Here is a 144,179-nt window from a genome sequence, read left to right on the forward strand (position 1 = left end):
TGCAGGTACTCTTCTCTCTGCCCAGCATACCTTTCCGTGTGTCTCCATTTCAGGTGTTCTTTGTAGTCTTTCAAACCTAATCTGAATACTATTTCTTTAGTGGAACCTTCCCTGAACCCTTGTCTTTTTACCCTCAACGACATTAATCACTCCCTTCACTGTGCTACTTTTTATGTTGCACATACATCTATTATTGTGCTTCCATGCTATGTAGTGATTAATCACTCCCCTGCCTATCACCCCCAACCTTTGAACTTCTTAATGTTTATTTATTTTTGAGAGAGAGAGACACAGAGTTTGAGTTGGGGAGGGTCAGAGAGAAAGGGAGACACAGAATCTGAAGTGGGCTACAGGCTCTGAGCTGTCAGCACAGAGCCTGACGTGGGGCCCGAACTCACCAACGGTGAGATCAGACCTGAGCTGCAGTCAGACGCTTAACTGACTGAGCCACCCAGGCGCCTCATCAACTTTTGAACTTCTTGAGGACAGAGTCCATGCAGGCCGCAGGCAGTGGAGCATAATGATTAGGAATTCCAGAACCAGACTATATGCCTAGGTGTTACCCTGGCCAGGTCACCTGGCTTGTGTCTTCGTTTTCTCTCTTAACAAAAGGAGGGTAATCATAGAATCTATCTTGAAAGGTTGTTACTGTAAGGTTTGAACAAGATAATCTATGTAAAGTGCTTAGAACAGGGGCTGGCAAATTGTAAGTGCTCAATAAATGTTTCTTGTTCCTTTACATTGTTCTCTTTGGTTTCCTAGAATGTAGTTCAATGGCTAGAACATTTGTTCTTGAACATTTATTGAATACTGTGCACCGGGTTTTGAATACTGTGCTGGCTGCCTGAGAAGCAAAGCAAAATAAAGCATGACTTCTACTCTCAAAGAATTTAATTTTTGACAGGGAGAGAGACAAGCAATTAACAATTACAGTCCAGAATGATAAAATACTAAGTGCAGGTTACTTTGAGAGCACAGAAGAAAGGATCTGAATCTGCCTGGGGAGGTGAAGCTTGATCTGAATTGTGCAGGATGAGCAGGAGTTAGCTAAACATGGAAAAGGAGGAAGGTTATTTCAGGGAGAGGGAACAGTATATGCAAAGGCACCTAAATGTGACAATCTCGCCTGTTTAGGGAGATAAATGTCATTTTATGTCATTAAAGCAAATGGTGTTTGGTGATGCTTGGAAGTCTAGAGATAGCCTGGAAAGACTAGCAAATAGATTTTAACTCTGGTCTAACGGTGGTAGTTGCCTGGAACATCGCATTGAGAAAGATTCCCAAACCATGTCCAGACTGTGGGAAATGTGAGGAAATACATTAGTTCCATTTGTTAGGGAAGTAGAAGAGGAGAGTGGGACCCTGCATGTCACATATCTGCCATTATTGATAGATCATGTAGGGCCTCATATGCTGTATTACGGAGGTTGGATTTTATCCTGAAAACTATAGGGAATAATAGAAAGATTTTAAGTGTGGCAGTGACATGATCAGATTACATAATAGGTGCTCCATAAATGCTTGTTGAATTGAACTGACTGTGGGCCCTTCTTCACCTATTAATGATTTAGTGTATCAAATGCACCCAAATGATCTGAACCCAGCAAAGAAAACATGCATAACTGAGCCTATCGTGCTCAGAGGCACTGTGCTAAGTGCTGAAAGAATTAGAGCAGCATCTAAAAGGTGCTTAACATGCTCCCATGGTGTGGTTTACACAGCAAAACAGGCTGGTTCACACTGCAGTTTTGAACAGAGGATTAAAGTGGTATTAATAATTTATGCAGCTATAATATTTCATGCTATGAGCTGGACATATCCCAAAAGAAAGACTTCCAGTGGCTTTTTGAGCCTTTAACCATTCTGCCAGCTACAAATCAAACAGTACGGAAATGGTTGGAAGAAACGGATTGTAATGTTTTTAAACATAAATGTATTAATACATCTCTTTATAAACATATCTAATAGGTACTTCATTTGTAACTAGATGGAAAGAGCCCTGAAATTTGGGCTATTAAAAAGTAAATACCCTAATTTATTATTCTTAAGAAAATAGGTTAATCCTATAAAATTAACATTTGTTATTGCAATCATTATCTTTCAACTGTGGTTTGAAAAATCTTGTGAGAAGCTGAGTTTCTGATAGAACATACAAAGGGAAGTTGTCCTCAACAAATCTAGCATAGTAGCTGAAGGCATATATTTCTATTTATTTTCCTTGATTCCAAAGGGATTTAATAACAATGCAAATGGTATAGCAAGGAAAAATTAATTTAAAATAACTATGAAAGATGCGACAAAGGAAATTTGAATGTAAGAAAATCCAATGGAGTCCATGTGTGGGATTAGTGCATAACATAAAAAATTATATGCATCTCAACACACTCAAGCCATGCAACATTAAAGCATATTATGTGCCAGAAAGAAAACTGCGATAATTGATATTATTATAAGTAAAAAGACGAAAAGCAGATATTTCAGATACTGCCTAGATATGATTAAAAATATCAATGAAGATATCAAGATTAAAATTTCACTTTATTGGAAACAATTTTTAAGTTTTTTTAATTGAAATATATTTGACATACAAGGTTACATTAATTTCAACTATATGACAAGATTATACTTTACGCTATGCTCACCAAAAGTGTACCTACTTTCTGTCACCACAGAACACTATCACAATACCATTGACTATATTCCCTATGCTATGCCTTTTATTCCTGTGATTTCACTCTTTCTTATGTGTCTAATTGTTTTGTCTATAGCTTTTAGGAATTTCCCCCCTTTGACTTCCTATCATTATAAAGGCTGACAATGCTCATAGATCAGCATGGAAGAGTTTTGTCTTTGTGTAAATATCTTTGTTTGCATGCGTTGAGGGTAAAAGGAAAGCATTTGAACTGCAAACAACTTGAATAGTGTTATGTCTATATCACTAGTATCTAGCATAGTTCCTAATAAATTAGGATATATCAATACTCAATAATTGTCAGTTGAAAGAAGAAATGAAGCTTCACAGAATTTACTAATCCTTACGAAAATGCATAACCACTAAAGATTTACGCCTCTGTGATACCTTTATCATAGCTTCAAGGCTCAATTCTTAATATATGTGGTCATGTTACCTGGATATTTTCTTCTACAAGAATCTAAGCTACAATGCAGACCCCAGAGGAAGATACTTTAGGAAGACAAGGAATGCAAGTCAAAGAAAAATCAAAGAGAGAGAAATTTCTCTTGCTTTGCTATTACTCCATTTGCTGCCTCCATAACTCATGAATTTGTAAAAACAGGAAGACCTCCAGAGCCTCAGACAAGACTCTCCCACTCCCATCCAGCTGCCTCTTACTCTCTGAAAGGATTTTTTTTAAGCTTCCTTCCACTGGGACTCTAGAACACTCAAGAGATTTGGGAAGGAAACCACTTTTTTTTTCTTTTTCTTTTTTTTTGTAGTCTACCTTGTGCCACATACTATGCAAAGCAATTTAGCAGAAATTGTATCATTTAATTGTCACGGAAAATTTGAGAGGCAGGTCTATTCTCACTTTATACACAAAGGAACTACTGCTCACAAAGATATCTGGCTTCAAGGATCACAAATAATGGGATGGAGCTGGGATTCAACCACATGTGTACTCTGCTTCTTTCCCCTGTGCTCGGCAAGACTGGTATTTCTCTGGCTCTCAAACCTTACTCCAGGTCTTTCTTGTTCTAATTGTTGTTCAAGAACCCTTTATGTTCAGTCATCATGAGGATATAGTATTTGTACCTTAGAATGGGCATTAATACATTGTTTATGTTTCTAATACATTTGGCATGAACTGTTAGGATAGCAGATTGATCCAGTTAGGCTGATACTTCACAACAATCTACTGTTTGAGGAGAAAAAGGAGGCCATGGCAAGTATATAGAAAAAATACTTTCTGTACTGTCCTAAACACAGAGGTCCCCAGTTCCATGAGTTGACCATTAAAGTGTGTTACTCAAATTACCAATATGATATAATGACTTTATGGAAAATAATTTGGAAAGCAGCTCCACTGGAGGTAGAAAAACTGTCAAGAAGGTATGGGCACACTCCTTCCCAGCAGTGGGGGTGTGAAGGATGCATGAATAGGATTGGAGAGGGAAAGGCCAGCGTGGTAGACAGTAACATGCATTTAACATGTTTAAATACTCCTATTATGTCATTTAACCTTGAAGCAGGTGTTAGTGTCCTCACTTTTCAGATGAGAAAAGTAAAGCTGAGGGACTTGCTGAGTTCTTATAGAACTAAATGGCAGAGCTGGGTTTGAACCCAGATTGATGCTCATGCCCCTATTTTTAGCCATGATGCCATATAGCCTTACACAAGAACAACTGGCATTATGTTGCTATCCCTTAGATTTTAGTTTTGCTTTCATGTCTCTACCAGAATTGCATTTATTAGATTTCTTTTTCTGGTGTGTGTGTGCGCGTGCATGTGTGTGTGTGTGTGTGTGCGCGCGCGTGTGTGTGTGTGTGTAAGTGTATGTTGTATGTGGTTGTAGTTAAGTCTGCCCTAAGGGAGAATTCAACCAACAATTCCATAGCTCCAAGGGGCCTCTTAGCCAGGATATACTAGTTTATCATGTAACTTAATTTCATTACAACTTACAATGCTTATTTTTTGTAATAGTCTTCAGGAAATGCTATTGTTTTACTTCATTCGTGTATCTGCATGTATATATTCACATACATAATATGAAAACATTGGGCATATAATCTCAGTGGCATTATTTACCTTTAAGGTGAAATGGTGTTTCCTCTCACGACCCAGCTTCTGACACTTTTTACTTATTTAATATGTATTTGAGTAACTGTTGTTAGTTAGATACACTGCTAGACATCCAGGACATGCTGATATAAGGATATGGTTCGTGTACTCAAGGAATTTATAGAAACTTATTCTACTTTATGTTTTAAACACAGATAAGGTTGATCTTAAATCAGTGGAATAGTTCAAGTTTAATTAAGTGAAATATATTCCCGTAATCCTATCCCCCGCCCTCCATACAAACTCCTCTATGAGGTGGCAATAATTTATAGAGTACCTATGTTTAGTGTGCAGAGTAAGAGATGCCCAATAGCCTGTGATTGAATTCTAGTTAGTTCCTGCTAAAGAAGTTCCCCAAAGTTCTGGAACACTAAATGTTGGAAGAGTCCCAGAAATTAAGAGATGACCTTCACAACTATTGGAAGATTCTGTTATTTTAAATATATTATCTAAAGCCTAGAAAAACATGCCTACAGTCAAATCCTGGCTTCTTCAGCCACTATCTGTATCATGTTGCTATGTTATATAATCTTTCCTGAGTCTCAATATCCTTATTTGTAAAACAATAATAAGATAATAAAAATAATAAAATAGTAATAAAACAATAAAAAGATAATAAAAAGATGATAATGCCTTGGTTTGCCTATGTATTTATTCATCCAGAAAACATTTTTAAAAATATCTACTTTAAAAACTTTAAAAACATCCCAGGCCTTGAGCTAGGCACTATATATAAATAATGTTCAACAAGATAGACACTGTTTCTACCCTCATGAACCTTACAGCCCAGGGAGGAACAGAGGCAATAAATGAACTGGATGCCATGATAGTGAATGAAGGAGAGAAACCTGTTTTCTAGTGGATGGTCAGCCAAGGCCTCTCTGCAGAAGTGACATTTAGGCTGACATCTAAAGACTGCAAAGGGTGAACTTTGTAAATGGCAAGTGGGTAAAGTGTTTCAGGGAAATTATTTGTGCAAAGGCCCTGAGTTGGTAAAGAGGGGTTGAGAAACTAAATGTAGTCTAGTAGATTGGAAACTGAAAAGGAGGGCATCTTCCTAAAAAGTGAATATTAACTATGCTCAAACCCAGTAATTCCACTTCTGGGTATATATCCTAGAGCAATTCTTGCATGAGTCTACTAGAAGACACATTTAAGAATGATCCTAATAGCGCTAAGATAACACAAGATTAGACCAATCCAAACACTGACAGAAGAAAAGAGATGTCAGTTTTTGTATGGTCACATAATGCAATGTTATACAGCACCAAAAATAAGCTACATGGACCAACAAAGATGAATCTTATAAACATTACTTTGAGTGGAGAAAACAAACCATTAAAAAACAACTCACGATGTTATTTACTATGCATTTAAAATCATCTTAGAATACCCAACATTTTAAAAATATTTTTTGTAGATACATATTATATTGTAAAAGTATTTTTAAAAAGGAAGGAAACTGAACCTTCTGCTTCTAGCCAAGATACTGGAATGGAGAGTAAATTTACTGTAACTAAGAAAGTATAAAATTGTATGAAACAATGCTTTTTAGAAATTGAACAACAGCAGAGCAGGACTGTAATGCCTGAGTGAAGGAAAACAAACAAGGTGAGATCTGTAATTATACCAGCTTATCTCCTGGAAGGAGTTTCTAGATGGTAGTATAGGAAGGAGGAACCCAGAGGCCAGTGATCTTGCTGACTAGAGTAAACAGAGACTGGAGTGAAGGGAGAACAAGGCAGCCACAGTTTGCCTGACAGAATACTGCAGAATAGGGAAGTTTGTAGAAAGAGAACTTCAGAAGGTGTGATGGGAAGGGGATGGACTAAATGGGCAAGGGGCATTAAGGTGGATATTTGTTGGGATGAGCACTGGGTATTATACATAGGGGATGAATCACTGGAATCTACTCCTGAAATCATCATTGCACAATATGCTAACTGACTTGGATGTAAATTAAAAAAGAAAAAAGAAAAAAGAAAGAAAAAGAAAAAGCTCCAGAGATCTGCAGAGGAGTCACCTTAATGTTTTTGGCTGAGTATGTATCTATGCTTGAGTGAGACAGGCTTACCCAAGGTCAGGGAAATACCCATTAGAAAGGAATGGGTCTCACACAGGACTCGGAAAAGCTCCTGTACCCACAAGTCAGAGTGAAAAGATCTCATAGCATATGTGGCACCAGGTAGGAACCTTAGAAGTCAAACACCTTAGCAGTGAGCTTCAAATCTGACTAAAGGCTGAGGTGGACCCAAAATAACAAAGCTTAAAGCAAGCTTGAAAGGATCCAAGTGTGAACTAAATAACTGTGTGCCAGAAAAAACAAACAGACAAACAAACAAACAAACAAACAAACATGATTTAAAGGAATACAAGAAAATCTAGCAACCAGCAACATGAATTCATAATGTCCAGTATCTGCCAAAAATAAATGACTGCGAGGCATGCAAAGAAGCAGGAAAATAATGACCTGGAACCTAGACAAAACCAATCAACAGAAACAGGTATAGAGGTGATATTGATAATTAAACTAGTAGACAAGGACATTAAAACAGCTATTATAAATGTGTTGTGTGTGTTCAAAGGTAGGAGAAAATATAGCAATAATGAGGAGAGAATTTAAAGATGTGAAAAAGACCCAAGTGGAACATCTGGAGGTGAAAAATACATTGGATAGCATTTGTGTCACTGCATTTAAAGTACACCTCTGGCAGAAAACATATATTGAATATTGCTCCCTATTTTTTTAATGTTTATGTATTTGTTTTGAGAGAGAGAGAGAGCAGGAGAGGGGCAGAGAGAGAGAATCCCAAGCAGGTTCCACGCTGGCTGCAGGTGCAGAGCCCAACACAGGGCTCGAAATCACGAATCGTGAGTTCATGACCTGAGCCGAAACCAAGAGTCAGACACTTAACTGACTGAGCCACCCAGGCACCCCTGGATCTTGCTTTTTAAAATCCAGTCTGGCAATCTCTGAATTTTGGAGTGTTTACTGCCTCATATTAAATGTAATTATCAAAATGGTTGGATGAGGTAGGCCATTTTGCTGTTTTTTTTCTATCCCTCTCATCTTTTTTATTGTTGCCACTCCCCTCTTCGTCCTTTACTACTTTTTGCGCTTAAAACTTATTTTTTGTCTTCCATTTAAATTCATCTGTTAACTTGATTGCTGTAGTTCTTTGCATTATTTTTTTAGTCGTTCCTCTAAGGTTATAATATGTATCTTTAACTTCTACCAACCTACCTTAAGTACATACTGATAAACTTCTGCTAAAATATAGGAATTTATCAGTAGCCTAATAGCATTTCTCTTCCTTTTGTGCTATTGTCATATTTATTACACCTGGATATGCTGTAAACCTCATAATACAGTGTATAATGTGTGCTTTAAGATTCATATACCTCTTAAAGAAATTAAAAGAATAAAAGGAAAAATATATAAGTAAGTATAATCTTTCATCTTTATGCTCATATTTACCAATTCCAGTGTTTTCCATTTCTTCCTAAGGGAGAATGAGCTACCATCTGGTGTCATTTCCCGTTAGCCTGGTGGACTTCCTCTAACATTTCTTTCTTTTTAAAAAAAAAATTTTTTTTTAACGTTTATTCATTTTTGAGAGACAGAGCACAAGCAGGGGAGGGGCAGAGAGAAAGGGAGACACAACCTGAAGCAGGCTCCAGGCTCTGAACTGCCAGCACAGAGCCCCACATGGGGCTCAAACTCATGAACGATGAGATCATGACCTGAGCAAAAGTCTGACTCAACCCACTGAGCCACGCAGGTGCCCCTTCCTCTAGCACTTCTTATAGTGCAGATATGCTGGCAACAAATTTCACCAGTTTGTTTGTTTGGGATTGTCTTTATTTTGTCCTCATTTCTGAAAAATAGTCTAGACATAGAATTCTTGTTTTTTTTCTTTTAACATCTGAATTATCATTCCAATGTTTTCTGGCTTCTATTGTTTCGTCAGAAACAGAAAGGAGTGGACCATTAATTGCATTGTTTTCATTCTTTATTCGTTTAAATATGCTTCCTGCCACTTTATTTTTCCTCCCTTTGTGGGATTTCAACTACGTGTAGCATGAACTGTTTCATGAGATTCTGTCCATTTTTTTAAATCTTTTTTCTCTCTGTTCTTCAGATTTATAATTCTATTCATCTATCTTTTTTTCCATTTTTATTTATTTATTTATTTTTAAAATGTAATTTGTTGTCAAATTGGCTTCCATACAACACCCAGTGCTCATTAAGCTCACTGACTTTCCTCTGCCAGGTCGAATCTTCTGTTGAGTTCATCTAATACATTTTTCATTTCAATATGCAACTTCTGAGCTCTAGAATTTCCATTTGGATCTTTTTTTTTTTTATAGGATCTGCTTCTCTGGTTCTTATTTGTTCTCTCATTATTAGTATATTTTCCCTTAATTATTTAAATATATACATTTTTTAAAACTCCTTAGACATACTTGTAACAGCTGCTTTGAAAACTTTTTGTGCTAAATCTAACACCTGGGGCCAATTGGAATCAGTTTTCATAGACTGGTTTTTATTTCTGTGTATGGGTCTCTGTATATCTAATAATATTTTGGGTTAAAAAGCAAACATTGTTAACAATCTGTTTAGTGATTTGGGGGTCTGTTTTATTCTTCTTATGATTGTTGGGTTTTGTGCCAGTAGGTAACTGACTTCTCCACACGAAAAATTGTAAAAACTTACATTTTCCAGAGTGTGCAGCCATTGGTGTCTCTACTCAGTTTTGTTCTGTTTTTTCCTGGAGGAGGATGCTTGGCTCCCTAAGGTCGACCCTATGCCTACATAGCTTATTGGTAAGTCAAAGCTCTGGGTACGGGTTATACTTGATCCTCAAGCCGGTGAGGACGTCGCGTTCTCCTGAGCTGTGTGTAGGTTGAGGAGCACATTTAAAGGTATAGTGAATTCACAAATATCCTCAGACTTTCCATTTTCACTGGGTTCTTTGGGGTGCGCATGTAGTACAGCACGCTATACTACATGCAGAACTATGTGGAAATTTTATTTATATCAGCCCTCCTTTAACTCTCTTATTTCTAAACTTTCTCCATACTAGCTATCCCACTGTCTTCCCCCCCAAGCCAAGACAACCACTTTACCCAGCTGATAAAACTGTATGTTTTTGCTCCTCGACATGGGGGTGGGTCCATGGGAATGCCTCCTCCTGTGCCCTGACCAGCATGAAGGCCACAAACTCATTCTTTTTATTTGGTATGGTAGAATCCACATGAACAAAAATTTGTATATTGTTGCCTGTCTTTGGTCACTTTCCAGTGCTATGAAATGGTTGTTGTGAATAATTTTGTTCAGTTTTATACTAATTTGCTACCGAGGGGAATTTCTCTACCTCTTCTTCATGCCACCATTATGGCAAGTAGAGCCTCCAAGCAGGCTTTTTTAACAGAAATTGACAAGTTGATTCTAAGATTCATATGGAAATTCAAGGGAACTAAAATAGCCAAAGAATCTTGAAAAAGTAAAAGAAACTTACTTTACCTGGCTCCCAAAAACTTACTGAACAACTAGTGTGATATTAGCATAAGGAGAAACACCTATTGACCTAGATCAACTGAAAAGAGTAGACCCACTCTGGAAATAGACCCACTCATGTATGGTCAATTGATTTTTGACAAGGGTGTTGAGATATTTCAACCGGGAAAAGAGAGTCTTTTTAACAAATGGTGCTACAACAATTGGCTCTTACCTTATGTCACACACAAAAACTAACTTGGAATGTATCATCGACCTAAATATAAGAGCTAAAACTATTAAAATCATAGTAAAAAAGTCTTAGGAGAAGATATTTGTGACTTTGGAGTAACAACTTTTTTTTTTTTGTTTTTTTTTGCTAGATCACAAAAAGTATAAACTGTAAAAGAAAAAATTCATAAACTGGTTTTCATCAAAATTAAAATCATTTGTTCTTTGAAAGACACAGTTAAGAAAATGGAGATGCAATCCACCAATTGGGAGAAAACTTTGCAAAACATGTATCTGGTAAAAGACTTGAATCCAGAACATATAAAGAACTCTTACAACTTGATAAGAGGACAAACACCTAATTTTAAAAATGAGCAAGCAATATGAAAAGATATTTCACCAAAGAGAATATATGGATGACAAACACATAAAAAGATGCTCAACATCATTAGTCAAGAGAGAAATGCAAATTAAAACCATAATGAGATACCAGTACATGCTCACTAGAATGGCTACAGTTAAAAAGATCAACCATACCAAGTGTTAAGGAAAATATAAAGAAACTGAAACTCTCATATATTACTGGGGGGGGTGGGAGGATGAAAAAACGGTGCAACCACTTAGGAAAAAGCTTGGCAGTTTCCGTAAAACTAAATGTACACTTTCCATAGAACCAGCAATCCCTTCCCCAGGTATTTACCCAAGAGAAATAAAGACCTATATTTACAGGGATGCCTGGGTGGCTTGGTAGTTTGAGCATCTTGATTTTGGCTCAGGTCATGATCTCACAGTTGTGAGATCAAGCCCCACAACTGTGGGTGAGTGTGCTGAGTGTGGAGGCTGCTTGGGATTCTCTCTTTCCCTCTTTCTCTGCCTCTCCCCCACTTGCTTTCCCTCTCAAAATAAATACATAAACTTAAAAAGAAAAAACCCATACATTTAAACAAAGACCTGTACCTAAATGTGCAAAGCATTCTTAGTAATAATAGCCGAGATCTGGAAACAACCCAAATGTCCCTTAACTGGTGAAAGGATAAACACATTGTGACATATCCATACATGGATTACTCTTCAGCATAAGGCATGAAGTATTAATATATATAACAGCATGGATAACTCTCAAAAGTATTATATTAACTGCAAGAAATCAAACACAAAAGACTGTATTATATGATTCCATTTATATAAAATTCTAGAAAAGGTAAAACTATAGTTATAGAAATCACTGGTTGTTAGGGGCTGAAGGTGCTGGTGGAGACCGACTATAAAGGGGCAAGAAATTTTGGGGACCAAAAGAAATGTGCTAGATTTTAATTATAGTGGTGGGAACATGAAGGTATATATTTATACCAAAATTCATCCAATTATACTGTTAAATTATGTTCATTTTATTGTATCTCAATTATTTTACAGTATGTCTGATTAAGAAAAACCAAGGGCATAATAAAAACAAAATTCAGATAGGGTTAACTTTGGAGGAAATGTAGGGAGACTGAATATGAGAGGTGTCCATAAGAACCTTGAATATTGCTGATCCTTCTAATAATCTCTCTGTATATTAAGTTAAAATAAAAAAATAATAGGTTGGAATGAATAGGGGAGAAGACATGTGGACACATGCAAAAAACCTTAGAGAATTAAGGCAGCAGCTACAGAAGAATGTGATAGCAAGGCTTTTGTTTGTTTGTTTGTAAATGCAGGAGACCTAGAGCATATTGTTATGCCAATGAGACTGACTCACTAAAGAGGGAGAGAATTTTGATGGAAGAAGGAACAAAGAAGGAGTGAAGTCCATAGGAGGGACTTTGGAGCCAACAGGAGGGATCACTTTTGGTCGTGGGAAGTTTTCTTCCTCCATGGTAAGGGGAGAATAAAGGGAAGAGGGGTATAGATTCATTAGGCTTAGGAACTTGGTGCTGGGAAGATGAAGGAATTTCCTTCTCCAAGTTCCAGTTTTCTCAATGAAGTGTGGGTGAAGGCCATCAGCGGAACTGGGGAGGAGTAGGAGATTTGAGGGCAGGGCTTAAAATGGCCATCTGGATCGAGTAGTGAGGATCCCATGAGGGAGTGTATGCTTAGTGCCTGGTGTATGCTTAGTGCCCATCCTTCTACATCGTTCACACTTCAGCTACACTGGGTGCCTCCTCTGGTGGAGGGTTATTTACTCCGGTGGCTGAGGTCTGGAGGGAGAAGTGCTCAGTAATGAGTAAGAGTCAGCAGAGGAGGCAGCTGTCTCCCTGGCAGTCTCCTTGTCCTGGATCTGCAGTCGAAAACACTGCTAGAGATCTGTTTACAGCATTTTGCAATCCACGGAGGGCAAGAGAGGCCTCTTCTGAAAGTTTTGCTTGCTAATCTAATGTTTCCAGCTAGGCCACTGCTAAACAGAATGTTTTCTTGCGTAGTTTTGTTTTGGGCATGTGTACAGGGTGTTGTTGTTGTTTTAATGTTTACTTTTGAGAGAGAGAGACAGAGACAGAGTACGAGTGGGGGAGGGCAGAGAGAGATAGGGAGACACAGAATCTGAAGCAGGCTCCAGGCTCTGAGCACAGAGCCTGATCCAGGTCTCAAACTCACGGACCGTGAGATTATGACCTGAGCTGAAGTCCAATGCTTAACTGACCGAGGCAGCCAGGTGCCCCTGTACATGGTGTTTTGATGTGTACTAAATACATCAGTTGATTGCTCCTTTTGCTCCCACTCTCTGTGCTATGCTGTAATATACATTATACTATATATGTATGAATGTGTATACTATAATTTAGGGTATATTATAATAGTATTTCCTACTTACAATTTGTGCTTTACGTTTCTGTCTGAGATTGAAGGTATTCATTCCATGTGGAATGGATTAATCAACCAACCCAAATGTATTTATTGAACACTTTGTGCAGGCTTGGGAGACAGGCTTTTGTAAGGAGTGTTGACAGACACTGCCCTGAGATCCCCTACAATCTGGTAGGTAAGACGTATACATATTAAGGACATGGTGTGGTAAAATACCAACGTACAGAATTTAGATTTGAATTTGAAATCTATAGAAGCTAACTATATTTATAACCTTAGGCAAAATACTTCCTTACTTCCAGGTCCTTGTTTTCCTCGTTTATAAAAAAATGGGGGCGTGGATTGTTGTAAGAAATAAATAAGGCACTATAGGGAAACTGACTAGCATGGTAACAGCATAGTCAGAACTCAATAAAGTTGAGCCTGCCACATGAAGATATCTTGTGAGTTAATCACCACATCAAAGTGCAGACAGCTGTTCTCTCCTCTGTAAAACAGAGACCACAGCAACACCTACTTCTTGGGGTCATCATGGGAATTGTACGATAACAATGCTAAGTTGATTACCTGTATAATTTCATTTGTTTTTCATAAGAGCCCTGTGAGGTGGGAGAATCAATGTCCATTTTACAGATGAGAAAACTAAAATACAGAGAGATTAACTTTCCCAAGGTCACACAGTACGTGGTAGAATCAAGGGACAGAAACCCAGGAAACCTTTTAACTAAATGTTAGTAATAGGAGTGGTATTAGTAGTACTGGCCGTATTGCCAATAGAAGTAGTAGAAGTAAGACCTAAAGAGAGATCACTTTGGGGGCACCTGGGTGGCTCAGTCGATTAAGCTCTGACTCTTGATTTCGACTCACGTCATTATCTCACGGTTCGTGAATTTGAGCCCAGCGTTGGGCTCTGTGCTGACAGTGTGTGCACGCACGCTGTCTCTCTGTCCCTCTCTCAAAAACAAATAAATAAACATTTTAAAAAGAGAGAGAGAGAGAGAGAGGTCACTTTGATGGCAGTAGACACAAAAGACTTCTGGCCGTGGGGTCTGAGATTGGATTTTAAGTGTGGCAAGATGTCTGTAGGCAGGGAGGAATGAAGGCTTCCCAAAGCAGAGGGCAATCGTCAGCCAAAGTTCACAGTCTGGGTTGCTCAGGTTTGCTCGTGGAACTCGGCCTTTTTGACCCCTGCAAAGTGTGTGTCTTATGGGGAAGCAGTGTACGATGAGGCCAGAAAAGATGGATAGAGCCTGATTTAGAGAGAAATAAATACTGAAATAAGACATTTGCCTACAAGTTTGTTGTGAACAAAGGGAGTCTTTGACTGGACGTGCCAGCCTGGAACTCGGGACAAAAGCTAGCATAGAACTAAATATTTGGGATTTGTGTGCACAAAGGTGGTAAAGATTTCAAGTCTTACACAGAGCTTTAGAGTTTGCCTAGTGCCTTCACATCTAAGGCTTTTGCTGATGTTCACAATAACCTTGTCATTGGGGTGTGCAGGTAACTGCCATTGAGCTAGCACATGTGAATGCTTGCATTAAAGTGGATAACTTAATTAAAGTCACTTCCTTGTTTATTGACAAGACAATAAGGGTCAAAGATGTTAACTAACTTGCCCAAGTTCACAATGCTAGTAAGTGTTGGAACAGTTTCTTTGCTCCTAGCTTGTTCACTTTTCCACACCTTATATTGTCAGCCCAACAGTTAGTTCTGTATAATTAATTCGTCCAACCAACAACTGAGGACCTACCGTATGTCTCATACAGCATCAAGCTACAGGGCTGCAGAGACAAATATGTGTAGTAATGCTCACAACCATTAGGGAAAATAGATTTAAAAAAACAAACCGAATCTGGCAAGTGCAGAGACAGTGGTGGGAGCACAAGTGCTACAGGGTGGGGGTACTTGGGGGAGAATGTCTTCACAAAGAAGGAAAAGTTTGAACTGAACTGCGGATCCCAAGTACACTCTCCCAGATGGTCTGTCTCCCACTTAACCCTCCCAGAATGTCAAGTGGAAGTGGACACGCTGGAACTGTGGGTGTGCTGGAGCCTCTCAGAGGAGAAACAGTGTGAACAAGAGATAGGAAGGAGATGGATGTGGCAGCCAGAAGACCGCACCCTTGGATCTTCCTCCAGAGAACCAGATGTGAGGATTACAGGAGCTGACAGCCTCCAGCTGCTGCCCCTCCAGGATCCATGCTGCCTTCTTGCTGAGCTGACGCTCCCCGGGTTGCTCCTGGCCAGTGTCAGAGCACAGCAAAGGTAAAAGGTACTAGAGCCAGCTCATTCTTGCCCAGTGGGGGAGTCCTCAAACAGGTACTCTTTTCTCTGGAGCTCATCAGCCTGACCAAGAAAGTTTCTCAGAGCTGCCAGGCAGCCTGGGGCGATTCCTACCCAATCCTCCTTCATTCCCCTCTCCTCTTACAGGAGTCACATCTGCATCACGGTACCAGGTTCTCCAAAGGTACTCCCTCCCCTTGCACTGACACTCAGGGTTAGACAAGGAGAGACACCAAGGGTGAAATGCTTGGAAATGCCTTTCTTTTTATGAGTGCGGAAGGAGAATGAAAAACGCCATGGAGGTAAGAGGACACTCCGCAGAAAGCCTTGTGACCACCATGTAAAGAGAGCGAATCTCAGGAGGGTGATCCCCAGCTGGATTCTGAAGAGAAAACAGGGGGTGGTGAGAACACTCGCAGCTACATTCCAGGCACAATGGTCAGTGCTGGAAAAGCATTCACTGAATGAATGAACAGAAATGGAGAACACCTCAGCTATGTAAAGCCAGCTGCCACAGGAAAAAAACAAAACAAAACAAAAAAACAAATTCTCATTTGGTTTAACCCGGTAAAGGTTTGTTTTTCACTCACAGTGAGACCAGTGCTGGTCAGGAGACCCTTCCCTGTGGCTTGTCCTTATCAAGCAGGAGTTGTCCTTGATGCCAAGAAAGGCGAGGAGGGAGCTGGAGCACGGGGGTTGGGGGGTTTAAGGGTCTGCCTTAGAAGTGGCCTGCATCACTTCTCCCCACACCCCATTGGCTAGAACGTAGGCACATGGCCCCCACCTCACAGGGAGGGAGGGAGGAGAAAAGAGTTGCTCCTGAGTGCCCTGGAAGAGGAAGATGGAACAAGGCTGGCTAAACCACACCATTACCTCTGCCACACGGAGTACACCCTAGTGCTTAGCAATTAAGAACTCACTACTTGCACAAGATCAATGCATGATTTTTAAAAATCTATGTCTAATTATAAATGTATTCTTTCAGTAAGTGCAAAATAGAAACACTACAAGATTTTTTAAACATCAAGTCCTAGTTTAATTAGCAGTGTTTTTTCTTTCATAGTAGTTTTGATATTAGGATTTTATAATAAGAAATACATACAGTAAAAAAAAAAAAAAACTCACTATAAACCTCCAAAAACATGAGTGTGTACATGAGGGGTGGGGGCATTTAAACCCACCAAATGTTTCAGTAGTGGAAGCCGACACTCCAGGTGCACGGAGTGGGTGAAACAGCAGAGGGCTGTAAGCAGGTAGAGATAACTCAGTGCTGCCCACTTCTCTTCTCCCTTCTGACCCCAGGGTTGAGAACGGCCCTCTCATTTCCCATACACACTCTGCATTTCCCCCTCCTGCAACTGCATGAAAAGGACCAGTTCCATTCACGGAGCTATGAGCTCTGCAAGGGGGAGGGGGGTGTGGGTACGTGCTTCAGGTCAGCGTCCCCAGCCCCTCGCTCAGTGCCTGGTGCAGAGCCGCTGTCTGTTGGACGAATGAAAAATAGTCTCCACTCTGGAGATTCTGATGGAGTAATCTGGGGTGGAGAAGGGGCATCCTCCTTTTTATTAAATTTATTAATTTATTTATTGTTAATTTTAACCTTTTTTTTAAGCTTATTTCTTTATATGGAGAGAGAGCATGCCTGGGGGAGGGGCAGAGAGAGAGGGAGAGAGAGAGAATCCCAAGCAGGCTCTGCACCACCAATGCAGAGCCCAGTGCAGGGCTTGATCCCACAACCGTGAGATCGTGACCAGAGCCAAAATCAAGAGTTGGACGCTTGACTGACTGAGCCACCCAGGCGCCCTTAAATTTATTTTTTTAAAATTGCTGTAAAATATACATAATAAGAAGTTTACCATTTTAACCATTTTTTCCATTGTAACCATTTTTAAGTCTACAGCTCTGTGGCATTGAGTACATTCACACTGTTGTTCATCCATCACAACCAATCACTCCAGAACTTTTTTCCTCTTGCAAAACTAAAACTCAAAAGCCATTAAACCATAACTCTCCATTCCCCCTTTTCCCAGCCCCTGGCACCCACTTTTTTACTTTCTGTCTCTATGAATTTGACTGCTCAAAGTACCACAGATAAGCAGAATCATATAGTATTTCTCAGTGTACTCAGAAATGGATGAGAATGGGGCACCTGGGTGGCTCAGTTGGTTAAGCGTCCGACTTCAGCTCAAGTCACGATCTCGTGGCTCACGAGTGCGAGCCCCGCATCGGGCTCTGTGCCGACAGCTCAGAGCCTGGATCCTGCTTCAGATTCTGTGTATCCTTCTCTCTCTACCCCTTCCCACTTGTACTCTGTCTCTCTCTCAAAAATAATAAAAACATTAAAAATTTTTTTTAAAAAAATAGATGAGAAATCGTTAGAAGGCCAGCAAGGTGTCTGTAAGCACTCAGTCAGATGGCACCTGGCAGACTATGTCACATGGTGGGCTTGGGGGCTCCAGGGCAACGTGGAGAAAGTGGATCATGGAAATGATCCAGGATTGGAAATGGGCCAGAGGATGTGGCAGAAGGTCAAGGGAGGGGAGGGAGGCTAAATGCCAAAGAAGTGCTGAGCATTGCATACCTAAACAATTCCATGGCTTCACAGAGGTTTCTTGGTACAAATAAGGAGAGTTACTGTCCTATACATGGACACCCTTATCTTATCCCATCAAAGCAATCACAATGCCCCCTGGAGAGCAACTCTATGCCTAGACTGATGGTCTTTCCAGCCAGTGAAAACTTGCCTTATAAATCAAGGTCTTCCAGATTGCACTCAGGAACCAGAATTCTTTCTTGCACCTGCCTCATTGTTCTGTCACTGCAGCAGCCAGCCCAGTCCAGGGCCACGAGGAACAGATTTCTAAGACCTCAGGGAGACCCCTAATGAGTCTAGGTAAGCCTGGAAGTTCCAGAAAGCCTTGCCCTTCCTACTTTACTATGACAGCTGTGGGCTGCAGTGACAATGTCTCCAATGATCTCATTTTGAGCTCATCTTTGTAAAAAGGAAAAAAAAAATTAGACGTTTTCTAAGCAATTGTACTGAAAAGTTCATTCCCATCCTCCTCCCTTCCTCCTAGATGACCCAATCTATCTTTTTGATCTGGAACTTTCTTTATCTGGAATCTATGGCAAATACGAAGCTTTTTTCATATTTCCCTCTGATGCCCTCGGTTACCCCTAAGTCTTTGCTGGCATTGTTCCATCTCTTTTCATTGCTCTGTGGGTCTCAGCTTCATCCCTGTGTAATTGCTCAGACTGCCTCCTGCTTGCTCTGAGAGATCTGTCAGTTGCTGCCTGCTGCTTGCTGTCTGTTATCTTTTACTTGCTCCACTGGGCTTTTGGCTGCCCTCTGGACATTGCTGCTGTTCTAGGACTAGATATAGATCTGTTTGTTTTTCTAAGTAGCCTCTTACACTAGCATTTTGCTGTCCAGATTTTATTGCCTTTCTTTCTTTCTTTCTTTCTTTCTTTCTTTCTTTCTTTCTTCTTTCTTTCTTTCTCTCTCTCTCTCTCTTTCTTTCTCTTTCTTTCTTTCTTCTTTCTTTCTTTCTTTCTCTCTCTCTCTCTCTCTCTTTCTTTCTCTTTCTTTCTTTCTTTCTTTCTTTCTTTCTTTCTTTCTTTCTCCTAGTCTATTTCCTGTTGAGACCAGGCATGTTAGAGGCACTCCAGAAAGCAGGCAGCCTAGGGAAACCACCATCCTCCTGGAGTCCTTGGAAGTGTCCAAAGTGACAGTGCCCTTCAACTGCAAATGTGCAGGCAGCCTGGCAAGTGGCCTGCTGACTCTGGGACAACCCAGTCCTCAGAGGATATGGAGGGAATTAACTTTGTTTAATAAATAGAATAGCCTGACAAAATTAACTATAAAGATGTGGGGCTGGGAATTGAAAAAGATGCAAAAGGAAGTGTCTTTTTGTTCTTTCTTTGGTGTGCACCAGGGCAACATTTTCGTGTGCCATGTGTCTTCTAACTGATAATGCGAAGTGAGGCTACTCCAGGCTCTTCTTGGAAAGGCCCGGGACCCTCCCAGCTCCTATTCCAGCCTCCTCCCACCTCATTCCAGCTTCTGCAGAGCTGCTGACCTTTATACTTTCTGTTTACCTCTAGAAACTGGTGTTGGCCCCTGGCTTCCTGTGTTTGTACTGCTAGCACTCCCTGGGGATCCAGGCTGTTTCAGTTCTTGGCTGCCCCAGGCAGAACACCCCACACTAGTTTTGGTCCCATTTTGTACCAACTCTAGACACTACAGTCTGGCTTCTTCTCTCCATCCAGGCCTTCAGAGGCTGTCCAGTTTGGGGGATGGAGGGGTGGTGGCACATAGGTCACAATGAGTGTCTGAAGGATTCTTGTCCCTGGGTGGTAGAAATGTGAGAAGAAATGATCTTCAAGAAAGGAACAGAAAGTGGTTCAGAATAAGTTCTTTGCAATCTGAGTAAAAGAAATCTGGGGGTGGGGCACCTGGATGGCTCAGTCAGTTGAGCATCCGACTTCAGCTTAGGTCATGATCTCACAGTTGGTGAGTTTGGGCCCTGCATCAGGCTCTGTGCTGACAGCTCAGAGCCTGGAGCCTGCTTCCGGTTCTGTGTCCCCTTCTCTCTCTGCCCCTTCCCCACACGTGCTCTGTCTCTTTCTGCCTCTCAAAAATAAAGAAAACTAATAAAAAAATTTTTTTTTAATAAATAAATAAGATATCTTGGGGGGAAATGAGAGCATCAGTCAAATGGTTAAGAATATCATGAATCCAAAACTGGTAAAAGTCTTAAGAATTGGGGGGAAAATATTGAGTTAGATATTGGCACTGAACATAAGAATCTGTGTAAGAATCCGATCTTATAAAATGCGGTAACAATAATCCAGATCACCAATTCGCAGCTGGCTGAAACTATTCAAGGTAAATACCACTCCATGATCAAAAGAGTGAGAATAGCTGGCCTATTTTTTCATTGCTTCACTGACCTATTTTAGAGACATTCTGAATACCACCCAAGTGCCTGCCTGGTGGTAGATGCCATGGAAGATAAAAAGAATTATAACACATAGTACATGCCCTCCAGATAGTTAAACACATAAAAAGTGAAGTTAGGATAAAGAAACAAAAGGTGCTACAAGAGAAAATGATGAAGTACCAAGTAAGTACTATGTGTCCTCATGAGGAAGCATCCCTGGGGGCTAGAGGGAATCACAGAGCATTCATGGAGAAGGTAGACCTCAAGGGACCTTGATGACTAGGTAAGATTGTAAAGGAAAAGAGGAATCATGCTTAGTGATGGTTCACTGAGTTCTCGTTATATATGACCAACTGTGGAAGAGCTGTCTCAAGTTGAAATCAACAAAGGGCATCTTTGTTGTTTTCCCAATGAGAGAAAATAAGAAGATTCAATGACAAATGTCTGGTTTCTGGTTGTTGAGTCATTGTGTGTTTCAGATGCTGTATAGTATCTTTATCATGGTACCTATCTGGAAGGTATATTCTGTGACCTAGAGAAAAAAAAATATGGGTTTAGGATGCATTCACCTTCCAAAATAAAAGCTTGATAATGGTGGCTTAATCAATGAAGAAGCTTAATTATCTCACAAAACACGGAGTCCATGGTTACTATAACTACGCACACATATCCTGGGGGGGGGGGGGGAGGGGGAAGGGCAAGATATTTCCTTTACCCTGTTTTTTTGCATGCCCTCAGGCTAATTTCCCCATAGTCACAAGATGGCGACTGCAATTTGCACAGCAATGCATTTCAAGCATGAAGAAAGGGTGAGAGCCAAGGACATTCTCCTCCTGAGGCTGTCTTCCCATCTAAGAAGAAACATCTTTGACAAGCTCTCCAGCAGCTTTTCCCTGAAGTCTCATTGGCCAGAACTGAATCATATGCTTACCTCTAGCGAATTACTGGCAAAGATTTAAGCCCTTCATGAGTCATCCCCTCAGTCTGGGGTAGACGGCCAGCTTCCATGAGGTCAAGGGATCTCTACTTACTTTCTGAATAAAACCAGAGTTCTCTTTGGCAGAGGAGAGAATGGGGATGATGGATGAGGAGACAGTGAACAGTGTCTTGCCACATTCACCAGTGCTAAAGGTCCCTGCCCATGTGGCTTCTCCAGTGGCTACAGCCAGCTTCCTCCTTTGCTATAACCAGCCTCTGACCTTAGTCTTCATTTACAACTCTGATTTTTTCCCCCAATTCTTGAAAATTATTGTTCTTGCAAAATGAATCTGACTTATGCAAGAGAGGTAACTGAAAACTCCAGTCAGTAAACCCTTATTCAGAAAAAACCCCTGTCTATACCCTATAAATTAGTGAATGAATGTACTTTTATAGGTTTTAAGTTTTTTTAAATATGAAATTTATTGTCAAATTGGTTTCCATACAACACCCAGTGCTCATCCCAACAGATGCCCTCCTCAATGCCCATCACCCACTTTCCCCTCCCTCCCACCCCCCATCAACCCTCAGTTTATTCTCAGCTTTTAAGAGTTTCTTATGGTTTGCTTCCTTCCCTCTCTGTAACTTTTTTTCCCCCCTTCCCCTCACCCATGGTCTTCTGTTAAGTTTCTCAGGATCCACATAAGGGTGAAAACATATGGTATCTGTCTTTCTCTGTATGACCTATTTCACTTAGCATAACACTCTCCAGTTCCATCCATGTTGCTACAAAAGGCCATATTTCATTTTTTCTCATTGCCACGTAGTATTCCACTGTGTATATAAACCACAATTTCTTTATCCATTCATCAGTTGATGGACATTTAGGCTCTTTCCATAATTTGGCTATTGTTGAGAGTGCTGCTATAAACATTGGGGTACAAGTGCCCCTATGCATCAGCACTCCTGTAGCCCTTGGGTAAATTCCTAGCACTGCTATTGCTGGGTCATAGGGTAGATCTATTTTTAATTTTTTGAGGAACCTCCACACTGTTTTCCAGAGTGGCTGCACCAGTTTGCGTTCCCACCAACAGTGCAAGAGGGTTCCCGTTTCTCCACATCCTCTCCAGCATCTATAGTCTCCTGATTTGTTCATTTTGGCCACTCTGACTGGCGTGAGGTGATATCTGAGTGTGGTTTTGATTTGTATTTCCTGATGAGGAGCGACGTTGAGCATCTTTTCATGTGCCTGTTGGCCATCCGGATGTCTTCTTTAGAGAAGTGTCTATTCATGTTTTCTGCCCATTTCTTCACTGGATTATTTGTTTTTCGGGTGTGGAGTTTGGTGAGCTCTTTATAGATTTTGGATACTAGCCCTTTGTCTGATATGTCATTTGCAAATATCTTCCCATTCCGTTGGTTGCCTTTTAGTTTTGTTGGTTGTTTCCTTTGCTGTACAGAAGCTTTTTATCTTCATGAGGTCCCAATAGTTCATTTTTGCTTTTAATTTCCTTGCCTTTGGGGATGTATAGGTTTTAAGTTTAAAAAACATTAAAGTTATGTACACTTTTCACCATTCTTCCTAACTAAACTGGCTAAAAATGAATCTCTAGACCCAACTGCTTTAGATAACAAGGCTTCTTACGTTCTAATTATTAGCTTCTTGGTCCAAATTCTCCACTGGATTAAAATCTAGAGGACAGAGTTCAACGTCTTAAGCAAGTCTGCATCCTAAACTATAGAATTATGCATTTCAATGCAGTAGCCACTAGCCACACATATAGTGACTAAGCATTTGAAATGTGACAAATGAGACTGAGCAACTGAATTTCTAATTATATTAAATTTTAGTGAATTTAAGTTTAAAATCGAATTCAGTTATTGGGAAACATCTAAGCATGCTTGGAACAATTCAGGTATGTGAGTCTACTTTTCCAACTACAAAGTTTATGAAATCTAAATACAGGTTGACTATTTCCAATGAAAACTTAGTATCTGAAGTGAGACAGGCCATTAAATGTAAAACATACATGGGATTTTGAAGACTTGATATGGAAAAAAGAACGTAAAAAAATCTCATAAACAATTTTTAATATTTTTTTTTGAGAGGAAAAGAGAGAACACAAGCAGGGAAGGTGCAGAGAGAGAGGGAGAGAGAGAATCCCAAGCAGGTGTGCAGAGCCTGACATGGGGCTCGATCTCACAAAGCATGAGATCATGACCTGAGCCGAAATCAAGAGTCCGAAGCTTAACAGACTGAGCCACCCAGGTGCCCCAATAATTTTTTATATTGATTACATGGTGCAGTGGCCATATTTTGAACACATTGGGCTTAATAAAATATATTAAAATTAATGTCACCTGTTTCATTTTACTTTTTAAAAGTCATTTCTAGAAAAAATTAAATCACACGTGTGACTTACTTTATATTTCTCTTTGATGGTAATGCTCTAGCACATAGCACATTCAAATGTTTGTTGAATGAATGAATGAGTTGAGGGACCTGACCCAGGTCACTCAGAAAGGCTCAAAACTGAGTCTCAGGTTCCACTGACCCTCACTGCCTCTTTCTTTCCACCACTCATTGTAGCCTCCTCTGCTCCACACAGTGCTTCCTGGTCACAATCTCATGTCCAAGTGTAGATCAGAAAACTTCCTCATGGAAGTCAGCTCTGTAAACTCTGACGAGCATCTGTGTTGAGGTTCTGTGTGGAAGTGGCTTCTAGAAAACAGAGCCCTCTTTGAGGGACAGAAGTAAATGTCTTAGGGTGCCAAATCTCAGAGGACCTTTTTGTTTCATATTGTGCTGTTTCTGGGTATCTTTTCTGAAATCTCCAGTCATCCCCATGGATGTTGCCATTCTGAAAATTCTTCCAGTAAAAGCATGGTTTTACACTCTCCTGGGCAGACTTCTTGCTATCCCCTGGGCTCTGGTGACACAAAAGAGACAGGAGTAACGTAGGCTGTCTGCGCACAACTGGAGGAGGGCCGAGAAACTGTGGCCACCCACGCTGCTCCTCGCCAGAGGAGCTCGGCACTCCCTCTCCAGCGGCTGAGAGAGCAGCTGCTTTGTTAGACCCTACACCAGAAGACTCGCTCCAACTCCGTGGAGACCGCTCCCCCAGGCTGCAGTCATTACAGAGCGGTGCTTCTCCACAAATCCTGCACAGAGCCATCTGGGCCTGTGACTCGTACGCTGGAGTGAAAGCACTGTAATTTCTCAGTTTCAATTTTAGGTCCCCACGTTCATGCTGAAAGTATCTTTATTTATGAAAGATTTCATTTAACAGACATTCATTTGACAAATTTTTATTGAATACCTGTCACGTGCCAAGTGATGTGACGTGCCAAGATGAAACCATACAGACTGATTTACTGGTCTGAACTGTACAGACATTACTTCCTTAGCTGAACTATAAATAAATTATGCATAAATGTATCTGAACTATCAGAGGCAAGAGAGGCACAGATAATTTTTAAGAGCATAATCCAAAGATGCATCTTTATATAAAATAGTAGACTTACCATCCTGGCTCAAAACTAGAGTTCTCTCTGGACCAATTTTTTTGTTTTTTTGTTTTTGTTTTTGTTTCTGACAGTGGCATCAAAACATTTGGTGTAATTCTAGGAATTATTCTAAGGAAATAATCAGATATATGGTGTAAAGATTTATAATAGATGAGTGGTAATTGCAGTGTCACTTAAAAGAGAAAAAATGCAAACCCTCTAAATGTTGAATAAGAGAGGTTTGATTTTTGTGCCTATGTGACCAAAAATTATTGCAAATCATTACAAATCAAGTTTTGTTATTTTTATTTCTTAAAAGTTTATTAATTTATTTTGAGAGAGAGTGTGTGTGTGTGCAAGTGGGGTGGGGAGGGGGAACAGAGAGAGGGAGAACAAGAACCCCAAGCAGGCTCCATGCTGTCAGCGCAGAATCTGGTGCAGAGCTCAATCTCATGATCCCGTGAGGTCATGACCTGAGCCGAAATCAGAGCTGGATGCTTAACTGACTGAGCAACCCAGGTGCCCCACAAATCAAGCTTTAAAGAATACTTAGTGATGTGGGAAAAATGTTTCCCTTATACATTAATATTTAAAGGTCAGGACATAAAAGTACACGTGGTTTATGTTTTCAATTTGAGGGAATACCTATATAGTCAGAGAAAAATCCTGGAAGGATAGATATTGAAATTAACAACATCCCTGGGGGTGAAACCATGCAGAGCTTTTATTTTCTTCTCTCACCTTAATTTTTTTTATGTTCTGCATGATTGTTTACTATTTTTATAATAAAAATAATGAAATTTTTTAATTTTTGTTTTTTAATACAATCTATTGTCAAGTTGGCTAACACACAGTGTATGCAGTGTGCTCTTGGTTTGGGGGATAAATTCCCGTGATTCATCGCTTACATACAACACCCAGTGCTCATCCCAACAGGTGCCCTCCTCAATGCCCATCACCCATTTTCCCCTCTCCCCCACCCTGTCCTCATTAACCCTCTGTTTGTTTTCTGTATTTAAGAGTCTCTTATGGTTTGCCTCCCTCCCTCTCTGTTTGTAACTAAAAAATATTAGCTTTAAAAAAAAAATCAGTGCATTTTCCTCTATAGAACTAATTTGTAAATATTAAAAAAAAAAGAAACTCATCTCTGCACCCTTCCCCTTCCCCCCTCACTCCCTCCCCCCCCCCGCCTCCCCCCCCCCCCCCCCCCCCCCCCCCCCCCCCCGCCTCAACATCTCCACCTTTCCTCAGATACACATTCTGGATCTGTCACACTAACTCTGTTAAAACTTTTGAACACTTTTGTAACATTGTGGTAAATTGTGTTTATAAGACACATTGCATGGGCAATTAAATCTATAAACTTACTTCCTGAGAGCGGGAGGTATAATGCTGTCACTTCCCTGGGCGATTGGGAAGACACCAAGTAGGGAGGAAGCTAGTGCAGCTCCTGGCCTATAAGGAGCCCTCCTTAGAGGGAGCTTCTCTTCTCCCTGCCAGTATTTATCCCTTTACCACTCTCTGCCTTGTAGTGTTACATGTTTTTATATTAAATAATTCATTTCTTTTTTCATTGTGGTAACATATACATAACATAAAATTTACCATTTTAACCTTTCCAAAGTGTCCAGTTCTGTGGCATTAAGTGCATTCATGCTGTTTTGCAACCATCAACATCATCCATTTCCAGAACTTTTTTCCTCTTCCCAAACTGTAACTTGGTACTCATTAAACAATAACTCCCCATTTCCTCCTCTCCCCAGCCCCCAACCACCATTCTGATTTCTGTCTCTATGAATTTGACTACTCTAGATATCCCATGTAAGCAAAATCTTACAGTATTTCTCCCTTTATGACTGGCATAATTCACTTAGCCTAATGTCCTTAAGGTCCATCCAATGCTGTGGAATGTGTCAGAATTTCCTTCTTTTTTAGGGCTGAATAATATGACATTGTATGCATATAGTGCATTTTGTTTATCTGTTCATCTTTTGATGGACGCTTGGGTCACCTCCACCTGGTTACTGAATAACGTTGCCACGAACATGTGTGTACAGATACCTATTTGAACAATTCTTTTGCTTGAAGTAGTGATCGCTGGATCATATGTTAATTCTATTTTTAATTTTTCAAGGAACCAACAGACTGTTTTCAATAGTTGCTGCACCATTTTACATGTAATAGTGTTATTTTTATTCACTTTTCTTCTCCCTAATTAAGTTGATATCTTCTTGAGATCAAGTGCATTCACTTTGGAATCCCCCCAGAGCAATTAGAGAATTGCCTCAAGCATCATAGATGCTCAATAAATCCTTGATGAATAAAAGTCCTTTTTTCTAACTTCTAGAAGCTCATTTCCATGGTTAGTGTGTCCTTTTTCTCCTCCTCATTCTTTCCTCAGCTCTCATGAACTGTGATTGAGCAGACCTCTGCCAATAATCTCCATATCTTTAATGATGTATGACCTTTGGTCATGCAGCTTCCGGTTTAGTGTCACTCAGCCGTTAAGAGCTTGGGCAATGGAGTCAGAAAGATGTGGCCTCAAGTCCTGGCTCTGCCACTTGTGAGGCATATGACCTTCGGTGAAGTTCTAACCTCTTGTTTTGGATATTTATTGCTGTATAACAACACACTCTGAAACTTAGTGGCTCGAAACAATAACCATTTCATTATTCATTACAATTCTGTGAGTCTGCTGAGTCAATTCTTGTACCCCACATGGTGTCCACTGGGGTCATTCACATGGCTGCATTCATCAGTGAGCTTGGCTAGGGTTCAGATAACCAAGAAGGCCTCACTCACATGTCTGGCTTCTCAGTAGGGAGGGCTAGAATCACTGGGGACTGGCTGAACCTTTCTCTCTTTTTTTAGTCTCTCGTAAAAACTGGACCTCCTTTTCTGTGAGGTCTCTCTCAACAGGTTAGTGAGACTTCTTTACATGGCAACTGGCTTTCGAGAGAACAAAAATGAGAATTGCCAGTCATCTTACAACATAGACCAGAATGGGCCCAGCATCATCTCCAATCTAGTTTGTACAAAGCAGTCATGCCCAGCTGAAACTCAAGGGAAATACTGTAGAGAGGCAACACTTGGTGGGACGAGGGCCATATGCATAGTGGGATGGGGAAATTGGTAGTCATAATTACAGACAATCCCTCTCTAAGCCTCTGCTTCCCCATCTGTAAAATGGGAGATAATAATAATAGTTATTTATAATATTATAGTGAACATTCAGCATGATAAAGTATGCAAGATATATACTAATCGTGATGCTAATTATTATTGTTATCTTATTCCAATCAGGGTGGAAGTCATTCAGGCTCTTTCCGAAATTCACTTCTCTTCTCTTTAGCTAATAAGATCAATACTGCACTAATCGTCACCACAAAGAGTACTGGAATCAACACAAAAATCCCTACTCTCCCTGGAACAGGCCAAGACTGGCCTCCTGGGAATCCTCAGGGCTTTCCAGTCCCCACACCTGTTGCTCACTTCCCTCTTGAGGTGTGGCTCTTGAAATGAGAGGTCATCACAGTCTTTGGAGGTTACTTTCGAAATGCAAGAGCTTTCTGTCATTTGTTTTTATGAAATCAACATTTTGCTTATTGAAACATTTTAATGCCTTCTCTTTGGGAACTTTGAGATTTCATTGTGTACTTTCATGAAAGAAAATAAAAAGCAGAAGACAGCACAAAATGCATGCATTTCATAACTCAGATACTCAAAGAAAAATTTCATTTCCATGCTGATCTGGTTTTCTCACCAAATCGTATCCATTGGTGGGTAGGAGGAAAGATTTGCTTGGTTCTATCTGATTTAAAGTGTAGTCTAATCTGATCATTCCAACAGCTCCTTTCTAGATGGTGCACTATTTTTCTTGGATAAAATGCTCTGTATCTTAGTCCTGCCCTTCTTCTAAGATGGTCTCTGGATATAAGGGGGAATGATACGGCTTTTAGTGCTTCCTGGACAAATGGAAGAGCCAGAGTCCTTGGGGCCATGTCCTATCCCTCCTCTCGTCTCCAGGGTGATGCCTCTTGTCCACCTGTTTACTTCTTGCCCCACAGGCACGGGCAGCTGAAGCCTGAGGCTGGTAACTAGTCATTTACTTTTCTGGGTTTAGGCAGCACTCCTAGTGCCACCAGCCTGATTCAATTTCAGCTGCATCCCTGTGGGTGCTGTGGCCAGTTGGTGACTCAGGCAGTCGGCTTTGCAGCCCTCTCTCAGGAACAACCATGCCTCAATACAACAACCTCTCTGGCATTCTCGGCAGCTCAATTCTCAGCCCCTTCTGGGTTCAGCCTCTCTCTGGTTGACCACACTGCCAGTGCCATCACCTTATCCTTTAAGGGTTTTGCTCTCTCAGGGCACCTGGGTGGCTCAATGGGCCAAGTGTCCGACTTCGGCTCAGGTCATGATCTCACGGTTCATGGGTTTGGGCTCCGCGTCGGGCTCTGTGCTGACAGCTCAGAGCCTGGAGCCTGCTTCGGATTCTCTGTCTTTCATGCTCTCTGCCCCTCCCCCACTTGTGCTGTGTCTCTCTGTCTCTCAAAAATGAATACATGTTAAAAACATTTAAAAAAAGAAGTTTCGCTCTCTGAAATAATGCTTTGATAAACATATTGTGTGTGGCTGGTGTCTTCCAGGAATGGATACAAAGGAGTGGAATTGTGGTATTATTATATTTTAAAATGGTCCCATTTACCTCCAAAGTCACTATTGACAATTTATACTTTATTTCCCCACACCCATGTTAATTCAGAAGATTATCAACTCTATGAAGTTGGCCAATGTGATGGTTCTTATAAACGGATTTTAGTATTGCTAAGCATTTTTTTCTTATGTTTAGTGACCATATCTATTCTGTGAATTTCCTGTTCATATCTTGACTTCTTTTCTATCATTTTTTTTCTTATGGATTTACATAACCAAATGCCTACATTAGCTTGGGCTGCCATAGCAAAATACCATAGACTGGCTTAAACAACAGAAATTTGGTTTTTCATAGTTCTGGAGGCAGGAAGGTCCAAAACCAAGCTGCCTGCCAGGTGGGCATCTAGTGAAAGCTCTACCCTTGGGTTACAAAGTCTTGTTACTTTGTAGCCACTTGGGCCTGTTTTGGTGCTTGGATATGAAACATGAAAGACTTCCCTCTTCTTCTTCTTATAAAACCACCAATCCTATTAGATTATGATTATTTAACCTTAATTACTTCCTAAAAGCCCTATCTCTAAATATTATCACATTGTGGGTTAGGGCTTCGACATATGAATCTGGGGGTGAGATGGGGAGGAGACATAATCAGTCCATAACACTAGGGTAATATTCATTTGTTTGTTACACAATTTTGCATACACACATATGCCTATGTGTGTATGTATATGCATATACATTCATCTTCAAATATTTTCTCTTAGACCATAACTTGACTTTGAATTTTGTTAATTGTGTCTTCTGTCATAGAGAAGTTTTTAGTTTTGCTGTGTGGAATTCATTCATCTTTTTTTAACAGATTTTTTTAAACTTTTAAGAAAATTTTAATGTTTATTTTTGAGAGAGAGAGAAAGAGGGAGAACAGAGTGTGAGCAGGGGAGGGGCAGAGAGAAAAGGAGACACAGAATCCGAAGTAGGCTCCAGGCTCTGAGCTGTCAGCACAGAGCCTGATGCAGGTCTCAAACTCACAAACTGTGAAATCATGACCTGAGCTAAAGTTGGACACTTAACTGACTGAGCCACCCAGGAACACCTTTTCATGGCTTGCTATTTTTATGATTTGTTTAAGAGGGCCTTCTATATCCCAAAGTTCATAAACATATTATTTGTTCTTCTGTATTTGAGAAGAAGAATTTGCACATATGCCTTTTGAGACTGATGCCTTTTGCTGGGGTGGGAAGGAGGTATAGTTTTAACTAATGGTTTAATTTCTTTAATGGTTATTCATTTAATGTTTTCTACTTCTTGGACAAGTTCTGATTATTTATATTTTCCTAAAAAAATCATCCATCTCATCTGGGTCTCAAGTTTATGGGCATAAATTTCTTCATAACGTTTCCTTTAAAAATCACCCTTTATATGTGTACATCTGTCCTTTTCATGCCTAATATTACCTACTGTTTTCTCTGTTTTATTAATTGTTCTAGCAAAATGAATTTTGGCCTTAAGCAAACCTGTAGTTTTACTGATCAAGTTTGCTGAGTTTTTCTCTATTTCATTAATTTCTTTTCCAATATCAATTAATTCATTTCTTACCACTTATTTTGGCTTCATTTTGTTTTTCTTTTCAGTATTTTTTATGTTCTAATAAATAAATGTAAGGCTAGAGTTTTCTTCTGAAAATTGCTTTGGCCATATCCCATTGGCTTTGATGTGTGCTGTTTTCATTGTGGTCCTGTTCCAAGTAGTTTATTTCCTCTTTAAACCAACAGATCTTTAGAAGTGTTTTTATATTTCAGGAGTATAGACTTATTTTGGCTCCCTGTTTGTTAATTTCTAAATTTATTGCATTCTGACCCATGAATGTGGCCTGTATAATAACAGTTTTTAAAAATATGTTGCCATTTCCTTTGGGCATAAAACAGAGCCAAATTCGGTGAGCTCTGTATGTGTGCTTTTAACTGAGACAAAAAAAAAAAAAAGCTTAATATTGTATTATTTTTTGCCTTCCAGTTTTGTCATAACTTCTGAGACAGGCAATCATTTAGTTGCATTTGATAACAAAGCTATCTTTGACTCGTTTACTCAACAGATAGTTATTGAGTGCCTTCTTGTTCTAGGCACCATAGGCTTTGGGGGACACAAAGGTGAGCAAAACCAGACTATCTGCTCTTCTGTGTTTATAGTCTAGTGAGAGTGGCAGACATGAACCACCTGGTCCCATCAGTGAGACAATGCCCCAAAGCAAAGATATTTGATTCTATGAATGCATGTCACAGAAGGTCCTGTCTTAAGGAAAGCTTTCCTGATGCTCGAGTAGAAAGCCAAAAGGGGAGTAAAGGGCTGAGAAGGGAGGAGAAGAGTGTTGTAGGCAGAACAGCATGTTGCAAGGCCTTTCTGTGCAATGTGAACAAGGTGTCCCAGGTCCTGGAAGCAGGCCAGTGTGCCTGCAGTACCCAAACCACGTGCTCAGCAGCAATGCTGGGAAGAGTACATGTGTGTGCATGGTGGAGGGAGAGGGGGTGAAGACCACACCAGGCCTTAGGAAGAGGTTTGTCTTTATTTAAGAAAAATGGGAAGCCATGAAAAGAATTTAGGCAGGCTTACAGGATCACATTTGTGGGTTTAAAAAATAAACTGGAGGGGCGCCTGGGTGGCTCAGTCGGTTGAGCATCCGTCTTCAGCTCAGGTCATGATCTCACAGTTTGTGAGTTTGAGCCCCGCGTTAGGCTCCATGCTGACAGCTCAGAGCCTGGAGCCTGCTTCAGATTTTCTGTCTCCCTCTCTCTCTGCCCTTCCCCTGCTCATACTCTCTCTCTCTCTCTCAAAAATAAATAAACAAAAAATTTTTTAAAAATAAATAAATTAGGGGCGCCTGGGTGGCGCAGTCGGTTAAGCGTCCGACTTCAGCCAGGTCACGATCTCACGGTCCAGGAGTTCGAGCCCCGCGTCAGGCTCTGGGCTGATGGCTCAGAGCCTGGAGCCTGTTTCCGATTCTGTGTCTTCCTCTCTCTCTGCCCCTCCCCCGTTCATGCTCTGTCTCTCTCTGTCCCAAAAATAAATAAAAAAAAAATAAAATAAAATAAAATAAATAAATAAAAATAAAAATAAATAAATTGGAGAGAAACTGGTAATGTTTGCTCCAGGGAGGTTTTTTTCTTCCTTGATGTTGCACACACAGAGGTCCTATGTTCCTTCTTGCTCCCTCCTTTTAGTGAAGTTAAATTAAATATGTTTAAGAAAAATAATTGCCCAGTGCCTAGTTCATTAGGAGCCTACAAATTTGCCCTGTATGTTTGGACCAAGCCTTCCCTGGTGGTAGATTACAATAATGATGACAGTAAGAGTCACAAAATAAAGAATGATAGCTGTCATTTTTTGAACATTTCCTACGTGTCCTAGCTCTGTGCCAGATCCTTTACAAGTTTTATCTCACTTAATCTTTACAACAACCTTAGGATATTTTTTAAAATTTATTATTATTATTTTTTACCACATTCATCAATGACTATGTCTGCCACCCCTTCTAAGGGAAACTGCCTTGACCACCACCTTGGCTGAAGGAGGGCTGCCCCCAGTGGCTTTGACTTTTCCAATGTAATCATTTTCAAACACACATGCATGGGTCGGAGGTATACACACACCTCGACTGGGTCAGAGGTGGTACGTGGACCCAAAAGCAATCAACCCATTGGTCCGCTAGCGGTTTTTAGGGTACCATAACACAAAAAGACTTGTCCAAATACATTCTTGCTTTTTAGAAATTTCAAGTTGAGATATATAAAGGAAGTCAGTTAATTGTGGAGACTGAATTTGGAAGACAAGAAGCCAGAGAAGCCACGATGGGCCTGTGTGAGTTGAGGGCATGAGTAAGGAAAGGTGTAAGTAAGCAGAAGCTGTGAGGTAGAGAAAAGACACCCAGGGGGAGGATGGAGAAACTGGTTCACAGAGGGAAGAGATGCAGACCTGTGAAGACGTCAGCTCTTGGAGAAGAGCTGAGTCAGGTGAATGCTGGGCACCAAAGAAAGGATCCGTATACTCATGCCCTGGGATCCAAGTCTAGTCTCTGAAAGCCCAGCTCTGAGCTTTGCATGAGACGTCTGCCTCCCTCATCAGGCCTTACAGAAGCTCATTATAGAGTGTGTCTGAAGGAATCTCTGCTCCATGCAGTAAAAAAGAGACTTAGCATTACCATGTGCAGATGAAGAAACAGAGGCTCAAAGGTTAAGTAACTTGTCCAAGTTGGTAGAGCAGAAAATCAAACTCAAATTAGTGTGACTATAGAACCCATGCTCTTAAGCATAATAATACTATTAATAGTATAGCAACAGGAATTATCTGTTCAAAAATGTTTGTTCAATAAAGGAAGGAAGCAAAAATAATATAAAAACAGGGAGGGGGACAAAACATAAGAGTCTCTTAAATAGAACAAACTGAGGGTTGCTGGAGGATTGTGGTTAGGGGGATGGACTAAACGGGCAAGGGGCATTAAGGAGGATATTTGTTGGGATGAGCACTGGGTGTTATACATAGGGGATGAATCACTGGAATCTACCCCTGAAATCATTATTGCACTATATGCTAACTAACTTGGATGTAAATTTGAAAATAAAAATAAATAAAAAATAAAACAAGCTTTTAGTTCTCTTTTTACCTTGAACACAAACACAAGGAGCATAGAACTTTCAAATCAGCAAACCAAGTAACTTGGCATTATTGGCCTGTTAAGTATTATGGTGTAGCACTAGCTGACGTAAGAAGATCCTCGCTTCTGAGGGGACTGCACAAAAGCAGTGTTTTTGTGTCTGCTATTTGGACAGGGGGGGTGGGGAAGTGGGGGCAGAGACACATCAAAAGATAGGCTTATAATTCCTCTTCCAAGAACTGGCTAGAGCCGTGCAGGTCTTGGACCTGATTATCTCTTGGCCCAGGGAATGGCCCTGCGTGAACTAGATCACGCAGAAGAAAACTTCCAGCAATCATTGGGAAGTAGATTGCCGCTAATCTAGTTTTTGGTAGTGGGGGCGCAGAGCTAGGTGCCCAATCAACCCTAATTGTGGCCCTCTATGTAGAATGTCTTCTTCCTTATAAAAGGGTTTGCAAGTGAAGTGGCAAAGAGAATGAATCCAAAACATTTAATGAGTGCCTAGAAATATGAGACCTTGTGCCCAGGTAAAGAACATAAAGATGAGAGTCGTAGGTCCACAAAGTTTGAAGTAGGTCACCTTCATCACTATGACACAGCGGAAAATCTCTGCGGCTGCAAACTTCTGGTAAACGAACAACCCTTTCTTTCCTGAAAACTTTCTCAGAATGCGTGCACTGACCCAGCTGCCTCTCTGGATTTTTCCAGGTCCTGTACTGTGGGCAGTGGGGATCCTCCTCTTTGATATCCCTACCCAGCAAGCCCCTACATATCCTGAGCCAACTGCAGCTGAAGACATTTCCCCTCTTGACCTTTGCCAAACCACCTTTTACCTAATTCCTGTGTTTACCCTGTTGAGAGGGGTTGTGGTTAGCACCCAGGGACCAGACAGAGCCACCAAGATGAGACGGATTAGGAAAGTCCAGGTGGGATGCATCAAGCCCCAGCTGGATGCTGCATGAGGGTCGGTTCCGTGAGAGTCAGAGAGCCCAACGGTGAAGGTCAAAACCAAGCTCTGAGCGTGTCCTCAGGATTCCACAGTTTATTACCTGTGTCTATCTTGATTCTTCTTTCCTTACTCAGATACCCACTGCACTATTACTTACTTAATGTTTTTCTCCCAAAATTTTACTTTTTAAATTAATTAAAGAAAGCTTTATGTAAGTATAGCAAATGAAAAATGAGGATCACTTGTCAAAACTAAAGAAGGAAACCTTGAGAACAGATTTAACTATTAAGGTAAAAATCACCTGCCCTGTTTCAACTATAATTGCAGCTCACTGCCGTTGGAGAGGGCCTGCCTCCAGCTGGGGTGCCTGTGTCTGACCAGAGTCAGTTCCGTATGCAGATCCTGTTTCCTCGAGGGGCAATTGAGAGACCTCAGAGAGGGGACTTAAGCTAGCTGAGCTTGTTTCCTTCCTTGTCAACTGGAGACAACAACAGTACCTGTTTTGTAGAGACCAGATGAAATATTGCAACGAAAGCACTTAGCACAAGACCTGACGCACATTATATGCTCCATCAATGCTGTTTGTTTTCCCCAGTTCTCCCTATACGTGCACTTGTGATTTTCAGACCATCCATCACAATGTTTGTTTGGGAATATTGCTAAGACCAAAATTCAACGTGAAATAGAAGACATAGAAGTTAAAACCAGTGAGAAAGATATAATTATGGAGCTATTATCGATAAAGACAAGAATCAGTAAGCTAGAGCAATGGTTTGTGAGGACTAGTTAGCTAAGATTAAATATATCTTTATGGAGGGGGCCCAGGGCTGCCTCTAATAGAAGGTGTCGGCCAGGTCCTCCTTAACACAACCCCCCATCCAAACAGTCCTTCAGAGAAACCTAACTCCAGATTCCTGGCAGCACAGGCTAGAAGCAAATCAGGTCTGCTTGGGTCCAGAGTCCAGATCCTCAACCCCACTTGGCATGGCTTTAACCACAGGCCTGAGCTTTCCCATCATGCCCAGTTCAGGCCAGAGGTATGGCTCTCTGTAGTCAGAATGCCTCTCAGCCCAGGTCAGAGGGGCACATTTGTGGCTAGTCCCCAGCCTCCAGCACAGCAGCTCCAGACAATGCCACAGAATTTTCCCAAATGAAACATCCCCCTTCCTGTACAGCTTAGCTCTGGCCACCTTGACCTCCCCTCACTTTCAACCGCTTCCTTTCTTTCCCAATACCAGCTTCCCTCTACATGCCCTACATTCCCTCTGTGTTTCTTCACAATGTTGCTTCACCCATCTCCCAAGATACTAACCTACCTTTCTCCTTTCCTCTTCTATCGCCTCTCCCTTATTCTTTCTTCCTCTTTCTGTTTCATCCTACCTTCTCCTTCCCTTCCTCCATATGTTCTTTCCTTCTTTCACACATGTTTATGTGGAGCATTTACTGATGGGCTAGGCATTATGCTAGGGGTTACAGTGGTAACAGGATCCTTATCTTCATTGGATGTTTACCCTAAAAAGAAAGTCTAACACTAACAAATCATTCCTCAGATAATTAATTATTCTAGCAATAATGCTGTAAATAAGGAATCTGAGTGGGTCAGATTCTATGGAACTCATTTGACATTTTCCATGTCCAATTGGCATATCTGATGTACTAGATTGTGACTACCCTATAGAGTAAGGATTATGTTTGCTCTGCATTATATTTCTCGTGTCTGGTGCAGAGCCTGGCAAAGACACAGTATACACTCGATATTACTTGTGGAATAAGTAAATGAAGTGCTTTTAAATATAACTTTTTAGTGCTCATTTATATATGGCAAGCATGAGGGAAAGTCAGACTTGGCAGACATCCCCTTTCTCCATCCATCTCCCACCAATAGCCAGGTGATTAATAGCCAACTAGCTGCCAAAAGTATGAGGTGTCAAGAAATGGACCAAGTCAAAAGTCCTCCTAGATTCCCTGCCTTCTGCTCCCCCACTGAGGAACATCTACCTGAGAACTCCCTTCCAGGAACCCCAACTCTGGGGACAAAAAAGGATAATCATTCTGCCTGGCTTGATAGCTTCCTGGATATGGAGGTATTTTGACAACTCTCACTATGGCCAAATAAGTGTCTTTCAATTCACATCCATTTTGGGACTTTTTACTCTGCCCATCTCAATTATGTAGTAAGCAGTGGATTACTGGAAATCACATTAATAGGATCAGCTATGAAAAGAAATTAATCCCAAATGGGGGGATGGGTGCAACTTTCAGAAATAACCACAAGAAGAAAATGTCCAGAAGATATTTACCCCTGTACATTCAAAATGGAAAATACTAATAAGGTATTGGAGGATGGGAGAAAACAAGCTGAGAAAGAAAACGAAGCCCTTCCATGACAGCAAAAGCACCATTCAGAAAGAGATTGGTAAGGAAGCAGAGTACCAGTCCCACCTCAGACCCTCCAGAAGATGTGTGGAGGTCACGGAGCATGAGGAGCAAGACGATAGGGCATTATGGGGGAGTCAGTGGGCCTTGGGCTTGACCTGGATGTGACCTGGCTCTGATAAGAATCTGTCCAACTTGGCAGTAATATGACAGTAAATTCCACAGGGCTAAAGAGCACACTTCATGCCAAAAAAACTTGATTGCTTTTCTTGGACAGAATTATCCTCATTGTTACTGTGTGCTAGACAAAAAAAGTGCAAGAGATGCAGCATCTCTAACTTTCTGGCTCGCGACACAATCAGCCCATTCTCCTGGTACCCAAGGGAAGTAGGCTGCTATAAGGGCTCATGAGGTCACCTTCTACGCATGGGGTGCCCTGGCAAGCATGTCAGAGTGAAAGGGACGGATGCTCAGCCCACTTTGGGACGAGCAATAACTCCTCGTGCCCGGTTCATAAACTCAGAATTTTTTAGCTACAAAGGATGTTAGTAATTGCCCCATCCAAAAGCCCTGAACTAGTTCAACTCCGTTGTTTCCAAGGTGAGACCGAGGTCAAGACACGGGAAATGACTTACTCAGAGAACATTGCTAACTTAGTAGCAAAGCCAAGACCTACTCACAAGGTGCCTTCCTCCACTTTCATTTCCTCATAGTAAGTGCTCAATAAATGTTAACCGTGATGATGATCATCATCGCCACCATCACTATTATGTGTACTTCACACACCCAGTGGCAATTAGAGAGGGTCTTCCCACTCTGTGAGTGCAGAAACCAGCTGATTTACTGAGGGCCACTCAGCTAAGAAGTGCAGCAGGCCTGGATCCAGGTGTTCTGATTCTACTCCCTGTGCTGTCTGTCCTGTGATCCATATATCATGAGGCTACAAGCTATGAGCTTTCATACACAAAAAGACCCTGCGATCATTGGCTCTGGAGAATAACTCTGCCAGCTTTGTCTACACAGGAGCTAGGCTAGTAGGATGCTCCCCAGGAGTTGCTGCTAGACTTGGAGGTGAGGCTGAGAGGCCGTGAGATGGTGCACAAGAGGTGTCCAACTCATGAGACATCCAGGTGGGGCTGCCCAGTTGGCAGATGTTGTTAAATATCTAAAGCTCTGGGTAGAGGTCAGGGCTGGAGATGAAGACTTGGGGATCATCAGTGTACAGGTGATTGTTGAAGCCATGGGGGGAGAGGAGCCTGTGGAAGAGCAGGAAAGGTCAGGGAAATACAAAGAAAATCTGGAAAGTGTGGTTCCATAGGAGCCAATGAGGTAGCGTGTGACAAGGCGGTTGATTTGATTGGCTCTGAAATATCACGTGCCACAAGAAATCCCACCAGGTTTCGTGAGGAGGGAGGAGGAGGTCTTGGGAGAAAGAGATCAGGAGGTCTTGGGTGCCATGGGCAAGAGGAAGTTTGCCAGAACTGTGGTGTTGGGGGCCAGAAAACAGAGGGCTGATGTATGAAAAGGAAGAGACTGGAAAGAATAGTACAACCTGTGTAGTTACAAAGATTGCCCTCGAGCAGGACGAGGACAACAAAGACATGAGAATAGATTTAGGTCAGAGATCTGCAAGCTGAGAAAGATCAGACAGAACAGCCTTAATTTCGTGATAAAACAAGATTATGTGCTAGCACCGCAGAGTATGTGAATTAGAACTGACCATCTTCCCTCTCCCACTGTGAGCTTTGCACCTGGGGATTGCAAGAAGAGTTTGGTCTAGCATTTAGTTACCACTACTAGTCCCTTACTAGGTCTCTACTGAGCATGAACAACGTACTAGGCCTCATGCCTGTAACTGAGGACAACACAAGGATGACTGTGACTTAGTGCGCACGCATAAGGAGCTCTCAGGGTTAAAGCCTGAGAATTAGCAATACTCCAGAGGAAGCTGGAAACTGGGCTGGGCCAGGTATGCTGATCTCCTGTCCAAGAGTCTATTCATTCAACCAACAAATTCACTGAGGGGCTTTTACGTGCCAGACACTGATCCACGTGCCAAAAACACAGCAGAGAACAAAACAGACCTAAGGTCCACTCTCATGGACCTTATATTCCAAATGGGGTGTGTTAGCCAGGAGAGTGTATATCACCTGCAAAGTATCAGTGGTTTAACAAAACAGTGTTTCATTTATATCTCTTTTACACAAAGTCCCCTGTGATTCTCCAGGGCACCTGTCCTCCATGCAGTGACTCAGGGGACCAGGAGGCTTCACCACCTCAGACTGAGGTTGCTTGGTTGCTACAGCAGAAGAAGGGAAGGAAGCCCAGAGAACTTGCAAAGGGCTTGTCAGCACTGCAGCTTGGAAAGGACCTACCACACTTTCTCTCAGGACGGGTCACATGGCCTCACCTAATGAAAAAGAGACTAGGAAATCTGAAGAAGCAAATAGAATATTTGGTGAGCATCATACTCCGTGTACATGGGAGGAAACAGTCCACAGGCTTAATAAATAAATTATATACTATATAAGAAGGCAGTAAGTGCTCTGGGAGAAAGCGGGGTAAGGAGAGTTCATTTCTAGATTTTCTATTCTGTTCCATTGATCTATGTGTCTGATTTTGTGCTAGTACCATACTGTCTTGATCACTACAGCTTTGTAAAATATAATCTGAAGTCTGGAATTGTGATGCCTCCAGCTTCGCTTTTCTTTTTCAAGGTTGCTTTGGCTATTTGGGTCTTAAGTGGTTCCATACAAATTCTGTGATTCTTTGCTTAGCTCTGTGAAAAATGCTGGTTGTATTTTGATAAGGATTGGGTTAAATGTATAGATTGCTTTAGGAAGTTTCTCAAAAAGTGAAAAACAGATCCTATGATCCAGCAATTGCACTATTAGGTATTTACCCAAAGGACACAAACATACTAATTTGAAGGGATACACGCACCCCGATGTTTATAGCAATATTCTCAACAATAGCCAAATTATGGAAAGAACCCAAATGTCCATCAACTGATGAATGGATAAAGAAGATACAGTATATGTATATGTATGTGTGCATATATATATATATATACACACATATATATGTAAATATGTGTGTATATATGTGTATATATATACATATATGTGTGTGTGTGTGTGTGTGTGTATATATATATATATATACCATAGAATATTATTCAGCCATAAAAAAGAATGATTTCTTGCCATTTGCAATGATGTGGATGGAGCTAGAGAGTATTATGCTAAGTGAAATAAGTCAGAGAAAGACAGAGAGCATATGATTTCATTCATATATTGAATTTAAGAAACAAAACAAACAATCATGGGGGAAAAAGGAGAGGAAAACCAAGAAACAAACTCTTGATTATAGACATCAAACTGATAGTTACCAGGAGGGAGGTGGGTGGGGGAAAGGGTTACATAGGTGATGGGGATTAAAGAGGGCACTTGTTGGGATGAGCACCGGGTGTTGTATGTAAGTTATTGAATCACTAAATTCTATACCTGAAACTAATATTACACTATATATTAACTACCTGGAATTTAAAGAAATATGTATCTTTAAAAAAAAAGTGGGGTAAGGAGGATTGGCAATGCGGGGTGGCGGGGAGAAAGGGTAGCATTTTTAAACAAGATAGTCATGGTAGGCCCCTCTGAGAAGATGGAATTTTAGCAAGGCCCTAAAGGAGATGATGTTGTCATTTAAATATCTGGGAGAAGAGTGATCTCAGCAGAAGGAACAGTCTGTGTCAAGGCCCTGGGGCAGGGAGACGTTGTGAGGAGGAGAGAGTAGTAGGAAGTGAGCATAGAGAGTTAAGGAGGGGAAGAAAGAGAAGAGAAACAGTGTTCAGATAGTATAGGGCCTTAGAGGCCTTTTGTCAAAGGTCTGACTTTGACTCTAAGGGGAAAGAGAAGCCATTGTAGGATTAGAGCAGAAGAGTGTGATCTTTGATGTGACTATTCTGGATGCTTGTGGAGAATAGACTATCGGGGCAGGGAGGCTTCAGGGAGATCAGATAGAAGATCATTGTAGTCATCCAAGTGGGAGATGATGCTGGCTTGGACCAGTATGGTAGCATTGGAATTCTGGAAATTTTTTACAAGTCCATCCCATGGGGTGAAGTTTCTGGAGTTTCTATGCTTCACAGGCCCTGACTGAGTAGGTCCTGGCAGCCCAGAGTCCCTGAGAAGAAAGTATGTCTGAGTCTGTGACAGAGAAAGGCTAAAGGGAAGGATTAGGCAGGGTATTCGGGGCCAAGGCTGAGAAACAGGCAGATTCTAAGCTAAGTCCTGCATGTGAGACCTGCCAATGGACTTGCCTCCAGAGCATGGGGAACATGCCACAGGAGTGACCATGCACATTTCCCACGAGATCACAACTCTGCCACCTCTCCATCTGTCTTCCATCAAACACATACATGCTGAAGAGCAAGGGAAGAGACTGATGCACGATGAACTAAAAAGCCAGTGTCACAGTCAGAAAAGGAATCCCACTGCCCTGCCTCCCAGCTTGGAGCTGCTGCTTCCGTCTCTTCCTCTTCCCTCTTTTCACCCGTTCTTACCAAGATCAGGAGAAATGGGGTGAGGGGGTGAGGGAAGGGGTGTGAGCAAAGCATAGTGAATCTTTACATACTTAAGCCACGCCCCGCTCCCCTGCACTCGGCATAGGTGCCCAGCAGCACTGTGTAGATCCAGCACTATGAGGTAGGTGGACTGTGTCAGGAAGGACAGCAGAACAGCCACAGTCTACACAGTGGGCAGAGATGAAAGGTGCAGATACTGGTATTAGAACTGATTCCACAGGCCAGAAAGGAGTGGCAGGATATATTCAGTGTGCTGAATCAGAAAAATATGCAGCCAAGAATTCTTTATCCAGCAAGGCTTTCATTCAAAATAGGACAGATAAAAAGTTTCCCAGACAAACAAAAATTAAGGGAGTTTGTGACCACTAAAACAGCCCTGCAAGAAATTTTAAGGGGGACTTTCTGAGGGGATAAAAGATGAAAAAAAAAATATATATATATATACCAAAAGCAACAAAAGATTAGAAAGGACCAGAGAACACCACCAAAAACTCCAACTCTACAGGCATCATAATGGCAATAAATTCATGTCTTTCAGTACTCACTCTAAATGTCAATGGACTCAATGCTCCAATAAAAAGACATAGGGTAACAGAATGGATAAGAAAATAAGATCCATCTATATGTTGTTTACGAGAGACCCACTTTAGACCTAAAGACACCTTCAGATTGAAAATAAGGGGATGGAGAACCATCTATCATGCTAATGGTCAACAAAAGAAAGGTGGAGTAGCCATACTTATATCAGACAATCCAGACTTTAAAGACTGTATCAAGAGATACAGAAGGGAATTATGTCATCAAGGGGTCTATCCACCAAGAAGACCTAACAATTGTAAACATTTATGCACCAAATGTGCAAGCACCCAAATATATAAATCAGTTAATCACAAACATAAAGAAACTCATCGATAGTAATACCATAATAGTAGGAGACGTCAACACCCCACTCACAGCAATGGACAGATCATCTAATCACAAAATCAACAAGGAAACAATGGCTTTAAATGACACACTGGACCTGATGGACTTAACAGATATATTCAGAACATTCCATCCTAAAGCAGCAGAATACACATTCTTCCCCAGTGCACATGGAACATTCTCCAGAATAGACCATATACTGGGACACAAATCAGCCCTAAGTAAGTACAAAAAGATCGAGATCATACCGTGCATATTTTCAGGCCACAACACTATGAAACTCGAAATCAACCACAAGAAAAAAATTAGAAAGGTAACAAATACTTGGGAGACTGAAGAACATCCTACTAAAGAATGAATGGGCTAACCAAGCAGTTAAAGAGGAAATTAAAAAGTATATGGAAGTCAATGAAAATGATAACACCACAACCCAAAACCTCTGGGACACAGCAAAGGCAGTCATAAGAGGAAAGTACATAGCAATGCAGGCCTTTCTAAAGAAGGAAGAAAATCTCAGATACACAACCTAACCTTATGCCTTAAGGAGCTGGAAAAAGAACAGCAAATAAAACCCGAAGCCAGCAGAAGACAGGAAATAATGAAGATTAGAGCAGAAATTAATGCTATTGAAACCAAAAAAAAAAAAAAAACACAAAAAAAAACCCAGTACAACAGATCAATGAAACCAGAAGCTGGTTCTTTGAAAGAATTAACAAAATTGATAAACTACTAGCCAGTTTGATCAAGAAGAAAAAGGAAAGGACCCAAATAAATAAAATCAAGAATGAAAGAGGAGAGATCACAACCAACACAACAGAAATAAAAACAATAATAAGAGAAAATTATGAGCAATTATATGCCAATAAAATGGGTAATCTGGAAGAAATGGACAAATTCCTAGAAACATATACGTTACCAAAACTGAAACAGGAAGAAATAGAAAATTTGAACAGGCCCATAACCAGTAAGGAAATCGAATTAGCAATCAAAAGTCTCCCAAAAAACAAGACTCCAGGGCCAGATGGCTTTCCAGGGGAATTCTATCAAACATTTAAGGAAGAGTTAACACCTATTAACTTGAAACTGTTCCAAAAAATAGAAATGGAATGAAAACTTCCAAACCCATTCTGTGAATCCAGCATTACCTTGATTCCAAAACCAGAGACCACACTAAAAAGGAGAACTATAGACCAATTTCCCTGATGAACATGAATGCAAAAAACCTCAACAAGATATTAGCCAACCGAATCCAACAATACATTAAAAAAATTATTCACCACGACAAAGCGGGATTTATACCTGGGATGCAGGGCTGGTTTAATATCTGCAAAACAATTAACATGATTCATCACATCAATAAAAGAAAGGACAAGAACCATATGATCCTCTCAGTAGATGCAGAGAAAGCATTTGACAAAATACAGCATCCTTTCTTGATAAAAACCCTCAAGAAGTAGGGATAGAAGGGGCATACCTCGAGATCATAAAAGCCATATACGAACGACCCAACACTAATATCATCCTCAATGGGGAAAAACTGAGAGCTTTCCCCCTAAGGTCAGGAACAAGACAGGGATGTCCATTCTTGCCACTGTTATTCAACATAATATTGGAAGTCTTAGCCTCTGCAATCAGACAACACAAGGAAATAAAAGGCATCCAAATCGGCCAGGAGGAGGTCAAACATTCACTCTTCACTGATGACATGATACTCTATATGGAAAACCCAAAAGATTCCACCAAAAAAGTGCTAGAATTGATTCATGAATTCAGCAAAGTTGCAGGATATAAAATCAATGCACAGAAATTGGTTGCATTCCTATACACCAACAATGAAGTGACAGAAAAAGAAATCAAGGAATCGATCCCATGTACAGTTGCACAAAAAACCATAAAATACCTAGGAATAAATCTAACCAAAGAGGTGAAAAATCTATACACTGAAAACTATAGAAATCTTATGAAAGAAATTGAACACACACACACACACACACACACACACACACATACACACACACACACACACACACACACACACACACACACAAACGGAAAAAGATTCCATGCTCTTGGATAGGAAGAACAAATATTTTTAAAATGTCAATACTACTCAAAGCAATCTACATATTCAATGCAACCCCTATCAAAGTAACACCAGCATTCTTCACAGAGCTAGAACAAATAATCCTAAATATTGTATGGAGCCAGAAAAGACCCCGAATAGCCAAAGCAATCTTGAAAAAGAAAACCAAAGCAGGAGGCATCACGATCCCAGACTTCAAGCTATACTACAAAGCTGTAATCATCAAGACAGTATGGTACTGGCACACGAACAGGCACTCAGATCAATGGAACAGAATAGAGAACCCAGAAATGGACCCACAAAAGTATGGCCAACTAATCTTTGACAAAGCAGGAAAGACTATCCAACGGAAAAAAGACAGTCTCTTCAGCAAGTGGTGCTGGGAAAACTAGACAGAGACATGCAGAAGAATGAACCTGGACCACTTTCTTACATCATACACAAAAATAAACTCAAAATGGATGAAAGACCTAAATGTAAGACAGGAAGCCATCAAAATCCTCGAGGAGAAAGCAGGCAAAAACCTCTTTGATCTTGGCCACAGCAACTTCTTACTCAACACATCTCCAGAGGCAAGGGAAACAAGCAAAAATGAACTACTGGGAACTCATCAAAATAAAAAGCTTCTGCACAGCGAAGGAAACAATCAGCAAAACTAAAAGGCAACAGGCAGAATGGGAGAAGATATTTGCAAATGACATATCAGATAAAGGGTTAGTAACCAAAATCTATAAAGAACATATCAAACTCAACACCCAAAAAACAAATAATCCAGTGAAGAAACGGGCAGAAGGCATGAATAGACACTTCTCCAAAGAAGACATCCAGATGGCCAACCGACACATGAAAAAATGCTCAACATCACTCATCATCAGGGAAATACAAATAAAAACCACAATGAGATACCACCTCACACCTGTCAGAATGGCTAACATTAACAACTCAGGCAACAACAGATGTTGGCGAGGATGTGGAGAAAGAGGATCTCTTTGCATTGTTGGTGGAAATGCAAGCTGGTGCAGCCACTATGAAAAACAGTATGGAGGTTCCTCAAAAAACTAAAAATAAAACTACCCTATGACCCAGCAATTGCACTACTAGGCATTTATCCACAGGACACAGGTGTGCTGTTTCAAAGGGACACATGCACCCCCATGTTTATAACAGCACTATCAACAATAGCCAAAGTATGGGAAGAGCCCAAATGTCCATCGATGGATGAATGGATAAAGAAGATGTGGTATATATATACAATGGAGTATTACTTGGCAATCAAAAAGAATGAAATCTTGCCATTTGCAATTACGTGGATGGAACTGGAGGGTATTATGCTCAGTGAAATTAGTCAGAGAAAGACAAAAATCATATGACTTCACTCATATGAGGACTTTAAGAGACAAAACAGATGAACATAAGGGAAGGGAAACAAAAATGATATAAAAACAGGGAGGGGGACAAAACAGAAGAGACTCATAAGTATGGAGAACAAACTGAGGGTTGCTGGAGGGGTTGTGGGAGGGGGGATGGGCTAAATGGGTAAGGGGCATTAAGGAATCTACTCCTGAAATCATTGTTTCACTATATACTAATTTGGATGTAAATTTTAAAAAAGAAAAAAAAAAAAAGAACTGATTCCAGCCCCAGTTTTGTCACAAATTAGTTATGGTACCTTGGGAGGTTACTTCAGCATTAGTAAGCCTCAGTTTCCTTACCTGAAAAATGGCGGTACTAAACCTGTAACAAGATTGTTTGAACAGACATAATATATGTAAGGTTCCTGTCTCAGAAGAGGAGGATGTGACAGAACCTATAAGTTGGTTCACTCAAACTCTATTCTCAAACATTTTCTTCTTTGCTTTCCTCTTCTAAGGAGGGTAGAAAAGGAAATCATACTCAAAATCCTGGTTTCCCTGTATCTAGGGGTGGCCACAAAACCCAGTTATGGCCAATGAGATGTAGGCAGAAGTCCTTGACTTTTCAAAATAAAAAGGTAGAGCTTCTGAGCAGCAAGTTCTTATCCTTCTCTCCCTCCCTCATACTTTCTTGCCTGGAACTCAACTGTGACGGATGAGGTAGAGCCATCCTGAAGTCATGAGCTAACAGGCACAAGGATCACAAGTGAAGGATTATGGGGTGGCAAGACAGAAAGAACTGGGTGCTTGATGACACTGTTGAGCCACTATTTTAGTCCATGGCTACCTGCCCAGAAATTATTTTTGTGTGAGACAAATACCTCCTTACTGATATTTACCAGTGTTTGTTGGGGTTTGGGCTATGTGAAGCAAACACAATTAAAGAACAATAGCTATCACCACCAACACCACAGCTGCCGCCATCATCATCGTCACCATCATCATCACCATCGTCATCACCATCAGCATCATATCTGTTCTCTGACATCTGCAACAACCTCCAACTCACAGCTTTAGATTTTATTATCTAATTGGGGAATAAATTACGATTTATTAAATGAACCTCTAAGGTATCATTTCCCAGAGAGTATTCCAAGAACCATTGGTTCTTCAGATATGAAGTGTTCTGAGAAAAGGCTCTATTGCCAAATGAACAAACGGTGGTACCTGGTAGAGATCATTATAACAGTGGTTTCAAGTTGGTATCCCATTTGAGGGCTTTCCAAAAGATGTGTGTAAAGGGGTATTTTTAAAGAATCCATTTCAGATGCTCATTTGCCATTAGTACTCTTTCTAAAAATTAAGGTGTCTAAGGAGTTCTCATTATGGCTCGCCTCTCTGTCTTTTCACCACATCCATCCTCCCAGCTTACGAAAGAAAGGCACATCTCCTACTTGACCAGAAATTACCCCGGTGTGTTGCGTTAAAGTGTAGAAACCGCTGTGCCACAGAGGGACAATTCCAAATACTGGTGTTTAACTGGATTCTAATGGCTGGGTAATAAATCCTTGTGCAAGCCATGTGGTTCCCAATTCTCTGTTTTCAATAGAATTAAAGGGCATCCTAATTGAATTGTCAGCTGACAGATCATTAAAAGTTATTTCAATGCTAAATGACTATGTGATCCTTGTTTTGCACCCCTGAAATAGTACAGACTTGAGTGGCAATGCCATTCAATCCATTTTCACCTACTTATTTATGTGAACACCACTTCTCAATGCCTGCGTCTGTAAAATTTATAAGTGGGAACAGAATGGATCCTGCACCCTCTCTCCCTCAGCAATAAATACCTCACCCACAGATACAAGAAACAGTCAAGGAAAGGAGCTACTCAGCTTATTAAGGAATGCAATTCCAGTAAACATTTACTTTTTATGTTTCATAATTATGCAGCAAAATAGATAATATTTGCCTGTTGTTTTGACTAATTCTGTGCTAATGATAACTAAATGCAGAAAAAAAATTTACAACACTTTGAGCCTCTAACTTACATTTGTGTGTGTGTGTGTGTGTGTGTGTGTGTGTAGGTAGGTAGGCAGGTAGGTAAGGAAGTACAGCAGAATGACCAATAAAATACTTTCAAGCATCAAAACATTATTCAAAAATTCTGTTAGAGAAGTAGAATGGAGTAACCATGGTGTAACCATGGTAAACATGGTGAAAATGTTTATTAAAGAAAAGCTTGTTCAAGTACTTTTAACTAGGTGGTGATGGAATATCTAATCGTGGTGGTAGGTGTCAAATTGCTGTGGTATTTCGAATTCCTTGAGAAACACTTAAGAGAGTAATGTAAGAGCTTTCTTTTTAAATGGCAATATTTAAAATATGTCAGAAGTCACATCCTTTGTAACTATTTAAATTTATTAGGTGTTTACTTTAAAAATGGATGAGGGGTATATGGTTTTCAAAATTTGGGAGGGGGGAGTATGACAGAAATGTAAAGATCATTGCCTTAGCGGATCTGTTTTCATGAATAGATTAAAGATTACAAGTAATTAAGAATGATATTGTGGAAATAGTTCTTCTACAACCATTTGTTCTTTTTACAAAGTTTAATTACGATCACTGCCTTGCCATTATACATGTACCTGGCACACTTTTACACATAGATAATGCAAAGGTAAGCTTTACCTCCTGTCTCTCTCCCATTTAATCACCAAAGACAGGTGTTTGGAATCTATTATAATAGTTCATCTAAACTGTGAACAAGAAGCTAATACTGCCCACAATCAAGTAGCTTAAAAGAAAAATACATTTGGAGAACAAAATATAAAAAAAAGAAGAAAGAGGATAGAACTCATAACAAAGAGCAAATTGAATATGTTGTCAGTGAGGGCTGTGTAGGAAAAATGAGCAGTGCAACGGGATGACAGTTAAATGTTCAGCTGCAGCTGTCTTTTGTAGGATGCATTGTCTACTTTTATAGGATACATATGTTGGGCTCAGTATTTCTAGAAAGAGATGGAAAAGGCAAAGAATAGCAATCAAGAATAATGAAGAGCTGACTGTACAGAAAGGTCTGGATACACTTTAAAGTAGTACATTTATTAAAAGAGTTATGCTTCTCTCTAAATGTAACAGGAAGTCAAATGGTAACCCAATGGGTATCTTCGAGTCCAGCTTCTCTGGAGGGAATTACTTAGTGTATACTAAGAATGCATTGAAATATTTTTTGAAGAGATTATTTATTTTGGTAGAGAACCTTGGGTGATCAAAACTCCTGCTTCGATTTCTTCCACCATGTAAAAGGCAAAATGAGATAAAAGAAAACAAAGCTTTAAGTTAACATGGCATTGCCACTGCGGTGAGATGATCAAATTGTGGCTTGAATCAATTCTAATAACTAAAGCTAACTTTTGGTTAATAATGATAGATGTTGTTAATTAACCGCATCTATTGGTTAATAATACTAATAATTGAATAAATTATCCAGTTTCACACCTAATTTCCGAGCTTCACGTAAGACAGAAATCCTAACATTTCTTCTGGTAGGGTGTCAAAATGATCTAAAGACAGAAGGGAAGTGGGAAATAATCTGATTGATTGACAGCCGGGACTCTTGATATCTGAAAATAAGGAGTCGAGTGAGTATAACAGGAAAGTTTCTTTTCCAGTCTACACAAGAAGGAAGACCTGCTTTCTAGAAAACAAAATAATTCTCCCAATTCCAGCCTATGCCAACATTATATATCAAGGGTTGGTTACTATGGTATGAAGAATAAGACTCTTCCTCCGAATTTGCTCCTCCTTCTATGTTGCCTCACTCACCATGAGTCTACAACCTGCGCACTTGCACGTGGCAGCCCTGATCTACTATCCACTCATTTGCTTAAACTAGAAACCTGAGAATCATCCTTGATTTCCTCTCTTTCCCTCATCCACTTCTCTGCCTTTCAACTCCTAGTCCCCCAAGCTGCTTTCACTTGGGAGCATTTGTCTCCCAGCAGAAAGCTCAGTAAACATGTGTGGAATAAATGACCTGATTTAATATGATATGTGATTGATCTCTTACCTCAAAGGAGTGCTCTCCCAAAAATGAGGGGATAAATATAAAAACTCCTTGTCATTTAGGCTCTTCAGGTGCCCCCTCCTCCAAGAAGCCTTCCAGATCTTCTCCAACCAATCACACTGGGGTACGTGACCCTTCTCTGATCTCCGAGAGCACCCTGTGTTTACCTTTGCAAAGAACTTATAATTCCGATGCGCAACAATTGATTTATTGAAAGCCACTAGTTAGGGGCTTTCATAACTGGATCCCCACTGCCTAGAGAGTACCCAGTGCCAAGTAGAACATCAATGAATGTTGAATGAATGAATAAACAATACGAGGAATAAGTCAATAAGAGGTCACACAAAATAGTCCTAGGTGAACCCAGATGAAAGAGCTGCTAATTCTGTTATTGGGATGAGTGGTGAGTTACAGTGAAAAACACCTTGTTTTGAAAGATGACTTAGAGTTTCCCTGGAGATCAAGGCAGGGAAGGGTGTTAGCAAGCAGAAGGAGCAGCATGAACAAAAGCACGTGGATGAAAAAGCACACAAGGTATTTAAGACAATGGGAACCTGGCAAAGCTCAAGAACAGCTTTGAGTGGGAGGAAATGGGGCAGATGTGGCTAGAAAGGTTGTTTTAAACAAGTTGTTAAAGACCTAAGGGGTCACCAAAGGGTTTGAAGGCTATAAAGTCACTGAAGTCTTCAAGCTAAGTAATGCCATGATCAGATCTTTAAAAGAAAAAAAAGTATTTGTGTCTTTTTTAGTAATTAAAAATCAGAGATCTAACCTCCTCCATTTTTATATTTCTTGCTACCTCATGAAGAGAAAAAACAAAGCCCAGCTGAAGCAATTCTTTCTTTGCCTGGTCTGAACTAGGCGTACTTTTTTTCTTTTCCTTGTTTTCTGGCCAATCATTTGGTGAAGTGAGTGCATCATACAGCTGGGAAAACACGAGCTTCTCCAGTTTGTTTGGCTTCAGAGCTATGTGGGTGAGCGCAAGTCTGGGCAGTGTGTCAGCTCCTTCCTGAAAGTCTGGGTCAAGGAAGTCCACAACACAACCTTGTTTACTTGATTTTGCTTTCAGTGTCGAGAACACTGGTTCTGAGGACTGCAAAGGTGTATGTGGTCACTGTTGGCTCACAACCCTGTAATTCCTTTGAAAAGATGATTTGATTGGGACAGCTGTGACCTTATTTTAATAACTCAGTGCCTTTTGAAACACCCAGATGAAAAGTGATGCGTTATTTTCCTAGTGGCTTTTGTTCCTGGCTGACCATATAGTTTGCTGGATCACTGGGAGTAATTCTGCAGGACCGAGTCTGCTGGACTGGCAGACTTGGCGGGATGGATGATGAGTGACCAGTCTGAAGCAATTCCTTTGGCTTGGACATGTGAAGTTACAGTTAATCAACAAGTGTTTACCGAGTGCGTGTTATATGCCAAGCATTGTCTTGGGCACTGGGATGAATAAGAGGAGTAAGACAATTTCTAACAGAGTCTAATAGCTAGACTGAAAACTTGTCAAAGGTAAAAAGCCAACTCTTTTTTCTCTTTACATTTTCCAAAGCGCATGGTGCAGTGTCTAAGCCAAGGCATTGCCTCAATAATTACTGAATGTCTGAATAAAAAGGTGTATTTCAATTTTGACCAACAAATATTTACTAAGCACCCACTATGGCTCGACGGTGTCTTACGTAGTAGAGAGGCAAAGATGAGAGAGACAGAGCCCATACCTTCTATGTGCCCACAGTCTGGTGGGAAAGACAGACATTGAAACAATTATTTAGTGTGTATGAGTCTGAGCCTCAAGGAACCTGAGAACCCAAGAGCCTCTTGCTACCAAGTCCCTCTTCTGGAACCCCCAGAAGAGGGTGATGGGGTAAAAGAGAGATTCCAGGGTGCTGACCCAGCACCATGTCCATTCTGATTGGTTGATGCCTTTGCCTTTTTGATAATACTTCATTCCTGTAGGTAGTTAACAGAGGATAATACTATCATTCCTGTAGGTAGTTAACAGAGGCACAAAGCACTCATCTACGGGGATCAGAGGAAGAAATAACTTCATGATATGAGAACGGTGCCTGATGAAATCAGTCTGGAAGGGAGGGAGGCAACCTCCAGCCAAACCCAACAGATCAGGTGATGTTTTATTTCTAGGTATCTACTCAAAACCCCTGTCCCTGTGGGCACAAGGGGGACTCCAGATTCAAGGCACTTACAATCCAGATGCAAGGATGCCCCTAACTGCTATTTCATGTAAGTAAAGGATTCCAGATACAGAAAATCATTCTGAAATGGTATTATAAAACATTTCGATTTTAAAGTTAATTTATATATTGTTTTTATTTCTTCCTATTCTAGAGCAACCATTATCCACAAGCCTAGTTTTATAACCATCTTGGTTCAAATAAACTTGTTATCTGCTGAATCATTGGACTCACTCATGTTCAGTTGTGATCCAGAGAACCTTCCAAGAACCAGTTAAGAATCTTTAGAGCTAATCCTCCAGGCAGGGGAAAGAGGAGTGCTTTTGTTTCCTTTTCATCCCTTGCAGAGCTGATACTGAGAGTTTAGACATATTATGAAACCTTTAACATTCTGAAGAATTGAAAGAGATAGGAAGGCAGTGAGAGGGAGAAAGGAAGGACAAAAGAAGGAATGAAAGAAGGAGAAAGGGACAGAGGGAAAAGGAGGGAAACAATCAACCACACAAAAAGCATACATTGCTTCCCAAATCTCTCCTCAGATGTTCAGACTACAGATTCATAAAGTCCTCCAGCTGGAAAGGTCAATTTCCCACTTGTAAAAGCATCAAACATCACCTGAGCCAGTTTTTCAATAAGAACCATAATTATTCCATGGACACATGTCAACAGTTCTCTGCTCAATTTTATGAGCAAAAACAATGAAGCAAATTACACTTGCCTGTGTTCTCTAGATAATTGAAGCTGGCTTCTTAAAATTCAGGTGTTGGAATGTTGAGAAGAACATGCTAGCTCTTTTATTAACTCTTTTGTTTTTACATCATTTCACGCAAAGCAGGATTTCATAATGTTGACTACTTTAAAATAAATGACTGGCACAAGACTGGGCTAGTCTCTAGTCACTTCTCTAACCTCGCCTTTCTTCACCTCTTGCTTGGCACACAAACTATCATGCTTGGTTCCTGTGCAGACACCACACCATTTCCCCTCCAGGCATTGCCCATGTCCCCTCTCCATGGAATGGCCCCTCCCCAAGTATAGCCCTCCCCAGGATGACCTTCCCCTCCCCTTTTCTGTCCTGGATAAGGAGCCCTTCTCTCCTATCTCACGCTGAGCACATCTCCATCGTTGCCCTTACCACCATGTGTTGTTAGTACCATATTTGCACATACACCTGTCTCCCCCTCTCCCCAAACACAGTGACCAGGCATCCCTCATTTTTCACATTCTTATGGCCTAGCACAGTACCTGAAAATAGTAGGTACTTGTATTGGCTATCTATTGCTGCATAACAAATGACCTCAAAATTTATCAGCTGAAAACAATATTTACTATCTCACAGTTTCTGTGGTCAGGAAATCAGGTGCAGGTGCCACTTAATTGGATGACTGTAACTCAGGGTCTCTCACAGGACAGCAGTGAAGCTGTCAGTCAGGCTCAGTCATCTCAAGGGTCAACTGCAGGAGAATCTGCTTCCAAGTTCACTCATGAGGCTGTTGGCAGGCCTCAGAAAGTTGACTTCCAAGCTCAATCACATGGCTGTCGGCAAGCTTTAGGGCCTTGTTGGCCGTTGACTAAGGATATTATTCCCTTGCCACATGAGATTCTCCCTAGAGTTACTCAAAACATGGCAGCTGGATTCTCCCAGAATAAGGGCTCAGAGGGAGAGAGACAGAGACAGAAACAGACAGAGACAGAGAGCGGGAGCATTCAAGCCAGATGGAGAAGTCAAAGTCTTCTTGTACCCTAAACTCAGAACTGACATTCCATCACTTTTGGTATATTTTTGTCTTTTAGAAGCAAGCCGCTAGGTTCAGTCCATATACAATGGGAGGGGATTGCACGAGGACGTGAATACCAGGAGGTAGAAATCACTGGGACCATCTTACAAGCTTCCTACCACAGTGCTCAATAAGTATACTGAAAAAATAGATGAATTTCTCCAGTTAGGATGAGCCTTTCCTTCCCTGAAGATCCATAGTGTTTGAACTCCTTACTAGGGAACACAGCACAGTATGACTTTCCAGCTGAGCATAGGTTTATGTACACACACCAGTGAATCATAAGCAACTGTATAAAAACAATGCCAAATAATATGCTGGCACTCAATAAATAATTGCCGATTGGGTAAATAAATGAAAGAAAGGTTGGCAGAGACTGGTACGTGTCCATCAATATTTTTCTTTAATAAAGGAATTTGTAATTCTTAGCTAAATACATAGGTGTGCCACTGGAGACTACATTTCTCAATATCCCTTACAACTAGAGGTGGCCATGTTACCAATTTTTGGCGAGTGGGAGGTGAGTGGAACATGAGGTGATCACTTTGTTTTCTCTCTTCCCCTTGACTGGAATACAGAGGTTTGGGTGGGATTCTAAGAAGGAATAAATACAATGAATGTGGCAGGGCCACCCTATCAGCCATCTACCTCTCTACTAGTACATGAAGCTGTATCTTGCAAAAGTCACTGTGCTCTAGGGTCTTGTTGTAATATAGACTATTTCAGCTTAGAGTATTACCTGTCTGGTAGAGGATTTAAAAAGCAGGGAAGAAATAAGTCTCCCTACCTCAAAGCTAGCCCCAAGCTTTAAACATACTATACAAGTTCCTTAAATATTTGCTAGATTATAAATTGTGCCTGTAGACCTGCTGGGATGTGTTGGTAGATAAGAAAAGGAACATTAAGTGCAGCACAGGGGATATAGTTAATAATATTTATGGTGACAGACAATAACTAGACCTATTGAGGTGATCATTTTGTAATAGATAAAAATATCAAATCCCTATGTGGCATATGTGGAACTCATATAATATTATTATGTCAATTATAATTCAATTAAAAATAAATATTAAAAAAGGAGTATTTACCACCTTTCCCCTCGGTTAGGCAAGCACAGGCTTCTTGGGTCAACTCTTGTAAACTTTGGAGCTGTGAGACTCTTCAGAGAAGCAACCCGTTAAGTGGCCTAAATTTTCAAAGCCTGAGGCAGAAAGCCACCACGGAGACACATAAGTCAGAATGGATTCTTCTCAAGGAAAATCTATCCACAGATTGAGGTTTCCTCACAGGAGGTTGGTTTGTTTTTCCCAAAAAGGAGAAGAGTTCTCAGCACATCCCCTGCAAAGGGCCAGGCTAGCAGTTTCTCCAAACTCCTGTGGCTGTCAAGGGCAGGTGGCCCACTGGGCAGCAGCAGCCACTGTCGGCCTTGCTCCCCACTTCTCTGCTCTTGGAGGCCAGCCAGCACTCGATCCTGGACGAGAAGGGCCTCTGCCTTAATCTGGAACTGGACAGGATCCATGGCCTCAAACTGAACGTTTTTGTTCTGTTTGTGTTCTTTACAGTATACAGACAGAAGGCTCCAACCAACACCATCCTCAAATGCCAAAATAAAATGCTCACCCAGCCAAACCATCTCTGCTGAGGCTAGCTCAAGGAGATGACAAAACCTTGTTAAAATACAGGAAGGGGATAGGAAGGAAGTGGGATAAACTTTCGTTGCCTGGATTGAAAATCTGTTAATAGGACAGATACATGCCAAGTACAGAGTCATTTGAAGGTGTTTCTCTTTCCTGGGAAGGTGAATTTGAGAAACCAGAAAAGAAAGAAGGGATGAGGAACTCCAGTTGAAGTCTAGAAATTCAGGTGTCTTGAAATGTAGGAAGGCTTAAAACACCTGCTACTCCTGGGCCTTCCAGAAGCATTCAAGGTACTTAAGAAGACAGCCATGCCCATTACCAAAGATGATTCCATGTGGAAATGTTCTCATGCTGTTGGTGTTAGAGGGAGGGAGACAGTAAATCTGGCTGAGGGAGGGTGTCATGAAAGTGAACTGGAAGAACTCACTCTTGAAGGGTAATTAAGATTTCCAGGTGGTCACTGGCCTCCAGTGGAGGGCATGTCAGACTTCCACCCTCTGGAAGTCTGAGAGGCCAAGGCATGTTTCTGGAATTCCTAGTGACATAGAAATATAGAATTATAGGGTACTCAAGTCAGGTCTTCAATAAGAAAAGTAGGGATGACTTCAGTTAAAAAGTATGTAGAAAATAGTGCTAAGGAGATGGAAGGAGATGAAGAGGCATTGACAGAGCAGAGAGAAAAGAGAGATCCTGCTCTGTGGACTCCAGCTGTAACTGTGGCATAGGGTTTAGCAAAATGGCTATATAACTGGGTGATTTAATAAGTCTCAGGCTCTTGAGTCATCCACTGCATTTGTGTCTGTAACAAACTACCCCAAACTGAGTGGTTTAAATATCAGAAATCTAGGGGCGCCTGGGTGGCTCAGTCGGTTAAGCGGCCGACTTCGGCTCAGGTCATGATCTCTCAGTTCGTGAGTTCGAGCCCCGCGTCGGGCTCTGTGCTGACAGCTCAGAGCCTGGAGCCTGTTTCGGATTCTGTGTCTCCCTCTCTCTGACCCTCCCCTGTTCATGCTCTCTCTCTGTCTCAAAAATAAAATTAAAAAGTTAAAAAAAAAAACTTTAAATATCAGAAATCTATTGTCTCACAGTTGTGGAGGCTAGGAGTCCAAGATCAGAGTGTTGGCAAAATTAGTTCCTTCTCAGGCCTACGAGGAAGAATTAGCTGCATCTCTCTCTCTTAGCTCCTGGTGGTTCGCTGGTGATCTTTGGTGTTCCTTGGTTCGTAGATGCATCACCTCGTTCTCTGCCTCCATTTTTAGATGGCAGTTCCTCTGTGTCTGTGCATTTGTCTCTGCCTAACTGTCCCTCTTTTATAAGGACATAGTCATATTGGATCTGGCCCACCCTAATAACCTCACCTAAGATTAGTTACCTCTTTAAAGACCCTCTCCCCAAATAAGGTCACATTCACAGGTACTGGAAGTTAGGACCTCAACATCTTTTCAGGGGGGCACAATTCAACCTATCACATCCAGCTAGGTTTGAATCCCAACTTGGCCACTTTACTGGCTGTGTGGTTTTACGAAAATTACTAGCTGTGTGGTCTTGCAAGGACTGCTTAATATCCCTTAGCCCCAGTAACCTGTTTTAAATGGGACAAAGAGCACCCTTTGTGCAAGTTTTGGACAAAGTAACGGCTTAATAAGCATCAGTGGTTACCACTGCAGGCACTAGAGGACTATGTATGGAAGTCAGGCCCTGGCATCACTTCTATTTCAGGAATGTAGACAAAGGGACCACTGACAGATCCTTATTTTACTCATTTCTTTCCTCCCCCACCCCTTGTGCCTGGAATCTTGGAGGCTCAATAAATATTTTCTGCAGATTATGACTCTATAACTCAACTTCATTTTAATTTCGAGCCACTGTCCTTGCAGGGCGACAGAAACCAAAACTCTGCCAATTTGGAGTTTCCCTCTCCATTTTCCTGGGATTGTGGCTAAATTGCAGTGAATTGCATCATGCCAGGCCTTGAAGTAGAAGCATGGGAACTGGTTCCTATTTCACTGGTCTACTGTCCCAGTGTCCTGGTAGGTCCTCAGGCAGCTGTCGCCACAGGCCTTGTTCCCATTTGAACGCTGCCCGAGGTCTGTGGGGCTCTCCACCACCTGCATGCTGCACCAGGACATGGGTCCCTTCTGTTGCCTCCATACTAGCCTGGAATAGAGTCTGTCTGAGGCTTCATGTCTGCAGCCCCTCCCTCATGGGGTCTCCTTGTTTCCTCCAGGGCTCTGACAGTGAAGGACGTAGAGTACCTCCTTTCAGAGGACCTGCCCAAAGCTTTCCCCTCCCCATGCCAGCCCCTCATTCTGAGACCATCCTACCTCGACTCTTATTAACATGCCCCTCTGCCTCCCCAAACCCAGCTAGATTGGAGGGATCTTTTATCTTCAATATTCCCCAGACATTTTGGGTATACCCCAATCCTCTCCATTCCCTTAAGGGCTCGAGTTTTGGAAAGCAATGCCAGGAAGAGGCCTGTGGGCTCTTTATGCCTTCTTCACAGTGCCTCCCCCAACCCTTCCCCAGACCAGTCTTTTGCCTCCAAGGGGAAATATACCAGGAAAGGAAAAAAAAAAGTTAATATTTTAAAAATATTATTCCAGCTTGTTTCGGTAAATAAATAAATGAATACATGGCACTGGCCCAAGGTGCTTGATCCTGAACCAGTTTCATGAAAAACCTCTCTCCTGAATTTCCACGAACACCTTTGTGCCTGTCAGAAGGGCTTAGAGCCCCCACACCTTTCCTACCAGAAGTCTGAGCTCAGGGTCAAAGCTTCTATGGCATCTATGTGCTGCCTGTCCACCTGCCCCGCGTGGAATCACAGGTTTCTTCCCCTGTGCTCTCAAGCATGGCTGGTGGTTCTAATGAACACTTAGCACTTAGCCCTGCTGCCCGACATTATTACAGTTAATATTTTACATGGCTGACCTCCTTACTGCCTGGAACCAGTTCTTACTCAATCTGTGCAGCAAAGGGAAAGCTTTGCCACCTTCTACCCAGTGACCTTGGGTGACCTACCTAAGCCTCTCCAAGCCTCATTTTCCTCATAAGTAAAATGGGGGTAAGAACACCCACCTGTAGGTTGCTCTGTGGATTAAGTAACGTGGCCCAAGTAAAGAACTGAGCCCGTGGCCTGACAGCGGGTGGCTGTTGCTGTGCATGACTGAGGCTGTGGCTGGCTCTACCAGGCTCTCCCGAGCCTCATCGGTACAGAGAAGGGCGGTCATGCTAACAATGTCACCACAGCTGAAGGAACCCTGCCTGTGGATTTCACCCAACAGAAGAGCACTCACTAAAACCCACGTTTGTGTAAACTACCCCATATTAAGATCAGTGTTCATCCATTCAGTAGCTAAGCACTTAGACACATCAACTACGAGCCTGGTATTTTCATACACCTGAAAAAAAGGGGCTCCACAGGGAGAAAGACAAGGATAGAATAATACCAAATGGGCTAAAACAACATGGTTTAAAGTACCAAGGGATCGTGGAGGGAAATAATCTGTCTGCTTGTGGTCATTTATTTACTACCTTCATAACCACCTGTGTCTCCAGAAAGGATCTAAGGAAGCCTGGGAGAAGTAAGGAAATTTGCCCAAGAGGCTATCTGTGAGCTCAGGCCCTAAAGACTATCACTAGGCACAGCAGTGAGGACAGACGCTCCCTGGCCCAGGGGTCAACCTGTGCAAGGGCCTGGCCGTGTGGACACACCAGGCCCAACACGCCACTTTGCCCAGGAAGGACACAGAGTGCTCGTTCCCAGATATCCACATGCCTTACTCTTTCACCTCTTGCAGGTTTCCGTTCGAATGTCGCTGTCTCAACAAGACCTTCCCTAACTACCAGCGGTAAGCTGAAGCCAGCTACTGCCAGCTCGCGAGAGTAGACGGTGAAATTTTCAGAAAATCTGCAAGCCAGTTAGTATATACAATCATTAATGTAAGTCAAATTATATAAACTTACAACTGAATTAACTGTATTAGACATCAAGGTTCAAGATACCCAAAGCTATCCCTTCTTAATTGTTTTACATTTTACCAGTATATATACTCAGTTATTTATGTGTATGGTGTCCATAAGGTAGAAACACTATGTAATGTTGTGCTACTATGTGCACTTCCTCCTAATTTCTTATTTAATGACCTCACATCCATAGTTTACAATCTTCCATGGCACCATTGAAATTGGCCACTACTACAGAATCGGGACATTTCTGCCCCCAGAAAGCCAGTTAGGCAACATTTACCAGTACACTACTGCTAGCCACCTTCCCCCTTCCCACCGCTGGCCCCACGTACCTGATTGATTTTTACAACAGAACCTATTGCTTTCTATCACGTTGCCCAATTTTTCAGTATCATCCTTTCCTGAGCCATCACAGAATATAAGCTCCATGAGGGCAAGGATTTTTTTTCTATTAGGTCCTTCATGCATCCCCACACCCACAAGAGTGCCTGGCACCTTGCTGGCTCTCAGTAAATCTGTCTTGAATTAATATTGGTGAATGCTGGTCTCTGAGTAAGACTGTGGAGGCAGCGGCCCCTCCCCACCACCTTGCCTTAGCCCAGCTGCGTCTTCTGACACACAGGCTGACCTGACTTGAGGCCTCTCTTTTTCTCCCTCCTTCTGTCTGTCTCTGCAGTCTCCCTGCTGTCTGCAGCCTGAGGAAAGTCTTGAGTAAATGTGTTCCTCGTGGGGTCCTTGGGTGGCTCATTCGGTCAGGCGTCCAGCTCCTGATTTCAGCTCAGGGCATGGTCTTGCGGTTCGTGAGAACAAGCCCTGCGTTGGTCTCTGCACTGACAGTATGGAGCCTGCTTGGGATTTTCTCTCCTCCTCTCTCTCTGCCCCTCCCCTGTTCCCATGAGCTTGCTCTCTCTCTCAAAATACATAAATAAACATTTTTTTAAAAATGTGTGCCTTGAGAGCCCAAGTCAGGAGAATTCTCTTTACCTTGCCAGACTTAGTCACAGGCCAAAAGGATTCAGCACATGTCTCTTATGTTCCCGAGACCAGTGCTATGGCACCTCTAAGGCAGTGGGTTCCAAGTGGCCCAGACCAGTAGCACCAGAAGGACTTTGCTAGAAATGCGAATTCTCAGACTCTGCCCCAGTCATACTGAATCAGGAATTCTGGGGATGTGAATTCTGGCTGCTGTAACAAAATACCCATAGTCTGAGTGGCTTATTAACAATAGAAAAGTGTTTCTCACAATTCTGGAGGCTGGAAGTCAGAAATCAGGGTGGCAGCACGGTTGGGGGAGGGGCCTCTTCTGGGTTGCAGATTTCGTGTTTATCCTTACATGGTGAAAAGGGCTTGGGAGCTCTGTGGGGTCTCATTTTTATAAGAGCACAAATTCCATTTATGAAGACTCTGGTCTCATGACCTAATTACTTCGCAAAGTCTCTACCTCTTAATACCAGCACACTAGGGGTTAGATTCCAACACATATGCTTTATGGGGATACATTCAGACCCCAGCAGAGGGCCAGCAATCTGTGTTTCTGAGATGCCAGTGCAGGAGATTCTGAGGTATGCTGAAGTCTAAGAACCACGGATCTAAGGCAGTGGTTCTCAAATGGGGCTATGTTTTCATCTCCCCTCTCCTCCCCCAGCCCCTCCAAGGAGACAATAGGCAGTGGCTGGAGACACTTTTGGTTATCACAGCTGAGAGACTGGTACTGCTGGCATCTTGTGAGCAGAGGCCTGGGATATTGCTAACCTCTTACAACGTACGTGGCGGCCCCCGTACAAAAGAATTATGTGGCTGAAAGGTCAAGGGTACTGAGGTGAGTGACCTTACCACTCTAAGGTAGCCTCACTCCCCCACATCCACCCAGCCCTCCCTTCCTTCTTTTCTGTAAGATTTTCTCAGCACCTCACAGCTGTTAATAACCGACATGCCAACCTCTAACAGTCAACTGTGAGGAAGACAGAGGAGACTGCGGACTTGCTTCAGGATTCCCTGCGCTGAGGAACACAGACACTTCAACTGACCTTTACAGCCCAGTGTGGTAAATGTTAGCATTGGGGAAATATGAAAGAGGTTATTAAACCCAGGCTTGGAACATCAGGGAGGGCTTCCTGGAGAAAGTAGCTTCGGTGTTAAGACTTCAGGCAGAGGAGGACTGAATCGGAGAAGGGTGTATGGGGGATAGCTTTTATTATGGAGCACTTTCTGTGTTTGGATCACTATGCTGAGTATTTTACTATCTCATTTAATCCCTGAAACGCTTTCCGAGGTTTATACTATTGCTATTTCCGTTTTATAGCTGGGGCCACTGAAGCCTAGGTATATTAATAACTTGCCTAAAGCCACACAGCTAAGAAATGTTGAAGCAGGGCTTTGAACCCAGGTCTGTAGATTCCAAAGCCAGACAGGAAGGGATTGCTACTTACAGAGGGCAAAAGGGTAGACTGGGAATTTTTTTTAAACACACTTAACCCTTGTGTTATGAGCTGACTTATGTCCCCCCAGAATTCATATGTTGAGGTCCCAACCTCCAGTACCTCAGCATGTGTCTATACTTGGAGAGAAGGTCTTTCAAGAGGTGATTAAGCTAAAATGTGGCCATCAGGGTGGGTCCCAATCCAATATGATGGATGTCCTTACAAGAAAACGAAATTTGGACACAGAAAGAGATATCAGGGATGTGCATACACAGGAAAGACCACGTGAGGACACAGTGAGAAGGCAGCCATGCGCAAATGAAGAAGGCGGGCTTCAGAAAAGCCAAACCTGCTGAGCACCTTGATCTTGGACTTCTAGCCTGCAGAGCTGTGAGAAAATGAATTTCTGTTGTTTAGGACCCCTCATCTGTGGTATTTTGTTATGGCAGCCCTAACAATCAAACTGTTTGGTACGTTGTTTCGATGGTGGGCAAGTTTAAAAGGCATATTAGCTATGTTTTGTTTTCTCTGCTATAAAATAGAAGAGAATGAGAAATCTAGGTCTCTGGCCTCCCCTCCCCACGACGACATGCAACTCCAGCTTCAGGGGCATCCGCTGAGCCAAAGCTGCTGGGAGACAGTTCTTTTTCCTGGCTTTTGCAAGAGCCAAATTCACTGAGATTTACACAGTACTTCCTAGAAGGGAAGGAGAGATGGGAGGGCCTTAAGCGGTAGAGGTGGAATCTCTGAGGTGAAGAGGTGATAGAAATATGACGGTGCCACCAAGCGGGACCCAAACCTCATTTCCTTACAGAACCACAGGGAATGATCATTGCCCAGCCAGGCAACGTTTGGCCAATGTTGCTGACCCGGGATACTGTGCAACAGAGCACTGGCACCTCAAGGCATAGATCATGGACATCTTGGCACCTGCCAGTGTGGATCCAAGACTGCAGGCAGGGACTGCTAAGAAGTTTTTCTGTACTATGGACCCTAGAACTGATACCGCTTCTGTAGGATGTGGGTGCCTTTAGTACCAATAAAAGTTGAGACAAATCTCCCATTAGCCCAGAGAGAGGGACCCAACTTAGACTGAGCTGAACTTAAAGGTAAGAAGAAATGTGATATTTTTTTGCACATCCACACTTGTGCATTAAGATTCAAACGGACCACGCTTTATTTTCAAAACTGGGATACAGAAAAGCAGGCAGAAGCCAGTTCAAGGCCAACTGAAATCACTTCTGTCAGGAGGGGAGACAGTGAACGCAGGAGGAGTAAGCTACCCTGTGTTTTCTTCTGGCTCTGCCGCTGTCTCTTGGCTCTGTTTTGTCTCCTGACTAGACCTAATTATGCTTGTCATCTGCATCAGAAGGATGGGGCTAAGATTAACAAGTTAATGTGGGTAAAAGCTCTTGGAGCTCAGTAGATGAAAGGAGATCTAATTAGCAAGGCCAGCAATGACCGCAGGCAGGCCAGTCAGGGCGGACTCCGCCCTTTGTACTCACCAAAGAGCTACTTATAGCTCCTGGGAGGGGCCTCTGCAAATTCCACCCAAGCCTTCAGCACTGAGAGAAGAACCTTCCACGTTTTCTCCTTGCCCTAGGATTTTGTGATTCTTTGTGGGTGGAGCAAAATGTGCACTCCTTTGAACAACTGAGGAAAAGGATCAACTCTCATTTCTTTTTTCTCAAGGCAGGGTGACCTACACAAATAGGGGTTAATGATGCACAGGGAGGCAAGCAGAGCATAGAGGTCAAGTGAGTTCAGCCATGGCAAGAGATGGATGAAGGTTCAAATCCTAACTGCCATTTACTGATATGAGAATCGAGGCAAAACACTCAATACCCTTGAGACTCTGGTTCTTCCTTTGCTCACATGAGGATCATACTTCCTACCTCCAAGTTGTAAGGCTTAGATTGTTCATGCTGGATGCCAAAAGCACATGTTTTAATTAACATTAATCAATAATAGTAGCACCTGCTACATAATAGCTGCTTGAAAAATTGGTTGGATTGAACTCTTTCATCCGACAAATACTGACTTATCTACTGCAGGCCAGGGAAAACGGGTGTTGCACATCCTGGGTATACAGTGATGAACCACAGACACAGTTCCGTCCTCACAGAGCTAATGTGTCTATCAGATGACAACCTCTCTCAGCTCTCAAATTTTCCCTCCATGTTGTCCTTCTACTCCTAAAAGGCGTCACTTGAGAACTTTTTTTTAAATAAAAAAAAAAAACCCTAAAACCTGTTCACAGGTTTCTTTTCCTAAAAGAAAAAGACTGTTGATTCCACTCTAAGAGTTAAAGGAGATTATTAGTTTGGGGTACCCAGATGAGCCAAGAATTTTAAATGCCAGACTCAGTCTTTTAACCTTTTCCCTTTAGCTCTGTGGCGTATTCCCCAGAGTTGAGTTGCTATTTTACCTGTTATATAAATGGCAGCCTGGCAGGAGTAGAACTGGGGGGAAGAGACTGTAAGAAAGACTGGTTCTCATTGGCCCTTCTCCTTCAGGGCACTCACTTATCACACCTCCCCTGACACTGGCTGGTGTAAATATTTAGTTAATGGCTGTGCCCCACACTGCTCAGTGACCTACAGGAGGACAGGGACCCCGATGCTGTGTCCTGGTTGAACCTCCAGGCTGGCGCTGCCTTCTCTGTGTGTGCTGTGGCAGGCAGCCTTCCCTGGAATTACCCTGCAGCCACCCTGAGAAGTGGCGCTCTGATCGAGCACCTTTTGTGCATATGGAATAGGAGGCACAGCAGGGTTCATGACTTGCTGCAATTCTACAGCTAGTGAGCTGCAGAGCCACGCCCCAGACCATACAGTCAGGCTCCAGAGTCCTCACACTCACCCCTTCCACCATGCTGACAGATACTTGACAGATATTTGGAGGGTAGGGATAGATAGGGGACAGGCTGGCTGGACGGATGGGCGCTTGGGTGCAGCAGGGGCCACATTCCAGGTCTGTGGGCTTCAGCTGCTGAGCTCCAGAACTGCCCCAAGACGAGAATATGGTGCAGGCTGGTCTCTCTAAGGATGAGCTGGATCACCTTGGGCAAGTTACTTCCTATTTTAAGCCTCAGCTTGCTCTTCTGCAAAATGGTGATTTAAAAGAAACAAACCAGTAAATCAAAACCGCAGTAAGATAGCACTTCACGCCAATTAGGATGGCTACTCCTTTTAAAAAAGAAAAGAGAAACAAAATAACAAGTGTTGGCAAGGATGTGAAGAAGTTGGAACCCTTGTGCAGTGTCAGTGGGAATGTAAAGTGGCACAGCCAACTGTGGAAAAGAGTTTGGTGATTGTGCCAAAAAACTAAAATAGAAATACCATACGAACCAGCAATTCCACATCCGGGTATATACCCAAAAAAGCTGAAAGCAGAGTTTCAAAAAAGGTATCAGTACACCTATATGTTCGTAGCAGCATTGTTTATAACACCACAGGTGGAAGTAACCCAAGTGTCCATCAAAGATGAACAGATCAACAGCATATGATATACACATACACCAGAATATTATACAGCCTTGAAAAGGAAGGACACATGCTGCAACATGGATGAAACTTGAGGATAGTATGCAAAGTGAAATAAGGCAGTCACAAAAGGACAAAGACGACATGATCCCACTCATATGATGTGCCTAGAGTAGTCAAATTTGCAGCGACAGAAAGTAGGAGGGTATTTGCCAGGGGCTGGGGTAGGGGGAAGACCAAACCAGTTATTGTTGGGCGGATACAGAGTTTCAATTCTGCAACAGGAAGTGGGTTCGGGACATTCACAACAATGTGGATGTACTTAACGCTACTGAACTGTGTACTTAAAAATGGTCAAGTGGGTAGATTTAATGTTACGTATTTTACCACAATTTTTAAAATTAGTAAATTAAAAAGAATTTCTTAGCAGGAGTGTTGTGAGGGTCAAATGGGAGGCAGTCTGGCACATGAACTGTAGGGAGTTAAGGGGTTAATGGCCCAACTATCTTAGGATCTCCCTCAGACTTTGCACTTTATTTATTTTTTTTTAAATATGAAATTTATTGTCAAATTGGTTTCCATACAACACCCAGTGCTCATCCCAACAGGTGCCCTCCTCAATGCCCATCACCCACCCTCCTCTCCCTCCCACCCCCCATCAACCCTCAGTCTGTTCTCAGTTTTTAAGAGTCTCTTATGTTTTGGCTCCCTCCCTCTCTAACCTCTTTTTTTTTTCTTCCCCTCCCCCACGGTCTTCTGTTAAGTTTCTCAGGATCCACATAAGAGTGAAAACATATAGTATCTGTCTTTCTCTGCATGACTCATTTCACTTAGCATAACACTCTCCAGTTCCGTCCACGTTGCTGCAAATGGCCAGATTTCATTCTTTCTCATTGCCAAGTAGTATTCCATTGTGTATATAAACCACAATTTCTTTATCCATTCATCAGTTGATGGACATTTAGGCTCTTTCCATAATTTGGCTATTGTTGAGAGTGCTGCTATAAACATTGGGGTACAAGTGCCCCTATGCATCAGCACTCCTGTATCCCCTGGGTCAATTCCTAGCAGTGCTATTGCTGGGTCATAGGGTAGGTCTATTTTTAATTTTCTGAGGAACCTCCACACTGTTTTCCAGAGTGGCTGCACCAGTTTGCATTCCCACCAACAGTGCAAGAGGGTTCCCGTTTCTCCACATCCTCTCCAGCATCTATAGTCTCCTGATTTGTTCATTTTAGCTACTCTGACCGGTGTGAGGTGGTATCTGAGTGTGGTTTTGATTTGTATTTCCCTGATGAGGAACAACGTCGAGCATCTTTTCATGTTGGCCATCTGGTGTCTTCTTTAGAGAAGTGTCTATTCCAGACTTTGCACTTTAAAAGGTTTCTATACCTTTAGCCCTAAAGAAGTGATGAGTACTACAAGACTTTTATCCTGTGTGGCAGGCCACACAGAGAGGTTTATTGTTGGTGGTAGTTTTTTTTTTTTTTAAAGCAGGGAAGACTTTGGGTGCAATTGCCAACTTCAAAGCAGATCCCTCTTACTACCGACAGCCCACAGGCCCAGGGAGTGTTTGGAACTAGCCTCCAGGCAGGGTAGGGTTAGAACAGAGCCTTACGGGGTGAGGTCCCGTTTTTATGTCTCTGCCAGACACTGGTGCCAGTTTGCTACCAGCTGCCGGCATCTTTGATGCTGCCAATAAAAGGTTCAGGAATGCTCACCAAGCCAGAAATGCCAGGCCTCCACCCCGGTCAGCGCCCAACACAGCCATCTGCACTAACTCTCTGAACTGTCTGCAGAGCAGGAACAACAGATTCCAGGGGCGGAGCCCTGGTGTTTTGCATATTTAATCTCCACAACAATCTAATAGGGTGAGTGTGGTGATACCCACGTTTTCGGTGCGAAAACTGAAGTTCAGAGAGGTAAAGTGACTTGCCCAAACTGGTTAGTGGAAGGAACTAGATTCAGACGTAGGTCTGTCCGGGGATGCTCTCCATGTCATCACGCTGCGTTGGAACTGAACAGATGACAGGCTGACAGACTGACTGACTGACAACTTTGGGGATTGTGATTTCCAAATGCCTTTCACCGGAGGATTTCAAAGCGGTTTTCAAGAATTCAATAGTAATTTGTTGAATCTCTCCCCTGCAGACATCACAGGGTACTGGATTTGTACAGTCAGACATAGTCATCTTTGTCCTTAGGGAGCTGACAGCCCGTTGGGGAGCAAAATGTGTGATAAGAGCAATAGCTCACATAAGCTGACCTCCTGGGCTAGCTTTCACAGGAGCTGTTTTATTTAAGCATACCAAACTAATAGCCTGTAAAAGAGATACTATCACGAGAAGTCCATTTTTCAGATGAGAGGATAGGCTTAGGTGGGTGGAAAAACTTACCTATGGTACTAGACCTCACCACTGCTCACTGTGTTGTCCTCGGACCTTCCTGCTTGTCAGCGGTCTGCTAACAAAAGAAGCACAGAAATAGGGTACCCGTGTTTTGCAGTAACTCGACAGAACAATGTTATGTTTGTTGAATATTCTCGTATATCGTTATGCTCATTTCTTTTTACTTCATCTCATTTTTAACGAATTCTATTTTATTTTACAAGAGTATTGGTCTGCAGCAGATCAGGGGTGGGGGCTAGGGGTGGATCCCTGGTCCTTGGCCACAGATAGATAGCTGGGGAAGCATTGACCCAGCTTGGGATTTGACCTGGGAGTCTAACTTCAGAGCCCGTGCTTGTCCTCAGGGTGGAAAAACAGCTGCTGCCCCTCCAGGCACCCCACGTGCATTCCAAGGAGGAAGATGGGAAGACAAAGGGCAACAGGAACATGCCAGCTAAGCCACATGCTTCCTTGGGGTTTGGCAGTCATGCCAAGTTTGTTCCCTAACGCACAGCCTTCGTTCTCGGTATTTTCTCTTCTGCCGATCACCAAATGGCTCGCCCCTTCGTTCCATGCAGCTCTGCATCAGAATGTCACCTCCTAAGGGAAGAGGCAGTTTCTTCTCCTTGTCTAAAATAGCGCCATTGTCCTTTTCCTACTAAGCTCTGTGCCATTCAGCGTAGCAGCCACTAACCGCTCGTGCCCGTCGGGCACTTGAAATGTGGTCGGTCCAAATTGAGGCGTGATGGCGGTGTCACATACACAGTGGATTCAAAGACTTAGTTTGAGGGGCGCCTGGGTGGCGCAGTCGGTTGAGCGTCCGACTTCAGCCAGGTCACGATCTCACGGTCCGTGAGTTCGAGCCCCGCGTCGGGCTCTGGGCTGATGGCTCAGAGCCTGGAGCCTGTTTCCGATTCTGTGTCTCCCTCTCTCTCTCTGCCCCTCCCCCGTTCATGCTCTGTCTCTCTCTGTCGCAAAAATAAATAAACGTTGAAAAAAAAATTTAAAAAAAAAAACAAAAACAAAAACAAAAAAAAACAAAGACTTAGTTTGAGAGAAAAGAATGTAAAATATCTCATTAACAAATTTTATATTTACTACCTGCTAAAATGACAATGTGATGGCTATGTTGCATTACTTTAAATAAAATATACCATTGAAATGAATTTCACCCATTTTTCTTTACTCTTTTAAATGGGGCTACTAGGAAATTTGATGTGACTTTCATTACATTTCTGTTGGACAGAGCTATTCTAGCCCCTGGAATTGCTTTATTCTCCCTCATGAGAACGATCACCACCAGACATTGGAGGATATATTTATGTTTTATTTATCATGAGCCTCTACCGTTGGAATGTTAACTCCACAATGTCAGGGACTTTATTTCCTGTTCCCCAGTGCCTAGAACCGTGCCTGGCATAAAACAGGCATTCCAAAACCTTTAGGAATGGATGAATAAGTGAACAAAATCAACCAGAGAGTCTCTAGGTATCATTCCGTATGTCTGACAATTCACTTAAAAATATGTTTTTGTAAAAAACTGGGATGCATGTTTGCATATTAACTTTAATCTCTACTACCCTCAAGGTAGTTAAGCAATATTCAAAGTGCCCTACTTCACAATCCATACTCTAGAGATTGCTTAAGCTTTTCAAATATAGAAACCTATACCAGGTGCTCGTTAATTAGCATTAGAAATGTCAAAAATAATTATTCGTTGCCAAGTAAAGAGCAGTGCTCCAGGTAGCATAGCTAGAGAGACCATAAAGCTCAACTTGCTTGCAGAGAGCTAGGTAGAAAAATCGGCAAATTTGGTAGCATTGTACCTCAGAGCAGTTCTCAAGGACCCGTGCCTCCCTCTTGGTGTAGGACTTTTATGCTTGGTCCCTCTACCTGGTGGGTTGGAGAGGATCTTTCTACAGGATGCATATGGGATTTTCTCCCTCCTCTCTCTTACACGTAGGAACTGACCATGGATTTTGTGCCTAAATTGCTAATACAAGTCTGGCAGAATTTGGTCCAAAATGTGCTTTCATATGTAATAGCACATCCCCAGGTGGCAAGATGAGTGGAATGGGATGTGTGCCCTCATTCCCATCCCATCTTCTGTGATAGCTGGAGGTTGCTGATATTTAGGAAAAGAAACTGGCAGTTGTTAAACCAAGAGACTGGCTTAGGCCTATTAGTGAGAGACAGACTTTTCATCCAGATGCTGCTCCTTAGTTATGATTCATCTTCAAGCTCTCCCTCCCTCCGAGTAGCAGAGCCCTGACGCTGGCTCAGACAGTGCCTGTCTGCACTTTGGCTCAGTGTTTCTGGTCTCTTCCACGCCTGTTACAACAAGCTACGGCCAGGGTGGCAGACAGCACCTCCACAGCGTCAGAGGTCAGGGCGAGTTGCTCAATCTAAGATAAAATTTCAGAGACAACTGACATTCTCACAGCCAGGCCTCTGGAATTAGCTCTGGGCCTTTATTCCCCCTTTCGGGGACAGAGAACTTCAGCTTATAGAAACTCTGGTAGGCCCTACTTCAGATCCTCAGCCCAGGGTCCACTGCCCTTGGCCAGCCCCGGGCATTGCAGACAGGCGGTTTGTCCACACACATACCAAGCATCGTCTGTGGGCTGAAGAAACATGTTTCTCACATGCATACACAACATTTTCTACGCTGACAGACAAATAAAATTCATTTTGCTTGTGTTGCCACCTTCACAGAAACTTGGTGTCCATATCTGAATCCATAGATCCTAAAGGTGCAAATGCTATCCCTCAGGGTCACGATACTTAGAGGCTGGATATAATAAGCAGAGCTTATTATAAATTTCTGAGCTGGAAGAAAGTCCAGAGAGCACCAGGACCAGTGACTTTCAAATTCTGGGAGGCAACATCTTCTTTTTCTAACTAAAATGCAATTTTAAAAAGAGAGACAGTGATAAAACCCCAGAGGTCTCCTTACACAAGCATGCACACAGCGGCTGGCTCACCCCAAGCCTACCCTGGCAGGTCTGAGCTGATCCGCTTCTCAGTCACTTGTGTTCCACACACGGCTCCAAGCCCTGGACCTCTTCAGCCTGGGCCTCACCACCCCTCCCTCTGGAGGGGTCGTCTATTCATTCTGTTATCCAACAAACATTTACGCTCACCTACTGTGTGCCAGGCCCTGAGAAGAGATTGGTACGTGAGCCTGCAAGGTTGGTCACACAAGTGCACGATGGTAGTGCGGCAGGGAAGGCCACACAACCAGAAGTGGAGCCTGTGCCCCTCAAGGGGGCTGGGGAAAGCTTTCTGCAGGAAATGATGTCTTGGGTGACCCCAGAAGGTAAGCGGGTAGAGAAAAGGGTGGGACCAGGGTCAGAAAGACGGTGAATTCCTGGCTAGGGAATCTCGCACAGAGGGAAAAATTACAACTAGCCCACGTGACAAAGATCTAAGTGCTTCTGCAGGTATACAGTTGTCTAAGGTAGGTGCTATCATTTGCCCTATCGTGCAGGTGAGAAAACTAAGGCACGGAGCAGTTAAATAACTTGCTCAAGGCCACAGATCTAGAAAGTGGTATAGGCAGGATTTGGGCCCAGATTGTCTACAACCAGAGTCTTTGTGCGTAACCACTGTGCTGTGCTGCCTAAGATATCAGAAAAGCAGAAAAACCCAACTTGACCAGGTTCCTTTTGATGTGGCTGGCTCAGAGGTATGGCTGGGGAGGTAGGAGATCTCCTTACACATGCCAACTTTGTTCATGGCGCTGAGGAGTCTGGGCTTGTTGAAGGGTTTTACACAGAGATGTAAAATGAACAGATTTCACTAAATTTTCTGCTACCAAGCCAGATTCTTATGAGATCACCCGCACTACTCTCATAATTTCCCACCTCCTTGTTCACCTCAGTCACCTCCAGAAGGTCAAGGCCCACTCTTAAGTCACCCACTGTCACTCCAACCCTTAGCTCCATGGTGCTCTGCACATCTATTAACCTGACCAAGCGTCACCCTGCCCACATTTTCAGCAGCCTCCCAGCCCATATCTTTACCCCTTCTTAGAATGTTCCCCTGATCTCTTGCCCTGACTAGTGCCTGAATTTGTCCTAGAAGTTTTGCTTCCATTGCTGCTACGTGAAAGCAGGTTGGCGTTTTCCCCTTCACACCCTGCCCATGCCACACAACCAGGAGATGGGAAGGGTGTGTACCTTGCTTCCCATGGCCACTTCCGAACGATTTTACTTCATTTCCCTTCCACTCTCTTCCTTGGAAGTTCATTTCATCAGACCTCCCCCTCGCTTCTGGGTCGCTGCCCTCTCCTGTCCACTCTGTCTCACCCCTTCCACTGATGACCTATAGAATATTCTCATTCCCTTGCATCACCATCATGCTTGGTCACTTCATAACACAGAGGGCCATCCATCCGATACCCAGGCTGCTCAACCGTCACCCCTCTCACGCTAAAGGCACCTTCCTCCATCCTACCTAGCTCTCCTCCTCCTTGGTCATGTCAAGTTGTAAACTGCACTAAATGCACCGCCTCTGAAATTTCAACTTCAAATGTCCTAGCCTCTATGTTCCCAGCTCACTTTCTCTGGTCCAGTAAGTTTTCAACCTGTGGAGACTTCCAGTGATTCTTAATCCTACCACTTTGTGGTCGGGTCTCACAATCCCCACTCACCTTGGATTCACATGGACTCACAGTTCTTTCCTATAGTCTAGACTCCCTCCACCAAGCTCACCTGCCAAGCTCCAACTTTCCATCACTCGCCTGCACCTGAGCCTCTACCTGTTCTCACTGAAGCCGCTGATGATGAGGATGGGATTCCTTTTATATCTATGGTGCAAATCTCCAGTGGGCAATCTCCACCAACTGGCAAACACTTCTCTAGTATCTTCACTTCCCACCCTCTCCAGAACTATTGTTCACATCTCCTTTCTCCTCAAAATTCCTACACCACTCCTTCCTCGCTCAGTGGATGGCCTTGACTTGTAGTTCACTGAGACAAAAGAGAAACGATCACATAGAGACTGCCACATCTTCTCTCTGACAAAACTTCCAACTTAACCCAGCCTGTGCCCGCATTCCTCCTCTTTCTGTAGAGGGCATGTCCTGCTCAGGTCAGCCCCAGCCCCAGCCCCTCTTCATGCCCAGATGGAATCCCCTCTTGCCTTGTCTTGGACAGTGCTTCTCTAGGTATCTGTCTTTCCTGCATCAATTTCTTCCTTTCCACTGGATCGTTCCATTTGTCCTCCTTCCCCTTCCACAGAGGGTCAAAAATCAAGGCTCTCAAAAATGAAACCAAAACAAACTTCTTAGCCCCACGTTCCCCTCCAGCTATTGGTCTACAGGTCTACTCTCCGCCACTACAAAACATCTTAGAAGTGGTTATCTACTGCAGCTGTCTGCCCTTTCCTCTTCTCTTCCCCACCCACACCTTCTGAGCTTCTGCCTCCCCATTTTGTTAAGACGGCTCTTGGCAAAGTGGCTACTGACCTTCAGATGACGAACCCAATGGTTTTTTTTGCTGTGCTTACTAGAACTGTGCAATAGCATTGCACGCAGCTAACCAGACTCTCCTTTCCGAAAGACTTTTTTTTTTTTCTTTCTTTTGGTTTCTGTGACACCAAACTCCCCTGGTTTTACCACTACCTCACTGGCAGCTCCTTCTTCATTTCCTTTGCTGGAGTCCTCCTCTTTGACTTCAAATATTAGAGGTCTTTTTTATATTCTTTCTCCCCCTTGGTGATCTAATTCAATCCCACAGCTCATGTACCAATTTAAGGCTATGTTTCTTGAATCTAAATCTCCAGCTGTGCACTTCTCGGCAGATTTCGAGACTTAACATCTCCAACCACTTCCTGACACCTTCATGAGGGGAACAAATAGACCTTTCGAATGTAATGTGGTCATAGCCCTGCTTTTCCTTTCCCTGTCACCCTGAACTTCATCGGGCTTCCCAAACCTGGTCAATGACACCGCCACCCACTTAGTTGTTCAAACAAACAAACAAAAAAAAAAACCCTAGGATTATCTTGATTTCCTCCTCTCCTTTGTCCCCATCAGCTATTGCTCTTTGCTTTCTCTTCCAAAATACTCCCGGTATTCATCCGCTTCTCGCCTCCTCTGCTATTGCCACCCCCAAGTCCCAGCATCTTTCAGCTTGACTCCTGCCAAAAAGCTCCTACTCAGACTCTCTGATTCCTCTCCTGCCCCTTCCCCGATGATCCATTCTTCACACCCCTGCCAGAATGACCTTTTTGAAAAGTAAAGCATAATATGTCACTTAAATCGTCCAAAATGATCTCAGCTGACTTGGAATAAAATCCACACTTCTTGTCCCAGCTCACAGAGTCCTTCAGGACCTGTTCTCTGCCTACTCTCCCTCTTGTTAGCTCTGCACCACTCAGCGACCTTTTTGGTGCTTCGGATTCAAAAGGTTGTTCCAGCCTTGGGACCCTAGCTCTGTCTCCACTCTGCCTAGAATGCTCTTTCTCTAGATGTTTGCATGCATGGATCCTTCTCAAGCATCAGCTGAAGCACAGCATCCTCAGAGAGGCCTTTCCTCATCATCCAACCTAAAGAATCACTCCACTACCATCACCACCACATACACATGTGATCACACTCTCTTGTTACATTTTCTTCAAAATTGGTGAAGAAAAAATACCACCTGGCATTTTCATATTTATTTGTTTGCTTATTTAGTGTCTGTCTACCTCCCTCCCCTATACCTTTGCAACCCATACACATACACTCTAGACTGTAATCTATGCTTTTTCCTGTTCACCAGCCTAGAAGAGTAACTGATACTCAAAAACATACTGGATAAATTAGAAACTATGGATTCTACATTCCAAAGTCTAGAATCTGTCCCTATAGCTAGATGTATTGTGAGAGCAAGCATGAGCAATCAAGAGAAAGATTTTCAGATGAAATATAAAAAGGCCTTTCAAATAATTAGAACTATAAATGGATTGAGCTCTTCTAAATTTTTTAATGTTTATTTATTTTTGAGAGAGAGAGACAGCGTGAGCAGGGGAGGGGCAGAGAAAGAGGGAGCCACAGAATAAAAAAAAATTTTTTTAATGTTTGGATTGAGCTCTTCTAGAAAGAGGGAAAGGCTCAAGGAACTATTATGCAGTACCTTTATTATTTAGTACCTATTTAGTCTCATTCTCACAACAACCCCGCAAGGAAGGTATGTATCATTATGTACCCCATTTACTTATGGAGAAACAGGTTCAAAGGTGTTAAGTAACTGGCCCAGGGTCACACAGTAGGAAGCAGGATCTGAATTAGGGATGTTTATTCCAGATCCCATGCTTTTAACCGCCACACTAACCTGGCCCCCCTACTTTGCTCCTCAAGCCTCAGGGTCCTCAACTGCAAAATGATGGCAAGGACATGCTTCAGAGGCTGTCACCAGAATTGCAGGAGATAATGCACTTAGAAGAGCTTAGCCAGTGCCTTGCACACAAAGTGTACTTATTACCTGTCCATTACTAGTAGTATCAGTATTGCCCAGTATCACAGTTAGTGAATGGGAGAGCTAAGACATGAAAACAGGCCTGGCCAACTCCAGAGCCTATGATTTTCCCATGGAGTTGGGTGGGAACTAGGCAGATGTGCTATAGAAGGAAAGGTACTCAAGGACAGATGATCCTCACAGTCCCTCCTGACTGAGAGGGTATAGTCCCTGCCTTTATCTTTATGGGCCAACAGTAATCAGAGTTAGGCTGGATAGGGAAGGTGGTCCTTCATCCCGCTCTATTTCTGAGTGGCCACGGCATGATGGAAGCCCAGGCAAGGTCACTTAGCGTGATGCTCATTAGTCAAACCAAGATGAGTGTGCATACCTCCCCATACTGCCTAGGGTGAACAGGCAAGTCCCTTCATCTCCTGAGGCTGTGGTTCCTTCATCTACAAAATGGGGATAATAACGGGACTTACCCTCAAACATGGTACGGATTAAAAGTGTTAATACACATATACTACCTATTACTGTGTCTACAGAGCCTTGCAAAGGCTAAGAGGGCCTTCTCTAAGTAGCGGCTATGGTAATTATTCTTACCTGGGAATCCAGGGTAAGCAGAGCATTGTTTAAGGACCCAGGGAAGCCATGTTTGTGTAGAATTCACTTCCTATTGTTGGACCTGTTGGATTTGTAATCAGCAGATTAGAATGTGCTCACGTCGCATGAGGGCCAGGATGTGAGAGGGGACTGATCCCTGTGCAGAACACATAATGAGGCAAACAAGTTATACTGTTCCTGTTTTTGAGCTGCAGGGAAAGACCAAGGGCTATTTTTAGTCATGGAAGGTTTGGGTTCTGGGGAGGGCACCAGGCTGTGTTTGTTACATTACGTTTTAACATAACACAGAGTAAGCTGGCTGAAGGGAACTGTTTCAGGTTGTTTTTATTAATCAAAGAGTGTTGTTTTTATTCCAAGTTGAGATGTTCAGACTTAACAGGCAGCAAGCAAACACTACCCGATACACACAGATTTATCCTAATAAAAATAAATCCTTTGTTCTGTCAAGTTTCCATGAGCTATCCTAAAAACAGGAAAGAAATGTCATAAATATAGCATTGCCTTCACTTGAGTAAGTTGCTCTTTCAGAGCAAAAATATTTTGTGATTATATTATTGTATATCTCACACAAGTGAACTGTGGAAGAACGTTTTCTGATTCAAAAACAAAATGCAAGCAAAACCTACACAGAGTATTTTTTTTTTAGCTCTTTCAGGTGCAGACAAGACACTTAAATTTCTCCTGAGATGGCAGCAAGCACAAAATGTCAATGATGGGGAATGACAGCAGGTACAGATCATCTGGGTTTAGGAAATTAGAAGCAAAATGCATATTGCTGGGATGTAATAAATACTGTCCTCCAAAATCAGACCCAACAAAATCACTTAAGACATAATAGCTGAGTGCCTAGGATGGCCCTGACACTGGAGATGCAAAAGGGAACAAGATAGACTCCCTTGCCCCAAGGGGGCTTGCAGATCAGAAGGGAAAACAGATAAGAAAACAGTGTGACAGGTGCTCTGACAGAGCAAATACCCTACTAGACCAACTCAACAAGACCCAAGTTGCTTAATATACCTGAACTTCAATTGCTTCATCTCGGAAATGAGGCTAAGAATTTCTATTAAAGATGGCACGTGAAACATGAGCACATACGGTCATAACCAAAACCTCCCATGGTCTCTTTCTCACACTCCAAGCTAAAAGAATAATCTAAAAAAGAGGAAGGCATGGCGCCCACAAATAAAGAGTTCCAACCTCAGAGAGAGGCACAAGGCAGGCCCAGGCCGATGGCGAAGGGATCTTGGGACAACTGTGCTAGCCCAGGCATGGAGGCCGCCTGTCCAGATCAGAGCCAGGCAGAAAGCCCCCAGGGAGATTGCTTCAAAAAGATGAAATTGATAGAACATCAAGTGTTTTTGAAAACATTTAGAAAAGCTTTATGCAACTGTGGACAGTTTTGAGGCTGAATTGGAGGTACACAGAAAATGAAGCAAGCTTAAAATACAAGAAAATGATTACCAGGGAAATAAAAAATTGTGGAGGAAAAGTGAAAAATCAAGTGTGCTAGATGACACAGCTATGAAAATGCTGACCTGGCTAAAAGGAAGCGGAATCTATACTGGGAAGGCGGAAGAACAGGGAGAAAGTATGTGTATACGTTGTACATGGGACGGGGGTAGATGTCAGAGCCAAATCCTCATCTTCTAGTGGTAGGGAATCAAGAGATCGTGCCTAAACCCGAGAAATCAGAGTAGCAATATAGGTACGTTGGTGAGAGAGGTGGAGTAAAGAGAGTAAATAAAGTGCTGAAATGGTTGTTGCTGGACCATGGGAGGCTGCACTATGGACATTTGGGGAAACAATGGGAAACAGGAAGATAGTTACCGTCTTTCATTATCAAAGCATCTTCTGATTGTTTAACTACATGCACATATAACTTTGATAAACATAGACCTAACTTGAAATAATAGCTACACAAGAACAGAAAGTGCTGGAATTTCTCGTTGTGTTTGTTAACAAATATAAAAGTCATGGGCACATCACATGAAACCTTTTCTGAGAAGGAGCTGCCATCACATGCTGTGCCAGACTGGCTGGCTCTTCATATTATTTCTCAGATTTTCAAAGTTGGCTTGTTGATAAAACATCCTTTGCTTAAAAATGAGAGGGAGGATAATAACAGCATTTACCCCCATAACGCAGTTGAGACAGTCAAATGAGAAAACGCATTTACTTAGCATGGTGCTCTGTAAACACTGGCAAGTTGTGTTGTCTGTTCTCTTCCTCTGTTGTAATCATGCAATTACCCCCAGGTGACGCCCTTAGGATGCCAGAGAGAAGGGGCCTGCTCTCTTCTTCTAGCACTGTCTTAGCTCTGGCTGCTGTAAGAGAATACCATGGACTGCGTGGCTTAAGCAACAAATCTCTATTTCTCACAATTCTGGAGGCTAGAAGTAAGAGATCAAGGTGCCAGCATGCCTAGGCTCTCAGTGAAGGCTGTCTTTTGGGTTTACAGACTGCTGGCCATTGTATCCTTACATGCTGTGGTGAGAGAGGGAAGGAGGGAGGCAGGGAGGGGTGGTGCTCCTGTGTTTCTTCTTATGAGGGCACTAATCCCATCATGAGGGGTCTTACTCTCATGATCTAATTACCTCCCCCAAGCGCCATCTCCAGATACCATCACACTGGGGATTAGGATTTCAACATATGAATTGTGGGGGGCACAAACATTCAGCCCATGGCAACCACCATACTGGCTGAATAGCTGGGATATCACATACGGTGCTGAGCCATCTGGAGCCATGCCAGCAAGGGCCATCCTTCAGGTTAGTGAAACAATAAGATCGAAGGACACATGACCTGCCGCCTCACCCCCTGATCTCGTCTCTTAGAGGAGAAAGGAATATACTTTGATCTTGTCTGCGCCGCAGGCAGTGTCTTATATTCTAACCAATACTCCTCTTAGTTTCATTAAGACTACTACTACTAGTGGTAGTTGCAGTAGCAGCAGCAATTAGTAACAGCAGTCATTTATGGTGTGTTGAAGAGCAGCACCTATCTCAGACCTGGGGACCTGAAGTCCTGACACACACACAGGATGGAAGGAGCGATTAGGCATTCAGCCAAGGTAAAGGGCAAGAATGTTCTGGGCAGAGAAAACAGCATAGACACCAGCAGTGAAGGGGATACACACACAGAGTTTGGGGAACAGAAAGAGTCAGGGATAGAGGAGGGAAGGAAGTTGCAAGAAGTGAGGCTGGTGACGTAAGCAATGTCAAGGCCTTAGAGGTCATGTTAAGGGGTTTTGACTTTCATTCAGGGGCAATGGAGAACCAGTGAAGGGAAAATGCTGTGACTTGATTTTTAACTGAGAGTGTTTGTGGGATGGTGAATGGACTGGAGATGGGAGAATAGAACCAAAGAGGCCGATAAGGAAGCTGTTTCAGTAATCAAAGCAAGATATCAAAGGGGCCTGCACTGTGGTAGGGGTTGTGGGGATGGACACAAGAAGACAGATTTGGACAGATTCAAATAACCGGGGGTAGAATCAATTGATTCAACAGGAAGGCAGAGGGAGAAGTGGGTGTTGTGGAGTAGGCCCAGATTTCTGGCTATTACCCTGGAAGGATGACTGAACCATTCTTGGAGGCAGAGAACAGAGGAGGAAGAGTGGGTTTGAGGAGGAACATGGAAGATGCTGATCTCAGTTCAGACACACTCAGTTGGTGGAACCTGCAAAAAACATCCAAATGTTCAAGTTCAGGGGTCAACTAGATATTATTCATGCGAGTGTCTGGGAATACGTATGGATTTGTACTCAACCCAGAATGAGTCTTTTCAAAGCATTTCGAAAAAGTGAATTAGGCACACTTCTGAATAGCCACATCAGGTTAGTGATAAGGGAATAGCCACTTATAGCAGAGGAAATGGAGCCCAGAAAGATCCAAAACCTACAATCAGGGAATTTAGAGGGTTAGTCCCTTAGGTGTGCTAAAAATTAAATTCAATTAATAGCTAGACCATACAGCTAAACACAACATAAAACCCTGGATCTTTGCAAAACCGCTAACCTATACAGTTAATCCTCTAAGTCAATCATTTTCTCACCAAACCATAACCGAGAACCGAGAGGTGCTTTGTGTAGTCCCGGGAGTTGCAAACATATGAGGCTAACGAGGCAAATTCTCACCTGAATGATTTCTTATATTGAAGAGGTTATTTTAATTGGGCAAGACAGAAAGTCAACAAATAACAACAACCTAGAAAATGTCAGGTAGTGAAGGATAAATACTATGGCCAGGTGGGAAGGATTAAGAGTGACAGGGGAGATACTTTAAATTGGATAATCAAGAAAGACCTCTCTGAGGATGTGTTGTGAATATCAAGAAGATCCAGCCATGCAAAAAGGAAAGAAAAAAAAAATCTGGGAGAAGATCATTCCAGGAGGGACCTGTCAGAGCAGACATCCTAAGGTAAGACTGAGTTTCACGTGGAAATGCAGTGGGAGGCCTGTGTGGTCAGGTGGGGTGAGCCAGGGGGAAGAGCCACAGAAGATGGTGTCTGAGAGGTGGGTGAGGGCCCAGAGCAGGCGGTCTTACAGGTCAGAGCTGGGATTTTATTCCAAGTGTGATGGGGACCCGTTGGAGGCTTTTAGTAGGAGAGTAGCCTTCGTGCATATTCACACGCCCAATCCCTCTGGCTGTGGCCTGGAGGGTGGACTGGGCCCCGGGGAGCAGGGATGAGGACCCACATCCCCCTCCTGCTCAGGCTCACTTCTGTGCTCCCATCACCTCATCACAGCCTCTTCCTCAAAACAGCCAGGAGAGGTGGGGGTTATCACGCCCAGTTTTCACGGAGGATCCTATTATCATCTTCTACAAAGACAAGCGCAGTTGGGGGCATGTCGCTGTCCCTTTAATAATGTTTGATGTTTGATTAATAAGTTAAACAACCCATTGATTCCATGTATTCAAAGACTCAGACAAACCAATTAAAAGGCCTAAAAACAAAGCCCAGACATAGCAGCTGTTTGCCAGCCCTGGTCAGTTGCTTGACCGAGAAAGCTTGTCAAGCTCAATCAACAGGGTGAAGCTAAGACTTCACAATGACACAAGAGTTCCCCAAGTCTGCCATTGTTCTCTCTTACTAACGTTAATCTGCATCTCTGCACCTCCAGGAATCTGGAGGAAAACAAAACATTTTTTGTCAAACCTGGTGTTTTCAAGTCTTTAGTCATTCATCATCCTCCAGCCTCACTAGGAGCACCCCCAGGCTTGGGTGTGGATCAGCAGGGCGCACTGGGCAGAGGCTGCTCCTTCTTTATCTGCTTCCTCCCAGCTTCAAGACTTAACGCAGGACCTTTGGGCTTTCCTCACAAACAGGGACTGAATCACTACAGAAGCCCGGGAAAGGCCTCGTCATACTTCCTCTCCCAGCTATCCAGTTCCTGGGCCTGGCTGAGGCATCGAAGCCAAACACTGGATCACTGTCATCTTCAGACAAAAGTCACGGGGTACCCACACAGACCCTTCTGGGGGAATACCCACCCAGCCCTTGTGGAGAGAGTGTAAGATTCCATGACCCATGGTTCAGCAGTGAACCCTGACCCAAAAGGGTTTTATACAGAGTGACCTTTACCTTGCAGCATGGCATGAAAAGATAAGTGATCAAATTACTCTCCCAGGATTTGGAACCCAAAAGCAGAGGCATGGTAGTCAGTCGTAAGTGGGCCCTGGGCTGGGAGGTGAAACAGTAAAGGTAAATCCAATGACTGGGGCTGACCACGTGGGGGGAGGGGTGGGATTCAGAGGAAGCTGGGTGGGGTGCACATGTGTGCATGAGAGAGAGAAGCAAAGTTTAGAACTGTGCTGTCAAGTTTGGTAGCTGCATGGGGCTATTTAATTCTATTCAAATAATAATTTTATTTGATTGGTTTAGTTTTTTAAAGTTAAATTAATTTATTTAAATAACATTAGAAATTTAAAATTTAGTTCCTCAGTTGCACTGCATAGATCTAGAACATTTCCATCATTACAGATAGTTCTATTGGATGGCACTGGTCTAAGAGACGTACTAGGATAGAGAATACGAAGTCTTAGTTCTCGGTTTGCATTCCTAATTCCAATTCACATATTGGAATCCTCTTGCCCATGTTCCATAAGATTACTTGTATCCTTATAATTCTCACCTGCCACTCTACCTCTCCCACACTATCTTTTTCTTGACATAGATTTCAGTCCTCGTTTTACTTTTTATATTCAAAAGAATCTTAACTAATTACATTGACTGATATTAATAATAAAAAAGAACCATTACAATGTATTGAGGGCTTATGTGCATGAACACTATGCCTTAGCATTTTGTATTCATGCTTTTATTTAATCTTCATAGGAACCTTACAATATAGATCTTTTATCTCCATTTGACAGCTGAAGGAACCAAGGCATAAAGAGGTTAAGCGAATTGTCCAAGGTCACAGAGCTGGGAGGTTGATAAAGTAGGAATGGAATTAATCTTCCATCTCCAGTGATTGATGCACAGGAAGCTGGCCTGACTTCTAACCATGGAAGCAGACTGTGAAAAGTGGCAGATATTCTACCCTGGGACATGGTGAGTAGGAACTACAAGTATGAAACTTCTTTAGATATCTCTGGATTCTTGGACACCTTCTTAGGGCCACTGGTCTGGTTCCAATCATTTCTCTGCCTAGCTTTTTTTTTTTTTTTTTTTTCCCCATTAAAGAACAGGAAGTTTGAGAAGTGACAGGGAATGGGCACAGGCTGACTGTGCTGGGAAGAAATAGCCCATCAGGAGCAAACCGTATGTCCTGTGAACCCAGGGATCTGCCAGCAAAATTCCCTGATGCTAGAACTTTGGTTAGAGAACGTAAGTCGTGTGCTGATTGTTGTCGGAAGCCAAGTCTGGTGAGGGGGAGGGGAGTCAGCACATACTTCTCTGCTGAACTCCATTTCCCATTTGGTTTGGCAGCTTGTTTTTCATGAAATGAGGCCAATCCAAGAATTCCATGTCAACATCGCTCCTTTTACTGGAACCGCAAATGCAGCCCCTTGGGACCTGGCTGTATCTCTGGGCAGACTTCAAAAACAACTCTTTTTTACTTTGAAATCATAACAGTCTTCTAAGAGCTACCCACTTCCTTACCTTTTTTTTTTTTTCCTCTCCGAGGAAGAAAGTAAGGGCCAGGGTTTGTGGGCTGCAGCACCCCAGGATTTACTGTTGGCATAGAAGGCCTCTGGGCTGGCCAGACCAAGGGGGTTCTCCTGGACTCTGCTGTCGTTTTTCCTTTCTTGTGCTTCCAAGGCCTCGTGGTTCCTTCCTGCCTGTTTGTCTCTCTTCCAGGACCAGCTTGATGAGTAGGCATGGCCTTCCCCAACCCCCTCTTCATCCTCATCATGAGCTGCCCTCATCCTGTGACTTCAGGGGGCTTGAAAAAGATGCTGTCACATCTGAAATCCTCTTGCCATCAGTGACTAAAGCCCTTCCCCAAAGGAAAGGAGTCCCTTTTTAGCTGCTCCAACACTTGACAGCCCAGCTGGGGGTAGGGATGGGCAGGAGGGTAGGAGGAAAGCAGGCATGTTTAGTGAAGGGGAGTAATAGTGGTTAGTGATTAGTGAACAGTAAAAAATGGACTTATTGGTGAGTGCTACATACTGATAGGTCAACAATGAGGCTTGCTGCACACAAGGTTTTTTCCAGAAAAAAAGAGGAAGAGACTTTTTTACAGCCTGTCCCCTGGGGCATAGGATGACCTGACCCCAGGTCGCCTTTCTCTAGCAAGACTTCTGCAACTCCTGACCCATTCAAGCATGGATATGTGTCCTCTTCCGTGTCTTCATAACATCCTGTTCTTCTCTCCTTCATGGCTTTAAGTACCCAGTTATTGCCTCTTCGATTTCCTGCCTTCCTGACAAAATTGTCTTCCTGTTTTTCCTGTGCACCCAGTACTCTTATGTGTACACAGTGAGGCTAACAAACACCTCCCTTTGTTGAGTGAATGAATGAATACTTGCTGTTCCTTGAAGTGCTTGGGGAGGAGCATATGAGGGAGCGGTACAGTTGTTACTGTGTGCACTAACCAAAATTGAGGCTGTATTCAATTTTTGTGGTTACTGGTTATGTAGTGTGCTTGGGGTGTGAATCTGGGCTCCATCACTTACTAGGCATGTGCTTGAAGCTGTTTAATGTTGGTGCCATTTCTTCATTTATAAAATAGGGATGATGATCTATCTATGTATCTATCTAATGTTCTTTTGTGAGAAATAAATAAGTTAATATATCTAAAGTCTTTTAAACAAAGTCTGATATATAATAAGCTCTTAATAAATGTCAGCTTAAGACATTTTTCAAAGTCCTAGAAAAGAGTCGCTCTTTAAGCTGCCATCATTTGTTGCTGACTTCCTGTAATCCCTCCTCATGGACCTCCTCCTATTGCTCTAAGGCACTGGTCAATTCTTGCCTCAGAGCTTTTGCATCTCTCTTCTTCTTACCTGGCATGCTCTTCCCCAGATAGTCATGTGACTTCCTCCCTTACTGCATGTAGGTCTTTGCTAAAGTATTATTTCTTCAGAAGCCTTCCCTTTAGACCCTATCTAAAAGAACACTTTGGGTTTTATCTCATGTGTATAGTATATAGTATTATAGTGCCAGACACAGTATTTGTATATTACTTTGAATTTTGTTTGTATCCACACTAAAATGTCAGCTCCAAGAAGGTAGGGACTTTGCCTCACTCACTCTATCATTCCTAGTGCCCTATAGAATGTTTGCCAATAGCAAGTGCTTAGAAATAGTTGTTGAATGGATGGGCAGATGGATAGATGGATGCATGGATGAATGCGTGATTGGGTAGGTGGGTGGGTGGATGGTAGATGGATAGGTGAGTGAATGGATGGGTGGATGGTGGATGGATGAATGGGTAGGTAGGTGGGTGGGTGGATGGTAGATGGTCGGATGGATGGTGGATGGATGGATGGGTGGATGAGTGAATGGTAGATGGATGGTTGGATGGTGAATGGGTAGGTGCACGGTTAGATGAGTGGATGGTGGATGGATGAGTAAGTGGGTAGGTGGATGGATGGGTAGATCCATGAACATTTTGGGAAGCTTCTGTGTCCATTTCTACCAGGCTTCCCCTCCCTTTCCCTTGACTCCTGCTGCAGACTTGTTCTCTTGCTCCTTTCCCCTCAGTTGGCCTAGTTTGCCAAAGCCATGAACTGTCTCAGAGGTGGGGTTCCTACACAAGCAATTTGGTATTGTTGACTAATTCAGAAAAATCAGATGCCCAGTGTCAGCTGTTAAGGGGACACAGTGAAGGAGACAGATAGTACAGTGGGAGAGACAGATGAAGGGAGATGATTATATCTGCATTGGATCTGGGTCAGAGAGAAGCCCAGGAGTGGGGCCACAGAGGAGGGGCCCATAACCCATACCTTGGGCAGGAGTTCCCCTTAGATCTAAAGCTAGGCTCCATCATAGAGCCTCATCTTAAATAAAGTGCATATAGATGACACATAGCTAGACTGTCAGATTTATCCTGAGCTGAAAAAATACCTGAAGAACCAAACTCTTGTGAAATCAAAACATTTTATCAGTCACAGGAGCTCAGATTTGATATCATCAGAGAAATATTTTCAAGACCATGGGGAATGGCTGGCAGTATAATTTGCAGGAAGTAGAGCACCTCCAGCTTTCAAGGGAGAAGAGAGCTTGGGCTCCAGATGCTATGGGGCCAGAATCAGGGGGTGGGGGGTGACCCTCAAATTCCTGGCTGGGAAGGGAATATTTCACCAGCCTTGGTCTTGTGCAAATCACATACTCAAAGACCATTGTGGTTTGTTTTTTTTTTTAAATTTTTATACTCCCAGAAGACTCCTAATCAGAGTTCTTTGACATGATTTTAAAAATAATTTTCAAAAGAAGAATGTTATGGATTGAATTGTGTCTCCCCATCCCCAAATTCATAGTGGGCATATGTTAAAGTCCTAACTCTCAGTACCTCAAAATGTGACCTTACTTAGAGATAGGAACTTTGCAGATGTAATCAAGTAAAATGAGGTCATTAAGATGGGCCCTAATCCAATAGGTCTAGTGTCCTTTTAAGCAAGGGAAATTTGGACAAGACATAGAGGGAAGACAATGTGAAGAAACATAGAGAGAAGACAGCCGTCTACAAGCCAGGGAGAGAGGCCTGGAACACATCCTTCCTTAACAGAAGCAATCCCATGACACCTTTATTTTGAAATTCTAGCTTCCAGGACTGAAGCAACAAATTTCTGTTGTTTAAGCCCCCCGTCTGTGGTACTTTGTTACAGTAGGTACAGGAAACTAATACAGAAAATTAATAACAACTCTTCTTTAGATCAAGAAAAAAGACTCCATCCATTTTCTAATCATTGGTAAATTCAAGTATTTCACAGGGCAGTTTATTTCCTCTATGATAGTGTACATGTTTTACACAGATTATACGTATGATGTGGTACAAGACAGAGCATAACCATGCCTTTAAAGTTCTTGAGGGGATTGTGGTGTGTTAAGCATGGGTTCAGCTTAGTTTCACAAATATCTATTGATCCTACCATGTGCCAGGTGCTGGCCTAGAAACTAAGAAAATAGAGTTCCTGCTTTCAAGGAACTCACAATCTGATGGAAAAAGCACAAGGGTATAAACAATTATATCTGAGAGCGATAGTGCAGTGATCAAAATGTGTACAGACTGAAAGTTAACAGGGAAAAAGTGACTAACTCAAGGGAAGGGGGCTGGTCAGAGATCGCTTGTCTGGGAGAGGTGGGGTTGGGGAAGCGATTGGAGCCAAGTTAAACCTGCAATCTTCTCCTTGAGTTTACAAATCACAGACACCTACAAACCTATAAATCAGTGAAATAGGTTGATATATGCCATCAGTCTGAATATGTTTTCAGAAGCTGAAAAATCATTTGTGGATCACTGCAATTTTGTTTAGAATAGCTAAAAAAAAAAAAAAAAAAAAGGAAGAATCCCAAATCTTTTTTTAAATTTTTTTTAACATTTATTTTATTTTGAGAGAGAGAGAGAGAGAGAGAGAGAGACAGAGTGCAAGTGAAGAAGGGGCAGAGAGCGAGGGAGACACAGAATCTTGGAGCTCTAGGCTCCAAGCTGTCATCACAGAGCTCAATGCGGGGCTGAAACTCATGAACTGCAAGATCATGACCTGAGCCGAAGTTGGACGTTTAACTAACTGAGCCACCCAAGGCCCCCCCCCCCTCCTTTTTTTTAATGTTTATTTATTTTTGAGAGAGAGAGCGCACAAGAGGATGGGGGTGTGGGCAGAGAGAGATGGAGACAGAGGATCTGAGGCAAGCTCTGTTCTAATAGCGGGGCACAAACTCAAGAACTGTGAGATCATGATCTGAGCCGAAAGCGAGTGCTTAACAGACTGAGACACCCAGCTGCCCTGGAAGCATCCCAAATCTTTAATAGACAGTGTTAAGTGAATTATAATATATTCATATAATGGTCACACCATGGAAAATTATGAAACTGTTAAAAATGAGGTAGATTCATATATACCATCATGGAAGGATCTCCAAGAGGTATTTTTAAATTTTTTTTTTTTCAACGTTTATTTATTTTTGGGACAGAGAGAGACAGAGCATGAACGGGGGAGGGGCAGAGAGAGAGGGAGACACAGAATCGGAAACAGGCTCCAGGCTCTAAGCCATCAGCCCAGAGCCTGACGCGGGGCTCGAACTCACGGACCGCGAGATCGTGACCTGGCTGAAGTCGGACGCTTAACCGACTGCGCCACCCAGGCGCCCCATCCAAGAGGTATTTTTAAGTGAACAAATTAAATGTTAGAACGATGCACATAGTATGATACCATTTATGTTATAAATATGAGGATATATGCATAGTTACTTATGTTTGTGAATGCAAAGAAAGAACTCTGGCAGGATGATAAAAATTGGTAACATTAGTAGCCTGGCAAGATGGGGGAGGAGAGACAGGGATACTAGATACAGATGCATATATTCATTTAATCTTTTACAACAAAAGAGTTTTTTTTTTTTTAATTTCTTTTTTTCAACGTTTATTTATTTCTGAGACAGAGAGAGACAGAGCTTGAACGGGGGAGGGGCAGAGAGAGAGGGAGACACAGAATCGGAAACAGGCTCCAGGCTCCGAGCCATCAGCCCAGAGCCTGACGCGAGGCTCGAACTCCCGGACCGCGAGATCGTGACCTGGCTGAAGTTGGACGCTTAACCGACTGCGCCACCCAGGCGCCCCAACAAAAGAGTTTTTAAGGCAAAACAAATTTTTAAAACATCCCTTGTATGAATGGCTAGTCCACCCATAGGCTTGAGGCCCTGGGGCCCTGGGAATCTGCTCTGTGTGTCTGAGCTGACTAGCAGGGAACTCACCTCCCACCCTTGGTCCTTGTGCTCTGTCCACCTGGCCGACATGTCCATTTACACAGTGGCTTGCCCCAGCTCCCCACAGTCATGTGCATGCTGTTTACTTTGCTACACTTGTACCTAAGAGATTTGGGTTCAATGCAAGCAGACCTGGCTTCAGGTCCCAAATTTTTCACTCACTATCTGTGTGGCCTCGAAAAAACTACCCTTACCCTCTGAGCCTCAGTTCTCCCACCACAGGATGATCGTGAGAAGTAAATAAGGCAATTCCCAGTAAGGGCTGAATAAATCACAGCTTTGAAAAGATAAATAACAGAAATCAGCTGTTGACTGTGTTCAACTCATCCCCACTAAAATCAAACAAGCCCCAGGTTACCCTTACCTGGGGACTGTCTACCTCAATATAACTGACTGTACTTCACCCCTTTAGTGAAAAAATTAAATCAAACCAAAAGGAAATGAACAGTGGAATTTAAATATTTGATCAAGAGTGCTCATTTTCAGTACATCAGAGTCCACCTTCTTCCTGTGCATTCTTTGTCGTCACCTCCCACAACACACACACGCCTTAAAACCAAGAGGTTGTGCAGACCTGTTCCCATGGGAAGAAAACCCAATATGACACTATCCAAATGTGCAAATTTGCTGTATATTTTATCAGAGCATTCATCAAGAAGTTTCTTTAAAATGTATGTCCTATAGCATCAAGCATATAGTTATAGAATAAATGCAAATACTAAATATTTATTCAGTCATCACATTATTAAAAATAATAGCATCATTTTCAGCTACCCACATCTGAGTAGGCTTCCTATTTCAGGGAATGCTCTCATTCTGTGAGTTTGGGGAAGAAGCAGGAAACTTCCTCCCCCTACAGAAAGCGGAAAAAAGGCAGGCATTTTCCATCCCATTCCCTGGCAGCCAGGGCTCTGATCTGTATGTTGGGCTCAGCCATTCAGATGCCTCCATCTGGAACTTTAAATCGGGAGCAAGTGGCACAAAGACAGGGGGATGGCCGAGATGGTCACAGTCACACAGTCTGGGTGTCTGGCAGCAGCAATACCAGCCACAGGTCACAACCAGACAGTTCCAGAGGCAAGGCTGGACTATGTTCTCAACTGCCCAGTCTACCTTGGTTCCTGCCCATTTTCCACGCCTGGTTCTCTAGCCTTCCTGTTGATTCTGTAAGCCATCCAATATCCCTTCAGTAACTTCTTATTTTCCTTAAGTTAACCAGAGTCAGTGACTATTTAGTTGTAACCAAGAACCTTGGCCGGAACTAATCACTGCAAATTAGTGAGCAGCTATGAGCTAGGAATTATTCTAAGCTCTTCATGTGGAGTATCTTACTTAAACTTCATAAGAACCCAATGAGAATGGACCCTGTTATTCCCATTTGACAAATGGGAACACTGAGGCTTGCTAGGGATAAGTACCTTATTCAAGGTCCACGTAGAAAAGAGGCAGAGAGTCAGGATTCAGATCCATCCAAGAAACTCTTCCTTCTACTCAGCTCCCAAGGATTTGTGGATCAGTTTACTAGTTACTCAAAGTGTCTTATAGATTGTTTCATGTAATCCTCACAAGTCTTTGGGGTTGGAATTTTTAATTCCTATTTTACAAATGAGGAAACTGAGATGTAGAAGGACTAAAAGTGACTGGCCCAAATATTTATCATAAGCCTTAACACTGCGCATACCCTTTGATCCAACAATTCCAGGTCTGAGCATTTATCCCAAGGAAAGAATCACATGTATGATCAAAGATTGCTCACTGGGCTTTAATTTATTACAAGAAAAAATTAAACACCATCCTTAAGGTCTAACAGTCAGGAAACAGCCAAACAAATTAGGGCATCCCATATGATGGAGCACTGAGTGGTCATTGAAAATCAGGCTGTAGAAACAGATGAGGGGTTGCCTAAACCCAGGAGTAACATAGGGCTGACTTCAAAATGGTGTTCAGGAACTTTGGGGAATGATAGAAATGTTTTAAATCTTGACTGTGGTAATGGTTACACAGTTGTCAAAATTCATCAAACCATACTCTTAAAATGGGGGCACTTATTGTACATAAATTATACCTCAATAATTTTTTTTAAAAATCTTCCATAGAAAAGATTTTTATCAAAGGCAATATTCACAAAATATTAAGTGAAGACATTTACAAAACAATATTTAGAGAGTATTTATTTCTGTGTTTGCTATACGCATAGAGAAAAGAAGGAAATATACCAAAAGAACAATAGTGGTTATCGCTGAATGGTAGAAATTATGGATAATTTAGACCTTCTTTACACTCTTCTGTATTCTTTAGTCAGAAGAAACAAACACTAAAAAAAAATAATGACTTGTCATACGTCACATAAGTATTAAATAGCGGAAAAGAGGCTAGAAATGAGGACTTTGCAGCCAAGTTAATTGTACCTTCTACTGTGCCTCAGAGTTTCTGCTCTGTACCAGGAATTGCTATAATGCACACTTTGGGAAATTGCCTATAAAACATGTTCTAGCCTGTGAGGAACTTGAACTCTGCACAGAAGGGTAAGGAGGGAGTGATTGCATCTGGTTAGGGAATCAAGAGAGGCTTCACGGAGGTGGATTCTATGATGAGCCAAAAAGGATGAGTGGGGCCGTAACAGGCAGAGACGAGGGAGGGAGGGCGAGACAGCGACATGCTTGTGGGAACACAGAGGCTTCAGTCCAGACTGAGAAAGTCGTATGGAGGGTGGTGCTGGGTGATGAGGATAGAGCGAAAACTGGAGGTACACTGGGAGGGGCCCTGGAATAAGGCCTGAAATTCGGTCCAACAAACTGCTTTACAGATGACAGGTCAGAGGTACCCACAGGTCAGCAGTGCTTAATCTCTGTTCCCAACAGAGAACCTCTGAGTTATAATGTGAATCCATGAGAAAATAAAACAGTTAAGTACTGAGAAATCCAATGTAGGGCTACTTTGGGGGACACATATGATGAATGTGCCTGTCCCAAAGCTGGTACAGACATTCAGGACACCTAGAATCGCTTGTGGTTACTCGGCTACCTCTCCCTCACTGCACCATGGGGACGCCAAGGGCGAAATCAGGAGCTTATTGGGCTTTGTAGCTCTGGGGCCCATCACAATGTGTACCTGTGACTGGTACAGAGTAGGTCAGCAGATGGCTATGGAATAAATGAGCAGACATTTACATCTCTTTTTTAAAATTTTTATTTATTTTGAGAGAGAGAATGCGAGTGGTAGGGCAAGAGCAGATAGAGAAAGAGAGAATGAGAATCCCAAGCAGGCTCCATGCTCAATGTGGAGCCCAACACAGGGCTCAGTCTCATGACTAGGAGATCATGACCTGAGCCAAAATCAACAGTCAGAAGCTCAACCGACTGAGCCACCAGGTGACCCATAATTCATTTACATCTTAAAAAGATATCTAGGAGAGGAGTTACGGTGTAATGATTAGAGCATAGACTCTGGAAGCAGATAGCTTGGCTTTGAATCCAGGCTTTGCTACTTACTGACTATATAGCCTTGGGAACGTTATTTAACCCCTCTATGCTTTGGTTTCCTATTTCTATAAAACGAGATCACAAGAGTAGCTGCCTCCTAGGGTTGTTGTGGGGATTAAATGATTTAGTAGATAGAAAGCACTTGGAAGCATACCTAGCACAGAGTAAACTCTATATAAAGTGTTAGATATTATAAGAGATCTTGCTAGTCCAACCTCCTTTAGAGGTAAGGAAACTAAAATCCAAAGAAAGGGTAGTGACTTGTCCAAGGTCGTAAAAGGAGTTGAAAGTGGAACTGAGTGTTCTCTGCCTCTGTGAATCAATAACTGTCTGGAATAAAAGGACTTACTGGTTGGCTTCTTCTCATGTGCCTGGCACTGTCCTAGATCCTGTCTGGGGAACATGTTTCCAGCCTTTGGGTTGGGATGAAAAGATGTATACATAAGAAACAACTTTAGACCAGTGCAATGCAATAGGATGCATTCCTAACCAGACAGCTGGAGAAAACTGGGGCCTCCTGGAAGAAGTGGGATTTCAACCTGGGATTTGTAAGGTGAAGAAATAATTAGAACAGTGGCTTTCTGGTTTTTTTTGGCCGAAGGTTGATTAGGAAACATTAGATACTCCTTCTCCACAGACTCTCCCTCCACATTACAGTGAAAAGAACAAGCCCTTTGGAATAAGACAATCTAGATTGAAAGCCTGGCCCCCTTGCTTCTCAGCTAAGTGATTTTGGAACAGTCACTTGCTATCTCTGAGCTTTAGCGTCTTAATCAATAAAATGGAGGTAAAAATGACCTGTTCACAGGGTTATTGTGGGGCCAAAGGAGCTAGTATATGAGAGACAAAAGATGATCAAATAAAATCAATTGCTCCCCCCACCTATGTTTTTTGGCCCTCTTCCCTGGCCTACCAGATTGAGGAGTACTTTACTACCTCTGGAATGAGGGACAGGCTGGAAGCTGCCGTCAGAGAACAAATCAAATTAAGTCATTGGAAGAGTTTAAATTATCTTCCCCTAAGTCCTGAGACAAGGGCTTTTTTCTTTTTTTGGAGGTGGGGGAGGGACAATGGGAAGAAAGTGTTGAGGATGAGGGTGAAGGGAACATAAGGTGTTAGAAAAGGCGGTGGTGAGGACTACAGAGGAAAAGCCCAGAAAGGGGGAGGTAGGTGCTGAAGACATTAGGTATGGCCAGCCGCAAGCAGGATGTCAGCTTTCCTTTGGTGGAAAGGGAGGATACCAACATGTGTTGAGCATGACTAAGTGCCAGTTATTGGGCTGGATGCCGGGGAGACAGCCTTGAACTACGCATGAGTCCTGCCCTAAGAAGCTCCAGGCTCTTGGTAAACATTAGTATGAAAATAAAGTATTAGAATCCAAATAATTTAAATGAGAACAAGAGAGATAACACAGAAGACGGCATGATTGATGTTATGAGGAGGTCATATGGAAGGTGGGTCTTGAAGGATGAATAGATCAATTCAGGGAGGCAATCTATGGAAGGGAGAATGATGCAAGGTTCACCACTGCTGGAGTTAAAAGGGTTTGAGAGATGAAGCCGGGAGGGAGGGAGCGTCTAGATGATGATGGCTCACGTTAGCCTTCTTCCTGGAGTGATGGGGGCCAAGGAAGGGTTTTAAATGAATGGAGAACTCTGTCCAATTTTTCAGTTAGAAAGACCCTTCTGGCAGGAGAATGTGAGGTGCATCGGAATGGGTGAAAACCTGGAGGCAGGATGCCAGTGAAGACACAGTTTCTATGGCCCAGGAGATAGAGCAAGGGTCTGAACCAGGAAACCGAGTGACCGTCTTCTCCCAAGCTCCTCGCAACCATATACAATCTTGTCCTCTTCGAAACCACAGCATGCATATCCCTCACTCACGACCCTGTGACCCTGCCTGTGTTGGGACTATCTGTCTATTTGTCATGCCGCCACTTCCAGGTTGGGAGCACTTTTCCCTCTCAGCAACACTGGGCCCAAGAGCTCATTCACAGTCGGCACTGATGAGTTCTGAGGGTCATGGGGTTTGAAAAGAAGGACATGAGGTGAATGCAGCATGTGGTCCAGTTCATGAGCCAAACAAGACCTCCAGGCCGTCTGCTCACTTCCCCTTCTCTATTTGTCCCTAATCAAACTGTGCAAAGAAATGTTTTAACTGACTTCTGTATTGTTTTGTGAATCAACAAAAGAGTCTTGCAATGTTTACCAACCAGAGCTTTAAGGAAATAACGTATAATCAGGGGAGGAAAGGCCAGCTGGTGGTAGTTGGAGTTTGCCTGCATGGTTGTTTGTTTCTCCTCCAACAGAAAAGTCAATCGTGGTTTGTAGCCTAGGGCATTTGCCAGAGGTGAATTTGCTCATACACAAACACACTTGTAGGCAGTATTTTCTCCCTCCCTCTTCCATGACTTTCCCTTTGCTGCCTCTGTTACATCTGCGTGGGCACAGATAAGGTGGTTGCAGGTTAACTAGGGCCGAAAAGTTGTTATCACCTGACATTTGTGCCAACAGCTTATGTAAAACAAGCTGATTCCAGCAAGCACATGTCCCAGGCAGGAGCCGGCCCACTGCTGGCATCTTCCAGGCGCCATTGAGCTGCGTGCTTCCAAGGGCCAAGAATGAGGCAGTGCTGAGGGCTGGGGCCGTGTGGGGCATTGGAAGGAGCTGCCTCTGACAAGGGCTGGAATATGTGGGCAGAGGAGTCCGGCAAGAAAGGCTTGCGAGTCCCGAGCAGCACCTGTTCCCAGGGAGTAAATAATACTTGGCCCTTGTGTCATAACGCCTGCCTGTCGCCCAGCAGGCATCCCGTTCATGCTTCATTGTGGGCCGCCAGTCTCACACCATGCTGCTGGTTTAAAATGTGCTTTGGAAAAGACAGCAAAAGTCCTGATGGCTTCTGCTCAGCTGAGGGTCCCTCCCCAACTCTCATTTCACAGCTGCTGTCCAACTGCAGGGCTCACAGGGTGGGCCAGCCAAATATTTGGATCTGGTGCCCCCAGCTCTGGAGAGAGGCTAGGGGACGGGGGCAGAGAGCCTGAGACAGCACTCGGCTGTGGTCCCAGGAGGACAGGTGCTGGTGGCTAAGTCTCATCCTATTCCCCCCACCCTTCCTCTCCTCCTCCCTCTTGCCTCTCTGTTTACAGTCTATTCACGGGACGATATTTGAAGTATTCAAAATATGGACATCACAGCCCAGGACTGAATGCCAGGCCCCTTGTGCGGAAGGAGAGTTAGTCTGTTTAGAGACAAGAAAGACTCATCAGTCTGTTTGGGAATGAATCAGAACCCAGCGATGACTCTGTTTTGAAAGGACATCGTTTATGGGTTGAAGTAATAGAGCAGTGGTTAAGAACTTGGGTGCTGAGGGCAAATAGGCCTGGATTAAAATTCCAGCTCAGCCAAATTGAGCATCAAAACTATGTCTGGGTAAATTTCTATGTCCCTGTTTGTTGGGTGACCAACTCATTCAGGTTTGCCCAGGATTTTCCAAGTGCTGGGAGCCCCCTCTGCTTGGATACATGCAGAAGATAACGATCATGCTTAGCTTCTCCACTGTGAAGATGACCCTGCTGGGGTTATCACAGTGCCTGGCACACAGTGAGTGCTCCGCTAAGTAAGCTAGTATGATGCCCTTCTGAGGACCCAAAAGTGTTGGGGTATTCGATTCACCCCATCCCAAGTCACCTGGGACCCTGCTGGAGTGCAAAAGACACAGCCGCAAACATACCTGTCTCTGAGCAAGCATGGCAGCATTTATGCGTGGAGCTAACCCTGTTAAGTAGCTAGTGTTATCTCTCTCTACATCTCTGAGGGGTAGGACCTGCCAAATGTGAATTGCTAGAAAGGGAAGGACAATAATCTTGAACCCAGCTCCCCTTTATCAAGCCCTGAGTTCTGTCCTAGACCATTCCGCTTCCCTTGAGATAATTCCTTCTACATCTTGAGTACTGCAATAAGCCTTTGCTCAAACTGTCCCCTCTTCCGGAATGCCCTTTCCTCACTGCCATGGCCTTTCAGCCCTCCATCTCTTCACCTGGCCAAGTTCCTACTCTCCTTGGGTACCTAACTCAGGCATCACCTCCAGAAATCTGTACTGACCCTTCTTATATGCTTCTATTCTCTTAACACCCCTTATGTATTTCTGCTGCTACATCTCCCTCATACTATTATAATAATTTACTAATGGACTCTCTCTGTGAGCTCCTTGAAAGGACTGTTTCTCTCTTTCCACCTCCCCCAGAGCCAAACAGTCCCGACGCATACCAGGTGCTCCAAGAATGTTGTGGAACTGAAAGTATAACATGATTATTTTGACTTGATAATAGATATGATTACTTGAGTGCTTATGATGTGTCAGGCACTATGCTGAGCATATCTATTATCTCATTTAATCCTCACAACAAACTCATGAAGTCTAAGGACAGATAGGAAAACAAGGCTCAGAGAGGCTAAATATCCTGTCCAAGGTCACACAGCCAGTAAGCAGTAGATCCAAATTTTGAGTCCAGATCTGCCTATCATGCTATTAACCACTGGGCTCCTCTATGACCACCAGTGCCTAACTCAGTTCTCTGCTCATATTAAGCACTTGGTATCAGATGACAAGTTGAATGGATGGTATGGGGTAGAGACCAGCAAGTTTTCCACAGGAAGTACAGCAGTGGACAGAGGTTCATTGCCTTTGGGTCCTCACAGGCCAGCTGTGGTGTGTTTTCAGGAGCTGCCAGCTCTCTGGGCTGGCACTCAAAGCTCTTCCTAATTCCAGGGCTTATTTTCACCCTCATACCTTCCCGGCCTTTCTCATCCTCCCAGGGCAAGGTGAGGTCTGAGAAAGCTGAGGAATGCAGCTGAATTGTCTTCAACAAATTCTTTTGTCGATAAGACATGGGGGAGTTTCCAGACACTTTCCTATGACTGTTCCAGCTAAGAACATTGAGCTAAGCTACAATGACTCAGCCCATGGAAAACCAGGGCCGCTAAAGTTTCCCAGGAAGTCAGGTTGCTGTATGCGTCTTTGTCCAGCCAGGGCAGGAAATCACAGGCAGCCCAGCGTCCTTGGAGCCTCCCTGTGGAGGAGATGGGCAGGAGGGTCTGAAGAATGAGCACTGTCACTCAGGGAAGAGAGGCTAGGTCTGGGAGTGTGTGTCTCTCCTTCCCTCCATGACTTCTCATCTAGAAGAAACCTCAGGGACGGGCTTAGACGACGGGTCCTGGGTTAGAGGGTTAGAGTCCTGGCAGTGAGACAACAGCCAGTGACGCAGCCTGTCTGGGCTTCGGAGTCCTCTCTGCAAAATGGGGAAGAGAAAGGTACCTACTTTATAGGGCTCCTGTGAGATTAAAAGAATTAAGCTCTACACGATGCTGAGCAATTAGCACACCTAGTAGACGCTTGAGAATAGTGGCTGGTGTTGTGTGAGTGAAGGAAAGGAAAACCGTTGAGGGGAGACCCCAACACCAGGGTGGCCAGGATTCTGGCCGATCCCTCATTGCTCAAGGACCGAGCAAGTCTACTTGCTGTGCCATTGTGACTACTCCCGGGCCGAGCAGCACGTACGGCGTTCCTCTGACCAGCAGCTCCCAAAGTGTGTTTTCTGCAGGCTGGTATCTGCAGGAAGGACTGGTTCAGCCTGAGCCCATTGTGTTTACAGCACATGTGTTTTGCCTTGGCAAGCTGGAAGTGCATGACCCCACAACATTATCTCCAGGGGCCCTTTTCTCCAGAGGTCAGGCAGAGTCTGCTTTCTTACCCAAAGAGGGCCTTGGCTTGGAGAAATTTCTTCTGGACACATTGCATGAGGGCTCATGAACTCCATAGTCTTGGCTGTGTCCCCTTCCCCTCTTACCTCCTCTCCCCCCCTTCTTTGGCAGAATCTGACGTAAATGAAAATTTATGCTCCAGGGGAAAAAAGATGTGTAATGTCTTAGATAATATCTTTTCTTCTCTGACTTTGAAGTGTGTCAAAGAAAAGCCAAATGGCCTAAAATTGATAATAAGTAGTCTTTTAGTGTGGTTTTATCTTCTTGTCAAGTCAACAAGTATCTATTAAGTTGTAAGTGTTGGAAGACTGGGGCTATGAAGCCTGGTCAGAAAGTCCTGTGGAACTGATTTAACAGTCAAGAAATGAAAGTCTCAGAGAAGAAGAGACATTCTGAAGATTATTAGCCAGCTTCGGCAGGGGCTGGGGTAGGAGTAGGATTTAAATCCAAGACTCTGATCTTTGGCTTAACTCTCTCTCTTCCTTCTCCTCCTCCTAATGGCCACCCCGTGGTGTCACTGGTATCGTTCTGGGCAAGTAAGAGCACCAAGAATTAAGGGTAACACCTTCTGCCTTTGAGGGGCTTTCAGTCTAGTAGAGAAATGAGCAGATTAAATGATGAGCAGATGATCCTTAATAACATGCTTGAGAGAAAGAACAAAGGCTTTCATGCAAAACTGACCACATCCTGGCTTTGTATCCTACTAAAGCCCCACCCTTCATCCTCTGTGGGGCCTGGGACATGTCACCTAACCTCCTAAAGCCCCAATTTCCTCATCTATAAGACCACCTCTTAGGGTCACTATGAAAGCATTTAGAATAGAGCCTAGCACATACTAGGTGCTTAATAAGTGGAAGCAAAAAATAAATCCAACCTTACGAAACGCTACCCCTTCCTCTTAGACTTCTCTGTGGCTACCCTGTCATTTGCAACATGGACTTACATCTGTTTTCCCCTTCAAGACTCATAAGAGCTTTCAAAAATAACTAGGGAAGACTCTGAATAAATATTCATTGAATAAATGGCTACATGGGTGGGTCAACAATAAAACTAACAAACACAGAACACTTACGATGTGCCCAGGATTGTTCTAAGTACTTTACCTGTTCTATTTAGCTTATATGTTATGTGCATTATATTTGCACAACAACTCTATGAACTCTGGGTATTATTAACATCCCCATGATGTTTCCTAAGGAAACAGACTCCAGAAGATATTAAATATCTTGCCTAATGTCATAGGTAGTATGTAACTTAGCTGAGATGAAGCCAGTTAAGCTGGCTCCAGAGTTTGGACTCCTACCCGGAACACTGCACTCACTGACTGACTTTGACTGACTGAACGAATAATGAATGAATGACTATAGAGACCAGGTACCCCTCTTTCCCACAGGTACTGAAGCTGAGGCTGACTGAGTATAAATGACTGGCTCGAGGTCACACAGTCAACTTAACAGCTAAGATGATCATGACATGGCAGGATTCCACTTCCCTTCCCCCTTTGAAGTTGATGTAGCCATGTGACTCACTTTATCCAATCAAATGTGGGTAGAAATTGCATATAGCACTTCTGGATGGAAGCTTTAAGAACTTGCCACATTTCTTAGAAGCACACGTTGAAATGAGGCCTCTATCTGCCTAAGTCACTGAGTGACTAAAATGAGCATAGTCCACCTGCCTACCAATGATAGTATTAAGGGAGAAATAAGTTTTTATTATGTTAAGCCACTGAGATTTGGGAAGGTTTTGTTATCACAGCAGAGCCTGGGTTCTCCTGACTGAGACAGGTAGAACTAAGAATGGGAGCCCAAGTAATCGAATGCCTCATACAACTTCTGTTGCATTACCTTGTCCCAGTCAACAATAGACACTCACGAGTCTTACCTACCAATGACTTCTCCCCCTCACCCACTGGACTATTCTTGGATTGAATATAGTGGATTATTTATGGCATGAAGGGAAGACAGCTGCAGAATTCCAGCCCCTGACAGGTTTTAGACAGACATTGACAGCTTGGCTCTGCTTATTTGATATACCAGATACCTACCCCCTTCCTAAAAGTGTGCCTTGTATTAATTTGTCTTAGTGAATAGAATATTTTAGAGAGAGTGAGCTTTTCATAAAGCTTTCCATAAAGTATTGAGATTAGCAGCCATATCTCCTAAGGATGCAGAGTCAGGTATAATTGGCCAGATATGTATTTGACTGATTTTTTAAAGGTTGTAATGAGTTTTAAGGATAATTAGTTACATAACCTAACAGGCTTATTACTTTCTATTTGGCAAATGCATTAATAGTAAGACAATTTATATTGGCATCAAAAATGCTCAACTGATTTTTCAAAAACATTTTTGATTGGTTAAATGAATCTAACTAGAGTTTTAAAAAAGTAGTTTCTATATGTAGAGAGTATCATTTATATTTGTGTTATTTAACCAATGAAAGAAGATTATACAAAGAAGAGGATCTAGATTTTAAATACGGCTTTTTTGATTTTAGGATAAATCAATACATGTAAATTTTTGTTGACACACACCACAAAGTTAATAGTGTGTAGGTCTAGGTCAACTTTACATTCATCCTTACATTTTTTTGCATCCTCTAAATTTTATGTATAGACTCTATATGTTTAATATCACCTGGATTTTCCCATAGACTATACTTACAATCAAAGAGTCTGATCAAGTGTGTTCTAAGTTATGGTAAAGTTAGGTTTTCCTTCTCTGAGATTGGCTGGCTATCTTTGGGGTCACTGTAGGCCAGCTTGAAAGTTAATCTGAGCCCAGCCGTGTTGTCTGATGAGGGCAGACCCAGAACGTGACCACACGGGGCTGGATGAGACCCTGGACCACACTGGGTATAGCCTCTCCATTTCAATGAGAAGGGAACTGAGGCCCACAGAAGGGATGTGCCCACAGCCACAGAGCTAGTGAGTGAACGAGAACTAGAACCCAGGTCTGTCTGATGCCAAAGTTCATATACTTTCCAGCACCCTCCAATTTTGAGGGGGTTGTAAGCCCCTGGTTTGCATTATTGTACTAGATGCTCTTTTGAAATGTAGGTAGACATCATGAGATTCCCCATATTCTGGTACCATTTGCCAATTGCAGTGCACTTTACCATTAAAGCATTTAAAAATGCATTATCTTGGGGTGCCTGGGTGGCTCAGTCGGTTAAGTATCTGACTCTTGGTTTCCGCTCACGTCATGATCTCACAGTTTGTGAGTCTGAGCCCTGCATCAGGCTCTGCTTTGGCAGTGTGCAGAGCCCGCTTGGGATTCTGTCTCTCTCTCCCTCTCTCTGCCCTTCCGCTGCTCACAGTCTTTCTCTCTCTCTCAAAACAAATAAATAAACTCAAAAAAATAATTAAAGAAAATAAAATAAAAATGTGCTATCTCACTTAAACCTATGATAAATAACTCTGTGGGCCACAAAGGACAGTTAGCACCAAAACTCTGTCCTCTTATTTTCTTGGCCTGTCTTTCCACATCAGCATGCTTCCTCACCTTCATATGTTCAGCGTGAAAAACCATGTGGTACCACCATATCTTGGCGCCTCTGTTCCTCTACTATGTGCTTTAGGGCAAGTGCTTGAACGCCCTGAACTTGAGTTCCCTCCTGTGTAAAATGAGCATAATAATCTAAGTTTTCCAGATGATCAAAGGAAATCACACAGGTAGGATGCAGGGCCAGGTTCATTTCCATGCTGCAGTTCACCAGGTCGTCCCACCCACCGATGCATTCAACTGATGGTTTCATGGCATGCCCCTTCTATTCCCTTCTATAGCATCTTCTCTATGTCATAGGCTGGTGCCCTCTGCCTCACCAAACCCTGCCCCTCCAACACAGTGTCACCTCCTCTGAGAAGGATGCCCTGACTCCTTTAACCAAACCAAGCACTCCCACTTTTGAATCCCTATTGAAATTATGGTTCTTGCCACACTTTCTTATACTTTTGGCTTTATCACTAACTGGGTGACTGCCTTCTGTATATACTGTGCCATGTTGGTCAAGGATCTTTTATAACAAACAAAGCTGGATCTTTAACTCAGGCTTTCAAACATTTTTGGTATCTATATATCTACCTATCTATCCATCCTTACACACACATATATATGGGTATATATGTATACCATATACACACATGTGTGCATGTATGTGTGTGTGTGTGTATATATGCATACATATATATTTTTGATAACTCAGCTCTTGTTTTTGCTCCATTAGAAGAATAGATCAAGGCCTGGAAGATTCTGTTTTTCTTCCCTAGCTTTGAAAAGCAAAGATAAATGTGAACACTAAACAGGGACAGAGGGAAGTATGCTTGGGAATGGAGAAGGGGACAAGAATGGCTAAATACATTATCTCATTTAACCCTCAGAACAACCCTGTTGTGAGGTCCACTTTACAGATGAGGAAAGTGAGGCCTGGAACGGTTAAGTGCTACATCCAAGGTTGCAGATGCAGATTAGATAGACCCCTAACTATGCCTCGTTCTGAAGTTGATGGGTTGTTTTGGGTTTTTTGTTTGTTTGTTTTTTGTTTGTTTTTTTGTTTTTTGGGTTTTTTTTTTTTTTTTCAAAACCAGGCTGTGTCCCTCTTGCCAGCTGTGGGGTAGTGGTTGGGTGCTGAGCCGGACTCCTCTTGTTTAATTCTGGTCCTGCCACTTTCTTGCTACATGACCTTGGGTGAGTTACCTAATTCTAGGCCTTGGTTCTGTCATCAATAAAATGGGAGTGATACAAAAAGAATGATTACTTCAGGAAAAGGTTGTGAAGCACTTGGAAGTGCTTTAGGTTTAGGTTTATAGCACTTTCAGCAAGGGAAGCACTTGGAAAAGTTCTTGGCGCAGAGATAGGGCTCTGTCAGCATGAGCAATGGTCATGGGGTGTCCCCATGAAGGGAGCAATGGCCCCGGCAGCACCCAGCAGGTCCAGGAGGACCCCACTTCCTTTGCACCTAACGTCTCCTTTGTGCCCCTTCCCCAAGCCCAGGACCCAGGCATGGCCCCAGCTGCTCACGTCATCACAGCATCCATTCCCATTCTTTCTGCAGGTGGTTTCAGCTAAGGCACGGGTGGAGTTTTGATGACTGGAAATACACCTTGTGGAAAACCAGTGAGAGCAAAACTCTTCAATATGTTCCATTTTATCAATTTCTTCTCTTGGGTTTGCAGTTCACACAGCAGCAGCTTCAGTTTCTTCTTCATTTTCATATCTCCCTTAGTCCTCAACATGGTTAGGAAAATGCCCAGGGTCACACAGCTACGAAATGAAGGAGCTGGGATCTGAACCCAAGCCACCTGACTCCAGACCATGCCTGCTTAACTACTACCCCACAGGACCTCCCCCTGTCGTTATGGAATATGCCTTGAGGACAGGCATCACCTCCCACCAGACTTCCCGCCGTGGCTGGCACCTAGCAGCTTGCTCATAATAAATCATCAGTACCCACTGACAGACTTGCCTGACAACATTACATGTTGTAATCTCTTCTCTTCAGAGCTGCTTATGCCAGGGTTGAACTGGAGAAAAGTTAAAATATTCATTCATTCATTCATTCATTCACTCACTTATTCATCAAATGTGTACTGAATGACTAATCAGGGCCAGACTCCAAGCTCGGCGGCGTTAGAGGAATAAAAACACGTAAGACAAGATCCCTGCACTCTAGCTCCATGGGCAGTGGGGGTGGGGGCAGTGCAGGGATTCTCAACCCTGCAGAGACATTTTCATCTGCTGAGGAGATTTAAAAAAAAAAAAATACTAATGCCTGGGCCTCACCGCCTGTATTTCTGATTTAGTTGATCTGAGGTGGGATCCCAGGCTTTGTGTGTTGTTGTTGTTTTTTAATAATAAACTTTTTATTTTAGGACAGGTTTAGGTTTATAGAATTATTATGAGGGTTGTAGAGAGAGTTCCTGTCTATACCATTCCTAATTTCCCCTACAATTAACATCTTACATCAGTACAGTACATTTGCCAAAATTAATGTACCAGTATTGATGTATTGTTATCAACTGAAGCTAATACTTTATTTAAATTTCCACACTTTTTCTCTAATGTCCTTCTCCTGTCCCAAGATCCTATCCAGTGTACCACATTACATTTAGTTATCTTGTCTCCTTGGGCTTCCCTTGTCTCTGACAGTTTCTTGGCTTTGGTTTTTTGGTCTCTTGAAAAGTTCTTCAGATTCAAATACACAGGGTTTAGGACCTCTGGTCTGGGGTCAAAAGCATGGAAATTTTAGAGATTAGGCTGTTTGGGCTCAAACTCTGGCTGGGCTACTTAATAGCTATGTGAACTTGGTACAGTAAGTAAGCCTATGGGGCCTCCATTTTCTCACATATAAAATGGGGATATCAGTGGTATCTATCCCATTAATTTGTGAAGGTCTAATGAGGCTAATATTTCTCACTTTTTTACATCATAGCACCCAGAGAAATGGAAGAAACTACTCACAGCCAAGAATTAGAGAACCAAAGATTTGAGCCACCTGTAGCTCTGGTAATGCCACTTTAGGAAGTTCTGGGTTAACATCTGTTGAGGCACATGAGAATGTGCATGGTCTCTGTGGCAGACTCTGGGTGACCAGCGACGGACAAACCCCAAGGCACCTCGTAATACCGTGAGTTACAAGAGCAGCCAGGCTGCTGACACATGAAGAATGCAGAGCGCCTGGCAAATTAAGCGCGGGCATTTGGAAACCGAAGGCTCAAGATCTCTTGTCAGGAGCCTCCAAGGCGAATCCCTCCAGCAACTACTGCCTCTCTGGCGCCACCATCTGGTATCCGCTGGGTGGTTTGCTGCCACCAGAACTTGTCAAAACTGGAAAAAAAAATTTTTTTAATAGATTTTTACTTTATTGAGAAATTGAAGACTTGGATACATTAAATGAAATCCACTTCTAGGGGAGAAAAATTTAAAAATCACAACAGAAAAAATGCTAACAACCCTCCAGGCCATAGCAGAACCCAGAGAATACATTCATCCAATCGAAAAATTCTAGGCACTTCATAATTGACCTTTTGATACAAAATGATCTATTAAATTTGCAATTCGTGGTTCTGGGTGTTGAGGTTTATAGGACAAGCTTCAAACCTTGAGCTGATTCCATGAGGAGTTGTCTTTTGAATCAGGTTTTCCTTGTTTAAGAGGGCACAGCAGCACCAGCACCCACCTTCTGGCCACTTCTTTCTTGGCCTGGTGAGCCTGCGCCGCGGCGTCATCCACCCTGGAGCCGGCAACCACCGCAGGTGCAGCAGCTTGCAGTTGCCAATCTCCAGCAACATTCCCTGAATCTTTCCAGCTAGCTTTGAATACGATGTTTGGGTAAGTGGAAGCAAACTTTCTCCCAGCATCTGCTTCTGGTTTCTGCAGCCAGCATGGAGGTGTTGGGGGGGGCGGTCCTGCCCCCACGCGTGCACCACGGTCTGCGGTGCCCGCAGACTCCGGAGGATGATGGCGGAGGCCACTGCAGGCACGTTTGCATGGTGCAAAGACACTGACCATTTGATTCCAGCCAAACTTTGTTTCCTCAAAGCTGATCTGGGGATCAAGTTCCAGATTCCAGTGTTCAGTACATCTTCAGTAACAGGAAGTCTTCTGTCCCCCCTACTTGCTAGGTATGTATTTCTTGAGGTTGAAGAAATTAGACATGTCAACAATTGTTAACTCACGATGGTTTTCTTTACAATTTGCCCACAGATGTATCAGCGCCATCCCTACCGGCCAGTCCTTGCACCTTTGAAACCAAGAGAGATTCATGGATGATTTAGAAATAATAATAAATGCTGATGTGCAGAAAAGTCTTCTCACTGTTATAAAGCATTTCTGTGTTCCTCATCTTATAGTGAAATGTATAAATGGCAAGAGTTTTATGGGTGACAGATCAGGGTTCAAATTTTAGCCTTACTATGTAACCATGGGTAAATTACTTAATTTCCCTGGGCTTCCATCCCCTCATCCATAAAGTCAGGATAAAAATGCCATCCTCAAAAGCTGCTGGAGGGGTTGTGGGAGAGGAGATGAGCTAAATGGGTAAGGGGCATTAAGGAATCTTCTCCTGAAATCATTGTTTCACTATAGCTAACTAATTTGGATGTAAATTTTAAAAAATAAAAAATAAAATTAAAAATAAATAAATAAACATTAAAAAAAATATGCCATCCTCAAAGTGTTGCATTGCGAGGATTAAGAAGAACAGTAAGTGCTAAGCTTAACACCCAGCACATGGCAAAAACTCAGTCAAGGAGAGCTAGGACTATGATGATTCCCACCACAACTTTGTAAGGCAGGGCAGGCCTCCCTAATAGATCAAGAAATTAGAGCCCCAGAGACAGGACTGACTGATCCATGTGAGTGGCAGAGCCTCTTGGGGCTCAAACTCTGATTCTCTAGGCACTCGGTCTGGGGCCCTTTCCTCACACCATATATATGGTGCCTGTTCTCCCGGCCAAGTCTGCAGACACTCAGCTGAGATGGAGAGCTCAGGGCCGGAGAAACAGCCACATCAGAGGGAGCCAAATAGGGAGTGGGGGGCCCACCAGATAAGCATGAGTGGGTGCACAGAGCTCAGGAGCCTCAGAGCTTGAGTCTGTGGCAGGGAGGGCCAGAGGGGTGTGGGAGGCCGAGGTCCTTGGCATGAAAGGACAGATGGCCTAACAAGCAGCCAATGAAGCCTGACTCAGGGTGTGCCACCGTGACATGAGAAGCCAGAGGCTGGAGACTAGGAGACATGAAGAACGCAGAAATAGAGGGAGGGAAACCTCATCAAGAGGCCCCAAGGTAGTATTAACTGAAGACGGCATCCGCCTTTTGGACATGGCAAGTGAAAACAGTCTATGGTAAAGTCAGTTAAGGTAGTCCTTTAGGATTCCTTCTAATGACCAAAAAAAAAAAAAAAAAAAAAAGTACCTTTCCTTAGCAAACCAAGCAACATTCCCTTCATCTCCAAATTCAAGTCAAATTCTTCCAAGTCTAACAGTTAAGTGAAATTATCTGGGAGAAATAGTCTTAATCAGATTGATCTGGGCTGCTCTGATGCCCATGTGATTTGTCTGTGTGATGTCCATGTAATCAGAATCTCTTTAAGCTTGTCTTTAGAGAACGAGGAGTCAAGGAATCTTAGAATGAAAGGTCATGCAACTCAAATTTCCCTCCAGGGCATGAAGGTAGATGCTTGAACTGAGGACGAGGAGCTTGCTCCCCACCAGGGCAGCCCCTTATGTATATGGACAGCTCTGAATTTTAGAAAATGTTTCCTTGTTTGCCTGTCAGGATTCCTTCAACTACCAGCGACAGAAAAGCCCAGCTGAAACTCATCACCAAAAAATAAAAAATTAAGGAATACATCGTGTGGTGGACTCTTGATGTGCCAACCAGAAGGACATTTAGCACCAGCTGCTGGAGAGCTGGCTGCCAATAGCCTTTAACCCTCAATTCCTTCAGGGATTGCTTTGCTGCCTCAGCCTTTCTTGGGGTGACTTACTTATTGAGTAATCAATGCTGGAGCATAGATGTCTGGGTAGTCTCCACCCAACTCCTATAATTCTGGAAGGACATCCTAGCTCAGAGCTCCTCCTGGGCATGGCTGAAGCTGTTGTAAGGCCTGTGTTTGGCTTGAGTCCTTCCTCTGCAACTTCTGCTCCCTTCCCTTCCTCAAGTGTTCATCCCCAGGACACTTCTCAATAAAATCCTGCACCCCAGACTCCATTTCAGAGTCCACTTCCCAGGGAACAAAATTGTGGCATATGGGCTCACCTGAGAGATCTATAGGATATCAGGCACAGCTGGTTCCAGTTCCAGGGGCTCAGAATGAAAGAGTTGGGGCACAGTGTTATCCCCTCTCTTAGCTGTGTGCTCCTTTGTGTTGATTTCACCTTCAGATATATGCACTTGTCAATCCAGAGCAGGAGAAGGTTTTTACAAGCATCTTCATAGACATTCAAAATATACTTCTCATTGAACTGATCTAAGTCACAAGCTGATTCTTAGACAATCATTGTGATTAGAAAGGATAGGGTATGCTGATTATCTTAGACCAGAGCCATAAGATCACCTAGACGAAGGGAAAGACTCGCCCCACCAAAATGACCGTGCTGGCTAAGAGTAAAACGAGGCTGTTCCCTGAACAAGATGTGGGTTATGTGACAAGAAAAGCAGACGCCGTGCAGGCAAACCCCACAAAGTTCTACTCCAGTGTTTCTACATGGGACTCAGTCCCCATGCTGTTCCCATCCATGGGGCCACATGAAGCCAAAGTCTAAGTTCTCTCCACCAGATTGCCCTTCACATATCTGAAGAGCTCCATTCCACCCCCACCTCCAGTCTGCTCCCCCCTCCCCCCGGTTTCTGACCTTCCATCTTCTCCTATGGCTTGGTCCTGAGCCCTCTTCCCCTCTCAGGGCATTTTCTTCTAAAAACAATCTATCATTTGTCTTTAGTTTCCAAGTGTGCTACCCAGGATGAAATACAAGGCCCTTAGGAAAGTACAAAATAATCACTTCTCTCCTTCATACTCTACTTCTCTTGGTGGGGTCCAGAAATAAAAATAATAGGCTTTTCTTGGTGGACAAAACATGGACTTGTGACAAGGTCAGCTCTCTACTTGCAAAAACACCCTATTTGCTGCATGCACTTATTTCTAAGTGGCTTTCCCAAGTGCCAGGGCTGTCTGTCGCCTATTGCCTCACTCCACAGCCGTGCAGTTAGGGTTTAGAACAATGTTCTGTATAACAAATTGCAATCCTATATGTAGTGATGGGATGTCAGAGCTCATGCTACCTTGATTCTGTGTGTAAGTGTATAAAAATCACATGAGTGAGAAAAAGGACTAGATCCAAATCTTGGTTTTGAAGCCTGAGCTCCAACTTCTCGAGAGGTGGGACCTTTGCAGTCACTTAATTGCTCAATCTCCATTTCATCACATCTAAAATGAGTTAAAAATAGTTACCTTATGTGAGGTGCACATATCAAAGTCACATATATATGCTTTGAAAAGTATGTGAGTGGGTATATACACACAGTATAGAACACTTTATAAACTGTTTTTCTTACCATATACAAACGTTACAGTATAAAATGTTTTTCTTACTGCAGGTCACAGTTTAAAAATCTGAAAAAAGAAAAAATACCACTACTCCACACCATGTGCTCCAAAGTGCCCAGGCCTATGTCTTATTCACTTTTGTGCACACAGATACACAAACATACACACGTGCACACACACACACACACACACACACACTGAAACAAAACTGACTCATTACATATGAACAGGTAAAAAGTAAAGTAGCAAATGTGATTTTATTACTATTCAAATACGATATAGAAAAAAATCCCCCAAATAAAGATTACAAAATCTAAGTGTACTGGTCATGACCCATTACACTGATTTCACAGTCCATCAGTGATTGCAACTCAGTCTCAAAAACATGGGTCTGGTACAAGAGGCAGATGAGCAGATAACGATTCCAACAGAGTATAAACGCCGCCCTGAGGAAACTACCCCTACCATGTGGAAGCCCAAAGGGGGATGCCAGAGGAGATCCAGGAGGTTGGAGGGCTCCCTAGAGAAAGTTGCATTTAAGCTGAAGTTGAAGGATGAATAGGAGTTGCAGAGGTTGGGGGTGAGAGAGGCCTGGACAAGCTTGGAGAGCTACTAGCAGAAGGAAATATCTGTGCAGAGAGAAAACAAACCCCTGGCCTCTTGCCACGCAATACAAGGGAAGGCAAAACCAGTATTTCCTACCTAAAATATCACGGTGAGAAGAGGTCGTTGAATTGAATGGTTACAGATAAAAACATAAAAGCATCTTTACAAAAATGTATGTATTCTTTACAAAAATATTAAGTATGCAAAAAATATTAAGTCTATAAAAATATAGGTGTATACCTAAGAAAACAAAAAAATACTTCAAAACTCTTAAGATACAAAGAAGGTAATTATGACCAAGATATTTGATAGGTGGGATGAAGTTCAAGGTTATTCTCTCACACTTCCTTAGGGAGTACTAAATCAGACATAATTTACCTAATTGCTCACGCTCACTTTTAATCTCGGTGGAAATGAGACTGCTTAAATTGCAAAGGTGATAAAGCTTTGAAAAACGTAGACAGGTGTGGTTCCTGGCTCCAGAGAGTTCCTCTTTTCCTTGTGCCTGCCATTCTCAGCATTACTCACACCTGCAGACAGAGGCAGGGCCTCCGGCTGCAGCTCCCAAGTGGAGCCAGGGCAGGGCTGGCTCCTTATAAAGAGCAGCTCAACCACAGACCAATCACCTTCCAGCTCACTCTGCCCCCACACTCAGCTTTCCGGCACTCCAATAATCGGGCCTCTGATTGACCTGTTTCCTGGTTCTGGTCCATCTCCCTCATGCCAGGACCTGGCTCCTGCACCTCACCCCCCTTTGGCGTGGCATTTAAGCAAAGGTTTTTCTTTCTCCGCTTGGCTCCAGCCTCTGCCTCCACCATTTCCTCTCTGGATAATCCTTCTGCACACCTGCAACCAAGTTATTGCCCCAAAGGTGCTAAGAAACCAGATAGATGATCTGAGAAGGGGCACATTGTCATTCATTTTTTGGATTCATTAAAGAAGTCCAAGGGGATCCAAAGGGTGCAGAATAGATTAATTCTGGGGGGCAAAGGAAAGGGAGTTAGGGTCAGGAAAGCAGCAGGTCTGCACAGAGAGAGAGAGAGAGAGAGAGAGAGAGAGAGGGACAAAGAATGAGAAGGCTCAGGCATCTGCCAGGCAACATGAAGACAGAGGATTCTGAGTGAGTGGCTGAGGTGAAGAATGGAAGAAGCCTGTGAAACGAAGCTCTTTCCTACACTGAAGTTTTGCTGCATTAGGCTCCAGCTATCTTGGCCTTTTGGTTGCTCCAACACAACTCCTTCCTATGATGTGTAGTCCCCTTGGCCTCAGCAGGCTGTCCCCCTACCTGGCTCCTCCCAACTCATCCTACAAAATCACCTTATGGGTCCCCTGTTTGGGGAGGCCTCCCCAGGCCAAGTCCCCTATTATAAACTCTCACCCCACCTTCTTTTCCTTGGTAACTCCCATCTGACCATGATTAACATATTGGATATGCCATTATTTAAGATCTCTCTTCTCATTATACTGTAAGGTCAGAGATCATATTTAGCTTAACTTTCTGCTATGCTTGATAGCCCCTAGACCTTTCACTTTAAGACAATATGTCACAGCTTCATTCTCTGGAAAGTGGACTCCAACATGGAGTTTGGGGGGAAGGATATTTATTAAAGAGCATCCTAGAGATGAACACTTGAACAAAGGATGGGAAAGGAGCAGAAAATGCAGAAGGACTCAAGCCAAATGGAGGCCTGATGATGACAGCTTCAGACTGTCAGACTCTGGCACTAGAATAGCCTTCAGAGTTATTGGAGCTGGGCAGGGTTGACAGGCATATACTCAGGCATTGATGACTCATTAACTGTGGGTCACCTTAGAAAGGGGTAGGACCTTGGGCAAGGTGACTGAACAGCAAAGCCATCCCTGAAGGAGTTGACAGTTAAAGGTTGTCTGCTGACTGTGGTGGAATTGAATTAGAAATTAAGACTTTCAGAGGGGGATTCAAGATGGCTGTGTAGGAAGACCCTAAACTCACCTCCTCCCATGGACACAGCCAACTTACAGCTACATATGGAACAATTTTCTCCTGAAAAGAACCTGAGAACTAGATGAATAGCATCTCCACAACAAAAGATTAGAGAGGTGTGTTGAGAAGAGTAGGAGAGGCAGAGACATGGCCTTGCCCAGAACCCTACCACAGATTCAGTGACCCCACAATCAGGAGGGATCCCCAACATATGGAACTCTCCCTTGAGGAGTGGGGGGATTGTGCCCCACATAAGACAACAATCCTGGGGGCCAGCACCAGGAAGACCAGCCAAACATCTAGCTTTGAAAATCAATGAGGATTAAGACCAGAAGAATTGTGGAACTATAGGGAATGGAGATCCAGCTCTTAAAGAGCTTGCATACAAACCCACTTACCCTGAGACCCCAGCACAAAAGCAACAAATTGGAAAGCACTAAAATATAAACAAGGGGCACACACTTACTAATTTTAAAGCTGCTACTGTAAAGGCAGGAAACCACAGAGACTTTATCCAGGGATGGGAGTGCTAGAAGATACCATTTTTACCATCTCATCCTGACTTGTTGGTGGGAGCAAACAGGTACCATTTTTTGTGCCCTCCCTCTAAACTGCTAGCTCCAGAGGCCATACTCTGTCCACCCTGTGCCATATTCTGAATGGACAAGTGCCCCAAGCCACACCCTACTGGAGCAGATGGGCCAGAAGGGCCAAACAAATGCTCAGAGCCCTGTCCACCCCAGCAACCTAGCTGAAACCAGTCCAGATGAGTGCCATGAGCCCCACCTTCTCTGCACAGCAAGTACAGCCCAATCACACTTGCAGACACACATAGCCCACATGAGGGATGCCCAGAGAGTGCTTTGCTCTGTTGGCCAGGGGTGATTGCACTCTGGGCCACATAGAACAGCTCCTGCACAAGACCACTCTTTTAAGACCAAGAGAGGTAGCCATTTTGCCAAAAACATATAGACAAACTCAGAGAGATAGGCAAGATGAAGAGGCATAGGAATATGTTCCAAACCAAAGAACAAGCAAATCCCTAGAAAAAGATTTTAATGGATATAAGTAACCTACCTGGTAAAAAAATTCAAAGTAATAGCAATAAAGATGCTTACCCATTTCAGGAGAAGAATGGAGGAACACAGCAAGAACTTTAACAAAGAGAAAATATTAAAAAGTTCCAAATGGAAGTTATAACTGAAGTGAAAAAAATACACTAGAGGGGTTCAAGAGCAGAATGGATAAAATAAAAGCACAAATCAGCAAGATAGATGATAATGTAGTGGAAAACCAAGATAGAGCAGCAAAATGAAAAAAAAAAAATTGAAGAAGTGAGGATACCTTAAGGAACCTCTAGGAATCAAATGGAATAACATTTGCATTATAGGGGTCCCATAAAGAGAAGAGATAAAAGAAAGAAATAGAAAAGTTATTGGACGAAGTAAGAGCCAAAAATGTCCCTAATCTGGGGAAGGAAATGGACACCTAGATCCAGGGAACCTAGAGAGTTCCAAATAAGATGAACCCAAAGAGAAACACACCGAGACACATTATAATTAAAATGGTAAAAGTTAAGCAAAAAAAGAGAATCTTAAAAGCAGCAAGAGAAAAGCAACATATTATGTACAAAGGGAAACCCCATAAGGATATCAGATTTTTCTTAGAAACTTCTTCTTAGAAACTTTGAAAGCCAAAAGGGAGTGGCTGGACATATTCAAAGTACTGAAGGAGAAAAACTGCCAATCAAGAATTCTCTACCCAACAAACTTATCATTCAGAATTGGAGGAGAGATTAAGAGTTTCCCAGCCAAGTAAAAGCTAAAGAAATTAATCATCGCTAAACCGGCCTTACAAGAACTGTTAACGGACTTCTCTAAGCTAAAAATAAAAGGCACTAATTAATAATAAGAAAGAATGTAAAAGTAAAATCTTACTGGAAAAGGTAAAAAATAATAAAGGTAGTGGATCAACCACTTATAAAGCAAGTATGAAGAGTAAAAGACAAAGTAGCAGAATTCATTAAAACTTTGTAATTAGTTAAGGGATACATAAAATAAGGGATACAACAAAAATATAAAATGTATGTGTAAGGATACAAATATAAAGTTTTGGCACGTGTTCAAAGTTAAGTTACTGGTTAACTTAAAAAACACTATTATATATAAAAGATGTTGTATGTGACTCTCACAGCAATCACAAAGAAAAAATTTATAATAAATACACAAAAGAAAGGAATCTAAGTGTAACACTAAAGACAACAAACTACAAGAGTGAAAAAAAAAGGAACTGAGAGGAACTACAAACACAGACAGAAAATAGTTAAGAAAATTGAAATAAGTACACACTTATTGATAATTACTTTTAAATGTAAATGGACTACATGCTCCAATCAAAAGACATAGGGTAGCTGAATGGATTAAAACACTAAGACCCATCTATGTGCTGCTGATAGGAGTCACTTCAAACCTAAAGGTGTCTGCAGAATGAAAGTAAGAGTATGGAAAAAACGTATGCCATACAAAGGAAATAAAGATAAAGATGGAAGAGCAATGCTATATCAGACAAAATTGACTTTGAAACAGATGGCAACAAAAGACAAAGAAAAGCATCACATAACAGTAAAGGACTCAATCCAACAAGCAGACATAACATTTTCAGACATTTATTCACCCAACATAGAAGCACCTATATATAAAGCAAATATTAACAGGAATAAAGGGAGAAATAAACGGCAATACAACAATAGGGGACTTTATTGCCCCCTTACATCAATGAATAGATTATCCAGACATAAAATCAATAAGAAAACATTGGCTTTAAACAGCACGTTAGCCCAAATGCACTTAATAGATATATACAGAACACTTCATCCAAAAGCAGCAGAATATACTTTATTTTCAAGTGTGCATAAACATTATCCAGGATAGATTGCATGTTAGGACACAAAACTAATCTCAATGAGTTTAAAAAGATTGAAATCATATCAAGCATCTTTTCTGACCATAACAGTATAAAACTAGAAATCAATTATAAGAAGAAAACTGAGAAAAAACACAAATACATAGAGACTAAACAACATGCTATTAAACAACCAATAGGTGAATAAAGAAATCAAAGAGAAAAACAAAACTAGCTTGAGAAAAACGAAAAATGGAAACAAAATCTTTGAGAAACAGTAAAAGCAGTTCTAAAGGGAAGTTAATAGAAATACAGGTCTATCTCCAGAAACAAGAAAAATCTCAAATAATATAACTTTACCTTTAAAGAAATTTGAAAAAGGAGAACAAAGATTTTATTAGTAGATGGAAGAAAATAGAGATCAGAGCATAAATGAAATAGAGACCAAATAAATAAGCTCAATGGAACAAAGATCTGGTTTTTGGAAAAGATAAACAAAAATTGACAGATCTTTAGTTAGACCCATCCAGAACAAAAGAAAGAGCCCAATAAAGTCAAAGAGGAGAAATTAGGATGGATACCACAGAAATACAAAGGATCATAAGAGAATACTATGAATAATTATACACCAACAAATTAGGTGACTTAGAAGAAATGGATAAATTCCCAGAAACATGTAGTCTTTCAAGACTAAATCATGAAAAATAAAAAATGTGAAGAGACCCATTACTAATAATGAAAGTGAATAAGTAATCAAAAACTCCCAACAAACAAAAGTCTAGGTTCAGATGAGTTTACAGAAAAATTCTACCAAACATTTAAAGAGTTAATACCTGTACTTCTCAAATTATTCCAATAAATTGAAGAGGAAGTAACAATTCCAACTTCATTTTACACAGTCAGCATCATCCTGATACCAAAACCAGACAAAGACACTATAAGAAACCAGACACTATAAGAAAGGAAAATTGCAGGCCAATAGCCCTGATGAATGTAGGTGGAAAAATCCTCAGTGAAAGATTGGCAACCCAAATTCAATGATACATTGAAAGGATCATACACTATAACCAAATGGGATTCATTCCAGAGATGCAAGAATAGTTTAACATCTGTAAGTCAATCAACATTATAGACCACATTAATGAAATAAAGGATAAATATCATATGACAATCTCAATAAATACGGAAAAAGCATTTGACAAAACTTAACATCCATTTATAATCAAAAGTCTCAATAAGGTGGTGGTATAGAAGAAACATGTCTCAACCTATTAAAGGCCGTATGTGACAAACCACAATTGAGTATGATGTTAGCTGTGTGGAAGAACTGAAAGCTTTTCCTCTAAGACCAAGAACAAGACAAGAATACTCACTCTCCACTTTTATTCAACATAGTACTAAATGTTCTAACCACAGCAATCAGATAAGGAAAAAGAAATAAAAGTCATCCAAATTGGTAAGGAAAAAGTGAAACTGCCACTATTTGCTGATGACATGATACTATATATAGAAAACCTTAAAGACTCCACCGAAAAAACTATTAGAATAAATAAATTCAGTAAAGTTGCAGGATACAACATTAACATACAGAAATTTGTTGCATTTCTATACATTAATGAACTATTAGAGAAATGAAAAATGTAGCTAGAGGGGCGCCTGGGTGGCTCAGTCAGTTAAGCGTCCAACTTCATTCAACTTAGTTCATGATCTTACAGTTTGAGCTCTGGGTCAGGCTCTGTGCTGACAGCTCAGAGCCTGGAGTCTGTTCAGATTCTGTATCTACCTCTCTCTCTGCCCCTCCCCTTCTCTCTCTCTCTCTCTCTCTCTCTTTCAAAAATAAATGCACATTAAAAAATTAAAAAAAAATTTTTTTTCAACGTTTATTTTTATTTTTGGGACAGAGAGAGATAGAGCATGAACGGGGGAGGGGCAGAGAGAGAGGGAGACACAGAATCGGAAACAGGCTCCAGGCTCTGAGCCATCAGCCCAGAGCCCGACGCGGGGCTCGAACTCACAGACTGCGAGATCGTGACCTGGCTGAAGTCGGACGCTTAACCGACTGCGCCACCCAGGCGCCCCTAAAAAATTTTTTAAAAAGGATGTAGCTAGAATGTATTATGCTAAGTGAAATAAATCAATCAGAGAAAGACAAATACCATATGATTTCACTCATATGGGGACGTTAAGAAACAAAACAGAGGAACATATGGGAAGAGGGGGAAAGAGAAGACAGGGAAACAAACCACAAGAGAATCTTAATGACAGAGAACAAACTGAGGGTTGATGGAGGGAGGTGTAGGAGATAGGCTAGATGGGTGATGGGTATTAAGGAGGGCACTTGTGATGAGCACTGAGTGTTGTATGTAAGTGACGAATCACTGAATTCTACTCCTGAAACCAATATTGCACTGTATGTCAAATAAAATTTAAATTAAAAAAAGAAAAGAGAAATTAACGATCCCATTTACAATTCCATCAAAAAGAATAAAATACCAGGGCACCTGGTTGGTTCAGTCGGTTAAGCATCTGACTCTTGATTTGGGCTCAGGTCATGATCTCATTGTTCATGGGTTTGAGCCCCCTGTCGGGGGGCATACTGCTGACAGTATGACACCTACTTGGGATTCTTTCTCCCACTCTCTCTGCTCCTCCTTGACTAGTGAGCATGCTCTCTCTCCCTCATTCTCTTGCTCTCAAAATAAATAAATAAACTTAAAAGAAAAGAATAAAATACCTAAGAATTTAACCAAGGAGGTGAAAATCCTATACTTTGAAAATTTGAGACTTAGTGAAAGAAACTGAAAATGACACAGATAACTGGAAAAATATTGTGTGATCATGGACTGGAAGAATTAATATTGTTAAAATGTCCATAATATCCAAAGCAAAACAAATTCAATGCAATCTCTATCAAAATACCAATAACATTTTTCATAGAACTAGAACAAATAATCCTAAAATTTTTATGGAACCACAAAAGACCCCAAATAGCCAAAGCAGTCTTGAGAAAGAAGAACAAAAATGGGCATATCACACTCCTAGATTTCAAACTATACTACAAAGCTGTAGTAATCACAAAAATAGTATGGTACTGGCACAAAAACAGGCATAGAGATCAATGGAACATAATAGAGAACGCAAAAATAAACCTTTGCTTATATGGTCAATTAATCTATGACAAAGGAGGCAAGAATATACAATGGGGAAAAGACAAAAGACAGCTCTTCGATACACAGTGTTGGGAAAACTGGATAGCTACATGCAAAAGAATGAACTGGACCACCTCCTTACATCATATACAAAAATAAAGTGATTGAAGACCTAAATGTTACACCTAAAAGAAAAAACATAAAAATCCTAAAACAACAACAACAACAAAACCATAGGTAGTAAACTCTTGGACATTGGTCTTAGCAATATTTTTATGCATCTGCCTCCTCAGTGAAGGGCAACAAAAGCAAAAAATAAATAATTGGGACTATATCAAACTAAAAAGCCTTGGACAGTGAAGGAAACCATCAACAAAATTAAAAGGTAACTTACTGAATGGGATAAAATAATTTCAAAGAATATATTTGATAAGAAGGTAATATGAAAAATATATTTAAAAACTTATACAACTCAACACCAAATAAAGCAATCTAATTAACAAATGGGCAGGTAACCTGGATATTTTTCCAAAGCAGACACACAGATGGCCAACAGGCACATGAAAAAATGCTCAATGTCACTAATCCTCAGGGAGGTATATATCAAAACCAAAATGAGAGATCAACTGACACCTGTCAGAATGGCTAAAATCAAAAAGACAAAAAAATAAGTGTTAGCAAGGATATGGAGAAGAGGGAACACTTGTGCACTGTTGGTGGGAATGCAACTTGGTGCAGCCACTGGAGAAAACAGTACAAAGTTTCCTCAAAAATTAAAAATAAAAATATCATACAATTCAGCAATTCCACTCCTGGATATTTATCTGAGGGAAAAAAAACACTAAGTTGAAAATATGTATTGCACCCTTATATTCATTGAAACATTATTTACTATAGCTAAGATATGGAAACCACCTAAGTGTCTGTCAATGGATGGATGGATAAAGATAACCATAAAAAAAAATAATGGAATCTGGATATTTGCAACAAGGATAGACCTAGAGAGCAATATGCTAAGTGAAATAAGTCCTACATGAAAAAACAAAAACCTTGTGATTTCACATATATGTAGAATTTTGGGAAAGAAAACAAGTGAACAAAACAAACCAGGAACAGACTCATAAATACAGAGAACAGACCAGTGGTTGCAGGAGGGCAGGGGAGTGGGCAAAATGATTGAAGGGGATTAAGAGGTACAAACTTGCAGTTAATAGATAAACAAGTCCCAGAGATGTAAAGTACAACATAGGGAATATAGTCGTTAATATTGTAGTACTATGTATAGTCACAGATGGTAACTAGACTTACCATGGTGATCATTTTGTGATGTATACAAATATTGAATTACTGTGTTGTATACCTGAAACTAATATTGTATGTCAGCTATAACTCAATAAAAAATAATGAGTAGCAACCATAGAGAGGTACTTCCCATACATTGTTTTATCTGCCCAATGAGTGATGGATATAAAACTGTCTCACTTACTACTGAAACTCATCATTGAGTTTCAGAAAATTGATGAAACTTGCTTAGAATCATGGAGCTCCAGCAGTGCCAGATGCAAATCCAGCTCTGCCTGAATGTGGGCTTATTGCTCAACCTTTTGCCTGAAGACCTTGGCTCAGCCCTTGCTGAGAAGTTATAAACCTGGACACTGCAACTGTAAAGGGGCCTTGTGGTGGCCAGGGAGATGCTGCCAGGGCCAGCCAGGTATTTGACAAAGTGAGTCTGAGCACCCATAGTTCTCTGCGGCTGTACCCTTGTGGGTGAACCCCAACCTCCTAACCTTACCTGGACTGACTCTGGATTGCTCTCTTTGCAGAATGAGTCAACTCAACCCTCCTGACCTTGGGCTGTACTCTGACTGTAATTAACCTGGCCACAGCCATAGTGGCTCAGCCAAGAGAACCTATAACCCTTTCTCTGGCGCCCTGCCTGCTCTTAGATGAATGATTTCACTGAATATAACAGGTGTAGGTGTTCTTGCTTCTATGAAAATCCCCAAACCTTTCATTGTGTCCTCCCATGGAAAATATAAACTTGAACTATCCCCTGCTAATTGGTAAACTCCTCCTGGGCAGGATCAAAGTCTAATTCAATTTTGATTCTGGGTACCCAGTGCATTATCTGGATACAGCAACTACTTAGGGTTCATTCAACGAAAGGTAAAACCAACCCACACACAAACAATGATTAAAGCTAGTTATTCAAAACTAGAAGGACACTAACAAAAATTACTAATGTGTTCCACTATATCAGAAAGATCTAGACTTAGAACATTTTTTATTCATTTAGTAAATACTTAATTGAACACTTGCTAAATATCAAGCATTGTGGTAGGTGTTAGAAAGACATTTACTTGGGAAAAAAGAAGATACAATTCCGAACTTCATGAAGCTTACATACTAAAAAATTGACATTAAACAAATCATTGTTCAGATAACAGCCATTATGATCAGAAGCACAGAGAGGCGTTGTGCAAAGAAGCATAATCAGGAGTTAATCTGGTCCCAGGGGCTATAGAAGATATTTAAATTGGAACCTAAAAGATGAATGGGAATTAGCCAAAGAGGAAAGAATAGAAGGATCTCTGTCCATCCATGACATCTAAGGACTTAGAGTAGGCTTGTGTGGCAAAAGCACCAAGAGGATAGAAAAAGGGAGATAGGGATAGTGAGTGACATTGATAAGGAGGGTGTAGCCAGGTCATGCATGGCACTGTGAGCTGTGGCAAAGGATTTGAATTTTTCAATAAAATAAATGGGAAACCACTGACAGTATTTAAATAGGGGAGTAATATAATTGGATTTTTTATTTTTTAGTTAAAAAATTTTTTAAGTTTTTAGAATTTATTTTGAGAGAGAGACAGTAAGAGTGGACGAGGGGCAGGAGAGGGAGAAGAAGACTCCTAAGCAGGCTCCATGCTGCCAGCTCAGAGCTGGACACGGGGCTCAAACTCAGAAAACCAGGGGATCATGACCTGATCTGAAATCAAGAATCCAATGCTTAACCGACTGAGCCACCTAGGCATCCCGGTTAGGTTGTTGTTGTTGTTCTTGTTTTTTCTAAGTCTCCCAGGCTCCTATGTGGGAGCTAGATTAGACAATGCAAGGATGGATGTGGGGGAACTGGTTAGAAGTCTTTTGTAGTAGTCCAGGTAAGACACTCTGGTACCTGGGAGCAGGGAGCTGGCAGGAGAAATGCAGAGCAATGGAGAGAGTTGGGAACTCCTCAGGAGATTACAGGATTGTCAGGGCTTGATGATTATCCAATCAAATAGTTGGGTGCAGGGGAGGTGAAAGGGAGAGGTGGTGTCAATGAGGACACATCCCAGATTTCATCCTTGGGTATCTAGATGGGAGGTGGTGTCATCCTCTGGATAGGAAACCAAAGAGGAGGAATGAGTTTAGGGAACAGCTGCCAAATTCACTTTAAACATGTATCGAGTCTGTGGCGCCAGGCAGATATGCAGATAGTGATGACAAATAGGTGGCTGGACACGTGGGACAGAGCTCAGAAGACAGATCTGAAAGGGCAAGTATAAATGTGGGAGTGGTCACTATACAGGTGGCATTAAAGACCATAGGAATGGATGAGATCACTCAGGGAGAGGCCAGAGTGAAAAGAGAAAGTTAAAACAGACAGGAGTCAGTCTGGAATAAAGTCCTCATGATACTTGCATCATCAACAGTAAAGACTTGGGCCAGAAGATGATCACGTGTGGCCAACACTGATTCTTTCGTGTAGGGCTTGGAGCTTATGGGATCAGCAATGAATGAAAGTCAGCCAAGCAATTTGGCAAGGCAGCCTTGGCTGGGAGGTGGGAGGGAAGGAAGTACACTCTTACAACCTGTTAACCCTGAAAGAAGTCAGTTCCCGAGAGGGGTACTACTGAAACTCTAAACTTGGTAAAGTCTCCATGTCAACCTCCTTCCTGTGCTCCTCCTTACTATTTCTGCAGTACTGAAATGCTGGACTCCTACAGGGTTAATTCTAAAAGCTAAGGAAATTCAATTTCTCAGGGAGGCTGGCCCCTGAATGTCATTGCTTGCACAGAACAGGTAACTCAGGAGAGCTAGTTGGTGAAATATGAATTTACCCATAATCAGCATACCATCCTGCTGTCAAGTCTCACAGTGCCCAAACTGGGTTATGTAAGCTCAGTGGATTTATTAAGAGCTATTTGTCAATTTAATAGCATAAAACCAAGGAGGAGCCAGATTCTCGAATGAGGTGGTCAGGTTTATGCAGTGTATGACTCAGGTGCCTTTTCCCTGCAAGCTCCCTAATACAATGCCATGGTTGACTGAAACCTATAAATGCTGTAAGAAGATTAGCTTTTACCTTAGAAGTAGCAGCCTCCAGAAAATAAATTGCAAGAATCTTGATATGCACTGCATATATATATGTATATATATACACACATACATGCCTACATATGCGTACATAATGCACACATGCATATCTGTTCTATGGACATACCTATGTGGATATATAGATGTATGCAAATACTTTATGAAAATGAGAAAAGCATTTGTGGGAGTGAAGTCCTAAGTCCGTCCTGTAACTAACCCTCCTTTGCACAATTTACCATCATGTATGTGTGTTTGTGTGTGCACACACATGCACATTCAAAGCAGCAAAGTATGCTTTCGCAGTGACAAGGTGTGGTAAATGATATTTTTCCCCACAATGAGAAAAGCAGTTGGCTTAGTGCCGAGGACAATTGTTGGAGAGGAACAAGGCTTTCTGAAGGAGGTTAGCACCTGAGCTAGACCTAGAAGTTGACCTGAGGTTCCAGTAGCTGGGGGGTTTGTGCGGATGGTGTTCTAAGTGGAAGGGAACAGTTTGAGCAGGGATGGGAAAAGACAGTGAGGACCTTGGGGAACACCAAGCTAAAAGCTGAGGAAATTCAATTTCTCAGGGAGTCTGGTCCCTGAATGCCATTGCTTGCACAGAACAGGTAACCCAGAAAAGCTGTGAACTCCAGCGTTCACTAGAGCATTAGGTCCATTTAGGAAAGAAATGGAAAATAAAAATGGGCAAGTAGCTTGGGGGTAGGGTCTTGTCATGGAGGGTCTCCAATTTGGGGTGAAATAATTTAGATTGCATCTGTAGGAAATGAGGAGTGGGAAGCATTTGAAAGGGTTTCAACAGGAAAGTGACAGGACTAGGATGATGCTTCAGGAGGAATAATCTGCCCCCAGGGTGAGGGGAAGTCAGAAATGGAAAACTAGGGAGTTTGTAACACCAGGCCAGGCCAAAATTTAAAATAGTGATGTTGATGAATATCTACTGACACAGAAAGATGTTGAATATAAATTTCTAAGCTTAAGTCAGTTGCAAATTGATATTATGTAAAATCTCACTTTTTGGTAAATATAAATACACACACATATACCAGGTATATCTGCAGAGAAAAAAGTCTCTGCAAGAAATATGCCCAAATACAACACTGGTTATTTTCAGTAGGTGGGATTATGGAAGACTTTTATTTTTCATTTGACTTTGTGTATGTTATTTCTTACAATGAACAATATCACGTGTTTAAAAAAAGGGGCATCTATCAACCAAAAAGTCCATCAAAGTATTTTTCTAAACAATAGACTCATCTACCTTGGAGCTAGATTGTACCTCTCCCTTTATGTAATAGCCCCAAGTAAAGGTCTTAATGACCTGAGCAAGGGAGGAAGTCACCAGAATGGGAAGGACAGAGATTTTCCTTCTGAGGTTTCTAAGCACTGGAGAGCCATACAATCTGGTTTAGGTGAGGAATGCCAACAGTCATGAATCTGGACTTGAAACTGGACAGGTCACGGTGCCACTCACTCGCTGAGAACACCTTATTACCACAAGAGCTCTTAAGATCACCAAGACCAACCCATACCACTGAATAGCAGTGAAAACTCGGGCTGCAAACGTTACAGCTCAAGAGCATTCTTGCAAACGCTAAAGCACTTTTTAGTGCAGGGCTCATTCACCCAGGTTGTGCTAGAATCACCACACGCACCCAACTCCACCCTCCTCACTGATTCCAATTCATCCACAGCAAATAATGTAGTAAGCTCTTACCATGAGTCAGGAACTGCTATATGTGGGGGAAGTGTAGCAATGATCAAAACAAATTCGGTGAGTCAGACCTTTTACATTTCATGTCCTTGAAGACGCCCACCATGCTTTTTCCTTCTTTGGTACTTTTTCCTCGGCTCGTTCTGGCTTCTTAAATGTGAGCATTTCAATAGCTGGGGTTTTTATCGGTTCTCTGCCACATACCCAGGACATAGAACACCAGCCTGGCCCATAGCAAAGTCTCAACGAATAATTGATGAGTGAATGGCCTTCATTTGTGTTATGCGCTCCACAGGGATCATGCTACCCCTAATTTTTTGCCTAGCTTATTCCTGTAATTCCCTCTTTGCTCAGCTCAAACACCACTCTCTTTGAGAAGCTTTCTGGAATTAGCCAGAGTCCTCTGTTAATTATTCTTTTGGTATCCTGTGTTTCTCCTTTTAGCACTTACCTTCATCGTAACTACATAATTACTTAATCTGTCTCTCCTGCTAGTATAGAAACTCCATGAAACCTGGGACCCAGCTGGTCTTCTTTACCACCATATCCCCAGTTCCTACCACAGAACCCAGTCTGTGGGAGTCACTCAGTGAATGGTTGTCCAGTGACTGACTGCCTGAAAGCATACTTACAATTTGATGACCACTGAAACCTAGTTGAAAATGGGATTATTGTTGTTGCTGTGGTTATTGATGATGACTGTGGACAGCTGGTGGCCAAGCAGATCACAGCAACCAGGCTAAGCCCCAGGGTATTTTCTGCCACCTGGTGCTGTTTCTGAGAGCCGATTCAGAAAAGTGGTGGATACACTACAATCACTAATTCATTCAGTAAATGTTTAGGTAAAGCTAAGTGGGGTACAAAGGTGACTAAAGAAGTCTCTGTTTTTAAGGGGCTTATAGCTTAATGGGGGTAATAAGTCCTAGAAAGATAAAGGCAGTGATATGTTGGATGGGTTTTGTAGGGGTATTCTAACAAAGTACCACAAACTGGCTTAGATATTTATTGTTTCACAGTTCTAGAGGCTAGAAGTCCAGGATTGAGGTGTCAACAGGGCCCTGCTCCCTCTAGAGGCACTAGGGGAGGATGTGTCCCAGGCCTCTCTCCTAGCGTCTGATGGTTTCTTCGCTCATGGAGGTGGAACTCCAGTCTTCACATGGCGTTCTCTCTGTGTGCCTGTTTCTGTTTCCAAATTTCATTTTTTTAAAAGAATATCACTCATACTGGACTAGGCCCCACCATAATGACTTCATTTTAACTTGATTACCTCTGTAAAGACCCTATTTCCAAATAAGGTCACATTCTGAGGTACTGAGGGTTAGGACTTCAATATAACTTTTTTTGGGGGGGACACAATTTAGCCCAGATCAGAGGTGCTCTGAGAGAAGTCTGCACAGGATTCAGTGGGGCAGTGAAAGAAATAATCTACTCCAGTGGAGGTGGGGGTGGGGAAAGGGTACAGAAGGGTTCTCAGAGCAGGTAAACCTTGGACTGAGTCTTGACAGGTGAATGGGCATTTTTCCGAGGAATATGGGGTGCATGTGGGATGGGGTGGGGTATAGGATGCAGAGAGGGAATGATAAGATAGGCAGGAACCAGACCGTGAAAGACTTAGTGTAACCAAAGTGTTGGTCCTGAGTGACCCCCATGTCCACCAGCCTTCTAGAAACATCCTTTTGTTCAATATTCAAATAGAAATAGCCGAAGCAGCCATGCCATGAACAGTGGGAAGCCTGATATCTCCAAGTCTTCATGGGGTTCTGGTGGAGGTGAGACTTCCTGGGCCACTTGGCACCTTGGCTGCCCACTCCCCTGTCACTGGGTACTCATCATGGCTCTAAGTCTCCACTGCCATAGTCCATCTTGTGCATCCCCTTGATCGTTTCTGGGCACCAACTCATTTTCCACAACTGCAGGCATGGCAAACTTCTGCCACAGAGCAAAAGGAAACAGCTTCAAGGAAACAGCTTCTTATTAAACACTAGCCATGGTGGTCCCGACTTGCCTTGACCACCTCCAGCAAAGGAATGTTCTTACCAGCCAACTTTACCTTCATAGGCTCCTGTGACCACCCCTTCTCTGTCCCAACACTTAGAAGCTTTTAAAAAGACCAATGCCCCAGGGGTGCCTGGATGGCTCAGTCAGTGTCTGACTCTTGATTTGGGCTCAGGTCATGATCTACCGGTTCATGAGTTGGAGCCCCACATAGAGGGCCCTGACAGTGTGGAGCCTGCTTGGGATTCTCTCTCTCCCTCTCTCATTCTCTGTTTCTCTCTCTCTCTCTCTCTTTGTCTCTGCCCCTCCCCCACTAACGCTCTGTGTGCTCTCTTTCTCTCAAAATAAATAAATAAGCATTTAAAAAAATACCAATGCCCTGGACCACCTCAAACCATTTACATCAGAATCTTTGGGAGTGGGACTGGGCAGGTATATACCCTAAAGCTTCCAGGTGATTCTAGGGGGCCTCCAGTGCTGGGGATACTGCTCTGTATCTAGACCTTGCTCAGATTCTCCCTTCCCCCATTGTCCTAGTTAACTAAAGAAAGCTCTGGTTCCCATTACCTCATTATACAGAGCAATTCCTCTTGCTGTCTGTTTCTCCCTCTCTCTGACTCGCTCTTACTTATCCAGGCCTAGACCATCAGGGCAGCTCTTCTCAAAATAAACAAACAAATAAATGATGCTCCTACACAACAGAATCCTTTTCCTCTAAAATGAATTGTGTCTCTCCCTTTAGAGGGAAAAACAACTCCCAGATTTTGTTTTAAATACCATATTTCAGTGAAATGTTTTCCATATTTTAACCTCTCTGAAATTGGATGTGTCTTATCCCCAGTGAGGTATCACAGCTTATTTGGCAATTTTTTTTAGTACTTCAAATAATAATACACCTTACAATTATAAGAGGATTTCATTTGGTGAAATAGGGTGAAATAACCTTTTTATTTCTTCTTCCACGAGGGCTAGTTTTGCCAAGGAGTTTGTACTTTATGCTGTAAATGGTAGGGAAGGTTTGGACCGAAGGAGTAATACCACAAAGTTTTGCTTCCCTGAACCACTTTGTCTCATGTCCATGAGAGTAAAGGCAGGGACACTCCTCAACTGAACTGGCATTGCCAGGCCTACTTAGGGGTAAGGGGATCCAAACTCGGTTCCTTGAGGGCAGGAAGGAGTTCCCTGTATTAAGGCCCAGGTGTCACTGTGGTCCAGAAGCTATCCTCGGGAAAGGGCAGCTAGCTCTCTCCCATGAGACCCCAGGACATTGCATTCACTGCCTTGATGGATTCTCCCTCTACAGAGCCTGCTCTCTTGCCAGCCTGGAGACCCGACTTTGTTGGCACTGCCCAGCCGGGGCCTTTTTACCCAGGCATCCAGGCACTAACCAGACACACTCAAGAAGCTGATATCTAAACTACAGAATTCCCATTCGTTATTTTACAAAGAGAAATACAGCTGGCAGGCAGACAGCACACGCTAGTAGGGAGATCTGACCATTCCCTCCCCGAAGGCAAATTGCTGCAAAAGCTAAGTTACAATGAGAAAGCCAATGTATTTGCTCATAATGAGAAAATCAACTTTCAAGAGTACTGGAAGTTCACACTGGCCAGAACGGCTTGTTCTTTCCTGGTTGAAAAATGAATCCTGTAGATGCCAAATTATCCAGAAGACTGTGAACAAGGAATCGGGGGCAGGGTGATGGTTGAGCATTAGACTTATATCTCTTAGATGAACTGCCTGTGGCACTCTCACCCACCTACGGGGGTGGCTGTGCCCAGTCAACCTCATTGCTCAGGTCGGCTTGCCAACCTTGCTTCTTGCTTGGATGCAGAATGGACGGACACTACCACCATTTGCCCTTGAGACTTGCCATTAAGCTTCCACGACTGGCTGGTCCCCATCTCTTACTATGTGGTCGTCCTGCCCCCTAAGTAACTGGGGCTTTATTGACTCCCTCTCAGTCACAACCAAATCAAGCCTCATCTGTTCAAAAACACATTTAAACGTAATCTCCTGGATTTTTCCCACAAATGGCTTATCTCAACTCTATATGTCTATTTCAGTGTTTAACCCTTTACAAATTTATTTACAAGTCCTTCAGGACTCCTGGCTGTCACTTCCTGGGGACTAGCACCAGGAGGAAATGGCCTTCTTTTTGATAAGGAACTTAATTCCCCCTTTTTCATCCTGGGCATGGTAGCCCTTCCTCCTCCTAAGGTTGGAGTAGCCTGTAGGGTTTGTTTCTAGGACCCTGTGAAGTAAGCTGGATTTTACATGAAAAGGAAAGGAAGATAAGATCCAGTAGCCTAGGAAATTCTCATTAGTAGCCTCAGACCAGAGATGGGTTTTGTTGGGTCTTCATTGCAGGTGTCATCCTGTCATAGGATTACCAACACAGCCCCTGGAGCCACATAGAGCCGGCTTCCAATTCCAGCTTTGCCTTAGATACAGCGCTCTATCTCTTTCAGTCTTATCCTCAAATGGGATAATAACACCTATACCTCCTGGGTGCCTTGGTGGCTCAGTTGGTTAAGCATCTGACTCTTGATTTCAGCTCAAGTCATGATCTTACAGTTCATGGGATTGAGCCCCACACTGGGCTCTGCGCTAACAGCACGGAACCTGCTTGGGATTCTCTCTTTCCCTCTTTCTCTGCCCCTCCCCTGCTTGCACACATGCTCTCTCAAAAACAAATAATTAAACATTTAATTTTAAAAAGCACAACTGTATCTCCTAGGTGGATGAATGAAATTATAATGCACAGTGCTTGGCACACAGTAAGCACTATGCCTTCCTCTTTCCCTTTCCAATTGTTTTCATTGTTGGAAATTGTCTCACAAAAGCCTTAGACCTTCACAAAAAGCTCCTCCTTCCCGCTGCCTACCCCTGCCCATCCAGGCATTTCTAAGACAGTGAGAGAGATCTAGAAGTTACATTTTTCTTGTTTCTTTACTTACAATGACTTATAGACACCCAAATATGCACCTCTATGTATTTATGTCTAAGATTTACTTTAATCTAATGAGATGAGAAAGTAGCCAAATGGAGAATATAGAGAACAGATTTTTGGCCATGAGTTGATAGTTGCTGAAGCTGGATAATGGGTACATGGGAAGTCATTCTACTGTTCTCCGTATTTCTGTATGTATTTAAAATTTTTAACGTTAAAAATATTTTAAAAGACAAAAAATCTTACTGATAAGTTTCTACATGCTAGACACTGGTCAAGGAGAAAGAGCTTAAAAGAAGAATAAGTTTAGTCCCTGTCCCTGAGGAATTCACAAGTCAGTGGAAGAGACAGATGTGTTAGTAGTCATTTTAAGCAGAGTGATGTGAGTAAACAGTCCAAGTAAGGGCCCAGTGGGGCACCCTGCCCAGCCTGGGAGAAGGGGAGGGACTCCACAGCTTCTGTTATCCTCCAAGACCACATCACTGGCTTGTACAAATCCACGTGACAGACAGCAGGCTATGCAGAGAAGGACACGCCCAAATGGAAATCATTTCCATCACTGTAGAATTCAGGACTATGTATCATCTCCTTTGAGAGCCACTTCACTCTCTCTACCTTCCAAGCTGAGCTAGGTGACTTCCTCTGAGCTCTGTCTGTCTCCATTAGCCTTCATCATGCTGAATTGAGTGGTTGTATTTGGTGGGCTGGAGGAGGAGGCAGAAGAGGTCTTGACAACCTTGTATAATGCAAAACTCCCGTAATTCAGCACCAACCCTGACGGGATGGCACGTGTGTCTACCAGTAATGGTGGTGCCCCGTGTGGCAAAAGTGTGGACGTCATCTGCAAATCACCAGGTTTGCCTGCATTAAACTTAAGCAGCTCAACCAATTTATAATTTGAGAAGCTTCTCATTTCCTCAATATTGGCACATAAATTGGACTCAATTACTATATTTCTACCACACTGCTTCAAATCTGCAGTGTAATTAAAAACTGCACACAACTTGACTTCTGAACTGTAATGATCTGTTTACTTCTCTCACAGGGTCCTCCTCTTCCTCGCCTCTTCTTTCCCAGAAGAGTAGAAGGAAGGAGGGAGAAAGGAAGGGAGGGTAAGATTAGACAGGAAGACTGTCTCCTCTTCCTTTTCTCCCTCTCCTACCCCCTCAATTCACAAGGTATGTTATATGAGAATTTGATGTTAGCGGTCATCTTTTCTGTGCTGAGCAGTAACTGACACGTAAGTGATTTTAAACTCTGCTGTTAACTAGCTTCCCCACCTTGGGCTTGTCATTTCACTTTCCAAAACGTTCATTCCGCGCCCACCCCACCCCCCTACCCCCATCTACACTACAGGAATAGGAATGTTAACCTGACCTCCCAAGGGTCATGAAAGGGTCATACTAGATAATGCAGGAGAAAGCCCTTTGAACACTATAAAACCCTAGACACACGTTAGGGGTGTTATGACCGGCTGACACAGGGCATCTACAGCCTGGCACTTCTGAGTGACTCACGGGCCTCTTATTATAAGTCCATCTCACTAGGAGGCCCTGTGGGTCACTGAGCTACTGTTAGCAAACCACTTAGAAGAGGAGAAGGGCTTTAAAACTAGATCACTTCCGGTTAGATGACCTACAAGAGTACAAAGAGCACGTATGAACTTTTCTCTTCCTTTTAATTTTCTTTTAAAAAGGGAGAGAACTCACTCCATCATTAATGCACATCACAGTGTTTGAATTAGCCAAGTGCAGAAGAGTTTTCTGGGGACAGGGTTATTAAAAACATTATTATTGTTCTTTATTAAAATGGGAAAATCAATGAGTGCTTGTTAAAAAAAACATAAATGGTATGAAAGTATAGAAAATAAAAGAGAAAGCCCCATTTTCCCAAATACCACCTCCACCCATTCCCAGAGGTAGCCACTATTCAGATACTTGTATGGAGCTTCCTGTGAAGACTGTCCTGTAATTTTCTGTTTTCGCTTAAGCATAAACAGTTGTGTTTTTTTTTTTTAATGTGGAAAGTTGTATTATTTATTTATTTATTTTTAAATATTTTAATTTAGTTTTGAAAGAGTGCAAGTGGGGGAGGGGCAGAAAGAGAAGGAGGGGGACAGAAGATCCAAAGCAGGCTCTGTGCTGACAGGCTGACAGCAGCAAGCCCAATGTGGGGCTCGAACTCATGAACTACAAGATCATGACCTGAGCTGAAGTTGGATGCTCAACCCACTGAGCCACCAGGTGACCCAAAGGGTGGAAGTTTCTAAAGCAATTAAGAAGGAAATATAAATATTCGATAGTCTGTTCATTCAAATGTGTTCTTAAGCCAAAATACAGAGTTGGGATGTTATCCTGGCATCTAGGAGAAAATCATGTCCTGTGCACGCCTTTGTCACATGTTTGTCCTCCCAAACTAGAATGTGAGCTTATCGCAGCGGCATTTCCAGGCCATAACACAATGCCTGGCACAAATAAATGTTTGCAAGTGAGTAACTGAACGAGCAGATCGACCGTGACCTGCAATTCCCGCAGAATTAATCTCTGCTGGGCCCCTGCTGGGCTGTGTAGCATGCTGCTTTCCCAGCACTTACACACATTAGGTCATTTTGTCCTCATAGCACCCTCTAATGTATATTGCCCTTTGTATTTCACTTTATTGTTATTTTTACAGATGCAGAAACTGAGTCCTGTTGAGGTCACAGAGCTGAACCTATAACCCCAATTTTTTTTGTTGCCCCCAATGCCAGTCTTGCTTACAATGTCAAAGGCAAACAGAATCAGTTTAATTTCAACACAACCAAAAGCTCATTTTGAGGCAGTGAGGGTTAATTCCCTTACAGCTTGTGACCACTTTAGGTCAGCCAGGCTTTGCTAGGGAGTAAACCTTATCCAAGTCCTCTCCTTTGCAAATCCATCTTCTGCCATCTGCTGGGTGAAAGCAGCATTTCCTCATGGCCACTCATCAGCCATTATTATAATTTCTATCGATTATAGTGCTATGCAATTTATATGCATCATTCCTTTTCCTCCTCCAAGCAACCCTATAAAGTAGGTCTGAGTCTTATCCCCATTTTCAGATGAGGTAACTGAGGTTAGGTAACTCACCTTATGTGAACTAGTTCCCTACGGTCACTGTGCCAAATGATCACAAACCTGGTGGCTTAAAACAACAGGAATTTATTCTTCCACAGTTATAAAGGACACAAATCCTAAATCAAGGTGTTGGCTGGACTGTATTCCTTCCAAAAGCTCTTGGGAAGAATTCTTCCTTGCCTCTTCCAGCTTCTGGTGGCTCCAGACATCCCCGGGTTCACAGCCACATCCCTCCAGTCTCTGACTCTGCCTTCATACAGCTTCATCCTTCTCCCTGTGGGTCCTCTGTGCTTCTTTTATAAGGATAGTATCATTGAATCTAGGGCCATCTCACCCCGAGATCATTAACTTAATTACATCTACAAAGATCCTTTTTCCAAATAAGCTCACACTCGCAGGTTTCTGGGATTAGAAGGTAGACTTCTCTTTTTCAGGGGGAAAGGAGAAGGCACCATTGAACTCAATGTCCTATGTTCCACAGTTGATAAATTACAGAGCTTATGCTCTAAATCATTGCTGGGGTGTCAAGTTTATTGCTAAACCTCTGTGTTTCTTCTATCCCTCAATCCTTACCATTTTAGGCACGACAGGCACACACATACACACACACAAAAGCTTTGCACCCTGAGACTCCCACTGATGCTCATTGCATAAGGTGACCACATGATTTATTACCCAAATGAGGATACATTTGAGAATAAAAGAGTAAAAGTGGGAGTAACAATTACCCTGTGATAACAGGCAAACCAGAACTGTGCTGGGCACACCTAGATATAGGAGCCCCTGCCACTGCCTCCCCAGGGCTGGCCTCTCCTGCTGGCGCTCCCAGGAGTGCGCACCTTGTCTTCTCTGACACCTGACGTCAGCTCCCTCCCGCAGTACACCTTTGCCAGAAAGAGAGGTGATCTGGAGACCATGAGGCCCAGCAGATGCCCACTAAATGAGTGCTGAACTCATTTTTTAAATGTTTAAATTTTAATTTTTTAAATGCTGCTCATGGACTTTGTGCTGTGAGTCACTAACACTGAACCCCTACCCTCAAGGGGTCTGCAGACTAGCAGGCAAGTGGGCAAATAGCCAGAAGTGCCAGAAGTGCAATAAACCTGACCAGCCAGCCTCTGAGCTGCTACCTGAAGGAGGAAGTTGCACCTGACTGAGAGAAAGGGGAATGGAAATAGCATGACCTAGGGTGTTCGAGGTGTTCTACAAACATTGTTTCATGCGGTCTTCACAATCCTATGATGAAGACATGGGTCCACAGTCCATTATCAAAACTCCCTGGGGCCAATGTGTTTTGGAATTCAGACATTTCTGGAATTTAGAGAAATAATATGTTGCAAGAATTTATTATTTCTTTTGTTAAAATATATTTATTTGAGCCAATTGATAATACCATTTATCAACTCTGGAAATTATTTATTGGGCTCTACTCTAATGGTATTTATTGAAATTTAGTATATTTTTATCATCATAATAGACAGCATTAAGGTTTTTTTGGCCTTTTAAGTTTCTATTTTAATTCCAGTTGATTAACATTTAGTGTTATATTAGTTTCAGGTGTACAATACAGTGATTCAACAATTCCATACAATACCTGGTGCTCATCATGAGAAGTGCACCAAACATTTAATGTTATGTACCCAATGGTCTGGGGCTATACCCCATAACTAATACATTCATAATTCTGTAGCAAAACATGTATAGTCACATTAAGTAAAATAAACAGACTATCAAAAGGCTTATGTGAGTTCAGGGAAGGGTTTTATGGCCAAATTAATTCAGATCAATTAGATTTCACTGCCAAATGAGTTAAGAAAAGGATGCCAGTTGTTATAGCGCTTGGATTTGGGGATTGTAGATAAGACATTGTGGGGCTATATTATTTGCTGTGGTTTGCAGACAAAGAAACTGAGGCTCAGAAAACTTGCCCATGGGGCGCCTGGGTGGCTCAGTAAGTTAAGTGTCTGACTTCGGCTCACGTCATGATCTCACAGTTTGTGGGTTTGAGCCCCACATCGGGATCTGTGCTGACAGCTTGGAGCCTGGAGCCTGCTTTGGATTCTGCATCTCCCTTTCTCTCTCTGCCCCTCCCAAGATCAACCTCTGTCTCTCAAAAATAAATAAAAATGTTTTAAAAATTGAAAGAAAGAAAGAAAGAAAGAAAGAAAGAAAGAAAGAAAGAAAGAAAGAAAGAAAGAGAGAGAAAGAAAACTTGCCCAAGACACACAGTAAGTGGTGCGGGTAGAATTGGAATGTTTGTCAATCTGCCTGACTCACCCTTAGCATCATTCTGTTTCAATTTTGACTTCAGGTAAGCAACCTGAGTCCTACTAAGCCCCAAGCTATATCATGATTTCCAAAATAATATTGATGGCTCCAGTCCATTCATCTCTGTAGAGACACTTGAACCAAAGCTTTAAGTCATCTGAACATGCATAATCTTTCTGTCTACTCATGTTTGTGACATGCCATTCTTGGGACATCTGGTAGTGTGAATAATTCTGTGGTTTTAGGCAGGGGGTGAAGTTCTAACTTGTGAACTTGGAAGGGGCTTTAATTAAAAAGTCATGCTGATGACAATACAGGCAGAGTTGCTTAGACAGCAAAACCAGACAACTCCTTTTTGTTGACCTACTTCAAACACATATGATTACTTCAGTTTATAAAAATAAAGTAAGGTCCCCAGGAGAGCAATAATTATTACTAACAGCACCTTTAAAGAAATGGCCCAACTAACAGAAAAAATCCAGTCCAAGAATAATTTAAAATGCTTGCCTCCTCATTGATAAAGCAAGATCACGTTCCCTGCCTTCTACTCCCAATGCACATGGACATACACACACACAGCCCACATGCATCACACCACACACACACCTCACATATACCACGCACACCACAAATATACCACACATGCATCATACACCACACACACCACACACACATTCACCCCCACACCCATCTACATACAAACACCCCCCACACCCACATATCACACATACCACACATCTACACTCACATCCAAACCACATAACTCCCACACAACATACATGTACTAGACACATGCACACACGCATACACACACCACATATCAGACACACATACCACACACCACACCCCCTGCACGTACCACACTTGCATTACACAACTCACACACACGCAACACACAATCTGCATCCTGTGGACGGTGAAACTTGGTTGAAATTGGTTCTTCCTTTCACCTCCTCCAGGCGGTGCAGGGCTGAAGTCCACCGCACAGGCCAGCCCCAGTTAGACTCAGCAGGCCAACAATTCAGTCTTTTCAGTTTAACTACATGGCTTAGCACCACTTTTTGGCTCTCTGGAGAGAGAATTCACCACAGGCCAACAAAGATGTCATGTTTCCTTCTACTGTTAAGTCTTGCAGCTTCTCCTCCCAACTAGGTTTTCACCATTGTTTTGTCACTTGACATAACAGATGTCATGCTCAGAAAATCCCCCGAACAAATCAGTTTTATGTTCCTCACACTTAGCAACGAGTAATGAAATACCAGCTTACCTGAAATAATCCGGATTTTTCCATTCAAATCACACCAGGGACAATCATGATGATTGCTAACTTTATTCATTGAGAGGTTGCTGTGTGCCAGGCAACTCTTAGCATGTTGTGGGATGTATCTCGGGAGAATAAAAGGGATCAGATCACAGCTTTCAGAAGTATACTGTAGTGTATGCAAATAACAATAAATGCTTACATAGTATTTTCATGTGCCAGGCACTGTTCTCCGTGCAGAATATATAATCTTGTTTTTAACTCACACAACACCCCAGAAGGTAGATACCTATATTATACCATTTTACAGATGGGGAGTCTAAGATCTGGAAAGGCTAAGTTACTTGTCAAGGTCACACAGCTGGTAAGGAGTGTAGCTAGAATTATAACTGTGACGACTTTCAGGCTCTAAAGTCCACATTCTTTCCTGCCGCTGTGGAAATAGTCTCTCCAGGGATGAGGTCTATGTCTTATTCATCCCTGCATCTGAGCTCCCAGCACTGTACCTGGCAGAGATAGATGCTTCCTAGAAGTTCAAAGAGGAAAGAAGAGAGACATAAGAGAGAAAGGAGAGACACCAGTTTCAGGGACATATCTCCTGGAAATGAAGACCAGGGCCCGTTTAGTCACCAGTTACATTTCTGAGCGAGAAAAGCTGACGGATGGATCTGTGGGGTTTGCTTTTGTGAGCTGTCAGACCTCCTGCTGTAACCCCACAAAGGGAGAACCCCTTGCGACTTCACCAGCAGCCCAAGAACAGATCCTGTCAGAATCTACTCATGATTCCAATAGCAGGATAAAAAGGCCCTGCACTGATCAGGGGTGCGATCTGGGGGCACGGGAGCATAGTTGTTGTGCTGGGTCCATTCTCCAATTGTACAGTATTTCCTAATATTTGTAAGGAAATAGTTAGACTTAAAGATTGTGAAGACGGTGCTGATGTGGTGCACAAGCCAGACCGTGAGGTGTGGAGAGGAGCTAAGGGAAACAACAGTTGGCCCACTACTTCCTCGGGGCTCCAGAAAATGTCAGACTTCATTAATGTAGGAATCATGTTTTCTAGGAGTTACTTGTTTGTGTCTAGCTCTTCGGCTAGCCCAGGTGCTCCTGAGGTGCAAGGACCTCGTTACTCATCCTGAGGGTGGTATAAGTGGTTAACCACATGGCCTGGGGAGTCAGATTATCTAAGATAAGATGAAGGCTTCATTGCTGTGTGATGTTTGGCTAGTTACTTCAACTCTCTGAGCCTCTGAGTCTCAGTGGAAATAATGATAATGTTTTCCCTAAGGGAGCTTCCCCAGCCATTGAGCAAAGACCTCTAGCTGCTGCCTCAAGGAGGAAGTTGTACTTGAGGAGAGGCTAACTCAGGAAAAGGAAAGGGAATGGTCTTGAAGTGGGGCTCTGCACGTACTGTTTCATAAACACCTGACGATTGAGAGGTTTATGTAAATTGTTTAGCACAGTCCCTGCCTCTCATTGCCTGTGACGAAGACTGCTGTTTCCTAGTGCCTACACTCCGCTTCTTTTCCTAGCAATAATGGCAACCAAAGTTTTAGTGGGGTGAATGCCTGGTTTTAGAAAGAAGGCTCTGGAGAACTGTGGAGAAATGGTGGGGTGCACGTGGCCAGGGGTAAGTGTCCACTTAGGCCGCTGTCGAGGTCACGATGAAAGAAATACTGAACATTCTGTGGGTGGTGCAGAGAATGGGGAGCACTACGGTGTTTCTGGGGCGGAGTCAGCCAGATTTTACGAATGACAGGGCGACAGAAGGAGGCAGGTGGGAGGGAGGGGAAGAGGCTAGAGGATGCCCCGAGCCTCAGTATGATGACTCAGTAATGGTGACTTAGTAATTAACATTCACTGAAGGAGAGAACAGAGGAGAAGAAACAGCTTTGGGAGGCAGGAGATGAATGTAGTTGAGGACCCACTGGGGTGGAGGGGCCTGGGGACGCCCCATACAGATGTCCAGCCGAGTTCTTTTTGTTCACTGCCTCTGTGGAATGGTTTCATCATCAATATGAGTCCTGAAAAAGGGTTTTGCAAAGAGCACTCGAATGTTCTGTGCCTGGAAGATCAAAACAACCCGCAGAGGCAGCAACTTTCACACACGCACAGCCCGCTGCCAGCCCTCGGGCGGCTCTCCCTGCCCTTCCGGTTTGCTTTCCAAGCCCACAGCTCAGCCTGGCCTCACCCCACACCAGGCTTCCTGGGCGGGAGACAAAAGGTGTGTATCCACAGCACAGAATGACCACATCCACCCTGTCAGCAGTGGTTTCTATGGAACGTTTGGTCACAGTGTGCAAGGCTTCTTTCTACTGAAAATCATTCAGTGAAAATAGCTAACGTGGTTATGTTGCATACACAGCTAATGATGGATTATTTCTTCACTGCAAGTCTGCTCTCTGCAGACATTTCCCTATAATTCTGTTTTGCACCAACTCCGTGGGGGCTCTTCCAAGCCTTGTAAAGCTGAAAAGTGCCTAAAGCAAGTGTTCTATCCAATTCAAACTGCAAAAATGGGTGGTTTTCTATCTCTGCAGGGAGCTCACAACCCCCAGTGACCTAGCCCAGCACTTAATGCTTGCTAGTGCCTATTATTACACCAAATCCTTTCTATGTATTATTTCATGTAATCCTTTGAAGTAAACAATAAGGCAGGTTAAATGAGGCTCAGAGAGCGTGAGGAACTTGCCTAATGTCACGCAGCTAATAAAAAGTACCCATAGGATTCCAGTCCAACCTGTCTCACTGCAGTTCCCATTGCTTAACCAGTAGGCTGCACTGTGCCTCCACCATCAGTGCAGGATGTCACTTCCCTGCTGATTGGACCACAGTTAACATCACTGTCATCTATTTCCAGGTTCTCTAGCCTATTTTCCACCTGCTGGAAAAACAGCAAGAGCTATTTTACCAAAAGGGATCAGGCTCTCCGTTTTACCAAAAGGGACGTGTGTGGTTTCATACCATCCACCCAGTATTAGAAAAGGAAAAGTCTTGGCCATGAAGAAACTCAGAAGTGGTGTCTCTGACTCTACTTGCTCTCCTTAGCATGATCAGTGGGGTAGTCAGTGGCAACCAGTGTCAGGATGGCTCTCAGAAACTGGCCGCTTGGTGGAGTTGTTTGTGCAGGTGACCTTCACACCCGGCTGGTGGCACAATGGTCTTAAAAATGGAAAAGCTACCTATTTGGTTCTACATCAATGTATTGTTTATAAAGCAAACCTTGGATATGAGTATCCTGAGTTGCAAAGTGAAACAAAGGGAAAGGATGGGAATGTGTAGACGAGATTTTGATAGTTCTGTTCTCAGTTTTAAGAGTCTCTTATGCTTTGGCTCTCTTCCACTCTAACCTCTTTTTTTTTTTTCCTTCCCCTCCCCCATGGGTTTCTGTTAAGTTTCTCAGGATCCACATAAGAGTGAAAACATATGGTATCTGTCTTTCTCTGTATGGCTTATTTCACTTAGCATAACACTCTCCAGTTCCATCCACGTTGCTACAAAGGGCCATATTTCATTCCTTCTCATTGCCACGTAGTACTCCACTGTGTATATAAACCACAATTTCTTTACCCATTCATCAGTTGATGGACATTTAGGCTCTTTCCATAATTTGGCTATTGTTGAGAGTGCTGCTATAAACATTGGGGTACAAGTGCCCCTATGCATCAACACTCCTGTAGCCCTTGGGTCAATTCCTAGCAGTGCTATTGCTGGGTCATAGGGTAGGTCTATTTTTAATTTTTTGAGGAACCTCCACACTGTTTTCCAGAGTGGCTACACCAGTTTGCATTCCCACCAACAGTGCAAGAGGGTTCCCGTTTCTCCACATCCTCTCCAGCATCTATAGTCTCCTGATTTGTTCATTTTGGCCACTCTGACTGGTGTGAGGTGATATCTGAGTGTGGTTTTGATTTGTATTTCCCTGATGAGGAGCGACATTAAGTGTCTTCATGTGCCTGTTGGCCATCTGGATGTCTTCTTTAGAGAAGTGTCTATTCACGTTTTCTGCCCATTTCTTCACTGGGTTATTTGTTTTTCAGGTGTGGAGTTTGGTGAGCTCTTTATAGATTTTGGATACTAACCCTTTGTCCGATATGTCATTTGCAAATATCTTTTCCCATTCCGTTGGTTGCCTTTTAGTTTTGTTGACTGTTTCCTTTGCTGTGCAGAAGCTTTTTGTCTTCATGAGGTCCCAATAGTTCATTTTTGCTTTTAATTCCCTTGCCTTTGGGGATGTGTCAAGTAAGAAATTGCTGCAGCTGAGGTCAGAGAGGTTTTCTCCTGCTTTCTCCTCTAGGGTTTTGATAGTTTCCTGTCTCACATTCAGGTCCTTTATCCATTTTGAGTTTGTTTTTGTGAATAGTGTAAGAAAGTGGTCTAGTTTCATCCTTCTGCATGTTGCTGTCCAGTTCTCCCAGCACCATTTGTTAAAGAGACTGTCTTTTTTTCCATTGGATGTTCTTTCCTGCTTTGTCAAAGATTAGTTGGCCATACTTTTGTGGGTCTAGTTCTGGGGTTTCTATTCTATTCCATTGGTCTATGGGTCTGTTTTTGTGCCAATACCATGCTGTCCTGATGATTACAGCTTTGTAGTAGAGGCTAAAGTCTGGGATTGTGATGCTGATTCCAATTTTAAACTGATCTTTGAATATGTAGGCAGTGAGCACACTGCTGTGAACAGGACAAGAACTTGGGAAGCAGTACCTCTTGGAGTCTTTTCTGAGGAATCAGAAGAAACTTCTGGCAACCGAGTGGCTGAAGAGACAGCTATGCTGAAGTAATTTGGCTAACAAAGAAAGATGAATGAGGGGATTAAAAAATATTATCATTTCGCAACCCCTAATGAATTAATAGATCTATTCAATGGCCTTCCCTGGCTGCTCACATCATAAAAAGAGAGACAAAGATAAATTGCATGCCCCAGGATGGAAGTACCCAATTCAATTTGTAAAGTAGCCTTGAGAAAGAGTGAAACTAATCATGGCTCTAGATCTAGCTACCATGTTGCAGGCAATACAGGGAAATGTTACAATCACAAAGACACAATCAGCAAAGTCCAATGTAAAGAAAACCCTATAGGGCAACACAATTTCTTATATTTTTTTCAGTCAAATAATAAATGGGAGAATTTAGGGATTAGAGAATAATCAGGACACATATGAATCAAGTTGTAAACTGACTTTGATCCCAGTTCATGCTAATTGTAGGGAGAAAAAGTTATAGAAAAATCAAGGAAACATGAACATTGAATACTTGATGATAAGGAATTACTTTTTCAGGTTGATACTGATATTGTGGTTATATTTTAAATGAGCAGTCTGTGTCTTTCAGAGATTCATAATGAAATAATTACAGACAGAATGATATGAGGGCTGGGATTTAGCTCAACTGATATGGGGTCAGGGTTGGGAGAGCTGATGAGGGCCAAGAGGAAGCAAGCTTGGCTAGGAGTTGATCATTGTTGAGGCTGGGCAATGAGTATGTGTACATTCATTACGCTAGTCTCTGTACTCTGTTCATGTTTAAAATATTCCATAATAAGGTGTTTTTGAAGAGAGAAAGTGCATATGTGATTGACAGAGAGAAATTAAGGAAATAAAAATTGAATTATAACTTTGAGGTGTGGCTATTTTTGACTTTGAGCTTCACCATAAAGTGATCTACCTCAGCCATTTGGTAGGAACTCTGAATGTCCATATCTTTAGGTCTTTTAGCTGGGGCTGGTCATATTTCCCAGAATAGATGCTACCCATAATCTGACATAGATGGTAAAGGCCTGGTGGCCGGCTTTCAGGGAGCTGGGTGAAAAATGCCGGGTAAGGGCCTTGAAATTCCCTTCGATCCTCACCTGTGCCTCTCCCCTGCCAGAGACCCTGTGTTTTGCCTTCTCTAGAATAAAAACCTCTAACCGTCTATGTGGAGAAGGAAGTTTCAGTCATCCAGCAGTCCTGGGCACCAGAGGGAATCTAGGGGCCTAATTATGTCTTAAATAGCTGCCAAAAAATCCTCCTTATTTTAACACTTATTTAACAATATGTCTGGAGATTCCAGGTACCACGAGTTCCTGAAATTTTTCAAGATTTTGCAGTGAAAATAAAGTTGGTTCTTAGCTTTTTTCAAGACCAGTTTAGGCTTTTGTTTCACGGAGTCTGTTGAGCCGTTCTTTACTCATTCATTTGTTTTCTCCTCTCCTGCTTTCCTGGCCTCAAGAGTCTACACAACACACACACACACACACACACACACACACACACACACATACACACACACACACATACCCCATTTTTAGCTGGGCTCTGGGAGAGAGCAAAAAATAAAATGGGTATGCTCTATATATCATCTTTACTGATCTAACCCCACCCCACCCTTTACACTTTAATTCTTTACACACATAACATAAATGCAGAAAAGTACATAAAATATATGTACTATATATATGGGTTATATATATATATATATATTATATATATATATGGGTTAATGAATATATATATATATATATATATATATATATATATATATATGGGTTAATGAATAATTGTAAAACAAAGGTCCATGTGATTATTATCCAGGTCAAAAAAGAGAACACTGCCAGCACTCAAGGAACCTCAGTGAGCCCCACTAAGATCCTAATTCTGTAGAAATCCAGGGTAACTACCATCCTGGCTTTTGTGAAAATCCTTCACTTACTTCCCATTTATTTTTCACTTTTCTCTATAGCAGTCATCCCTTATACCATAGAGTTTAGCTTTGCCTGTTTTTAAACATTTTTGATTATTATATTCCTATGTATCTTGCCTTTTGCCTTCAACATTACATTTGTGAGATGTATCCATACTGTGTGTAACTGTGAGGTCTTCATTTTCTTTGCTGTCTGGACTTCCATTATGAATGCACAGCAATTTATTTTATTTTATTTTTGACATTGGACTGTTTACACTCCGACTGTTTGGGTCTATTATATGCATATTCCAATATTCACACATTGTTGGATTTTATCCTGGTGTACATATAAACAAATCGCTCTAGCCATATACTTAATAGTGAAACTGCTGTGTGATAAGGTATGTGAACCTTCAGTGTTGCTAAAAATTTCCTAGTAGTTCTCCAAAGGATGGCTTCTCATTGCAGAATTGGAGGGAGCATCATGACCCCTTGTGTTCTATACAAATGGTACCATCTCAAATGTAAGGTAAATTGGCAACCTGTGTCTCTGCCAATTTATTCTCCCAACAGCAGTTTTGAGAATTAATTCTATTTTTCCACATTTTGCCAACCCTTAGAACTTTCAGACTTTTTAATTTTTGTGAATCTGGTGGATATATAATTATGTTTGGCTGTGTTTTTCAACTGAATTTCCATGGTTACCACTGACAATGAGCACATCTTCACGTTTATTGGCCTTTTGGATTCCTGCTCCCCATCCCACCATTTTAAACATTGTTTTGATAACATGCATAGGTTTCTTTTACCTAAACTATGCAGGCAAGACCTTAAATGTGTTACCCTGTAAGGACTGGAGAAAAATTTACTGTTTCTATGTCAATATATGTTAAATTCTGAATAATGCCAACTCAACACAGTGAAGGTGGACTCTTTCCCCAAAGTTGACAACACATTAACACTAAATACTTTTATGTTTACCCATAAAAATGCAACCAAATCCATCCTTTAACCAGTAGAAATATTATTTCTTCACCAACGTACCCTTCAAAGGTGCTTTCTATAATCAAATGGTCTCTGACCCTGCTCATCCTTCTTGAGTGTACTATGACTTTTGACCCTTTATGCCTTACTCCTTCTTTATTTTTTTTTTAAATTTTTTTTTTCAACGTTTATTTATTTTTGGGACAGAGAGAGACAGAGCATGAACGGGGGAGGGGCAGAGAGAGAGGGAGACACAGAATCGGAAACAGGCTCCAGGCTCTGAGCCATCAGCCCAGAGCCTGACGCGGGGCTCGAACTCACGGACCGCGAGATCGTGACCTGGCTGAAGTCGGACGCTTAACCGACTGCGCCACCCAGGCGCCCCAACCTTACTCCTTCTTTAAATAAACTCTCTTCCCTCTCTTGATTTTCTTCTAACTTCCTGAAGACTTTCTCCTTCCCCATCTCCTCTCTCTGACATCCAATCAACGTTGGTGTCTTCCAGTGCTTTACGTTTAGACACTCATGTCTTTAGCAGATACCATCTGGGGTATCTTCCTAGCCCCACAAGCCATCTCTAGTCCCTCTTCCTGGGAATATTCCCCATTCACATCCCGCATCCACGAGGATAAGCCTTTAACAGATGTGTTTGCCCCACCTTTCTAGTCTTAGCTGATTGGCCCAGGGGCAGACAACAGACCAAAGACTGGCCAATCAGGTCTTGTTCCCCCCCCCCCAATATCAGGAACTGAGATCCAAAGTCTTGATAAGCTCTTTGGCTAAAGCTGTGACATGAGAACTTGGGATCCAGAGGCAGCCTCATTTTAAAAAGTGGGCTAAGAAGTGAGGACAGCTGTCAGGGAAAGGACAGAAGAAAGCACAGAAGTGTAGAGAAGCAGAGACAGGTGGCAGTGAGAATTCCTGGCATGATGTTTTGGCTCCCAGGTTTCAGGCCCATTCTTATCCTTGGGTTCCATGAGACAATCACAGCTCTGTTCTTATTTCAAGTTCCTGTTGCATTCAGGCTCACTCACCATGGTCACTGCTATTCACACTTTAAGTCCCAACTG

The sequence above is a fragment of the Lynx rufus genome, unplaced genomic scaffold (genome assembly GCF_022079265.1).
Source record: "Lynx rufus isolate CCGP_SWC_20201006 ecotype Redwood Valley unplaced genomic scaffold, mLynRuf1.p SCAF_2, whole genome shotgun sequence".
Classification (NCBI taxonomy): Eukaryota; Metazoa; Chordata; class Mammalia; order Carnivora; family Felidae; genus Lynx; species Lynx rufus.